Raw genomic sequence first — 144,179 nt, 5'->3', positions numbered from 1 at the left:
ACAGCGCAGGGTATAATGTATCGATGTGTGATCATCACATACTGCACTACATACATCATACACATGTATACATCACATGCCCCCTCACAGTAATAAAGGCCAGATATGTGCCCTCTTCACAGCAGTAATGCTCACACGTGCCCCCTCACAGTAATAATGACCAGATATGTGCCCTCTTCACAGCAGTAATGCTCACACGTGCCCCTCACAGTAATAATGGCCAGATATTCACACGTGCCCCTCACAGAAATAATGGCCATATACATGCCCTCTTCACAGCAGTAATGCTCACACGTGCCCCTCACAGTAATAATGGCCAGATATGTGCCCTCTTCACAGCAGTAATGCTCACACGTGCCCCTCACAGTAATAATGACCAGATATGTGCCCTCTTCACAGCAGTATTGCTCACACGTGCCCCTCACAGTAATAATGGCCAGATATGTGCCCTCTTCACAGCAGTAATGCTCACACGTGCCCCTCACAGTAATAATGGCCAGATATGTGCCCTCTTCACAGCAGTATTGCTCACACGTGCCCCTCACAGAAATAATGGCCAGATATGTGCCCTCTTCACAGCAGTAATGCTCACACGTGCCCCTCACAGAAATAATGGCCATATAGATGCCCTCTTCACAGCAGTAATGCTCACACGTGCCCCCTCACAGTAATAATGGCCAGATATGTGCCCTCTTCACAGCAGTAATGCTCACACGTGCCCCCTCACAGTAATAATGGCCAGATATGTGCCCTCTTCACAGCAGTAATGCTCACACGTGCCCCTCACAGTAATAATGGCCAGATATGTGCCCTCTTCACAGCAGTAATGCTCACACGTGCCCCTTACAGTAATAATGGCCAGATATGTGCCCTCTTCACAGCAGTAATGCTCACACGTGCCCCTCACAGTAATAATGGCCAGCTATGTGCCCTCTTCACAGCAGTAATGCTCACACGTGCCCCTCACAGTAATAATGGCCATATAGATGCCCTCTTCACAGCAGTAATGCTCACACGTGCCCCTCACAGTAATAATGGCCAGCTATGTGCCCTCTTCACAGCAGTAATGCTCACACGTGACCCTCACAGTAATAATGGCCATATAGATGCCCTCTTCACAGCAGTAATGCTCACACGTGCCCCTTACAGTAATAATGGCCAGATATGTGCCCTCTTCACAGCAGTAATGCTCACACGTGCCCCTCACAGTAATAATGGCCAGCTATGTGCCCTCTTCACAGCAGTAATGCTCACACGTGACCCTCACAGTAATAATGGCCAGATATATGCCCTCTTCACAGCAGTAATGCTCACACGTGACCCTCACAGTAATAATGGCCATATAGATGCCCTCTTCACAGCAGTAATGCTCACACGTGCCCCTTACAGTAATAATGGCCAGATATGTGCCCTCTTCACAGCAGTAATGCTCACACGTGCCCCTCACAGTAATAATGGCCAGCTATGTGCCCTCTTCACAGCAGTAATGCTCACACGTGACCCTCACAGTAATAATGGCCAGATATATGCCCTCTTCACAGCAGTAATGCTCACACGTGACCCTCACAGTAATAATGGCCAGATATATGCCCTCTTCACAGCAGTAAGGCCCCATGCACACGGCCGTGTTTCACAACAGTGTGCGGGATCCAGGCCGCGGTTCCACGGCCCGCACACGGCTGTGAAACACGGCCGTGTGCATTCGGCCTTATACTCACACGTGCCCCTCACAGTAATAAAGGCCAGATATGTGCCCTCTTCACAGCAGTAATGCTCACACATGCCCCTCACAGTAATAATGGCTAGATATGTGCCCTCTTCACAGCAGTAATGCTCACACGTGCCCCTCACAGTAATAATGGCCAGATATGTGCCCTCTTCACAGCAGTAATGCTCACACGTGCCCCTCACGGTGTTTGCATTTCTACCTGGTTCTGGTCCGCAATATTTATACCAAAAAGCACTGCCATAAAGGACTCACCCTGTTTTGGGCCTTCAGAAGGCATTGCTTTTTTCGATCAATGTAGCTTCATTAATGCTTGTTTTCTGTAGGATGAATCATATTTTTCAATGCCACCATTTTGGGGTACATACAGCCTTCGATTTGTGAAACCAGAAAAGATCTTGAATCAGCTCATCAGTCATTGGCCTAGATTCACTACTGACCCTCATTTTAATTAGAATTCTATTTGCATAAAACATTGTTTCAATACTGTAGGGAGTGAGTGCTCCGTACAGTATTAGAATGTATTAGCTCTGATGAGCCGAAGCTATTACTTTGCGAAGCCTTGCGGGACTTCGGATAATAATTTCAGAAATTAATTTTCACTGTAAAAAAACTTTTACCAAACCCGGGTTCAGTTCCAAGGTACCAATTGGAACTGAAACTGAGTTCGGGAAATGTTTTTTCACAGTAGAAATCAATTTATGAAGTTATTACGTGAAGTATTGCGAGACTTTACGAAGTAATAATACGGCTCATCGGAGCCAATACATTCTAAAACTGTACGGATTGCTTGCTCTGTACAGTACTGAAATGAAGTTTTATGCAAATCGACTTTGGATGTTTCATACCGTTATCTAGTGCATAGGGGTGATCCGGTCAGCGTGGACCAAGTATTAAAAAGTGGAAGTTTGGTTTATGATTATTAATATTCTGTCCCATTACTTTTGGTTCCTTAACAAGTGGGAGGCACATATGCAAACTGTTGTAATTCCTACACCGTTCACCTGATTTGGATGTAAATACCCTCAAATTAAAGCTGACAGTCTGCAGTTAAAGAACATCTTGTTTGTTTTATTTAAAATCCATTGTGGTGGTGTATAGAGCCAAAAATGTTAGAATTGTGTCGATGTCCCAATATTCATGGGCCTGACTGTATATAGCTGGCAACATACTGAAGGCTTGTGAGATCGCTTACTATTTTCGCTATGTGCTGCCCCGTTTCTCCTCTGTGACTCCCGTCCTGGTTTACCTCCTGGTATGTAAATTCATACCAGCGGTACAGGGATGAGGAGACGGCCCTGTTTCACAAGAGGCTCCTCCGTCTCCCTGGCTGTGACCCTCTCCGCTGCGATAGGCCGGCTCACAGCCAGGGAGAAGGACCAAGATCAGAGTTATATCCCATCCCCACACTCGTTAGTAATCGAGTGGGAACATCACTGTGCAGTAATAATACAGCAGTTCACAAGAATGACATGCTAATACTATGTTGAAATAGTTTAAAGGGGTTGTCCTTATATTATCACTAGCTGACTGGCAGCGGTCTAACACCCCGCACCCCTGACGATCAGCTGTTCGACAGTAGCTCCTACACCAGAAGCAGACAGCTCTGTCTACTTTGTAGTGGACTGAGCTCATCACTACAGTGATGCTCCTATTGAGCTCAGTCCACTGTTTCTGGCACCAGAGCTATTTCCAAAAAGCTGATCGGCAGGGGTGCGGGTTGTCGGACTCCCGCCAATCAGCTAGTGATGCCCTATCCTTATATTAGTCCGTTACTTAATAAAAGGTGGAAAATCACTTTAAAGGGGTTCTCCGTGAATGATTTTTTTGCAAGTGCCCCTAGCCTGAAGATTCATACTCACATGCTCCTTGCCACTCCGGTCCTCTGTGCTGCCTCCCATATGCCCATGTTCTGATCCCTGCTCAATGTTTACATCCACCTCAGCATGGGCATGGTCACATGCTCCGCTGCAGGCAGTGACTGGCTTCAGTGGTGACGTGGCCACAAGCAACACGCCACGCATCCATGCAGGGACCAGAACATGGACATGCAGGAGGCTGCGTGGAGGACTGGAGCGGCAGGGAGCAGGTAAGGCTACTTTCACACTTGCGTTCGGAGCGGATCCGTCTGGTATTTGTACAGACGGATCCGCTCCTATAATGCAAACGATGGGATCCGTTCAGACGGAACCGTCTGCATTATATTTTACTAAAAAAGTCTAAGTACAATTTGTATTCAGACGGATCCGTCTAGACTTTACATTGAAAGTCAATGGGGGGCGAATCCGTTTGAAAAATGCACCATATTGTGTCCCCTTCGAACGGATCTGCCCCCATTGACTTCCATTGTAACTCTGGACGGATCCGTTTGCCTCCGCATGGCCAGCGGACACCGCAAGCAGCGTTCAGGTGTCTGCCTTCTGAGTGGAGGACAGACGGTGCCAGACTGATGCATTCTGAGCGGATCCGCATCCACTCAGAATGCATTAGGGCTGGACGGATCCGTTCGGGGCCGCTTGTGAGAGTCTTCAAACGGAACTCACAAGCGGAGCCCCGAACGCTAGTGTGAAAGTAGCCTAAGTATGAATCTTTTGTTTATGGAAGCAGGCTGGGAGCACTTGTAAAAAAATTATTAACACAGTGTAGCGCTGAAGCATCACAACTAGTGAAAGTTAATGAGGTCACGTTGTTAACCACTGGTTGCTGTGAATCTTGGGCCACGGCAACCTGGCGGTTGCAATAGGACCCCATTCTCTTACACTAGTTATGATAAAGTTACACTTTGATCATGGCTGAGCAACATGTGCTGCGGCAAAAGTCACCATGTGGCCTGACTCGGACTGGTCCACAGAGGAATAGGTGAATCCCCCGGTGGGCCCCTGAGCAAGGTTGGGCCCTAGTCCTCCACCCTTTGCACAAGTGACACAGCAAACTGACTGCACTACATATAGATAGGCAGCTTACAGCAACTCAACCAGCTTATGCTCAAAAACAGTGTAAATGATTTAACAAACTACCCAGTTTATTATTATAGATGCATTAGGTGGTTGAGATGACTTCTAGGTACAGAGGCATGACAGCCAGTATCCTCTTTCATAGGGACCCACCATCTCAAAGTCGCTACAGGGTCCCCGAAAATCAATCGTCTTCTAAGGTCTTGCTGCTGCCTGCCACTGTGTGAGCAGATTATATTTGCATGCAGCTCTACAGTGGGCCTAAAAGCTAAGCCATCAGGTCACACCCCTAATAATTAAGTGGAGAGGAGCTTTTAGATTAAAAGAGTTCTCCGGAAATTAATTTCCATTGTTATTAATATAGATTTCTACCTAACGGACCACAAAGTAAAGAAGTTAAAGGGATTCTGTCATGAGAAATTGGTCCTATAAGCTAAACATATGGAGATGTCCCTTGTAAAACACTGAATCCTAAAGTGAGTTTATCTAATGCCCCTGTGGCTCTATATTCATAAAAAAGCGATTTATATCACCTGCCAATCACTTCGAAATGTGGCCAAGGGGATGTCTCGTGGTGAAAGGTGCCCGAATGCAGCCATCTCGTTTAGGTGCCCAACACCGCCTTCTGAGCCCTCCCTTTCATGCGATCCACCTACCTCACGTCATCACTGCTTCTCTAACCACCGCTCGCTTCATCAAGATCCCGCGCGTGCGCACTAGGTATATCCTGATTCGGCCGTGCGGACTACTGGCAGCGGCCTCGTATAGTGAAGTGCGCATGCCCTGGTCGACGCACTTCGCTCGAACCTCCACTGACTGCCCTATTACAACCCATCCCAGCCATCCAACCTAGTGCGCACGCGCAGGATCTTGATGAAGTGAGCGGTGGTTAGAGAAGCAGTGATGACGTGAGGTAGGTGGATCGCATGAAAGGGAGGGCTCAGAAGGCGGTGTTGGGCACCTAAACGAGATGGCTGCATTCGGGCACCTTTCACCACGAGACATCCCCTTGGCCACATTTCGAAGTGATTGGCAGGTGATATAAATCGCTTTTTTATGAATATAGAGCCACAGGGGCATTAGATAAACTCACTTTAGGATTCAGTGTTTTACAAGGGACATCTCCATATGTTTAGCTTATAGGGCTCATTTCTGATGACAGAATCTCTTTAAAGCAATACCCAAAATCCATTAATTATGTTTTATTACTGGCAGAAGGGCAGCCATATTAGTTTTTATCCTTGAGAAAGCTTCTGTTTACACTGAAATCTGATACAACCAAGGTTCATCTCTTGGGCATTTCCCAAAAAAAAATGGTAAGCTAAAACTTTGCCAGCATTTTACCATCAGTTTCTGGACAGCTACATATGTTAAAGATCACAACCAATATGGCCGCTGCACAAATGACTTCAGAACGAAGCTCTAGGTGCCTGCACTACGTCAAGTATGCAAGAAGATGTGAATAGTTTGAAGTCACGAGGCCCTAAGCAGGGCTGTGGAGTCGGTAGATAAATGCTCTGACTCCTCAGTTTTTGGTACTTCCGACTCTGACTCCCCCGACTCCTCTGTATTTAATATGCGAAGGTATTTTATACATTCCTTGAAGGAAAGAAAGGCAACATACATGTCATTACCACAGAACTACTGGCTAGGAAGCTGCTGCCTTCTCCTTTGTGTGCTGATCTTCTGCTGAAGATAGGGCAGTGGGAGGATCCAGGATGGGGCAGGGGAAGGGGCATTTATTGTAAAACATGATTTCCCTAGTAGAATCCCATAGTCATGTTTAAAGTTTAGCCACTTAAGGACCACAGGTTTATACCCCCCTAGTGACCAGGCCCTTTTTTACAATTCGGCACTCCACAACTTTAACGGTTTATCCCTCAGTCATGCAACTTACCACCCAAATGAATTTTACCTCCTTTTCTTCTCACTAATAGAGCTTTCATTTGGTGGTATTTCATTGCTGACATTTTTATTTTTTGTTATTAATCGAAATTCAACGAAATTTTGCAAAAAAATGACATTTTTCACTTTCAGTTGTAATTTATTTTTTTTAAAACGACATCCATATATAATTTTTTCTCTAAATGTATTGTTCCACATGTCTTTGATAAAAAAAAATGTTTGGGTAAAAAAAAATGGTTTGGGTAAAAGTTATAGCATTTACAAACTATGGTACAAAAATGTGAATTTCCGCTTTTTGAAGCAGCTCTGACTTTCTGAGCACCTGTCATGTTTCCTGAGGTTCTACAATGCCCAAACAGTAGAAACCCCCCACAAATGACCCCATTTCGGAAAGTAGACACCCTAAGGTATTTGCTGATGGGCATAGTGAGTTGATAGAACTTTTTATTTTCTGTCACAAGTTAGCGGAATATGATGAATTATTTTATTTCTTTTTTTTCCTTACAAAGTCTCATATTCCACTAACTTGTGACAAAAAATAATAACTTCCATGAACTCACTATGCCCATCATAAAATACCTTGGGGTGTCTTCTTTACAAAATGGGGTAACTTGTGGGGTAGTTATACTGCCCTGGCATTTTAGAGGCCCAAATGCGTGCAAAGTAGTTTGAAATCAAAATCTGTTAAAAAATGTCCGGTGAAATCCGAAAGGTGCTCTTTGGAATTTGGTTCGCTTTGCCCACCTAGGCTGCAAAAAAGTGTCACACATGTGGTATCGCCGTACTCAGGAGAAGTTGGGGAATGTGTTTTGGGGTGTCATTTTACATATACCCATGCTGGGTGTATAAACAAATGGGAAAAGTTGTATTTTGCCGAGATATTTGCGTTTTGCTCACTGTAGTACACGGTAATCATATCTAACTCGTAGGTATTGTTAAAGTATTCCAATCATCTTAAATCTATCGCTGTACTACTTACTACTAACTTCTTGGCAGTCAGGAGGCCGGGTGGGCGCTCGTAGCGTAGCTCACTACGTCACGCGCCTGCTCCGCTCACTTTATGAATGAAGCAGGTGGCGCAGGTTGCCCCCATAACAGTGCCATCCACAGATCCCCCATAATAGTGTCATCCACAGACAACCATTAGTTCAAAACCCACCAAAAGCACACCTTTTGGTTCAAAATATTTTTTTTCTTACTTTCCTCCTCAAAAACCTAGGTGCGTCTTATGGGCAGGTGTGTCTTATAGGGCGAAAAATACGGTAATTAAGTATAACTTTTTGTGAATTGGGACATTTAAACTTGCTTTTTTTTCTATTTTATTCCAATTTAAATTTAGTAGTAGTCAGAGTCGGTTCATTTTTTGCCGACTCCGACTCCAGGTACCCAAAATTGACTCCGACTCCTCGACTCCACAGCTCTGGCCCTAAGGCTAAATTGATGGTTCCCACTAAGGAAAAAATGGTCGCGTCTATCTGGACTCACAGATCGAAGTCCCTATTGTGAAGGAAGTTGGCCATATATTATACAAATATAAGTTATACCATCTCTGTCCTACCTGGTGAAGAACCTTGGTAGAAGTACCACATGCTATGGACTACCCTCATTATGTGCTTTCCATACTGACGAACAACATATGATCTTAGCCTAAGGGGTATTAACATTGTAACATAGTACATAAGGCTGAAAAAAGACATTTGTCCGTCCAGTTCGGCCTGTCATCCTGCAAGTTGATCCAGAGGAAGGCAAAAAAAACCTGTGAGGTAGAAGCCAATTTTCCTCACTTTAGGGGAATAAAAATTCCTTCCCGACTCCAATCAGGCAATCAGAATAACTCCCTGGATCAACGACCCCTCGCTAGTAGCTATAGCCTGTAATATTATTACACTCCAGAAATACATCCAGGCCCCTCTTGAATTCCTTTATTGTACTCACCATCACCACCTCCTCAGGCAGAGAGTTCCATAGTCTCACTGCTCTTACCGTAAAGAATCCTCTTCTATGTTTGTGTACAAACCTTCTTTCCTCCAGACGCAGAGGATGTCACCTCGTCACAGTCCTGGGGATAAATAGACGATGGGAGAAATCTCTGTACTGACCCCTGATATATTTATACATAGTAATTAGATCTCCTCTCAGTCTTCTTTTTTCTAAAGTGAATAACCCTAATTTTGATAATCTTTCAGGGTACTGTAGTTGCCCCATTCCAGTTATTACTTTAGTTGCCCTCCTCTGGACCCTCTCCAGCTCTGCTATGTCTGCTTTGTTCACTGGAGCCCAGAACTGTACACAGTACTCCATGTGTGGTCTGACTAGCGATTTGTAAAGTGGTAGGACTATGTTCTCATCACGGGCATCTATGCCCCTTTTGATGCAACCCATTATCTTATTGGCCTTGGCAGCAGCTGCCTGACACTGTTTCTTGCAGCTTAGTTTGCTGTTTATTAAAATTCCTAGATCTTTTTCCATGTCAGTGTTACTGAGTGTTTTACCATTTAATAAGTACGGGTGACTTGCATTATTCCTTCCCATGTGCATAACTTTACATTTGTCAGTGTCAAACCTCATCTGCCACTTATCTGCCCAAGCCTCCAATCTATCCAGATCCCTCTGTAGTAGTATACTGTCCTCATCAGTGTAAATTACTTTACACAGTTTGGTGTCATCTGCGAAAATTGATACTTTACTATGAAAGCCTTCTACAAGATCATTAATAAATATATTGAAGAGAATAGGGCCCAATACTGACCCCTGAGGTACCCCACTAGTGACAGTGACCCAATCTGAGTGTGTACCGTTAATAACCACCCTCTGTTTTCTATCATTGAGCCAGTTACTTACCCACTTACAGACGTTTTCTCCCAGTCCGAGCATTCTCATTTTATATACTAATCTTTTATGTGGTACAGTGTCAAATGCTTTGGAGAAGTCCAGATACACGACATCCATTGATTCGCCGCTGTCAAGTCTAGAACTTACCTCCTCATAGAAACTGATTAAATTTGTTTGACATGATCGATCCCTCACGAAGCCATGCTGATATGGCGTTATTTGCTTATTTCCGTTAAGATGCTCGTACATAGCATCCCTCAGAAAACCTTCAGTTTGCCCACAACAGATGTTAAACTTACCGGCCTATAGTTTCCAGGCTCTGTTTTTGGACCCTTTTTGAATATTGGCACCACATTTGCTATGCGCCAATCCTGTGGGACATTCCCTGTCAGTATAGAGTCTGCAAATATCAGAAATAAGGGTCTGGCTATGACATTACTTAATTCCCTTAGGATACGGGGGCAGGCTGGGCACTGCAGGGGGGCGTTACTGGGCACTAGAGGAGAGTAATAACACCTTCCTGGGCACCTTGAGACTTAATTTGCTTATCAGAAAAATCGCTTTTTCATCTGAATGAAAAGTTGAATAAAAGAAAGAGGACACATGCAGGAATGAAGGTACTTTATTGCACATTGCTATGTTAACTGTTTTATAGGCTCAAAATAGGTGACAGATTCCCTTTAAAGAGTTCTCCACTCCTTTACAATTGATGGCCTATCCTCAAGATATTAACTATTTGATTGGCATGGTTCTAATATCCTGACGATCCACTGTTCTGCAGTAGCACCCGTGCCAGACACACCTGTGTTCATTGTGCAGTAGATGGAGCTGGTTATGGCACTGAACTGAATGGGAGCAGCTCTGCAGTAACCAACTCTGGTCACTATATAATGGACGGAGCTGTGTAGTTCTGGGGCTGACTTCTGGCACTGGAGCTCCTGCAGAAGAGAGGATTGGTGGGGTACAGTGCCAGAACCTCGGCGATCAGATAGTCAGGACAGGCCATCACTTGTAAAGGAGTAGACAACCCCTTTAATTGTACAACCTATACTCCACCTCTAACAGAAAAAAATGTTAAATATTACATTATATCAATTATAACACAAGTAGGGGTATAGAGATTTAGCAAAATGTTGCAGCACCGCGATAGAAGTACTTCGTGCACCGCGCGTGCGCACTCAGGGGTAGGGAGATCTGATGCAACATTTTGTGCTGCAAAATCTCTATACCCCTAAGTGCGCACGCGCGGTGCACGAAGTACTTCTATCGCGGTGCTGCAACGATTCTTTCCTAAGTCAGTGGAGGTGCGCTTGCGCAGCGCACACCCTCCTCCAGCTGATTCCTGTGCGGCCGCGTCACTTCCGGTATAGACTTTTTGCAAGGTATAGAGATTTGGCAGAACACCGGCTTCTCTTCTGTCTTCTTCTTTGAGGAATAGGATCTTTGATGACGCCACTGCGCTCATCACATGGTCCATCACATGATCTGTTTTACCATGGTGATGGATCATGTGACGGACCATGTGATGAGCGCAGTAACGTCACCACAGGTCCTTTTCCTGTGCACAACAAAGATGAAGACAGAAAAGAAGCCGGGCTGCGCGAACAAGTGGATTAAGGTGAGTTAAATTATTATTTATTTCTTTTTTAACCCCCTCCAGCCCTATTGTACTATGCGTTCTGTATTAAGAATGCTATTATTTTCCCTTATAACCATGTTATAATGGAAAATAATATTGATCGGGTCCCCATCCCGACCGTCTCCTAGCAACCATGCGTGAAAATTGCACCGCATCCGCACTTGCTTGCGATTTTCACGCAGCCCCATTTACGCACAAAACAGAGCTGGCTGTGATTTTCACGCAACACACAAGTGATGCATGAAAATCACCGCTCGTGTGCACAGCCCCATAGAAATTAATGGGTCCGGATTCAGTGCGGGTGCAATGCGTTCAGTTCACGCATTGTACCCACGCGGAAATCTCGCCCGCGTGAAAGGGGCCTTAGTGCTTCTGTTTATCAGTACTGCATTTATTCCTCTGATCTCTTTCATAGTGAAATAAAAATGTATATTCTTTTTCTTATTGACGTATGAATATTAATGGTATGTTTATATCTATTGTAGAAACCCTTCATTGGCCTAAAAAGGAACTGTCACGAAAATCTGTTTTAAATGTGGAAAAAGTGTGTAATTCGGAGATGACAAAAAACACCAAAGGACTGTCTACGGGCGTTTTGCGAGACACATTTACCACTGGAACCAGCAGTTATAATGTTTTGCTTCAGAGCAAAGAGGTAAAGAAGCAACAGTCTCAAAAGGAATCATTTGTGGCACAAAACAAAAGACGTCGGAAAGGGAGCAAACTGTCCAGCACACTACGCAGCAAAGAGCACTATAAACCCCGCACTTCCTCCCAGTTCAATTCTTGGACGTCTGCCAGAAAGAACATGTCCGGTTTTACCTCCAAAGTTAGAGTAACCAGTGCTAGATATCCACAAAGCATCTCCGTGGCCGGAAACAGCATAGGCTTATCACTTAGGCCTAAGATCAAGACCAAGAGAAAACAATATTACTTTTCCAGCCAGACAAGTGCAAGGGAGCCTAACGTCTCAAAGACAAGAGAAGAAGCCTCTGGGAAGAAATGTTGTATCTTAAATGCAATAAAGCCCTCAAATGTTGAAAAAGAGAAAATCAAATTTTTTAAGTCCGCATTTATATACAATCCTCAGTTTGAATATGCCAATCCTGCAATGCCAAATGTCTTAGCAAAGCACAGCCATGCCTCCGACAAGTTTCTAACACAGGTATTGATATCATCACTTTTTATACTTCTTTTTAAAAAAAATGTACATAACAAAGGATGGAGCTATCCTCTGGATGGTATCTGATCAGTGGAGGCCCAACACCTGAGACCCCTGCCGATCAGCTGTTTGAGAAGGCACCGACGCTCCTGTAAGAAACGCAGCCTTCTCCGTGCTCACCAAACACAGCCCCTTACATTGTTTGGTATCATAGCTCAGCCCCAGTCACTTCTATGGTGCTGACCTGTGCCTACGCCAGGGATGGGCAAACTACGGCTCTCCAGCTGTTGTAAAACTACAACTCCCAGTATGCCCAGTCTACCTACAGCTATCAGCCTACAGCAGGGCATGATGGAATGTGTAGTTTTACAACATCTGGAGAGACGCAGTTTGCCCATCACTGGCCTAGGCCATGTGACCGATGAACGTGTCATCACAAGGCCTAGGAAAAGCTGAAGAAAAGCCATGGCACTACTGCAAGCGCCGCTGCCTTTTCAGACAACTGAACGGCTGGAGTCCCTGGTGTCAGACCCCCACTGATCAGATACTGATGACCTATCCAGAGGTCAAATCTTTGAAAACCCCTTTCAATTAGATTTTCAAGCCTTTGTGAAAAACAGTTGTAAATAAAATGTAGAAACTGGGTCAGTTGTGACTGGCATTACTATTACAGCATTACCAGAATTTGCGCACAATGGCCGTATTTACTAATCCTAAAGATGGTGTAAGCTTACACTGGTTGTCTAGACCGGCACCAGATTTATCACAGGGGCTCAGGCTGGATGATACATCTGGTGCAGAAATAGACACTTTTTGAATCTATACAAACTATTGCTTGGATTACTTTGAGCCAAGTTTTTGCAACTTTTCTGTTGACACATGCAACTTTTTACCGTAGATAAACAATGAAGTCATGCATGGGTAACACTAATTCCACATGATCCACATGGACTGATCAGGCAGAGTGTTTTTTTCTCCTGACTCAAAAACTTTTGAAGCAGGGGATGATGTCCAAATGCACTGATAATCTTCCAAGAAGATTTGTGACCTGGACCACACCTTTAAATGTTCACATCTATGCTTCGCCCTGAACACACTGTAATAGCACCCACTGAATGCCTGTCTCTATTTTGCAAATACTTGCATTCCTCATAAACTGACAGTTCAGGAGAACTTTTTAGCGAACTCTGCTGTGTTCCTCCTGGCAACCTTTAAATAAGGCTACTTTCACATTAGCGTTCGGGGCTCCGCTTGTGAGTTCCGTTTGAAGGCTCTCACAAGCGGCCCCGAACTCATCCGTCCAGTCCTAATGCATTCTGAGTGGATGTGGATCCGCTCAGAATGCATCAGTCTGGCACCGTCTGTCCTCCGCTCAGCGGGCGGACACCTGAACGCAGCTTGCAGCGTTCGGGTCCCCGTCTGGCCGTGCGGAGGCAAACGGATCCGTCTAGACTTACAATGTAAGTCAATGGGGACGGATCCGTTTGAAGTTGACACAATATGGCTCAATTTTCAAACGTATCAGTCCCCATTGACTTTCAATGTAAAGTCTGGACGGATCCGTCTGAGCAACTTTTCACACTTAGAATTTTTTCTAAACTATAATGCAGACGGACCCCAGACGGATCCGCTCTGAACGCAAGTGTGAAAGTAGCCTAAACTGGCAGCAGTGTTACTATTTCCCTTAATAAAGTTAATTAATAAAGTATGAACCTACACGGTATGACTGTGCAGTCTGACACTGGCAGCATAGTAGCATACCCATCTGACTAGGGGAATAGTAACTCCTAGTTGTCAATTGATTCAAAAAAAAATCAAAAGGAATAGGACAGTTTTAAGGGAAGATGAGATTGTGCATAGTACGGAGACAAAGAAGCAACACCAGGTGGCATGGTTTGGGGCACCATTAGCTACTGTGGCTGTTCCCATGTAGTATTCATTGATGGAACATTGTCCAGCCTTCGGTATGTCCAAGACATGGTGGAGCCAGTCCTACTACTTGTTTTGACTCAAGACTGGGATGGGACGACAGATCTCCCATGCACAGCAGCCATTAGCCACCTGGGCCGAACTACGGGTCCAAGTTGAAAGAGCTTTGAATGGCATACCACAGGAGGATATCCAGCATCTGAGATGCCACCCTGCATTCATTGATTGTGCAGGAAGTGTTTAACTATGAAACACAAAGAAGGCGCATCATAGGGTGATAACGTACAGTTAGGCCTCATGCACACGACCGTTGTGCCGTTTTTTTTCGCGGACCCATTGACTTTCAATGGGTCTGTGGAAAAATCGGAAAATGCACCGTTTGGCAGCCGCATCCGTGATCCGTGTTTCTTGGCCGTGAAAGAAATATGACCTGTCCTATTTTTTTCACGGCCAACGGTTCACGGACCCATTCAAGTCAATGGGTCCGTGAAAAATCACGGATACACACAAGATTTTCATCCGCGTCCGTGATCCGTGTCCGTTTTTTCCTATCATTTCAATGGCAAACTTGACTTAGATTTTTTTTTTTCATTTTTCATGTCCGTGGATCCTCCAAAAATCAAGGAAGACCCACGGACGAAAAAAACGGTCACGGATCACGGACCTACGGACCCCGTTTTTGCGGACCTTAAAAAAAAACGGTCGTGTGCATGAGGCCTAAGAATGAAGAAAAATGTCTCCAATAAGGAGGCTTACCTTGTAGAGTTGTGCTAAACGTAGGCACAACTCTAGTGTAGGCTTGTCAAGGGGTATTTATTTCCCCATTACGGTGGATAGTATGCGGCCAAGGATGCAGGTACTTCTGGTCAGGGATGCCTGGAGTCCCTCAGAAGGCAAATAGATCATCAGAGAAGAAAATCCCACGGTGCAAGGAACCATCCAATGGTTTGATTCCGGTTTCAGAAATTTATTTTGCAGATGGTACAGACGGACTCAATAGTACAATCTGCAAAATACATTTCTGAAACCTGAATCAAACCATTGGATGGTTCCTTGCACCGTGGGATTTTCTTCTCTGATGACCCTGTATTAATCTGACCCTGCCTCAATATATACCCTGCTATAGAACCCAAAATAAAAGGTGCACCACATTGGTTGTATAATCATTGACCAAGCACCATTCGCAGTTTATATTGAGTCAGTCTCATCTCAATTGCTTAAAAGGGAACTTGTCACAATGAGAATGCAATGTACGCTACAGGCAGCCTGAGGAGCACAGCATAATTGTATATACTGTATATTCCTCCGTATAATACTACTTTTTAACACATGAAAATCTTCTCAAAAGTCAGGGGTTGTCTTATACTCCGGGTTTCGTCTTATATGCCGGTATACAGCGTGCTAAAACGTACTTCCTAGCTGGACTGGAGAAGCTGTCCTTCTCCAGCTTCAGGGACAGGCGCCCTCTAGCTAAGCCACCGTGCGCTGCATCCCGGCCAGCCGCTCCTGAAGCAGCCCCCTCTCCCTGTTCTCAGTGGTTTTCTCGTACCGGCAGTATTACATTGCGTACTACCGCTCAGATCATCTTGAAGACAGGGAGGGCTGGGCAGGCAGGGAGAGCTGACCCACCCAATCCAAGCAGGCTTTGTATGCAGTGTGCACATCGCTTTCCGTGATTGGCTGGTTGTTGTATACTGGGTTGGATTGGCGATTCTGAGGGAAGGCAGGGGGAAGCAGGAGCATCTGCACTTCAGCCAATTCTAATGTTGGAACGGCGGATCTCTAATGAAGTTTGGTGTGCATCTTATCTGTGGTGAAAAAACAGAGTCTATCTGGGGAGCAGATACATGTGGTGAATACAGTACAGCACCAGTATCTGTACCGGTTCATACAGTACAGCACCAGTATCTGTACCGGTTCATACAGTACAGCACCAGTATCTGTACCGGTTCATACAGTACAGCACCAGTATCTGTACCTGTACATACAGTACAGCACCAGTATCTGTGCATACAGTACAGCACCAGTATCTGTGCATACAGTACAGCACCAGTATCTGTGCATACAGTACAGCACCAGTATCTGTACATACAGTACAGCACCAGTATCTGTACCGGTTCATACAGTACAGCACCAGTATCTGTACCGGTTCATACAGTACAGCACCAGTATCTGTACCTGTACATACAGTACAGCACCAGTATCTGTGCATACAGTACAGCACCAGTATCTGTACATACAGTACAGCACCAGTATCTCTACCGGTTCATACAGTACAGCACCAGTATCTGTACCTGTTCATACAGTACAGCACCAGTATCTGTGCATACAGTACAGCACCAGTATCTGTGCATACAGTACAGCACCAGTATCTGTGCATACAGTACAGCACCAGTATCTGTACATACAGTACAGCACCAGTATCTGTACCGGTTCATACAGTACAGCACCAGTATCTGTACCGGTTCATACAGTACAGCACCAGTATCTGTACATACAGTACAGCACCAGTATCTGTACATACAGTACAGCACCAGTATCTGTACATACAGTACAGCACCAGTATCTGTACATACAGTACAGCACCAGTATCTGTACTGGTTCATATAGTACAGCACCAGTATCTGTACATACAGTACAGCACCAGTATCTGTACCGGTTCATACAGTACAGCACCAGTATCTGTACTGGTTCATACAGTACAGCACCAGTATCTGTACCGGTTCATACAGTACAGCACCAGTATCTGTACATACAGTACAGCACCAGTATCTGTACCGGTTCATACAGTACAGCACCAGTATCTGTACTGGTTCATACAGTACAGCACCAGTATCTGTACCGGTTTAGTATCTGTGCATACAGTACAGCACCGGTATCTGTATCAGTTCATACAGTACAGCACCAGTATCTGTACATACAGTACAGCACCAGTATCTGTACCGGTTCATACAGTACAGCACCGGTATCTGTACCGGTTCATACAGTACAGCACCAGTATCTGTGCATACAGTACAGCACCAGTATCTGTACATACAGTACAGCACCAGTATCTGTACCGGTTCATACAGTACAGCACCGGTATCTGTACTGGTTCATACAGTACAGCACCAGTATCTGTTCCGGTTCATACAATACAGCACCAGTATCTGTACCGGTTCATACAGTACAGCACCAGTATCTGTACCGGTTCATACAGTACAGCACCAGTATCTGTACTGGTTCATACAGTACAGCACCAGTGCATACAGTACAGTATACAAATGGCTAACAGTCAAGACCCCATCATGGCTCTACCAGCAAGAAGAAAGAAATATGAAGCCAGTTTCAAACTTAAAGTGTAAACTTTGCCATGGAACATAATACCTGCGCTGCTGCAAGACAATATGGAGTAACAGAAAAGATGGTTCGGGACTGGAAAGCAAATGAAAAAGCATTAAAAGAGTATGCCAAGGGGTAAGTGTGCATTAAGAAGAGGCACCCCACATTAGCCAGAACTCGAAAAACATGTAGCAGACATGGTGAATGAGCATCGCCAAAACGGTTATGTAGTGACACGAAATAAAATACGTTTGTTTGCACTTCAGTAAGCCAAATCTAACCCAGATCACAGCAACAGATTTAAGGCCACTGTATCCTGGTGTACTAGATTCTTGGAAAGGCATAGTATGGTACTGAGGCAAAAGATGAAAATTGCACAACAATTACCTGCAGATCTTGGTAGATAGTATGTGTTTGGCGGCTCACCAGCTGGACACAACAAAATGGGTGCACACTTCAAATGGACTCGCCCGTCCCAAAATAAGAGCTATATAGAAAATGGATTGGAGAAGGTCACTCACTATATGGGAATACACAGAAATTTAATATGGATAGAAATGGATAAAAATGGAAAAAATGATGATGAATGTAGGAATAATCAATGGTATACAATTTATATCACACTGTAAAATCTCAGCTAAAATAGACTATCTATTGACTACAATAAAAATCAATAAGTCCACACTTCATATGCAGAATAAATTCCAATATGTCCACACTTAGGATATCGATGGTGAGGTGTCCCTTACAATTCACACAAACAACCTGCTCTATCCCACAGGCTCCAGGTGGTTTTGTGGGCAGGCGACACAGATAGTAGCAGGATTAGTGTGGTAGGTTATATATGAACTTCAATACACAATGTTAATTGTCCCACTTATGAGTCACACAGGCCTGCTGTATCCACCAAGCTCCAGATTAATAGCAGGATTAGTATGGTGGGTTATAGACTTCAATACACAATGTTAATTCTCAACCTTTTATGGTACCAATAGTGAATCCACACAAGCCTGCTATATCCCACAGGCTCCTGGTTGATAGCAGGTTAAATATAGTGGATTGCAGATTTGTGTATAGTCCGTAAGTCCACACTTTAGTGAGGGATCCCTCATGAATTATTCAAGCCTGCTGTATCCCCAAAGCTTCAAATTAATGTAAGCGGACAACACAAACAGTTTAAGCAGGATTAGTATGGTGAGTGGCAGATAACTTTTCCTCAATACATATGTTACTTGTACTGGGTTTGTTTACATTACCGCTCCTGGATTCCGGTTATGTCCTATGAGGAATTCCTCTGTCTGCCCGGCACGGCGATCAATGCGGCCGTTACCTAACGCGGAGTCCTGCATGGTTCCCGAGTCGAACGTAGCGTCCCACGTGACTGCTTCCTGTGGGGCGTCTCTGATCTCCTGGGTCATGCTTTGCCTCCGCTGCTGCTCACATTCACTCACGGAATTACCTGCAGATCTTGATGCCAAAGTAAATAGCGTTGGAGGGGTAGTCTTATACGGCGAGTATAGCCCAAACCCTATATTTTAACTGGAAAAGTTAGGGGTCGTCTTGTACGCCCAGTCGTCTTATATGCCGGAAAATATGGTAGTTTTATGAGAAAAAATTCAGCATAACTCTTAATTTATTAAATTCCTGCATATTCTGAGCTTTGACCCTATCAGTGATTGACAGCTCTATATGTATACACAGTCATAGAGGGGAGGCTGTCAATCACTGATAGGACCTCCTTGACTTCAAAGCCCAGAATGAGCAGGAGCTTAAATGAATGAAATACAAGTTATACCGAATATTTTCCCATAAAACTATATATGAATCTTCTCAGCTCCTCCTGCTCTACAACCAGGGGCGTAGCTATAGGGGGTGCAGAGGTAGCAGCTGCTACTGGGCCCAGGAGCCTGAGGGGTCCAAAGACCCTTGTGCCACATAAGACACTGGCATTATAGAAAGTGCATGCTGGTCATTTACACCTCTGCCTGTAGGGAAGGGGTTAGGTCAAGAATTTGACATGAGGGGATGCCCTTTCAATGTTTGCCTCAGGCAGCAGGAAGGCTACATGCTCCCCTGCCCCTTTTCAACAAGCACTGAGGGACGGGGGAAGGGGGGGGGGGGGGGTAAAGCTGAACTCTTGCACTAGGGCCCATGAGCTTTTAGCTACGCCCCTGTCTACAACATACTGCAGACAACTCATGTTTATGATGATCATTCTATGTTTCTATAGTAGTGGATGCATGGAATAGCCTTCCTGCAGAAGTGGTAGCTGCAAATACAGTGGAGGAGTTTAAGCATGCATGGGATAGGCATAAGGCTATCCTTCATATAGGATAGGGCCAGGGGCTATCCATAGTATTCAGTATATTGGGCAGACTAGATGGGCCAAATGGTTCTTATCTGCCGACACATTCTATGTTTCTATGACAGGTTCCCTTTATGTTTTCCAGGTGTTCTTGTAAATAATAGTACTTTAAAAGCGAGCATCTGGTATTTATTGACCAAGTACAGGAAAACCATGGTATACTTTCATACAAGTCCAAAAAAGAATAAATGAGTTCAGTTGTTCTCACGTTGTTGTCTTTTCTAGGCTGTTAATATCATGCTGAAGGCACTTGGGAAGTATGGAAGCTATGAGAAATTTGAGCAAGCTACTGGAGGATGCCTTCTTCCTAAGAGTCGAATTTGGCATCAAGTGAGAAAATACATGGAAAAAGAAGGATGTCTGGGTGAGGTGAGTGGTTTGTCAAATTTGCCTGTTTCAAGAGAAATTTGTTGCCTCAACATCTGTTGTAGCCGCCAGATGTTCACTATAGTAAAATGTTTGCGACTAAGGCTAGTATCACACATGCAGCACAGCAATCCGACAGGCTGTTCAGGCAGAGAACAGCCTGACAGAGTTCTCCACGGGTGCCAGAGGCGGCACTTAGAGCTCTCTTTGTGGGCACCCGCACCCTGGAAAAAGTCTATGGTGTACCAATATACTCTGGACTTTACCAGCCATTCATCAGCGCTGGGCACACTATGAACAGCACGGACAACACATTGAATGTAGGCAGGTCATTATACTTAAATGATAAAGTACATGGAAAATATACTATACTGGACTGTAGTATTCAGGATAAATTGCCGTGTTGGCACTTTGCGATAAATAAGTGGGTTTTGGGCTGCAGTTTGGGCACCCGGTCTCTAACAGGTTCATCATCACTGCCCTAGACTATAATGGGATCTGGCGATGATCCGGCTGCTTCCTGGCATAAATGCCGGGATTCGGCCAGACAAAAATTGATGCATACAACAGTTTTTTGTCTAGCTGAATCCCAGTATTTATCCCTGCCAGTTCCCATTATTGGCAATGGGCTCCAGAGGTGATTAGCCGTGTCCGGCTACTCTGGATCTGGAGAAGTCCAGAAGGCTGTTCTCTGCCGGAACAACCATCTTGATTGCTGTGCTGCATGTGTGAAATTAGCCTAAAGTACCTCCACAGTATTGGTGACAAATGTATGGTCACTGGTAGTCCTGGGACCTGCAGCAATCACTAGAACAGGGATCCTGAGTCCCTCCTCCAGAGAAGTGGTGGTCATGCATGTGCACTGAGGCTCCATTCAATGTCTATGGGACTGACTGAGATATCCAACCATTGTATTCCGTACTCATGTACTCAGCTATCTCCCTCAGTTCCATAGATTTTGAATGGAGCAGAAGTACACATACAATAAAACTGCAAATAAGTGATAAATGCCTTTTGTAGAATAACACCTTTAAAGGGGTATTCCAGGATTTTCCTATAGATGGCCTAGCCTCAGGATAGACCATCTATATCTGATAGACAGAGTACGAATGTCCCGAAGCCCCACTGATCATATGTTACAGAATGGCTCCAGAAGTGTTAAGTCAGTGTAGCTGGTAACTGCAGAGCTGCTCCCATTTACTTCAGTCGACATTTCTGTCCACTACACAGTGGGTGGAGATGTGTAGTTCTGGAGCTTCACTGAAACAGCGGATCGCAGAGGGTACAGGGTGTTAAACCCCCTCCAACCAGATATTGATTAATAGTAAAATCTTGGAAAACCTCTTTAAGATTTTATGGCTTACAAAATTGCCAATTGACACCTTATATCTCCTGCTTTGTGTCAAAATGTACATTCTGTTACTACTGGAACCTGCAGTGACAACATTGATCTATTCGTTCCAGATTGTTGTTCACCTTACAGAAGATTTGCTTTCTCGGGCTTCTATGACAGTTGTGAATGGTCGGCCAACACTGACTATCAACATTTCTACTGCCAGAGAGCAGTGGCTTGAGGGCATGCTTCGACATGAAATAGGTACAATATTTGCCGGGCTAATATTTTGTGCTATACTAGTACAGTATGGGTTACATTTTGACATTTGTTTCCCAACTTCTTTTGGAGTCAAAAGACAATAGAAACAGACACAAATGGTGTGACCATAGACGGGTATAACTTGAGAAGCATGCCTCTATAAACATTACAGAATTGTGCAGATTTAGTTGCAAGAGTTTACAGTGACATAGCTCAACTTTGGAGCTACAATATGCTTTCATAGTGTTTGTAAAGCTAAGCCCCATTAACTGACAAGAACCTGTTGTACCTCTCTATAGACAGTCTTTGATTGTGCCAATATGCAGTCTGTATCTGTCTACTTCCAAAATAGCGCATTCTGCATACCTAGTATATTATAAAATTTCTATGAAAAAAAATTCCTAATATTTAGTAAACCATGGTCTCATTTACTAATGTAATTGTGACTACAGTGTGGTGTAATTCTGATGCAAAACGTAGCATTGAGTTTTTAAATATGCCAAAAAGAGTAATTCACTGTGCCTAGCTGCACCACCGCACCTATTTTGTCAAGGACAGGAGGCTTAGCGGGAAACAGGGGCGTAACTAGAAGTGACTGGGCCCCACAGCAAATATTTGTAAGGGCCCCCCTCAGCGCGCTTCGCACCTCCCTCCTCCTGTGTAAACCCCACTCCTTTGGCACAGTGTAGCGGTATACTGTATATTGTGTGGCACAGTATAGAGGTATACTGTATATTGTGTGGCACAGTGTAGCGGTATACTGTATATTGTGTGGCACAGTGTAGAGGTATATTGTGAGGCACAGTGTAGCGGTATACTGTATATTGTGTGGCACAGTGTAGAGGTATATTGAGGCACAGTGTAGCGGTATACTGTATATTGTGTGGCACAGTGTAGCGGTATATTGTGAGGCACAGTGTAGAGGTATACTGTATATTGTGTGGCACAGTGTAGCGGTATACTGTATATTGTGGGGCACAGTGTAGAGGTATACTGTATATTGTGGGGCACAGTAGCAGTATACTGTATATTGTGAGGCACAGTGTAGCGGTATACTGTATATTGTGTGGCACAGTGTAGAGGTATACTGTATATTGTGTGGCACAGTGTAGAGGTATACTGTATATTGTGAGGCACAGTGTAGAGGTATACTGTATATTGTGAGGCACAGTGTAGCGGTATACTGTATATTGTGTGGCACAGTGTAGCGGTATACTGTATATTGTGTGGCACAGTGTAGAGGTATACTGTATATTGTGTGGCACAGTGTAGCGGTATACTGTATATTGTGTGGCACAGTGTAGAGGTATATTGTGAGGCACAGTGTAGCGGTATACTGTATATTGTGTGGCACAGTGTAGAGGTATATTGAGGCACAGTGTAGCGGTATACTGTATATTGTGTGGCACAGTGTAGCGGTATATTGTGAGGCACAGTGTAGAGGTATACTGTATATTGTGTGGCACAGTGTAGCGGTATACTGTATATTGTGGGGCACAGTGTAGAGGTATACTGTATATTGTGTGGCACAGTAGCAGTATACTGTATATTGTGTGGCACAGTGTAGCGGTATACTGTATATTGTGTGGCACAGTGTAGAGGTATACTGTATATTGTGTGGCACAGTGTAGAGGTATACTGTATATTGTGTGGCACAGTGTAGAGGTATACTGTATATTGTGAGGCACAGTGTAGAGGTATACTGTATATTGTGAGGCACAGTGTAGCGGTATACTGTATATTGTGTGGCACAGTGTAGCGGTATACTGTATATTGTGTGGCACAGTGTAGAGGTATACTGTATATTGTGTGGCACAGTGTAGCGGTATACTGTATATTGTGTGGCACAGTGTAGAGGTATACTGTATATTGTGTGGCACAGTGTAGAGGTATACTGTATATTGTGTGGCACAGTGTAGAGGTATACTGTATATTGTGTGGCACAGTGTAGAGGTATACTGTATATTGTGTGGCACAGTGTAGAGGTATACTGTATATTGTGAGGCACAGTGTAGCGGTATACTGTATATTGTGTGGCACAGTGTAGCGGTATACTGTATATTGTGTGGCACAGTGTAGAGGTATACTGTATATTGTGTGGCACAGTGTAGAGGTATACTGTATATTGTGTGGCACAGTGTAGAGGTATACTGTATATTGTGAGGCACAGTGTAGCGGTATACTGTATATTGTGTGGCACAGTAGCAGTATACTGTATATTGTGAGGCACAGTGTAGAGGTATACTGTATATTGTGTGGCACAGAGTAGCGGTATACTGTACATTGTGAGGCACAGTATAGAGGTATACTGTACATTGTGGGGCACAGTGTAGCGGTATACTGTATATTGTGGGGCACAGTGTAGGCTATATGTGCATAACATAAACATATTCCACATGAACACTTACAGTTACTTGGCTTGGCCCTTGGGGATCTCGGACGCCACTTCCACACTTGGCCGGGGGCTCGGCGGAGCTGATGTTGTGTTTTATCCTAATGAGAAAGATTTTATAATAAGGATTTGGAGAAGGGCAGAGGGATAGCAGAGCAGGGAGAGGCCGGTGCTGCTACTAGGGGGTCATACCATGGGGCAGTAATAAAACCCACCATAATGCCCCCCCCCAGTAGTAATAATTCTCCTTATAATGTGACAGTGCAAAAATACCCCCTTGTAATGCCCCCAGTTGAGCTAATGTCCCCATAGTGCCCCCATAATGTGCCAGTATAAAATACCCCTATATAGTGCCCCCCAAAATGTACCAGTATAAAATGCCCCATATATAGTGCCCCAGTAGATGCCCCTCAGTGTCCGGCCTCTGATAGGCTGCCGGCCTAGTGTCCCCCATAATGCCCCCCAATAATGTGCTAGTAAGTGCCCCCCATCATGTGCCAGTATCAAGTGCCTCTCCCCCCCCCCACACATGTCCCAGTATCATAGTGCCATCTCCCCCCATGTGCCAGTATCAAGTGCCTCTCTCCTTCCCACCCCCCATGTGCCAGTATCAAGTGCCTCTCTCTTCCCCCCATGTGCCAGTATCATAGTGCCATCTCCCCCGCAAAAAAGTGCCTCTCCCCCCATGTGCCAGTATCATAGTGCCACCCCCCCCCACATGCCAGTATCAAGTGCCTCTCTCCTCCCCCCCATGTCCCAGTATCATAGTGCCATCTCCCCCCCCCCCACTAAAAAGTGCCAATATCAAGTGCCTCTCTCCCTCCCCCCTCCCCATGTGCCAGTATCAGGTGCCTCCCCCCCATGTGCCAGTATCAAGTGCCAACCCCCCCTCTCCCCTCCAGGTGCCAGTATCAGGTGCCTCCCCCCCCCTATGTCCCAGTATCATAGTGCCATCTTTCCCCCCCCACCACAAAAAAGTGCCAGTATCAAGTGCCTCTCTCCCTCCCCCCCCCCCATGCCAGTATCAGGTGCCTCTCTCCCTCCCCCCCATGCCAGTATCAGGTGCCAACCCCACTCCCCCCCAGGTGCCTCTCCCCCCCCCATGTGCCAGTATCAGGTGCCAACCCCCCTCCCCCCCCAGGTGCCAGTATCAGGTGCCAACCCCCCTCCCCCCCCCAGGTGCCAGTATCAGGTGCCATCCCCCCTCCCCCCCCCCCCAGGTGCCAGTATCAGGTGCCAACCCCCCTCGTGCCAGTATCAGGTGCCACTGCCAGTATCAGGTGCCTCCCGCTCCCCCATGGCAGTAACAGTCGGGTATTAAAAAAATAATAATAAACACTTCTACTTACCTCCATGTCAGCGATGCGATGCAGCCTCTTCCTGTGTCCCGCCTTGTATGTCCTTATATGGACTCAGTGCTTGTATTTCAGAAAAGAGTCTGCTGGGATTTGAACCCACGACCTTCTGCTTCAGAGGCAGAGCAGCTAACCACTAGACCATACCAGCTGCCTTGCTGCTGGCTGAAAAAATATGAGACTTCTACTGTTATAGCTGGCTAAGTGTACATCTATACACATGGCAGCTGCTCATATATAGAGATGTAGCAGAGCTGAATGTGCTGAGACAGCTGTCATATACAGATATAGCAGTATCTCAGATATATCTCTATATGACAGCTGTTCCAGCACACTCAGCTCTGCTATATCTCTATATATGATAGCTGCCCCAGCAAACCCAGCTCTGCTACATCTATGCATATGACAGCTGCCCAAACACACCCAGCACTGCTATATCTCTATATGACAGCTGTCCCAGCACACTCAGCTCTGCTATATCTCTATATATGACAGCTGCCCCAGCAAACCCAGCTCTGCTACATCTATACACATGACAGCTGCCCAAACACACCCAGCACTGCTATATCTCTATATGACAGCTGCCCCAGCACACTCAGCTCTGCTATATCTCTATATATGATAGCTGCTCCAGCACAACCAGCCCTGCTACATCTATATATCTCTAAGTATTGCTATACAGTAGATAGATATATAGAGATATAGCAGAGCTGAGTGTGCTGGGGCAGCTGTCATGTGTATAGATGTAGCAGAGCTGGCTGTGTTTCGGCAGCTGTCATGTGTATAGATGTAGTAGAGCTGGGTTTGCTGGGGCAGTTGTCATATATAGAGATATAGTAGAGCTGAGTGTGCTGGTGCAGCTGTCATGTGTATAGATGTAGCAGAGCTGGGTGTGTTTGGGCATCTGTCATGTATAGATGTAGTAGAGCTGGGTTTGCTGGGGCAGCTGTCATATATAGAGATATAGCAGAGCTGAGTGTGCTGGTGCAGCTGTCATGTGTATAGATGTAGCAGAGCTGGCTGTGTTTCGGCAGCTGTCATGTGTATAGATGTAGTAGAGCTGGGTTTGCTGGGGCAGCTGTCATATATAGAGATATAGCAGAGCTGAGTGTGCTGGGACAGCTGTCATATAGAGATATAGCAGTGCCTGGTGTGTTGGGGGCAGCTGTCATGTGTATAGATGTAGCAGAGCTGGCTGTGTTTCGGCAGCTGTCATGTGTATAGATGTAGTAGAGCTGGGTTTCCTGGGCAGCTGTCATATATAGAGATATAGCAGAGCTGAGTGTGCAGGGACAGCTGTCATATACAGATATAGCAGTGCTAGGTGTGTTTGGGCAGCTGTCATGTGTATAGATGTATTTTTTTATTTTATTTTTTTTCCAGTCAGTTGTAATGCAGCCTTTATGGCTGTGAGGGTAAATGCTTTGCCACTGATTCACTGATAGATTGGAGGTTGTGGGTTCGAATCCCAGACCAGGAGACTTTAGCAGACAGTAAAATTAGATCACACTAGCGGCTGCTGTGAAGGGGCCCTGAACACGATATTTAACTAACTTGAAAATAAACTGTCACACACGCTGCTGGGGCGCCGGGCCCCGAAGCAGCTGCTTCCCCGGTAGTTACGCCACTGGCGGGAAAATGATAAAATATAAAGAACACCTATCCCAAACCCAAACTTCAGTGAAGAAGTCTGGGTACCATGGCCAGTTTTTTTTATCACGCACGCAAAACGCATTGCACCCGCGCGATAAAAACTGAACATCGGAACGCAATCGCAGTCAAAACTGACCGCAATTGCGTACCTACTCGCACAAATTTTCCCTGATCACCGAAGCAGTGCATCCGGACCTAATCCGGACAGGCTTGTCTGCAAGGGGCCTAAGTCTGTAGACTGTGTAGTAGTAGAGAGGCTTAGTAAATCTGGCCCAGTATTCCTGCAGGTTAGCTTTGTTCCTATTACCAACTCTTAGCTTAGTGAAAAGAACATGTACATACAGATTTCTACATTAGGTGTCTGTCATTATGTTTTTTACAGTTTAAAGCGGCTCAACCCTATTAAACCAGGCACGTAGCCTGGTAGGGGTGATCCTGCAGTTTGAAATAATACCTTTCGCAAATAAAAGTATGATTTAATCAACAACTGTGGCGCCGACAGTGAGGAGGAAGGTATCATTTAAACTGTAGGATCACCCATGTGCCTGGTGTAATAGGGGTGATCTGGTAGCAGAGATGCTTTAATGTTAATGATGACATAAAAACTGTATACATTATCTAAATGCAGGAACTCATTATTTTCGTGGCATGAATAATAATCAACAACCTTGGAATAACATCGCTGGCCGAAAAAAATATGGACTTAGGCCTGTCAATCCGACAGAAGAAGGCCTTGCAAGCATTCACAGCGTCTTATATCGCAAAGACCCCTTTTTGTGGAGAGCTGCCCTCCTGTACTATACTGTTTACCAAGCCAGCCATATGTCCTTCAGTGAACTGTTCCAAGACGTGGGCCGCTTTGTTAAGGACCCAAATACAAGATGGGACTACTGTGTGCGAGCAAAGAGGGGATGCACTGATACGTCCCAGCCAGGTAAATATATAATATAAGCTTTTCAGTCCAGAAAGAGCATACTACATCACTTGGCATGGATAACGATATGGTGAAAAGGTACAGGAACGGAGCCAGATTTTATTACTGCTTGAAATAATGGGCACCAGGGAATGGTCACCAAGTTCTGGGTGCTAAATAAATCACTGAAGGGGTTGTCCAGACTATGCCCAGAGGTCCTAATGTGGCTCTTAAAAAAAAAAAAAGTACACTCAGCGGTCTGTGGTCTGTGCCCATGCCACTGCCCCATTCTCTGTTGCTTCTAGTCCCAATGGTCTCCAAGCTACTTTCTAGTCCTGCAGAGAACAGAAGCAGTCAGAGAAGATCATGGGACCGCAGACAGATGAGTGTCCACGTTAGGATCCTAGGTTGAACAACCTACTTAATATTAGCTACTTGGTTCACTCTCCTTAGATTTCCCATTGCTAATTTATCATTTTTAAAATTGTTCACATATTTTTTATGAGGCACAGTAAACATCCCAGAACAAAAAATCTACCATGCAATATGACATCACCTCCAGTGGTAGCATTTGAAAAGGCTATGTACTTCGGGGGCAATTTTTTAAATGATTGCAATTTACTCATTTTGGACTACAAATATATTTTTTTCAATTTTATAAAAAATATTGAGCCATTCTGTCACAAAGAGTTAACTGTTTGTCTAGCTTTGTGTATAGTATTTTCACTTTGTCACACCTTTTATCTAAAGTACTAAAAGGTCGTAAACACTTAAGCCACATTCTTACCAGTAAGAATTGTAACAGTAAGAGGTCGTGCACACAAACGTATTTTCTTTCCGTGTCCGTTCAGGTTTTTTTAAGGACCGTATGCGGAACCATTCATTTCAATAGGTCCGCAAAAAATGGAAGGTACTCCATGTGCATTCCGTTTCCGTATGTCCGTATTTCTGTTTCGCCAAAAAATAGAACATGTCCTAATATTGTCTGCATTACGGACAAGGATCCATTTTTTGTGGAACGCAAAATGCATACGGTCGTGTGCATGAGGCCTAACAAAGTAAGAATTGAGTGTTTATAAGGTCAGCGATAAGGAGCCCATCAGCTGAGCTGCCTGATGGAACAGAGTGCAAATTCAGATCCTGCTACTAGAGAAACTCAAGGCTGCACAGAGACTGTTTTTCAATTTTTTTTATAAAGACCAATGGAAAAGAAATATTTTTAGCTCAAAATGATTACAATGCAATAATAATAATAATAATAAAAAATTCCCCAAAGGTGTAAATACCTTTTCTTTTGCTATGTAGATAATTTTTTATTATAACTTTTGATTCACCTTGGGAGGGTCTTTAAACATGGTGTATGGGTTCCATAGCCGGCAGGTCTCTGTTGATTCAAACAGCAGAGGCCTGCAGCTGCGACTGGCAATAATGCAGATCACAGGCATTTAACCCTTTAGATGCCGTGATCAAGCGCAACTACGGCATCTTAATAGCGCTCTCCAAAGAGACCCAGCATTTTAAAGTTTTAGTTCCTATTTTGGCCAGCTGGTGGCAGGCCAACATAGGATAATAGCAAATTCAGCTTAGACTGTAGTTCTATGGAACTACGGTATAAACTAAAACATTTTGTTACTAGTAAATATTGTAGCCTCCTAGAGGGGCTAACAAAATGAAAAAAAAATGTTTAAAAAAAAATAAAAATTTTTAATCACCCACCTTTCCCTAGAATAAATACATAAACAATGAAAAATAAAAACATCTTAGGCATCACAGTGTCCAAAAATGCCTGAAGTTTTAAAATATAAAAATATTTATCCCATATGGTGAATGGCATAACAGGAAAAAAAAAGAAATCAAAATTTTTTTTCATCACTTCACTCACCTCCAAATTTTTTTTATATAATGTGGTCAAAAAGTCACTCACGCTCTAAAATGATATCAATAAAAACTACAGATCATCCTGCAAAAAATTAGCACCCCACACAGCTCAGTAGATATAAGCATACCTCCCAACTTTGTAAAGGAATAAAGAGGGACACATTATGTGGCGCGGCAAATTTTTTCCTCACTAGGCCACGCGTCTAACTCCGCCCAAAACATAACTATAAACCTAATCCCACCCAGTCCCCTTAATGCCCTCACATAGTAATTATTCCCCCTTCATGCCACCACACAGTATTTATGCCCACATTGTATCTTCACAGAATTATGCCCAGCTGTGCCCCCAGTAATATCCCCAGGTGTGCCCCAGTAATATGCCCATATTGTTCCCCCAATAATATGCCCACATTGTACCCCTCAGTAATATGCCCACATTGTGCCCCCCCAGTAATATGCCCACATTGGCCCCCCAGTAATATGCCCAAATTTTCCCCCTAGTAATATACCCACATTGTGCCCCCCAGTAATATGCCTACATTGTGCCCCCAAGTAATATGCCTACATTGTGCCCCCAAGTAATATGCCCACATTGTGCCCCCAAATAATATGCCCACATTGTGCCCCCAAATAATATGCCCACATTGTGCCCCCCAGTAATATGCCCACATTGTGCCCCCAGTAATATTCCCACATTGTGCCCCCAGTAATATGCCCACATTGTGCCCCCCAGTAATATGCCCACATTGTGCCCCCCGGTAATATGCCCACATTGTGCCCCCGGTAATATGCCCACATTGTGCCCCCGGTAATATGCCCACATTGTGCCCCCCAGCAATATGCCCACACCGTGTCCCCCAGTAATACGCCCACATTGTGCCCCTCAGAAATATGCCCACATTGTGCCCCCCAGTAATATGCCCAAATCCCCCCCCCCCCCCGTAATATGCCCACATTGTGCCCCCAGTAATATACCCACATTGTGCCCCTCACAGAAAGTAAAAAAAATTAACACCATATACTTACCTTCTTCCTAGCAGCAGGACATTGGCTGCTCTGGTCTGTGAAGGAGGCGGGCTGAGGCAAACTGCTGCCCCCCCCGCACAGAGCAGAGGTGTGGAGAGCCAGCAGTGGGTAGGGATGATGAAGCAGGGAGCCGATGCTGGCGACGGCTATCTGCTACATTATGGCAACTGTCTCTGCTTCCTATGGACGCAGGCACAGCTGCCAGAGAGCAGGACATATCTCCCCCGTAGCGGGACAGCCACTGTAATTGGGGACTGTCCTGCCGGATCCGGGACGGTTGGGAGGTATGCATAAGTATAAAAAAAAGTTATGGGGATTAGAATATGGCAATGTTAAAAAAATGTCAATAATGTCAAAGTTTTTTTATTTTTTTTTATTAAAACCTACACGTGGTATCGTAATCGTACTGACGATGACGCAGGTATATGCCCCTGTGCATGGGAGATCCGTCTCTCCATTCAGTCCTAAACATTCTCAATGGAGGAGAGATCTGGTGATCGAGCTGGCCAATTGTAGTTGCTGTATACCATAAAGGCCACATTTTGTAATGCAGGTAGTGTGCGGGCAGGCATTGGAACACCAGTTTCCCGACTCAAAAATGGCAGTAGGAATGGTTCCAAAATGTCCTGGACATAACGAAGGTTATCTAGTGATGAGTGAAGGGAGCTTCGGATGCTACATTCAAAGTCACTTTGTTCAAAACTTGGGATTAATATTGTACGGCGATCCGTCTCAGTACAGTATTAGAATGTATGGGCTCCGATGAGCCAAAGTAAGTTATTCGCAAAGTTGCACGTGACTTTGTTGAGTAACTTTGGTAGTTGATTTCTAAAGTGGAAAACCACTTTAAAACTTGAAACCGGACTCGGCTTCAGTTCAGACCTGTACCTCGGAACCGAAGCCGAGTTTACTTTTCGGAGTCTGCAAAACATCTTTATGTAAAGTATGGAATCTCGGAACTTCGATCACTCTAAGTAACATACTCCAGCATTGCTCTATGGCACAATTTGCTTTTTATCTTAAATACTTCTAGGTGTTCTTTTACCTTTTTTTCGTAGCGTGGTTTGAATGCATTTACCAATTACTATATGCTCAATCCCAAGGAGTGGTTTCCCTTAAATTAATTTTTTGCCTTTCTGGCTTCTTTTCAAACTTGCGGCATGCTGGAGCCAGGCGTGCACATATCTTTTCTGCTGCCTGAGGGGAAAATTGAAACATCGCCCCCCCACAGAAATAGATAAACCCCTGATGATACTGGTATCATGCAGATAGTGCACCTCAATAATTATTGGCACGCAGTGTCCTAAAATAACTGTGCCCAATAAATAGTGTCCCTAATACTAACAGTGTAAACATAATTTCCCCCAAAAATAATTATGCTAAGCTGATACTGTGCCAGGGTGCCCCTCCCCGAGTAATAGTGCTCCCAAAAGTCCCACTAATTCTCTGCCAGAGCGCACTTGGTAGTAACAGTGCTCCTACAGGGCCCCCATTATGTCCCCACTCTTCCCCAGAAGTAATAATGCTTTCATAGTGCCCATACTAGTAATTATGTTCCCCATAGTCCCCCAGTAGTAATAATTACCTTATAATGTGAAAAATGCCCCCTTAAAATGAGCACCAGTACAGAAAATGCCCCCTTATAATGTGTGCTAGTATAAAATACCCCTATATAATGCCCCCATAATGTGCCAGTGTAAAATGCTTCTACAGGGAGTGCAGAATTATTAGGCAAGTTGTATTTTTGAGGATTAATTTTATTATTGAACAACAACCATGTTCTCAATGAACCCAAAAAACTCATTAATATCAAAGCTGAATATTTTTGGAAGTAGTTTTTAGTTTGTTTTTAGTTTTAGCTATTTTAGGGGGATATCTGTGTGTGCAGGTGACTATTACTGTGCATAATTATTAGGCAACTTAACAAAAAACAAATATATACCCATTTCAATTATTTATTTTTACCAGTGAAACCAATATAACATCTCAACATTCACAAATATACATTTCTGACATTCAAAAACAAAACAAAAACAAATCAGTGACCAATATAGCCACCTTTCTTTGCAAGGACACTCAAAAGCCTGCCATCCATGGATTCTGTCAGTGTTTTGATCTGTTCACCATCAACATTGCGTGCAGCAGCAACCACAGCCTCCCAGACACTGTTCAGAGAGGTGTACTGTTTTCCCTCCTTGTAAATCTCACATTTGATGATGGACCACAGGTTCTCAATGGGGTTCAGATCAGGTGAACAAGGAGGCCATGTCATTAGATTTTCTTCTTTTATACCCTTTCTTGCCAGCCACGCTGTGGAGTACTTGGACGCGTGTGATGGAGCATTGTCCTGCATGAAAATCATGTTTTTCTTGAAGGATGCAGACTTCTTCCTGTACCACTGCTTGAAGAAGGTGTCTTCCAGAAACTGGCAGTAGGACTGGGAGTTGAGCTTGACTGCATCCTCAACCCGAAAAGGCCCCACAAGCTCATCTTTGATGATACCAGCCCAAACCAGTACTCCACCTCCACCTTGCTGGCGTCTGAGTCGGACTGGAGCTCTCTGCCCTTTACCAATCCAGCCACGGGCCCATCCATCTGGCCCATCAAGACTCACTCTCATTTCATCAGTCCATAAAACCTTAGAAAAATCAGTCTTGAGATATTTCTTGGCCCAGTCTTGACGTTTCAGCTTGTGTGTCTTGTTCAGTGGTGGTCATCTTTCAGCCTTTCTTACCTTGGCCATGTCTCTGAGTATTGCACACCTTGTACTTTTGGGCACTCCAGTGATGTTGCAGCTCTGAAATTTGGCCAAACTGGTGGCAAGTGGCATCTTGGCAGCTGCACGCTTGACTTTTCTCAGTTCATGGGCAGTTATTTTGCGCCTTGGTTTTTCCACACGTTTTTTGCGACCCTGTTGACTATTTTGAATGAAACGCTTGATTGTTCGATGATCACGCTTCAGAAGCTTTGCAATTTTAAGAGTGCTGCATCCCTCTGCAAGATATCTCACAATTTTTGACTTTTCTGAGCCTGTCAAGTCCTTCTTTTGACCCATTTTGCCAAAGGAAAGGAAGTTGCCTAATAATTATGTACACCTGATATAAGGTGTTGATGTCATTAGACCACACCCCTTCTCATTACAGAGATGCACATCACCTAATATGCTTAATTGGTAGTAGGCTTTCGAGCCTATACAGCTTGGAGTAAGACAACATGCATAAAGAGGATGATGTGGTCAAAATACTCATTTGCCTAATAATTCTGCACTCCCTGTATATAGTACCCCCGGTACTATAATCTATATAGTACCCCCAGGAAAGTGCTCCTCTGCCGCTTTCCTCATAGTGCCCCAGTAGATACCCTCAGTGTACCCCATAATTTGCCAGTAAAAAAATACCCCTTCTTCGTGCCCCAGTAGATGCCCCATAATGTGTCCCATTATAAAATGCCCCTATACACAGACCCCCATATAAAATACCCCTTCTTTGTGCTTTCAGTAGATGCCCCCATAGTGTTCCTCTCCCCCTTCCCCATAGTGCCTCCCATATAAAATACCCTTTCTTTGTGCCCTCAGTAGATGCCCCCCAATAATGTGCCAGTAAGAAGTGCCCCAAGATGCCCCCCATAACGCTCCTCTCCTGCATTGTGTGCAATATAAAAAAATAAACACATATACTTACCTCCATGTAGCTTTTAGCGATGCAATGCAGGCCTCTTCCGAGCCTGTGTTCCGCGCTGTATGGCTCAGGCAGCGTGATGACGTCATTGTGCCACCTGCACCAGCCTCTCATAGGCTGCAGGCCTAGCGCCTGTAGCCTATCAGAGGAACAGGGAAGGCAGACGCCTCTCCCCTGCCCCGCAGCACATGCATCTGTATTGCTGTCCTGAGAACAGCGATACAGATGAATATAGAGATGAGCACTTCCACAATGGAAGTGCTCATCTCTGCTGCCCTGCCGCCCCCCACTTGATCACCTCACCTCACCTAATTGGCGGTGCGGCCCTGGCTGGAGCTCTTGGTGTTTTGACATCTCCCTAGCTATAGAGAAAAATGCCATGAAGTAAACACTAGTGGTAAGACACACTAGGGGTCATTTATCAAACTGGAGTAAAGTAGAACTGGCTTAGTTGCCCATAGTAACCAGATTCCAACTTTCATTCTTTGACAGTTCCTTTGGAAAATGAAAGGAGAAATCTGATTGGTTGCTATAGGCAACTAAACCAGTTATACTTGACACCAGTTTGATAAATGATCCCCACTGTGTCTAAAAAAATAAAGGCAGAAACAAATGCCACAAAAATACAGATGCTGTTATAAATAGTAGTTATTGAGAACGGTATCATGTTCTGGATGTTTATCATGATTTTCTCCTAACTCACAGGTTGCTTCAATAAAGATCAAGTCTACCTTGATGGGATTTTACGAATTCTAAGGCATAGAGAGACCATAGATTTCCACCTTCTCACAGCTATGGGAAAGGTACATTTTATAACCATTATACTTGCTGTTAGGGGTGTGTCTGACAACAAGCTTGTTGACTGTTTCAAACGGAAACCAACAGCTCAAACTCAAAGCATATAACTCAAGGTCAGAACTAGGGATGAGCGAATTGACTTCGGATGAAACATTCAGTCGATTTGCATAAAATTTAGTTAGAATATTGTATGGAGCGAGCGCTTGTACTGTATTAGAATGTATTGGCTCCTTTTACCGATCTCGGTTTCGGTTGCAAGTGGTACCTTGGAGCCGAACCCGAGTTCGGTAAAGTTTTTTACAGTAGAAATTAATTTCTGTAGTTATTACCAGAAGTCTCGTGAGACTTCGCGAAGTAATAACTTCGGCTCATAGGAGCCAATACATTCTAATACAGTACGAGCGCTCGCTCCGTACAGTATTCTAACAAAGTATTATGCAAATCCACTTAGGATGTTTCATCTGAAGTCGATTTGCTCATCCCTAGTCAGAACGTTAGAAAAAATTTATTATTTTTATCTAGGATACCCTTCTATGTTCGCAAATTTAAAATCAATCTGGTGGGAAAAAAAAGGAAAAACTTCTAATAACATTTGATTTACAGGAAATGTAAAGAATTTAACGTCTGATGTCCAGATGAGACCACGTAATATAGAAAGCAGGTGTTATTAGGGTCACAACCCTTTTTCATATGGCCCACTTACACCCAGTTATAACTCATCATTCATTTTCTTGAAGGTTTCCTTTGAAGATATAGAGAGCTTGAAAGACCTTAGTGTTCTCCAAAATGCCAGAGTTCCTCAATTTCTCCAAGACAGAGGTCGATACATGGAATATCTGGAGAAAATCATGCAGGTGAATGATCTTACAGATGAAGACCTGAGAATGCTGATTGGTTAAATCAATAAGAGATCAAGATGGCGTCTACTCCAGAAAAGAAGATATTTTGCCAGCAATTTAATAAAATGCACAATGAAAATGCTGAACTTGACATTTTGCTTTATTGCTTTACATTTTTTTGTAATCTTTGTATTAAAGGTTTTACTCATAGTTTGACAAAAATGCCTCTAAAGAATTGTGATGTATGATGGGAACAAATAAAGATATATTATTTGGATCATTGTGATGTCATTGTGTGTGAAGATATTTCTAATTTCATTTCTAATTCATTTTACTTATGGTGAGAATTATTTAGCAAATATATTGTTACTAGAACGCAACTGCTTCATTTGAAAGCAAAAACTATTTAAACATTAGGGTATGTTCACAATATGTTCGAATATGGTTGTGGGCAGAAAATCTGCAACGTATTACTGCAGCAGCAAAGTAGTGATTTTTCACGAATTCCATACACATGCTGCAGAAAGAAATCTGTGTGGAAATGGACATGTGGCACGGATCTTAAATCTGCAGAATTTCTGCAGATGAAATGCACGTGGCGCACACTGCTGCTACATTCATTCTCTATAAGAGCGTTGGATGTAGTTGAGTACACTGCTAGGCTATCTCTGCCGCTCCCATAGAAAATGAATGGAGCAGCAGCGTGCATACATGACCTGCTGCTCCATCAGAACAAGGGAACAGGACCCCCTTCTCGTGACATGTCACCCGTACATACTAAATGTAAAACACTGGGTAACACTGACATGGAAGAGGACCTAGGAATTTTAGTGAACAGCAAACTAAGCTGTAGAAACCAATGTCAGGCAGCTGCTGCCAAGGCCAATAAGATAATGAGTTGCATCAAAAGGGGCATAGATGCCCGTGATGAGAACATAGTCCACTTTACAAATCACTAGTCAGACTACACATGGAGTACTGTGCACAGTTCTGGGCTCCTGTGAACAAAGCAGACATAGCAGAGCTGGAGAGGGTTCAGAGGAGGGCAACTAAAGTAATAACTGGAATGGGGCAACTACAGTACCCTGAAAGATTATCAAAATTAGGACTATTCACTTTAGAAAAAAGACGACCAAGGGGAGATCTAATTACTATGTATAAATATATCAGGGGTCAGTATAGAGATCTCTCCCATCATCTATTTATCCCCAGGACTGTGACTGTGACGAGGGGACATCCTCTGCGTCTGGAGGAAAGAAGGTTTGTACACAAACATAGAAAAGGATTCTTCAGTGAGACTATGGAACTCTCTGCCTGAGGAGGTGGTGATGGGGAATTCACTAAAAGAGGGGCCTGCATTTCTGGAGTGTAATATTACAGGTTATAGGTAAAGGGGGTTTCCAGGATTTTAATATTGATGACCTATCCTCAGGATAGGTCATCAATATCAGATCAGTGGGGGTCTGACACCCAGCACCCCCGCTGATCAGTTGGCTGAAGAGAAGGCCACGCCAACGCAACCTTCCCTTGATTGTTTACCTGCTCACCGTCAACATCGCAGGTATAATTACAAAAAGCCGTCCCATTCATATTAGTGGGATGGCTCATTCCTATACACTTGAAGCTAGGGCAGCATTAAAGACTGTCCATTAGTGCCAGTGACGTCACCGGGATAACTAATAGATGGAAGACTCTGAATAGAAGACTGAGAAAAAGCTGGGTATATCACCGGCAGTAAACAAACAGCTAGATGTGCTCCGATGCTCCACTCATACATAGTAAATGAGTGAAGGGGAGCATATGTGCGAGTTCAACTCTGAACCCGGACAACTCCTTAAACCTGAAGAAGGGGTCATGTATAAAAACCCATATATCAAAGAAATACTAGATCTAATCCATAACTTGGCAGTGTGCTGCTCCTGCCAATTACCGGCATCACCTGTATTAACGTCACCTCAATCAGGGCTCTGTAAGATGTAGTAATTAGGAAACCCCTCATGATGGGTTGGATGAAGGTAGTATGAAGTCGCTATGATGCCCAGAAGAAAATATATCTTAGTGGACAGATTTTGAGACAAAACCTTTATTAAACTGACCTCATAAAACACGGTCGTAAAAGTCCATTAGCCTACACACTAGCCCAGGGATGGCCACCCTGCTGCTCTTCAGCTGTTGCAAAACTACAAATCCCAGCATGCCCAGACTGCCTACAGCTATCAGCCTACAGCAGGGCATGGTGGGAATTGCAGTTTTACAACAGCTGGAGGGCTGCAGGTTGGCCATCCCTGCACTAGTCTCTCCATGACATCAGAGGAAGGGGGGCTAGTGGTGGAATCTGCATACTTTCTTAAAATGTGCGTCCCTATAGCAAATTGTCATTTCTTTGAAGGACAACCCATTTGATGATCTGGCCAACTTTCATGCTACCCCCAAGCATGAAAGTCGGCCAGGAGAGGAGGAGGAGACGGCAGCTTTTCCAAGGGGAAATCTCCTTCTTCCTGGCTGTGAGCTGTCTAATCACAGCGGACCGCAGGAAGAAACACAGCTCGCCTTCTCCCTGGCTGTGACGCGGACCGCTGCGCATGGACAGCCATCAGCCAGGGAGAAGGAGACACCCCCTGAGAAAAGCTGCCGTCTCCTTCTCCCTGTACTGATGCTATAGATTAGCATACAGGGTGCCAAAGCTGAACGGGGGCACAGTGAGCAGCGGATCAGTAAAGAATTGGAATAAAGTGATGACAACTCCTAATCTTGGGCTTCCATGTGAGGTAGTGATATTAGCAAGTAAAAACTGATGAAAGGTGCATTTTAATAAGAGCGTTCCACGACCTAAGAAGAAGCATTACGTATAAGGGCTCATGCACACAAACGTATGTATTTTGTGGTCCGCAAAAAATACGGATGACATCCGCGTGTATTCCGTATTTTGTGGAACAGCACAGCAGGCCCTTCATAGAACAGTACTATCCTTGTCTGTAATGCAGATAATAATAGGACATGTTCTATTCTTTTGCGGAATGGAAATACGGACATATGGAAACGGAATGCACAGGTAGCTTCTGTTTTTTTTTTGCGGACCCATTGAAGTGAATGGTTCCGCATACGGTCCCCAAAAAAACAGAATGGACATGGAAAGAAAATACGTTCGTGTGCATGAGCCCTAATTGTGTAGTAACCCTGTGAATGCTAGAGAGCGTAGTAGGTTTGAGTGGGTAATTAAGAGTTACCCAGTTAAGGGTCCATTCACACGTCCGCAAAATTGATCCGCATCCGTTCCGCAATTTTCAATGGGACCGGAATGTGCTGTCCGCATCCACATTTGCGGATCCGCACTTCCGCATCCGTGCTTCCGTTTCCGCAAAAAAATAGAACATGTCCTATTCTTGTCCGCAATTGCGGACAAGAACAGGCATATTCTATTAGTGCCGGCAATGTGCTGTCCGTGACTCTGTGTATCCGCAAAACACATTGCGGACGTGTGAATGGAGCCTTAAGGTGTTTTGTCCACCTAATAAGACAAGTGGTGGCAGCTAACATCCCTTAGAAGTGGGCATCCGATAGCTAAAGAAGGAAAATTTAGTGTAACCCTGTAGCTCAAAGAGTTAGAATCTGGGTGTCCCTTTAAGCTCACATCCTTAGTATAAGTTGTGATCCTGACAACCCTTTAAATACTAATCCTAAAATCCTGCAGTTTTCACACTGGCCACTAAACTAAAAATGATACATGTGTACTCACTCCTTCATCAGTGGTTACCCTCACCACTGATGGAGTGAGTGTACACTCGGAAACGCTCATGGTTATATTTTTAATATCCCAGGACCCACTCTAAACATCCATGGACATGAAAAAGTGCCCCGGCACCTAATAAGAAGAAGTGCTTCTCTCTGTGTGAATTTCTGCATCACCTCCGATACCTAAGACCCGACCGAACAGCTGGAAACCGACATACCTGAACACGTGGGGCGCCAAACTGCCATCTCCAGGATCACGCGAGGTATCATAGTCGGAGATCTACATCCAGTGTAACTGGACGACAAAGTACTACGGCTGGAGTCATCTACAGCAGTGGTCCTCAACTCCAGTCCTCAGGGCCCACCTACCAGTCATGTTTTCAGGATTTCCTTAGTATTGGGCAGCTGATATATTTAGTGTCCATTCATCAGGATTTACCACAGGTATTCATTCTGTGGGATACTCCTAAATCCTGACCTGAGTTGGGAACTCTGATCTAGAGGAAGGAGGTAACAGTAAGTCAGGTACCGACCGCTCCGTGGGACGCCACATAGTGGGGGAGGTACAGACTGAAAACGAATACCAACTCACAAGGTATTTATTATACAGTTGCCGATTCATGTTCGAATGGACATATGCACTTACAATCCATTGATATGAGACCTAATTGATCCAACTAACTAAAAGGAGATACAAGCCATTTACTAACACCAGATAATCTGCAGCACTAACCGTTATTCATATCAGTGCCCTGATGGTATCACCTTATATAGACAATACTAACAAGTGCAAGCTGTCTGCAGGATACACCTCTACCGAACTGAGAAATATCTTTTCTGCTATCTCAATCAGATATAAGCTCTGAGAAATACCCCAGGCAATATATTGTATACAAAACCAAGGAAGCTATAGACTGAGAGGCCATACTACACACCAGCCCTCATCTATGTGTAAACCTCAACGTTTAGATGAGATATTAACCCCTGGACTTGTCTGCTGATTGTGTCATTTTACTTTGTGTGCAGTTATACAGAGTGGTATATATACATCCTTTTATTGATTATTTGTAACTGTCTTGTTCTACAATTTTTCATTAAATTAGAGTTTTAATACCCCTCATTTTATACCTTGATTGAATGCTACCATAAGTTGAGTGCCTGTCGCTATATTTGATTTTTATTCCAATTTATATACCTTTTGACTGGGTGGGTCAAACGCGACTAGAGCACCTATCCACGCCTACAGGTGGGTGAGACTCTATAACACTTTCCTTATAAACTTAAATGATGTCGGAACTTCCTGTTCTTTGAGAGCAGCCACAGACACAATGGACGGGAGCTGACATGTTTTTGGGATGCTCTGTGACCTGTGCAGAAGTCAGGAAGGTGCTAATATCACCTATTGTGAATGGTGCATCCTGTGTTATCCATACAGAGGTGTTACTCGTCATTGTAATTCTGCCTATAGTGATAATGGCTACTGAAAAGTTACCTGTACAGAACAGGAAATCATGACCTATTATTAGGCCTAGTGGCCAGAATAAGGTTGTATCAAGCTACTTTCACACTAGCGGCACGGACCTCCGGCAGGCTGTTCTGTCGGGTGAACAGCCTGCCGGGTCCATCCTGCCGCTAGTGAACGTGTGCCCCCGGACTGCCACTCCGTCCCCATTGACTATAATGGGGGTAGGGGCAGAGTTCCGGCGGAGGCACGGCAGCGCGCGGCGAGAGGCTGTCAGAACAAAACTACGACATGTCCGACATTTATTCCGGCAGCCTCTCGCTGTGCCTCCACACCGCCCCCATTATAGTCAATGGGGACGGAGCAGCAGTCCGGGGGCACGCGGTCACTAGCGGCAGGACAGATCCAGCAGGCTCTTCACCCAACGGAACAGCCTGCCGGAGGTCCGTGCTACTAGTGTAAAAGTAGCCTTAGGGTACTTTCACACTTGTGGCACAGTGATCTGGCAAGCAGCTCCGTCGCCGGAACTGCCTGCCGGATCCATTGAAAATTATGCCAACTGATGGCATTTGTAAGACGGATCAGGATCCTGATCCGTCTTACAAATGCATTGAAATGCTGGATCCGTCTTTCCGGTGTGATCCGGAAAAACGGATCTGGAATTTTTTTCCCCCCCTTTTTTTGCGGTCTGCAAGGATGGATGCAGCATTCCTATGCGAAAAAAAGCCTGCATTCAGGCAAATGTTCAGTTTTTTGGCCCAGAGATAAAACCGCAGCATGCTGTGTTATTATGGCCTCTCTCACACGCCAGATCCGGAAAAACACAAGTGTACTGAAAGCATTTGAAGACGGATCCGTCTTCAAAATGCTTTCAGTGTTACTATGGCAGCCAGGACGCTATTAAAGTCCTGGTTGCCATAGTAGTAGTGGGGAGCGGGGGAGCGGTATACTTACAGTCCGCGCGGCTCCCGGGGCGCTCCAGAATGACGTCAGAACGCTCCATGCGCATGGATGACGTGCCATGCGATCACGTGATCCATGCGCTTGGGGCGCCCTGACGTCACTCTGGAGTGCCCCGGGAGCCGCACGGACGGTAAGTATGCTGCTCCCCCGCTCCCCGCTACACTTTACCATGGCTGCCAGGACTTTAGCGTCCCGGCAGCCATGGTAACCACTCTAAAAAAGCTAAACATCGGATCTTGCGGCAAGTCTTCAGGATTTTTGGCCGGAGCAAAAAGCGCAGCATGCTGCGGTATTTTTTCCGGCCAAAAAACGTTCCGTTCTGGAACTGAAGACATCCTGATGCATCCTGAACGGATTTCACTCCATTCAGAATGCATTAGGATAAAACTGATCAGGATTCTTCCGGCATAGAACCCCGACGACGGAACTCTATGCCGGAAGAAAAGAACGCAGGTGTGAAAGAGCCCTTTCTCTGTCCTGATCAGTCAAAAAGACTGAACTGAAGACATCCTGATGCATCCTGAACGGATTGCTCTCCATTTAGAATGCATGGGGATAAAACTGATCAGTTATTTTCCGGTATAGAGCCCCTAGGACGGAACTCAATGCCGGAAAAGAAAACCGCTAGTGTGAAAGTATCCTTACACCAACGGATTATCTGACCAATATCTGTCCAATCAGACCAATAGTAAGTGTGTATAGCAAAAGATGTGTGTGTGTAAACAGCCATCTGACCAATGATTGGCCAGATAATCTGTGGTGTAATAAAGCCCTAAAAACTGCAAGATTATATATATTTAAAAGAAATAAAGAGACATGGAAATAAAAATAAAATAAATAAATTTGAAAAAAACATGCTCAACATAAAAACATGATTTAAACAATAGGTCATTTTGTGATGACACAATAGCACCCAAGTGTTGTATACAATCCTCCTATATACATTGAAATAGGCCCTCTCTGCATGTCTGATGGGGACCTGAATGCAGACTGTAAATGCGCTCCACCCTGCAGATCCGAACATGGGAAGCTGAGTCACAGCGCTTGCAGTTGAAATGACTGGAAAGTCTGGAATTTTCAGCCGTTGAAGACTAGAACAGTGTCAGCATTGAGAGGGCTGGAAGAAAAAGGCCCAGCATTGAGGAATGTAGCACTTCTATGACCTGATCCCATGGAAAATAGGGAGAATTCACTACTGTGCTCAAGCCTAAGGATACAATCTAAAAGCGGCAGGACAGATGTCAGATATTGAGTGCAGCATTAACCCTTTATCATACTTTTATCACTATGCTCAATCCCTTCTTGTGTCCGGATACAAGCATCTGGCAATGGCCTGTATCTCACGTACCCTTCACCCTCTTTTCTGACACAGTGGGGGACAGCTGGGGGCTCCCTATAAACCAAAATAGGTGGCAGTGGCTGACATTTATCAAATGCCTATCTCTTCATTTCTACTGTGTGATTGGATACGTAAGAACAGGTAGGGGCACTGCCAGCATGATTTTATGCTGTTTAAAAGCATAGGAAATTGTTTGCTTTTCTTTCCATCAGAAACAGTGCCACCCTGGTCCATAATGACAGGCACTGCAACATAGCCTCATTCATGTAAGTGAATGGGGCTGAGCTGCAATACCAAGCACAGCCACTATACAAGGCACGGCGCTGTGCTCGGTATGCTGTGAAGAGAGTGCAGAGCTCTTTGGAGCTCAGTTGAGAGCAGCAGCCTATTCAAACAGCTGGCAGCAGTTGGACCCCCACCAATCTAATATTGATGACCTATCCTGATAGGCCATCAATATCAAATTCCTTTAACAATCATTAGATGCGATCCTGTTACACGACAATAGTCACCATGTAGCCCTGGCCTTAAAGGGGTATTCCCATCTCAGTGCCATATCTAGCCTGTAGACATTAGTATTGATCACGAATATTCGAATTTCGAATTTTTATCGCGAATATAGGTACTTCGAAAATTTGCGAATATTTAGAATATAGTGATATATATTCGTAATTTTGAATATTCTATTTTTTTTTTTTATCAGTACACATGATCCCTCCCTGCTTCTAGCTTGTGGGCCAATGAGAAGGCTGCAGTATATTTGACTTTTAGAGTAGTGTTGTTTGCAAATTTTATTGCTAATTTTTCAACTTACAACTATAAGACAAAGAAGATTATAGCACTATATTAGCTAAATTGCTCTATATTCTTTTTTCTTTTTATATTCGCTATATTGCTATAACTTCATTTATTCGAATATTCGTAATATTCTAAAACAAGAATATATAGCAATATAGCGAATATTCGGAAAAAAAAACGAATATAGTGCAATTTAGCTAATTTTTAATTTTTTTATAGTTGTAATTTTTTTTCAATCTGAATTTCAGATGAGAAAAAAATTACAACTATTAGACAAAGAAGATTATAGCACTATATTAGCTAAATTGCTCTATATTCATTTTTTTTCTAATATTCCCTATATTCGCTATATATTCTTGTTTTAGAATATTATGAATATTCGAAAAAACAAAGTTATAGCAATATAGCGAATATTAAAAAAAAAGAATATAGAGCAATTTAGCTAATATAGTGCTATAATCTTCTTTGTCTAATAGTTGTAAGTTGAAAAATTCGCAATAAAATTTCGCATTATGAAAATTCGCATATTGCACGATCGTTACCTTGTCGATTTTTCGAGTAAAAAAATCGTTGAATATAATGAATATTCGAATTTGCGAATATTCGACGATTATTCTACAAAATATTTGCAAAATATCGCAAATTCTAATATGACCCCTGCCGCTCATCACTAGTCGACATAAGTGGTGCCATTTTTAAAAAAAAAAAAAAAAAAAAAGAAGACCGGTATTTTTAAACTTATGCAAATCCTTTAGGAGATCCTACTTAACCGCCTCCGGACCGCCTAACGCAGGATCACGGTCCGGAGGCGGCAGCTCTGCGCACAGTCACGCATATATGCGTCATCTTGCGAGAGGCGAGATTTCCTGTGAACGCACGCACACAGGCACGCGCGTTCACAGGATCGGAAGGCAAGCGAGTGGATCTCCAGCCTGCCAGCGGCGATCGTTCGCTGGCAGGCTAGAGATGCGATTTTTTTAACCCCTAACAGGTATATTAGATGCTGTTTTGATAACAGCATCTAATATACCTGCTACCTGGTCCTCTGGTGGTCCCTTTTGCTTGGATCGACCGCCAGAGGACACAGGCAGCTCAGTAGCACCAAACACCACTACACTACACCCCCCCCCGTCACTTATTAACCCCTTATTAACCCCTGATCACCAATATATAGACTCCCTGATCACCCCCCTGTCATTGTAAGGCTCCTTTCCAGACGTCCGTATGATTTTTACGGATCCACGGATACATGAATCGGATCCGCAAAACACATACGGACGTCTGAATGGAGCCTTACAGGGGGGTGATCAATGACAGGGGGGTGATCACCCATATAGGCTCCCTGATCACCCCCCTGTAAGGCTCCATTCAGACGTCCGTATGTTTTTTACGGATCCACGGATACATGGATCGGATCCGCAAAACACATACGGACGTCTGAATGGAGCCTTACAGGGGGATGATCACCCCATATAGACTCTCTGATCACCCCCCTGCCATTGATCACCCCCCTGTAAGGCTCCATTCAGACGTCCGTATGTGTTTTGCGGATCCGATCCGTGGATCCGCAAAACACATACGGACCTCTGAATGGAGCCTTACAGGGGGGTGATCACCCCATATAGACTCCCTGATCACCCCCCTGTCATTGGTCACCCCCCCCCCCCCTTTAAGGCTCCATTCAGACATTTTTGGGGCCCAAGTTAGCGGAAATTTTTTTTTTTTTTTCTTACAAAGTCTCATATTCCACTAACTTGTGTCCAAAAATAAAATCTCACATGAACTCACCATACCCCTCACGGAATCCAAATGCGTAAAATTTTTTAGACATTTATATTCCAGACTCTCACGCTTTAGGGCCCCTAAAATGCCAGTGCAGTATAAATACCCCACATGTGACCCCATTTCGGAAAGAAGACACCCCAAGGTATTCCGTGAGGGGCATATTGAGGCCATGAAAGATTGAAATTTTTGTCCCAAGTTAGCGGAAAGGTAGACTTTGTGAGAAAAAAACCCAAAATTTTTTTTTTCGATAACTTGTGCCAAAAAAAAAAAAAATTCTATGAACTCGCCATGCCCCTCATTGAATATCTTGGGGTGTCTTCTTTCCAAAATGGGGTCACACGTGGGGTATTTATACGGCCCTGGCATTTTAGGGGGCCGAAAGCGCGAGAAGAAGTCTGGGATCCAAATGTCTAAAATGCCCTCATAAAAGGAATTTGGGCCCCTTTGCCCACCTAGGCTGCAAAAAGGTGTCACACGTGTGGTATCGCCGTACTCAGGAGAAGTTGGGCAATGTGTTTTGGGGTGTCATTTTACATATACCCATGCTGGGTGAGATAAATATCTTGGTCAAATGCCAACTTTGTATAAAAAAATGGGAAAAGTTGTCTTTTGCCGAGATATTTCTCTCACCCAGCATGGGTATATGTAAAAAGACACCCCAAAACACATTGCCCAACTTCTCCTGAGTACGGCGATACCAGATGTGTGACACTTTTTTGCAGCCTAGGTGGGCAAAGGGGCCCACATTCCAAAGAGCACCTTTAGGATTTCACAGGTCATTTTTTACACATTTTGATTTCAAACTACTTACCACACATTAGGGCCCCTAGAATGCCAGGGCAGTATAACTACCCCACAAGTGACCCCATTTTGGAAATAAAACACCCCAAGGTATCCCGTGAGGGGCATGGTGAGTTCCTAGAATTTTTTTTTTTTTTGTCACAAGTTAGCGGAAAATTATGATTTTTTTTTTTCTTACAAAGTCTCATATTCCACTAACTTGTGTAAAAAAATGGGAAAGTTGTATTTTGCCAAGATATTTATCTCACCTATGAACTCACTATGCCCATCAGTGAATACCTTAGGGTGTCTACTTTCCGAAATGGGGTCATTTGTGGGGTGTTTGTACTGTCTGGCCATTGTAGAACCTCAGGAAACATGACAGGTGCTCAGAAAGTCAGAGCTGCTTCAAAAAGTGGAAATTCACATTTTTGTACCATAGTTTGTAAACACTATAACTTTTACCCAAACCATTTTTTTTTACCCAAACATTTTTTTTATCAAAGACATGTAGATTGTAGAACAATAAATTTAGCAAAAAAATTATATATGGATGTCGTTTTTTTTGCAAAATTTTACAACTGAAAGTGAAACATTTCAATTTTTTGCAAAAAAATCGTTAAATTTCGATTAATAACAAAAAAAGTAAAAATGTCAGCAGCAATGAAATACCACCAAATGAAAGCTCTATTAGTGAGAAGAAAAGGAGGTAAAATTCATTTGGGTGGTAAGTTGCATGACCGAGCAATAAACGGGGAAAGTAGTGTAGTGCAGAAGTGTAAAAAGTGGCCTGGTCATTAAGGATGTTTCAGCTAGGGAAGTTGAAGTGGTTAAAGGGGTTGTCCCGCCATTCTTTGATTTGGATCCCCCATCTATGTGCCAGATTGAAGAGACTGAGAGGCTCCACCTCTGGTGGACCCATGCATTACATGGACTGACATTCATTCAAATGGCACACTGGTCACCTGGCCTAGGCGCTGCTCAGTCCTATCCAAGTGAATGGGGCTGAGCTGCAGTACCAAGCATGGCCTCTATACAATGTAAGGCGCTGTGAAGAGACCACAGCGCTCACATGAGCACAGCAGCCTCTTCAAACACCTGACTGACATGGGTGCTGGCAGTCGGACTCCCACCGATCTGATATTGCTGACCTATCCTATCCAGTCCATCATTATTATTAAAATCCCAGATAACGCCTTTAATAATCATTAGTAGTGTTGGGCGCAAATATTCAAATAGCAAGTTCGCAAATATTGAGAATATACTGATATATATTAGTATTTTCGAATATTCTAGATTTTTTTCCATCTGAACCCACGATCCCTCCCTGCTTCTTGCTTGAGGGCCAATGAGAAGGCTGCAATGTCTTTGTTTGAGCTTAGCAACATCCCTAGCAACCAATAGGAAAGTTGCCTACCCCTTACTATATAAGAACCTCCCCAGCAGACATTTTCTACAGTTTTTTAAAGTTCTGAGAGAGACAGCAGTGTCATTGCTGTGCTCTGTGCTTTCCACTCATTACATTAGATAGATAGTTAGATAGCTTATATATATATAATAGAGATAGTTAATGGGAGATAGTGATATAGTTCTGCTGTCCATACATACATTCTACAGACATAGTGCTGTGATGTCACAACAATACTTAGTGCACTAATCAGTAATAGCTACTCAGACCTGATAAAATGTGAATTTTCACGTACTGCGCCAAAATATGCGCATCATTAATTGCCGATTATCGCAATAGCGACTATATTGGAGCACTCTATCTGCATATAAAGCTATTGTAATGTTCTGACATGCCAACCATTTTCTCCAGAAAATAATAGTGAATTCTCAAATATATGACGCTCATCACTGATCATTAGATGCAGATCTGTTACATGACCAAAGTCACCATGTAGTCCTGGCCTTAACCCCTTAAGGACACAGGGCGTACAGGTACGCCCTTGTGCCCTGGTACTTAAGGACACAGGGCGTACATGTACGCCCTGTGCATTTTCGATCACTGCCGTGCGGCTGGCAGTGATCGGAACCCGGTGCCTGCTCAAATCATTGAGCAGGCACCTAGGCTAAATGCGCGGGGGGGTCCCGTGACCACCCCATGTCGGCGATCGCGGCAAACCGCAGGTCAATTCAGACCTGCGGTTTGCTGCGATTTCTGCAGTTTCTGATCCCCGCGGTCCCTGACCGCGGGGATCAGAAACTTTAGGATTAAAAATTGTTTCCAGTATCCCTCCCCCTGCACCCCTGAGTTATTCGAGCACGATGGGAGGTGCAGGGGGAGGGTTGCGGGCGGTGCGGGCGGTGCGGGAGGCGGGCGGTGCGGTAGGCGGGATCGCGATCCCCCGCCCGCCTCCCATTGCGTAATCGTTGGCGTCTAGTGGGTATACCAGGGTGCCAGCACATTGCTGGCACCCTGGTATAAACGGCTGACATCGGTGATGCGATGTCAGCCGTTTAACCCTTTCCATACAGCGGTCCGTACGGACCGCTGTATGGAAAAGGTTAACAGTAAGAGGGAGCTCCCTCCCTCTCCCATCGGGGGGCTGCTGTGCCTTTGCAGTCCCCAGAATGGAGAGGGAGAGAGCTCCCAGGCAGCCCCCCCAAGCCCCGTCCTTACCCTTCCCCGTCTGCGCAGTTCTGGCCACTACTGAGCAGACGGGGAAGGTTCCCATGGCAACAGGACGCCTTCTCAGGCGTCCTGCTGTCCATGGTGCTGAACAGATCTGTGCTGAAAGGCATAGATCTGTTCAGACAAAGTGTAAAATACAGTATAGTACTATATATTGTACTGTACTGTATTATGTAGACATCAGACCCACTGGATCTTCAAGAACCAAGTGGGTCTGGGTCAAAAAAAAAGTGAAAAAAGTGAAAAATAAAGTAAAAATCAAAAAACACATTTATCACTGATTAAAAATGAAAAAAATAAAATTCCCTACACATGTTTGGTATCGCCGCGTCCGTAACGACCTGATCTATAAAACGGTAATGTTACTTTACCCGAACGGTGAACGCCATAAAAATAAAAAAATAAAAACTATGATGAAATTGGAATTTTGCCCACCTTACTTCCCAAAAAAGGTAATAAAAGTGATCAAAAAAGTCGCATCTATGCCAAAATTGTAACAATCAAACCGTTATCTCATCCCGCAAAAATCATACCCTACCCAAGATAATCGCCCAAAAACTGAAAAAGTTATGGCTCTTACACTATGGAAACACTAAAACATGATTTCTTTTGTTTCAAAAATGAAATAATTGTGTAAAACTTACATAAATAAAAAAAAAGTATACATATTAGGTATCGCCGCGTCCGTATTCACCGGCTCTATAAAAATATCACATGACCTAACCCCTCAGATGACCACCGTAAAAAAATAAAAATAAAAACGGTGTAAAAAAAGCCATTTTTCTTCATCTTCCGTCACAAAAAGTGTAATAGCAAGCAATCAAAACGTCATGTGCACCCCAAAATAGTGCCAATCAAACCGTCATCTCATCCCACAAAAAATGAGACCCTACTTAAGATAATCGCCCAAAAATTTAAAAAACTATGGCTCTTAGACTATGGAGACACTAAAACATTTTTTTGTTTTAAAAATGAAATTATTGTGTAAAACGTACATAAATAAAAAAAATTGTATACATATTGGGTATCACCGCGTCCGTGACAACCTGCTCTATAAAATTACCACATGATCTAACCTGTCAGATGAATGGTGTAAATAACAAAAAAAAAAAAAACGGTGCCAAAAAAGCAATTTCTTGTTACCTTGCCGCACAAAAAGTGTAATATAGAGCAACCAAAAATCATATGTACCCTAAACTTGTACCAACAAAACTGCCACCCTATCCCGTAGTTTCTAAAATGGGGTCACTTTTTTGGAGTTTCTACTCTAGGGGTGCATCAGGGGGGCTTCAAATGGGACATGGTGTCAAAAAAACCAGTCCAGCAAAATCTGCCTTCCAAAAACCGTATGGCATTCCTTTCCTTCTGCGCCCTGCCGTGTGCCCGTACAGCAGTTTACGACCACATATGGGGTGTTTCTGTAAACTACAGAATCAGGGCCAGAAATAATGAGTTTTGTTTGGCTGTTAACCCTTGCTTTGTAACTGGAAAAAAAATATTAAAATGGAAAATCTGCCAAAAAAGTGAAATTTTGAAATTGTATCTCTATTTTCTATTAAATCTTGTGCAACACCTAAAGGGTTAACAAAGTTTGTAAAATCAGTTTTGAATACCTTGAGGGGTGTAGTTTCTTAGATGGGGTCACTTTTATGGAGTTTCTACTCTAGGGGTGCATCAGGGGGGCTTCAAATGGGACATGGTGTCAAAAAAACCAGTCCAGCAAAATCTGCCGTCCAAAAACCGTATGGCATTCCTTTCCTTCTGCGCCCTGCCGTGTGCCCGTACAGCAGTTTACAACCACATATGAGGTGTTTCTGTAAACTACAGAATCAGGGCCAGAAATAATGAGTTTTGTTTGGCTGTTAACCCTTGCTTTGTAACTGGAAAAAAAATATTAAAATGGAAAATCTGCCAAAAAAGTGAAATTTTGAAATTGTATCTCTATTTTCTATTAAATCTTGTGCAACACCTAAAGGGTTAACAAAGTTTGTAAAATCAGTTTTGAATACCTTGAGGGGTGTAGTTTCTTAGATGGGGTCACTTTTATGGAGTTTCTACTCTAGGGGTGCATCAGGGGGCTTCAAATGGGACATGGTGTCAAAAAAACTGTCCAGCAAAACATGCCTTCCAAAAACCAAACGGCACACCTTTCACTCTACGCCCCGCTGTGTGGCCGTACAGTAGTTTACGGCCACATATGGTGTGTTTCTGTAAACGGCAGAGTCAGGGCAATAAAGATACAGTCTTGTTTGGCTGTTAACCCTTGCTTTGTTAGTGGAAAAAATGGGTTAAAATGGAAAATTAGGCAAAAAAAATGAAATTCTCAAATTTCATCCCCATTTGCCAATAACTCTTGTGCAACACCTAAAGGGTTAACAAAGTTTGTAAAATCAGTTTTGAATACCTTGAGGGGTGTAGTTTCTTAGATGGGGTCACTTTTATGGAGTTTCTACTCTAGGGGTGCATCAGGGGGCTTCAAATGGGACATGGTGTCAAAAAAACTGTCCAGCAAAACATGCCTTCCAAAAACCAAACGGCACACCTTTCACTCTACGCCCCGCTGTGTGGCCGTACAGTAGTTTACGGCCACATATGGCGTGTTTCTGTAAACGGCAGAGTCAGGGCAATAAAGATACAGTCTTGTTTGGCTGTTAACCCTTGCTTTGTTAGTGGAAAAAATGGGTTAAAATGGAAAATTAGGCAAAAAAATGAAATTCTCAAATTTCATCCCCATTTGCCAATAACTCTTGTGCAACACCTAAAGGGTTAACAAAGTTTGTAAAATCAGTTTTGAATACCTTGAGGGGTGTAGTTTCTTAGATGGGGTCACTTTTATGGAGTTTCTACTCTAGGGGTGCATCAGGGGCTTCAAATGGGACATGGTGTCAAAAAACCAGTCCAGCAAAATCTGGCTTCCAAAAACCATACGGCGCACCTTTCACTCTACGCCCCGCTGTGTGGCCGTACAGTAGTTTACGGCCACATATGGGGTGTTTCTGTAAACGGCAGAGGCAGGGCAATAAAGATACAGTCTTGTTTGACTGTTAACCCTTGCTTTGTTAGTGGAAAAAATGGGTTAAAATGGAAAATTAGGCAATAAAATGAAATTCTCAAATTTCATCCCCATTTGCCAATAACTCTTGTGCAACACCTAAAGGGTTAACAAAGTTTGTAAAATCAGTTTTGAATACCTTGAGGGGTGTAGTTTATAGAATGGGGTCATTTTTGGGTGGTTTCTATTATGTAAGCCTCGCAAAGTGACTTCAGACCTGAACTCGTCCCTAAAAATTGGGTTTTTGTAAATTTCTGAAAAATTTCAAGATTTGCTTCTAAACTTCTAAGTCTTGTAACATCCCCAAAAAATTAAATATCATTCCCAAAATAATTCAAACATGAAGTAGACATATGGGGAATGTTAAGTCATCACAATTTTTGGGGGTATTACTATGTATTACAGAAGTAGAGAAACTGAAACTTTGAAATTTGCAAATTTTTCCCAATTTTTGGTAAATTTGACTTTTTTTTATGCAAAAAAAAATATTTTTTTAACTTTATTTTACCAGTGTCATGAAGTACAATATGTGACGAAAAAACAATCTCAGAATGGCCTGGATAAGTCAAAGCGTTTTAAAGTTATCAGCACTTGAAGTGACACTGGTCAGATTTTCAAAAAATGGCCTGGTCCTAAGGTGTAAAAAGGCTGTGTCCCTAAGGGGTTAAAGGGGTATTCCTATCTCTGAATATTTGATAGCTTATCCACAGAATATGTCCGAAAGATGCAGGTCCCAACTTCAGGAGCTCATAAATGGTGCCACCCAGCCATGTGACTGGCGAGGAGGCCAAGTATGCTCAGATCTCTCCATTCACTTCTATAGGATTTCTAAAAATAATAGAGCATGCAGTCCCTGGAAAAGTAGGCCTCTGGAGCGCTGTAGCTGGGATCTCTTGTATACCAGTGAGATGCTGCAGACAATAACAGGATGTTGTCTTGGCGCTGCCCTCTAGTTCCTGGCGGGATGATTTATCTGTACTGGAATGCAGAAAGCTGACTGCACAACCAGCACGTGTTACTATCCTGCAGTACATATAAAAGCACTATATGGCATCACAAATGCATTCCAGAGATGAATAAACATGGAATTGCTGTTCTGCAGCCTATACCTGGAGACGTTCACAGAATAGCGGAAAAATCCAGTAATTCGGTGTCAGAGGCCGCATCAATGTGATTATTGCAGTGGGCTGACCCAGAGATGGCATACAGTTAGGTTCATAAATATTTGGACAGAGACCACATTTTTCTAATTTTTGTTCTGTACATTACCCCAATGGATTCAGATGCAGCTGAAGTTCAGACTTTCAGCTTTAATTCAGTGGGTTGAACAAAATGATTGCATAAAAATGTGAGGAACTAAAGCATTTTTTAAACTCAATCCCTTCATATCAGGGGCTCAAACGTTATCGTACAAATTAAATAATTGTAAATAAAATGTTAATTTCTAATACTTGGTTGAAAACCCTTTGTTGGCAATGACTGCCTGAAGTCTTGAACTCATGGACATCACCAGACGCTGTGCCTCCTCCTTTCTAATGCTCTGCCAGGCCTTTACTGCAGTGGTTTTCAGTTGCCGTTTGTTTGTCGGCCTTTCTGTCTGAAGTTTGGTCTTTATCAAGTGAAATGCTCTATTGGATTCAGATCAGGTGACTGACTTGGCCATTCCAGAATATTCCACTTCTTGGCCTCAATAAACTCCTGGGTTGCTTTGGCTTTATGTTTTGGGTCATTGTCCATCTATATTATGAAACGCCGACCAATAAGTTTGGCTTCTTTTGAGCACACAGTATGTCTCTTAAAACCCCAGAATTCATCCGGCTGCTTCTATCCTGTGTCACATCATCAATAAACACTAGGGAACCCAGAACCACTGGCAGCCATGCATTCCCAAGCCATCACACTGCCTCCGCCGTGTTTTAGGCAACTTTCATACTCGCGTTTGGTTCGGATCCATCATGGATCTGCACAGACGGATCTGTTCAGATAATACAACTGTCTGCATCCGTTCAAAGCGGATCCATTTGGAGAGGGGTTCTGTTCACGGATGAGTCCTGGTTTTCACTGTTCAGGGCAGATGGCAGACAGCGTGTGTGGTGTCATGTGGGTGAGCGGTTTGCTGACGTCAACGTTGTGGATCGAGTGGCCCATGGTGGCGGTGGGGTTATGGTATGGGCAGGCGCATGTTATGGAAAACGAACATAGGTGCATATTATGATGGCATTTTCAAAATGCACAGAGATACCGTGATGAGATCCTGAGGCCCATTGTTGTACCATTCATCGACGACCATCACCTCATGTTGCAGCATGATAATGCACGGCCCCATATTGCAAGGATCTGTACACAATTCCTGGAAGCTGAAAACATTTCAGTTCTTGCATGGCCAGCATACTCACTGGACATTTCACCCATTGAGCTCTGGATCGGCATATACAACAGCGTGTACCAGTTCCTGCCAATATTCTACAACTTCGCACAGCTATTGAAGAGGAGTGGACCAACAGGCCACAGGCCACAATCAGCAACCTGATCAACTCTATGCGACGGAAATGTGTTGTTCTGCATGAGGCAAATGGTGGCCACACCAGAAACTGACTTACTCATGCAAAATGGGAGCAAAACCGACTCATGTTGCGTTTATATTTTTGTTCAGTGTACTTTCATGCAGTCTTCTCTTTATGGTAGATTTGGATATTGATATGCCTATATCCTGGAGAGTGTTGTTCACGGTTTCTCTTCACCATGGTAATTATTCTGCAATCATCCACCACTGTTGTCTTCCGTGGGCGTCCAGGTATTTTTGCATTGTTGAGGTCACCAGTGCTTTCTTTCTCAGGATGTACTAAACTGTAGATTTTGCCTCTCCTAATAGTGTAGCAATTTCTTGGATGTTTTTTTTCTGCATGGAGAACTCCTTTGATCGCATGTTTATTTCTCAGCAAAATCTTCAAAATGCAAGTACTACGCCTCAAATCAACTCCAGGCCTTTTATGTGCTTAATTGAGAATGAAATACTCATGAAACAGCCTTTGAGTCAATTGTCCAATTACTTTTGATCCCTTTAAAAACAGGGTGCCACATGTAAGGGAGCTGCACATCCTAAACCCTTCATCCAATTTTAATGTAGATACCCTCAAATGAAAGCTAAAAGTCTGGACTTTATGTCCATTATATAACTATAACTTGAATATGTTTTAGTAAACAGGTAATAAAAACAAAATTTGTGTCAGTGTCCAAATATATATGGAGCTAACTGTATACCAGCCATAAAATCAGAATACAGGTTAAAGGAGGCTCTAGGAGTAAACAGGGGACTGTACTGAGACTGGCACCATGGCTATCTGGCTTGGCTATATTTCCATGTGCCTGCGCCAGCACGCCCAACTGGCAGACGCTGCGCAAAACCAGCCATGCGACAAAATACTGTCACACAGCAGGACAGAAAAGGGGACTTGTCACTCTTTATGTATAAAGCAGTTGCAAGTCCCTTGGTAAATACTAATGTACAATAATGTATCTCTATGCACCAGGTGTATATTATGCAGAGATATGTCACACCTCTAATAGACGTATTTTACCACATGTGGACTGAGTATGTATTAAAATAAAAATTTTACTCTAATTTCACTAAAAGCATTGGTGGTTGCAGTGGGACAAGGACAATTTGACATACATACATATAAACACATATATTACCACCATCCACAATCGTTTGTAAGAAATTAATAATTATGGGTGGATCTTACCCCGTCCGGTGGACGTACGATTCAACAGATGGTGAGTGGCGTAGTGCTCCTGTGTGGTAATAGGCAATGATGGTCAGAGTGCTTCAGATGATGTGGTAATCTGGCCAGGATGCTTCAGGTAATATGGCAGTCTGGACACTCCTACAATGCCCTGGTCTAGAGTCCTCTCTATATGGATAATTAGGGGCTATTCTCATAGACCTGCCTCAACGACAAGGAGCACCCGCCCCGACAGGGGCGACCCCATACGGATCCTGTCCCTAAATGGGGACTATTCCCTGTAGTTTCCCTCACTGTATGGCCCTACATGCCATGTTTTGTTCCAATAACAATGGAACTCATCAGGGGCTTAAAGAAGTCAGAAGGTTTTGCTTCAGCAGAGAGTTCCTTTCTTTGTAGATACAAAAGCGGTGTGGGCGGTCAATGGTACACGCCCTCCGGGGTATAGGGAAGTGTCCCCAACAATACCCTCGCCTTACCGCACTGCACGTGGTAAAATACATCCCTTGGTAAATAACCCGTTACCTTTGTACACCAGTAGATGCACAAAGTTGATTCATAGAAATGGCCATATTATCGACTTCACACACAAGATTTGGTTGCAGAAAACTTCTGACCGAAAATCAATTTCATTCCACCAAAGCAACTATTAAGAACAATTGAACCGATTTTCAGGGAAAACCACATTAAACGCTGCAAGTCACACATGCACACTTTGCTTTTTTTCTCAGGTGTGGAAAATGACCTGCTATGCAGATTTTTTTGGGTGCGGATTTCAGCCTTCGCAATGCAAGGGTGAGATCTGTGCCAAAACTTGATTTTTGGTGCAGAAAAACAGCAATTTGCACTAAAATCTATACTGATTTGCTGTTTGTAAATCCACACCCGCGTACAGGTAGCTTTAAAGGGATTCAACCCCTATAATGCCCCCCCAAATGCCTGGGCTCCCTCATACAGGTTATCCTTACCATGATCCCCATTACCCACGTCACTCCTAATGCCCGCCGCTGCATCTGCGCGTTGTGCGGATCAAAATATCCGGCGATGGGAGGGGGGTGGCTTGTCCCAGTCATGGCTGATATTTTGAAGTTTGTGTGCGGGTTCAAGTTGTGATATTTACTGAATTGCGTTATGGATTCCGTTACCACAGACCATAACGCAATTCTATGACGGAATGCATAATTGAATGCCTTTAGAGGAACTCCGTTATTCATTCTGACATAATAGAAGTCTATGGCATAACGGATCCATCCTGTTTCCGTTATGCTGGAGTTTCGATTATACTTCCATGAAGTATGGAATTGCGTTATGGTCCATGGTAACAGAATCCATAGCGCAATTCAGTAAATACCACAACACGAACCCGCACACAAACTTAAAAATATGAAATTCGCTCATACCTATCCATGATTATCACAGAACCATAGACTTCAATGGATGTATTTTGTCCACGCCACGGACCAAAATTGTGCAAGTCTCCGTGATTTTTTTTGAACGAGGCCCTAGGCATGGTGACTGATTAGCCGTGGATTTTTTTTGCAGCAGAAAAATAAACACACGTATTTTGTTGTAGAAAAGCTGCAGATTAGAAAGTTTTATTCTTTGCGCTGGAAATGGTTAAATTTGTGATGAAATCCACATTATAAATTGGATTTAAAATCCGCACCACGGATCAGTTTCTGCTGAGGATTTTTTCTGCCACGTGCCATACAACGCTGCCGTTAAGCCACAAGAAAACCTGCGACAGCAAATCCACAGCTAATAAGTCACGTGTGAACCAAGCCTCAGGGCGCTGATACACAGCTTTGTGTTGTGTGTTATTTAGACAGAAAAAAATCCCCGACTTAGGCCTCATGCACACGACCGCATTTTCTTTCCACTTCAATGGGGCTGTAGAAAATACAAAAGTTAGGCCCCTTTCACACGGGCGTCATATTTTTGGCCCGGATAAGAGGCGGGTGCATTGCGGGAACAAGCGCAATTTTTCAGCGCGAGTGCAAGACATTGTAATACGTTTTGCACTCGCGTGAGAAAAATCGTGTATGTTTGGTACCCAAACCTGAACTTCTTCACAGAAGTTCAGGCTCGGGATTGATGTTCTGAAGATTGTATTATTTTCTCTTATAACATGGTTATAAGGGAAAATAATAGCATTCTGAATACAGAATGCATAGTATAATAGTGCTGGAGGGGTTAAAAAAAAATAAACTCACCTTCTCCTTTTGATCGCGTAGTTCCCGGCCTCTTCTTTAATAGCTGTGGGCTAAATTACCTGTGGTGACGTCAGATCACATGCTCCAATCACATGGTCCATCACCGTGGTGATGGAGCATGTGATCAGACATCACCACAGGTCCTTTAGCCCACAGCTCATCATTAAAGAAGTAAAGAAGAGACCGGAACTGCACGATCAAGAGGAGAAGGTGAGCTAATTTTTTTTAACCCCTCCAGCACTATTGTACTAAGCATTCTGTATTCAGAATGCTATTATTTTCCGTTATAACCATGTTATAAGGGAAAATAATACAGTCAATAGACTGTCACCTAGAAACCATGCGTGAAAATCGCACCGCATCCGCACTTGCTTGTGGATGCTTGCGATTTTCATGCAACCCCATTCATTTCTATGGGGCCTGCGTTACGTGAAAAACGCAGAATATAGAACAAGCTGCGATTTTCACGCAACGCATAAGTGGTGCGTGAAAATCACTGCTCATGTGAATAGCCCCATAGAAGTTAATGGGTCCGGATTCAGTGCGGGTGCAATGCGTTCAACTCACGCATCGCACCCGCGCGGAGTACTCGCCCCTGTGAAAGGGGCCTTAGGGCTCGTTCAATTGACCGTGCCGTTTTTTACGGTCCGCATAAAAACGGATGCTGCCCGTGTGCCTTCCGCAATTTGCGGAACGGAACAAGAGGCCCATTTTAGAAATGCCTATTCTTGTCCGCAAAATGGACAAAAATAGGACAGGACTCATAATTTTTGCGGGGCCATGAAATGGAGCAACTGATTCGGACAGCACACAGAGTGCTGTCCGCATCTTTTGCGGACACATTGAAATGAATGGTTCCGTATAGGGTATGGCCGATATTATCGGCCGATATTCATGGTTTTGCAAGGTATCGGCATCTAAACTGCCGATACCACCGATAATGCTTACGCCGCCAGCTGCATGTGCCCGCCCGAAGTCTCAGTCCGGCCATGTCTTTCGGCTGCCACTGTCAGTGCAAACTTTCGCGGGAGTACAGGAGAGACTACGCCTGTGGGCGTGCCTGCCTGCCAAGTGCCGAACGGAACTCCATAGCAGACGCTGACGTCATTGGAGGCGGTCACAGTGTTGGGCAGAGACGAGAACCAGAGTACCTGCGGCTGCGGCTGCCACCATTACAGTCTACTCTAGTCTAGACTCTATACAGTTGTGCCATGGTAAAATAAACACGCGTGCTGTCATAGTTTGTTACCTAATCTGAATCACCTTATATATATATATATATATATATATATATATATACCTCAGGCTCATATACTATTATACAGTGTGTTATATCATGTATTCTATACCTCGACCGTGCTACATCATACACAGTGCCACATATAGTATGTAATTGTATTGTAATGTGTGTATGATGTAGTATGAGGTATATAACACAGTATATGATGGTATACTATTATCAGGTATATAAGGACTCTAAGGAGTGTATGATAATAGTATGACCGAGGTATATGATATATAACACTGTATATGTGTAATATAATGAGGTATATATAAGGACTCCTATACCTCATATTACACACATACAGTGTGTTATATATCATATACCTCGCTCATACTACATCATACACTCCTTAGAGTCTTTATATACCTGATAATAGTATACATATACATAACATATACTGTGTTATATATACCTCATGCTATTATACATATACAGTGTGTTATATATGTATTATATTATATACCTCATACTACATCATACACACAATACAATTACATACTATAATGTGTGTATGATGTAGTATGAATATGAGGTATATAATACACACGGTATATGTATAATAGTATGACTATATGAGGTATATAACACACATATATTATGTATACTATTATCAGGTATATAAGGACTTTAAGGAGCATATGATGTAGTTATGAGCGAGGTATTATACACTGTATATGTGTAATATGAGGTATGTATAAGGCCTCATGTACACGACCTTGGTGTGTTTTGCGGTCCACAAATTGCAGATCCGCAAAACACGGATGGCGTCCGTGCACGTTCCGCAATTTGCGGAACGGCACGGACACTCAGCCTTTAATATAACTGCCTATTCTTGTCAGCAAAGTGCAGACAATAGGACAGGTTATATATTTTTTCGCTGGGCCATGGAACGTAGCAACAGATGCGGACAGCACACGGAGTGCTGTCTGCATCTTTTGCGGCCCCATTGAAGTTAATGGGTATGCATCTGAGCTGCCAAATATGCGGCTTCGATGCGGACCAAAACAGCTGTGTCTGTGTGCATGCCATGAAGCCTAAGAAGCGTATGATGTAGTATGAGGTTTAACACACTATACCTCATTATATTATACATATACAGTTACAGTGTATATATATATATATATATATATATATATATACACACACACCCACCTCATACTACATCATACACTCCAGTGACTCCATCTCACAAGCTTTTATTGTTTACTCCCCCCTCAATTCCACATATTTCTTGCGCATTGTTCCTTAATCTGTACTGTTCCTAAAAGGCTAATAGCACTAGTAGTCATGTTACCCTCTTCTTTCAATGCAGGTGGATGCACAAAGAAAAAATAAAAGTATAGTCTGGGACTATTTTAGTCAACCCACCCCAGGACGGGCAATGTGCAACACATGCAAAATCAATGTGAGCATGGGATCTGCAACTGCAAAAACAAAGAATACATCAAATCTTTGCACCCATCTAAGAATTAATCATGTTGAATTATTTAATGACGCAGAAAAAGAAAGGAAATCATCTCAAACACCAACTTTACTCCAGCCAAAAATAAAAGACCTATTTCAGAAACACACAAAGTGGCAAAATTCAGATGAAAGATCCCAACTTCTGGACAGAGCAATCACAGAGAGGATGGTTACGGATAACCAGCCATTTACAATGGTGTCTGACTCTGGCTTTAAGCGCTTGATGTCCATAGTTGAGCCAAGGTACACACTGAAAAATGAAAAGTTTTACAGAACGGAAATGCTGCCAAAGATTCATCACAAGGTGGTTCAGAAAGTGAAACCAATGTTACAACCAGAGGACGCTGGCAATTCACTCTCATTCACTACTGACTGCTGGTCTGGATCAACAGAATCACTAATGAGTCTTACGTGTCACTTCATTGATAATGGGTGGACAAAAAGGCAGTTGGTGTTGAACACAAAGGTGATGCAAGGATCCCACACTGGCGAGTACATTAAAGAAATGTTTCTAGGCATGCTTGATGACTGGGGGATAACCAAAGATCGAGTGCTGCTTGTGCTTCGAGACAGTGGAGCAAACATGGTGAAAGGAATGAAGCTTGCTGAAGTGTCAGATCTCAGCTGCATGGCACACACCCTGTAATTTGTAGTAAATGATGGTCTGTCAAGCCAGAGAGCTGTGATCGACATAATTGCCATGCTAAAGAAGTGCGCAAGTCATTTCCACCATTCATTCATTGCCAAGCACCGACTGAGGTGCATTCAGTCAGATCTTGGCCTGCCCCAAAACAGCCTGATTCAGGCTGTTCCAACACGGTGGAACTCTACACTCCATATGCTTCAAAGAATGCTGGAACAAAAGCGAGCTCTTAGCATCTATGCTGGTGAACATGGAGGACAGATATTCTTGCCCTAATGCTGATCAGTGGGAGATTGTAGCAAATCTGATTCAGACCCTCCTCCCAATAGAGGAAGTGACCCTAGAGGTTAGCCATAACGACTCAAGTGTGTCATCCGTCATTCCATGTGTGAGAGTGCTGAAGATGCTTCTTCAAGAGAATGAAGGGCCCACTACACCAGGCATTAAAACGCTTAGGGAGGTCATGAAGGAAAGCCTCAACAAACGTTTTTTGAAGTATGACGAGAATATAAATGTAGTGTTGGCATGTCTTTTAGATCCTCGATTCAAACATCATGCTTTCTCTTCTGATAATGTATTGAGCAAGGCAAAAGGATGGCTGACAGAAGATATGCAAAAGGAGTTGCAGGTTCTAGAAAGGTCACATCTGGAAGAGCCTGATGTTACTAGTCTGGAAGAGCAGGATGATGATGCCACAGAAACATACAAATTCCCAAAAAGGAAACACATGGAAAAAAGGCTTAAACATGGCCAAATTGATGCCATGTTCAGCGTTTTATTGGGGCCTCATGTAGAGGATTCTCTAACTATACCAAAAGTCTGCCTTGATGATGAGCTTCATCTTTATTTGAAAGAACCAGTGATCAATAGAAAGGACAATCCACTTGAGTGGTGGAAAGAAAATGAGGCACGCTTTAAAACCCTTGCTTCTTATGCCAGAAGATACCTTTGCTCTCCACCCTCCTCTGTACCTAGTGAGCATGTTTTTAGTGAAGTGTCAGCAATCTACGAAAGGAACAGAAGCCGTTTAACAGAACATGCAGAAATGTTGTGCTTTCTGCACTACAATGTACTCCTTCTCAACTGGAAGTATTGAAGAAATTCTAAATATTCTCTCATTGTGTACCAAGGCGGGCTCTCGGCACATAAATGTGAAAGGATAAATTCCAGCACTGGATAAATTTACCGTTGCACTTGCATTGTATTTATTTTCAATTTCATATCACAGGTTTCATCTTGTGGACATCACCTCCCACCATAACAGGTTGACATGTTTCGAATGTCCAGGAGGTTACAACTGAGGGCTCTTTCACACTTGCGTTGTCCGGATCCGGCGTGTACTCCACTTGCCGGAATTACACGCCGGATCCGGAAAAACGCAAGTGTACTGAAAGCATTTGAAGACGGAGCCGTCTTCAAAATGCGTTCAGTGTTACTATGGCATCCAGGACGCTATTAATATCCTGGTTGCCATAGTAGGAGCGGGGGAGCGGTATACTTACAGTCCGTGTGGCTCCCGGGGCGCTCCAGAATGACGTCAGAGCGCCCCGTGCGCATGGATGATGTGTTCCATGTGATCACGTGATCCATGCGCTTGGGGCGCCCTGAAGTCACTCTGGAGCGCCCCGGGAGCCGCACGGACAGTAAGTATGCTGCTCCCCCGCTCCCCACTACACTTTACCATGGCTGCCAGGACTTTAGCGTCCCGGCAGCCATGGTAACCACTCTAGAAAAGCTAAACGTCGGATCCGGCAATGTTTAGCTTAAGGCCGGATCCGGATCAATGCCTTTCAATGGGCATTAATTCCGGATCCGGCCTTGCGGCAAATCTTCAGGATTTTTGGCCGGAGCAAAAAGCGCAGCATGCTGCGGTATTTTCTCTGGCCAAAAAACGTTCCGTTCCGGAACTGAAGACATCTTGAACTGAACGGATTTCTCTCCATTCAGAATGCATTCGGATAATCCTGATCAGGATTCTTCCGGCATAGAGCCCCGACGACGGAACTCTATGCCGGATCTGGACAACGCAAGTGTGGCCCTAAGGATACTGTCACACTTTCGTTTTTCTTTTCCGGCATAGAGTTCCATCACAGGGGCTCTATATACCAGAAAAGAACTGATCAGTTTTATCCTAATGCATTCTGAATTGAGAGCAATCCGTTCAGGATGCATCAGGATGTCTTGACTCTTCAGTTCAGTCTTTTTGACTGATCAGGACAGAGATAAAACCACAGCATGCTACGGTTTTATCTCTGGCCAAAAAAACTGGCGATGGAACTGCCTACCGGATTTCTCTGCCGCAAGTGTGAAAGTAGCCTAAGGCTACTTTCACACCTGCGTTCGATCAGATCCGCTCATATTAATGCAGACGGTGGCTCAGTTCAGAACGGATCTGTCTGCATTAAACTTAGAAAAATTTTCTAAGTGTGAAAGTAGCCTGAGCGGATCCGTTCAGACTTTACATTAAAAGTCAATGGGGGATGGATCCGCTTGAAGATTGAGCCATATGGTGTCATCTTCAAGCGGATCCGTCCCCATTGACTTACATTGTAAGTCGGAACGGATCCGCTCGCCTCCGCACGGCCAGGCGGACACCCGAACGCTGCTTGCAGCGTTCAGGTGTCCGCTCACTGAGCGGAGCGGAGGCTGAGCGCTGGCAGGCGGATGCATTCTCAGTGGATCCGCCTCCACTGAGAATGCATTAGGGCCAGACGGCTGCGTTCAGGGCCGCTTGTGAGCCCCTTCAAACGGAGCTCACGAGCGGACACCTGAACGCAGGTGTGAAAGGAGCCTAAGAACGGTACAGTTTGAAAGATGTCAACCTGTGGTGGTGGGAGGTGAATCAGGTGATGTCCACATTTGAACATTGTTGTTCTTTCTTGTTAGTCGTTACCTTTTGACTGATATTTAAAAAAAAAAAAAAAGACGTGGTACAATTTGTTGTATTTGACTCACCAATGAAAAAGAAAGATTTACAAAAAAATCTAAATGTTAACAATAAACATGTTAATTTAACAGCAGATTTGTGTAGGATTTTTTTTTTCTTAATTATCGGTATCGGTTCTAAAAAATCAATATCGGTCGATCCCTAGTTCCGTATACGAACGTGTGGGGAACGCAGAGAACGGCCCGTATATGGAACGCAAATTACGTTCGTGTGAACGAGCCCTTACTCCGTGTGCATTCCTTTTTTTGTGCGATAACAGAACGGAAGAGGACTTAAATCAGAGGGGAAAAAAACTCAGATACTGAACGGATCAGTTTTTTAAGGAAAGTGTGTACACCTTTATAATGTCTCTTTCTCACTATACACTGTAACCAAAACAGCGTTAAGGGTACTTTCACACTTGCGTTGTTTGATTATGTAAAAGAAGCTGAATTTGAGTTCCGACCATAGCGCCAAATCTTGTAACCGACTGATGGAGTTATAAATATGTGACAGACACAAGTACGTCTGCAGAGACCTGGGATATATGTGCTACACCTAAGGCCTCATGCACACAAACGGATTTTCTTTCCGTGTCTGTTTTGTTTTTGCCGACTGTATGCGGAACCATTCATTTTAATGGGTCTGCAAAACAACTGAAGTTACTCCGTGTGCATTCTGTTTCCATATGTCCTTATTTCTGTTCCGCAAAAAAAATAGAACATGTCCTATAATTGTCTGCATTACGGAGGATAGAACTGTGCTATTAGGGGCCAGCTGTTCTGTTAAATAAGAAATGCACACGGACGTTATCCGTATTTTTTGTGGATCCGTTTTTTGCGGTCCACAAAATACATACGGTCGTGTGCATGAGCCCTAGGGCTAAATTCACACCCGGCAGGTTACACTGACGCACAAGCTGCCTATGGACTTCAACACTGAGCCACATTCACACACAGCATATTTGTTTCACCGATCCTGACATTGTGAACTAAGAATACAGACATGGAGAGCGGCGCCCGGGGATCTCACTGCACTTACTATTATCCCTGGGCGCCGCTCCCCCCTTTGCTATGCCCTCCGGTATCTCCGGTCACAAAGTTATGGTAGGCGGAGTCTGCCCTTGTTCTTCTGTAGCGCTGGCCAATCGCATCGCAGAGCAATTGGCCAGCGCTAGAGCAGAACAAGGGCAGACTCCGCCTACCATAACTTTGTGACTGAAATCTCCGCCTACTATAACTTAGTGACCGAAGATACCGGAGGGCATAGCGGGAGAACGGAGCGGCGCCCAGGGATAATAGTAAGTGCAGTGAGATCCCCGGGCGCCACTCTCAATGTCTGTATTTTTAGTTCACAATGTCAGGATCGGTGAAAGGTCCTCTTTAACCGCCTCCGGACCGCCTAAAGCAGGATCGCGGTCCGGAGGCGGCAGCTCTGCGCAGAGTCACGCATATACGCGTCATCGCACGCGTTCACAGGATCGGAAGGTAAGCGAGTGGATCTCCAGCCTGCCAGCGGCGATCGTTCGCTGGCAGGCTAGAGATGCGATTTTTTTTAACCCCTAACAGGTATATTAGACGCTGTTTTGATAACAGCGTCTAATATACCTGCTACCTGGTCCTCTGGTGGTCCCTTTTGTTTGGATCGACCACCAGAGGACACAGGTAGCTGTGTAAAGTAGCACCAAACACCACTACACTACACTACACCTCCCCTGTCACTTATTAACCCCTTATGAACCCCTGATCACCCCATATAGACTCCCTGATCACCCCCTGTAAGGCTCCATTCAGACGTCCGTATGATTTTTACAGATCCACGGATCGGATCCGCAAAACGCATACGGACGTCTGAATGGAGCCTTACAGGGGGGTGATCAATGACAGGGGGGGGGGGGGTGATCACCCCATATAGACTCCCTGATCACCCCCCTGTCATTGATCACCCCCCTGTAAGGCTCCATTCAGACGTCCGTATGATTTTTACGGATCCACGGATCGGATCCGCTAAACGCATACGGACATCTGAATGGAGCCTTACAGGGGGGTGATCACCCCATATACACTCCCTGATCACCCTCCTGTCATTGATCACCCCCCTGTAAGGCTCCATTCAGACGTCTGTATGTGTTTGCAGATCCGATCCATGTATCCGTAAAAATCATACGGATGTCTAAATGGAGCCTTACAGGGGGGTGATCAATGACAGGGGGGTGATCACCCATATAGACTCCCTGATCACCCCCCTGTCAGGCTCCATTCAGACGTCCGTATGATTTTTACGGATCGGATCCGCAAAACACACACGGACGTCTGAATGGAGCCTTACAGGGGGGTGATCAATGACAGGGGGGGTGATCAGGGAGTGTATATGGGGTGATCACCCCCCTGTAAGGCTCCATTCAGATGTCCGTATGTGTTTTGCGGATCCGATCCATGTATCCGTAAAAATCATCGGACGTCTGAATGGAGCCTGACAGGGGGGGTGATCAGGGAGTCTATATGGGTGATCACCCCCCTGTCATTGATCACCCCCCTGTAAGGCTCCATTCAGACATTTTTTTGGCCCAAGTTAGCGGAAATTGTTTTTTTTTTTTTTTCTTACAAAGTCTCATATTCCACTAACTTGTGTCAAAAAATAAAATCTCACATGAACTCACCATACCCCTCACGGAATCCAAATGCGTAACATTTTTTAGCCATTTATATTCCAGACTTCTCACACTTTAGGGCCCCTAAAATGCCAGGGCAGTATAAATACCTCACATGTGACCCCATTTCGGAAAGAAGACACCCCAAGGTATTCTGTGAGGGGCATATTGAGTCCATGAAAGATTGAAATTTTTGTCCCAAGTTAGCGGAAAGGGAGACTTTGTGAGAAAATACAAAAAAAATATAAAAATTCCGCTAACTTGTGCCAACAAAAAAAAAAATGAAATTCTATGAACTCGCCATGCCCCTCATTGAATACCTTGGGGTGTCTTCTTTCCAAAATGGGGTCACATGTGGAGTATTTCTACTGCCCTGGCATTTTAGGGGCCCGAAAGCGTGAGAAGAAGTCTGGGATCCAAATGTCTAAAAATGCCCTCCTAAAAGGAATTTGGGCCGCTTTGCGCATCTAGGCTGCAAAAAAGTGTCACACATGTGGTATCGCCATACTCAGGAGAAGTTGGGGAATGTGTTTTGGGGTGTCATTTTACATATACCCATGCTGGGTGAGATAAATATCTTGGTCAAATGCCAACTTTGTATAAAAAAAATGGGAAAAGTTGTCTTTTGCCAAGATATTTCTCTCACCCAGCATGAGTATATGTAAAATTACACCCCAAAACACATTCCCCAACTTCTCCTGAGTACGGCGATACCAGATGTGTGACACTTTTTTGCAGCCTAGGTGGGCAAAGGGGCACATATTCCAAAGTGCACCTTTCGGATTTCGCAGGCCATTTTTTTACAGATTTTGATTTCAAACTACTTCTCACGCATTAGGGCCCCTAAAATGCCAGGGCAGTATAACTACCCCACAAGTGACCCCATTTTGGAAAGAAGACACCCCAAGGTATTTTGTGATGGGCATAGTGAGTTCATGGAAGTTTAAAATTTTTGTCACAAGTTAGTGGAATAAGAGACTTTGTAAGAAAAAGAAATCATCCTTTTCCGCTAACTTGTGACAAAAAATAAAAAGTTCTATGAACTCACTATGCCCATCAGTGAATACCTTAGGGTGTCTACTTTCCGAAATGGGGTCATTTGTGGGGTGTTTGTACTGTCTGGGCATTTTAGAACCTCAGAAAACATGACAGGTGCTCAGAAAGTCAGAGCTGCTTCAAAAAGCGGAAATTCACATTTTTGTACCATAGTTTGTAAACGCTATAACTTTTACCCAAACCATTTTTTTTGACCCAAACATTTTTTTTTACCAAAGACATGTAGAACAATAAATGTAGCGAAAAATTTATATATGGATGTTGTTTTTTTTGCAAAATTTTACAACTGAAAGTGAAAAACGTCATTTTTTTGCAAAAAAAAAGCGTTACATTTCGATTAATAACAAAAAAGTAAAAATGTCAGCAGTAATAAAATACCACCAAATGAAAGCTCTATTAGTGAGAAGAAAAGGAGGTAAAATTCATTTGGGTGGTAAGTTGCATGACCGAGCAATAAACCGTGAAAGTAGTATAGTGCAGAAGTGTAAAAAGTGGCCTGGTCATTAAGGGGGTTTCAGCTAGCGGGGTTGAAGTGGTTAAAGAGGTTGTCCAGGTTCAGAGCTGAACCTGGACATACCTCCATTTTCACCCAGGCAGCCCCCCTGACATGAGCATCGGAGCAGTTCATGCTCCGATGCTCTCCTTTGCCCTGCGCTAAATTGCTCAGGACAAAGGCATTTTTCCGAGTTCCGGTGACGTACCAGGGCTCTCTATGGGGCTGACAGGCAGCCCGGTGACGTCACCGGCACTGATGGGTGGGATTTGGCTCTGCCCTAGCCAGTAAAACGGCTAGGGCAGAGCTAAAGCCTGCCCCTCAGAGCCGGTGACGTCACCGAACACACTGCCGGCGGAAGTTACCGCCCGGCAGTGTGTTATTGAAAACACAAGAGCCCGTGCCCTGCGCGATCTAGCGCAGGGCATGGGAGCGCATCGGAGCATGAGATGCTCCGATGCGAGGCTCAGGAGGGCTGCCGGGGTGAAAATAAGGGTATGTCCGGGTTCAGCTCTGAACCCGGACAACCCCTTTAAGGGTGGGTTCACATCAGCGTTATGGATTCCGTTATATAACATGGTTATAATGGAATCCATAAGACGGAAGCCTTTAAGAGGCAGTCCGTTTTGATCTGTCATAATACAAGTCTATGGGCAGCAGAATGGATCCGTCCTGGTTGCCATTACGCAGGAGTCCAGTCCTGCATAACAGAAACCAGGACGGATCAGTTTTGCTGCCCATAGACTTGTATGATGACGCAATGCAAAACGGAAGCCTTTCCGTCATAACAAAAGTCTATGGGAATCACAATGGATCCGTCCCGTTTTCGTTATGCAGGGATAAAAAAGTCCTGCTGACAGAACTTTGTTCTCCGTCTTGCATAACGGGACCCAGACGGATCGGTTATGATTCCCATAGACTTTTATTATGACGGAGAGCCGTAACGCTGATGTGAACCCGTACCCCTGTACAGTGCAATAAAAGGGAACTGGGAGAGGTCCCCAATCTTATACAGGGGATGCCTATTGTGAGCACACAGCAGGGATGTCCTCATGTGAAGATCAGCAGCTGATCGGACACGTGGATGTCTGGCCCTTGTTTTCTGCCGCAGATCTAACCAGGATTAGCCCATTCTACAGTGCGGAATCGCACGCAGTAACATCTGCCACATGTGAACATGTCTGTGGTATCCATAAATCCCACTAACCCTCCCAAGAAACAGCCTGCACAGACCATAGCAGCCTAAAATGGCCGCCCCACATATCTTCCAGTACTGTGACCGTACATTTCCATTACAGGTTGCTCCGTGTATTGTCACACCGACGGCCAGTATTATTAGTGGTGCTCGCTAGAGCCAGACACCCGACCACCAGGGTAATATATACTCCTGATATCACACGGGCGGTCAGGGGCTCCCTAGTCCCTATCTCTCCTACACATACACAGCCCTTCCACGAATCCCCCACAAGCCCCCGCGGCGTCCCCGCCCACCCAGCACACCACGTGACCGCAGCAGAGTTAGGCGGAAGCCGCAGTACATTCCAGAAACCGACCAATCGGAGCCTACTCCACCTATCCCTGGGTCACGTGATCGGCAGGGGCGGCACGGCGGGCGAAATTCAAAATTTTGAAGCCGTTTGCATAGGTTGTTAGTGACTAAGAGAAGATAGTGACAGATACACCCGGCGCTGTTCCCTCCGGCAGACATGGACCCGTTCACTGAGGTGAGTGCTGTGTAGTGACCGGGGAGTCATTGTCCCCCTCAGTACAGTAATGTCCCAGTGAGGGAGAGCTGTGGTGACTGTCCATGGAGTCATTGTCACCCTGCTGTATAGTGTGCACTTGGTGTCCCCCTCAGTACAGTAATGTCCCAGTGAGGCAGAGCTGTGGTGACTGTCCATGGAGTCATTGTCACCCTCAGTACAGTAATGTCCCAGTGAGGGAGAGCTGTGGTGACTGTCCATGGAGTCATTGTCACCCTCAGTACAGTAATGTCCCAGTGAGGCAGAGCTGTGGTGACTGTCCATGGAGACATTGTCACCCTGCTGTATAGTGTGCACTTGGTGTCCCCCTCAGTACAGTAATGTCCCAGTGAGGCAGAGCTGTGGTGACTGTCCATGGAGTCATTGTCACCCTCAGTACAGTAATGTCCCAGTGAGGGAGAGCTGTGGTGACTGTCCATGGAGTCATTGTCACCCTCAGTACAGTAATGTCCCAGTGAGGCAGAGCTGTGGTGGCTGTCCATGGAGTCATTGTCACCCTCAGTACAGTAATGTCCCAGTGAGGGAGAGCTGTGGTGACTGTCCATGGAGTCATTGTCACCCTCAGTACAGTAATGTCCCAGTGAGGCAGAGCTGTGGTGACTCTCCATGGAGACTTTGTCTTTCATACAGTATATATGTAATATTTACACCTCCTGGTTTATTCTGCTGTGGTTTTGTCAGTCCCTTTGCTTTACGTCCTTCGTTCTGAGGCTCTTGTGAAACTATAAGTCCCAGCATGCCCTGACAGACAGGAGCTGTATCCTGTATAAGATTGGGTCCTGGCAGCTGCTTCTCTTACATGGAGGGGTGGCCCCCGAGATTTGGGCATTCCTGATACCACAAGATAAATGTCCATGAGGGGTGAGCCATGAAAATGCTGCTCTCCAGCAGAGTTCTGACTGTGTCATGGCGGATCATCTGCGGTTACCGTAGCTGGACCCCTGGCGGTCATGCTGTTCTCCAGCATAGTTCTGACCATGTCATGGCGGATCATCTGCGGTTACTGTAGCTGGACCCCTGGCGGTCATGCTGTTCTCCAGCATAGTTCTGACCATGTCATGGCGGATCATCTGCGGTTACCATAGCTGGACCCCTGACGGTCATGCTGCTCTCCAGCAGAGTTCTGACCGTGTCATGGCGGATCATCTGTGGTTACCGTAGCTGGACCCCTGGCGGTCATGCTGTTCTCCAGCATAGTAACTTCTGACCATGTCATGGCGGATCATCTGAGTTACCGTAGCTGGACCCCTGGCGGTCAGCTGCTGCCTGCAGCACATCACATGCGCCCATTCCCATGAATGGGACTCTGTAATGCCTGGTCACTGTGAGGGCTGCGCCTTGTACTGGCTCTCCACTCTGATGGGGGTCCTTAGCAGAGACCCCACCCTCTGACGGATCAACCTTCAGGATTGCAGTTGCTGTGAAACTACAACTCCCAACATGCAAACATGCTTGGCTGTTCGTCATTCACAGAAGTGAATGAAGCATTCTGGGAGTTGTAGTGTCTGAACAGCTGCAGTGCCGGAGGTTGCTGATCCCTGCTCCATGACATTCATACATCCTAATAGGATTACGCTGTGTTTCCGCTTGTTGTCAGTGAATGGAAATATTGTAGACATCCAGGAACTGAAATGTTACGCAGACATAATGAAAGTTGACCACAATGTAGATTAAATGTATCATCCGTGAGTGCAGACTGTTCAGCTTCCAGAGATTGTCTAAGTTACATTTGTAGCAGTCCATGTGAATTAAAGGGGTGGTCTCATCCCAGACTCGGGTTTGACTCCTGAGGACCTCTGGCTTTGACCTCATGGATAGCCTCTGTCTGCTAGACTACAGCATGAGAAGCAGCCCTGGCTCCTGAAATGGGGTCCCAAATAGTGACCCACCACATGCCGTACCCTCTGACATCTATATACCCTGCTTAGCTTGATGGGGTAGCCTCTTTAGGGATCTCATAGTCGGGGTGCCGATCCTGCACAAGTCATCACTGAGGCCATTGATGGGCCGGCATGTCGATGGACAAGTCATACTACCAGTCCAACAGGAACTGGAAGCCGCGGACACAGCAACTTGGCTGGGACCATGCTGGGCCCCCTGGCCATTGGTTCCTGCTCTCAGAGAGCCCCTTCAGACTTCCCCTTACTAGTCTGGCTGTACATTTGCACGCCTGGCTCAACCAACCAAGCATGCATATGTCCTGAAAGGGAAGAATGAGCAGATTATCTTCATGGGAAGAAATGCTCTGCAGTTTTAGTTGCTCCCAGGCTCTGCTGATTCTTTAACCTCCTTTCACTTCAATGGGGCCGCAAAAAATGCGGACTGCACTCTGTGTGCTGTCCGCATCCGTTGCTCCGTTCTGTGGCCCCGCAAAAAAATAATATAACATGCCCTATTCTTGTACGCGCTTTGCCGTGCCGTTCTGCAAAACACACAACGGTCATGTGCATGAGGCCTTAGGCTGCCGGAACTGCCTGCCGGATCCGGAAATCCATATAAAAACTGATATATTTTTATCCAGAATAACGGATCCGGTATTTAAATTTTTTCAAAAATCAAAAGCGAAACCAGCTCCTCCTATATCCCGGCGCATGCGCAGACCGGAACCAGCAACACAGCAATTTCCGGAACATTTAGTACCGGATCCGGCATTAACACATCTCTATGGAAATGAATGCCGGATCTGGCAAGTGCGGTATTGTTCTGGGATTTTTGCTGGAAAAAAAATACCACAGCAAGCTGCAGTATTTTGTCCGGTCAAATACCTTACAAGGGACGGAACGAAAGACATCCTGATGCATACTGAACGGATTGCTTTCCATTCAGATTGCATTATGACAAAGGTGATGCGTTTTTTTTCCGGTATTGAGACCCTTTACCGGATTTTAATACTGGAAAAGAATAACGCTAGTGTGAAAGTACCCTTAGACCGTAAAGGCATTGGTGACAGGTTCTCTTTAATGGAAAAGCCGTATCCTCTCAATCCGTCATACGGCATCCGTATTTCAACTAGTCGTATCTTCTCGAGGTGAGGCTTGGAGCAGGTTAGCCTTCATAATGTATAGACACCACAGCAGCTAATGCCAGGCATAGTGACAAAGATGTGCACCCATCCGTCATTGGAATACAAACATCATTATACCCTGAAACTAGGGAGTAAGTGAGATTCTTGTGAAGTGTCGCTGCTACTTTGGGGAGGGATAGTTGATCTGGATATTAAAGTTTTTCTGGTTCGCATGGAATTGCCAAGGAATTCAAGGGGTTGTCCAGCCATCCTCAGGATAGGCCATCACTGTCTGTTACGTCTGACATCCCACTGACCCCGAGGATAGGCTATCACTTGTAAAGGGTTGAACATCCCATTTAAGTCTATTTTCTCAATTTACCCCAACCAATAAAACGTAGACTTGCTAGCACTGTCAGTGTGGTTCGGGTTACCTGGGGGGTCTGCTCTGTGAATAGGACCTGTTTCCCCCCCCCCCCCCCCACACTTTGAACAGAGATCAGATGCGCACAGATGACATCCGTTTGCTGTCCGCATTGTTGGGGCCTGAAAGAAAGGAATGGGTACCCATGTGATCTGCAAAAAATGTGGATAGAACCCGTTCCAAAAATACGGCCATGTGCATGAGGCTTAAAGGGGTTCTGAGGTTTATTTAAACTGATGATCTATCCTATGGATAGATCATCAGCATCTGATCAGCGGGGGCCGACACCCGGGACCCCCACCGATCAGCTGTTTGAGAAGGCAGAGGTGCTCCGCAGACCCAGTGACATCACGACTAGTATCAACTGTCCTGGGTGCGGCTACGCTCTGTTCACTTGAATGGAGCTTAGCCCCGCCCAGGCCATTGACACTAGTCGTGACGTCACTGGGCCTGCGGTAAACAGTGAGAAGGAGCCTTCTCAAACAGCTGATCGGCGGGGGTCCCGGGGTTTGGCCGATCAGATGCTGATGATCTATCCAGAGGATAGATCATCAGTTTAAACAAACTGCAGAACCCCTTTAATACTAAAACTGCTGAAACCCCCCCCCCCCCCACAGGAGCTGTGCCCACTCCATATACATCTGGGAACCCACTGATCCCAGCTGTTTAACCCCTGAGATGCTACAGACTATGTAGCGACTGTGGCATAGAAGTACCCTAGTAAAAGGATATTGGGAAAACTGTACAACTGAAGGAACCAGAGGCTGTAGTGCCCCATTGGGTCACCTCTAGCCTTTATACAAGATGAGATGTGGCTGGGCATAGGAGGCATACATGTTCTGTATGGTATCCTGTGGCACCGTAACGCCAAATTCTTTACTGCTAAGTGCCTGGAAATCATTAGGGCAGAAACAGGGGTATGTAATGAAGGTGCCACCTGTATCTGGATGGTGAACAACAAGACTGTGGGAGATGCTTGTGGGCGGATCTAGCAATCCTCTATGCAGGTGGTCTGTCTTGGCCACCCAGAGCTTGCTATGCGTGGGTGCCCTTCCATAACCACTGCTCCCAACACCTGTGTGTTTCAGTCGATTGATGCACCCCTCTCAAATTCTGTCAACTGGGCAAAATGTCTTTGAGTGCGCCATTGAGGCATGTCTAGCAGTCAACGACCTATTGTCAGAGAAAACGGATCCCCCATTGATCCGTTAGGCTCAGTTTTGTCAGACGGACACCAAAACGCTGCAAGCAGTGTTTTGGTGTCCGCCTCCAAAGCGGAATAGAGACAGAACGGATGTAAAACTGATGCATTCTGAGCGGATCCTTTTCCATTCAGAATGCATTAGAATGCAAACTGATCCGTTTTGGACCGCTTGTGTGAGCCCTGAACGGATCTCAGAAACGTAAACCAAAACGCCAGTGTGAAAGTAGCCTTACTAAGAGGTACTCTACTGAATCAGTATCTGACTAATGGTGGTCCGACACCTGGGACCATCACTGATCAGCTTTTTGAGAAGACATCGGCGCTCCGGTTCACCAACCACAACACTGTACATTGTATAAGGGCCGTGCTTGGTATCGCAGCTCAGCCCCATTCCCTTCAATTGGGACTAAGCTGTGCCTAGGCCACGTGACCGATAAATGTGACCTGACATGGCCTAGGCCAGGAATGCCTAACCTGTGGCCCTCCAAATATTAGGGCATGCTGGGAGTTGAAGTCCTACAACAGCTGGAGGGTCTCTGATTGAGCATCCCTGGCCTAGGCTATGCTGCAAGCACCAGTCCCTTCTAAAGCAGCTGATCGATGGGGGTCCTAGGTATTGGACCCCCACCTCTCAAATACTGATGACCTAGCGGATGGGTCATCAGTGTAAAAGTCTTGAAAACAACCCTTTTAAGTTGGGCATACAGATTCAATAGCTGGCTTCCGAATAATTATTGGACGGACAGCTATGTCTCCCTGCTCCTCCTTACACGTTTGAGTTGGCCAAACCTATATGTGTTGTCAGTGGGACGAGAGGAGAGAGCTTCTAGTATCACCTTATCTCCTGGGATAACAAAAGGCTTGGTGAAAATCGGAGAAACCTGCTGTCTTGGTGGGTTCAGCCAACAATACACTATTGTATGGGAGCCATAATAGTCGTCGTCGCCCCCCCCCCCCCCCCCAAACCTGGGAAGGCTGATAACAGGGAACAATAGTTTTCATGTGTCAACAAAATAGAGAGAAGACTTAAGGGGGTTATGCCATGATTGATATAAAAATGAAAATACGACATCATGTAGTACATGACAATCTCTGTACCTCACATGGGTCCGGAGATCTCCACGTTCACTACCACAATTGCTCTGCTGCATTATCGTCAGCCTGGCAGCTCAGGGAGTGTGTCCTTTCTGCCATAGCTCTCTCCCTGTCACTGCCACAGCTTCTAACAGAACGTATGGCTTGTGGCAGGTGAAGATTTAAACTGAGTATGCTTGACCAGCTGAGTGATATGGACAGAACATAAGGGAAAGAACAAACAGCAGGTGGCGCTATACAGATACATTTTATTGAATACCTCAGTGGCTATACAGAATGCTTAATTACATGCAATTGCAGTTGTATTCGGATCAGGTGCTAGTTTGAAAAATGCATCATATGTTTCATGAGACAACCCCTTTAAGACCTGGTATTACTGGGAATAATTATCTGACACTGTCCAGTTTGGCCATTCGTGTGTTAACAGGCATGCTCATGTCCATATAGTGCAGCTGTTTGAGCGCAGTGCTGCACACAGTGGTGTATGCTGTGATGTTCACGTGCAGTGGGTTGCTTTGCTCCGGGTACATTTTTCCTCTGTGCTGCAGACCGTTGCTCCTACTTTTTCAAACCTGTAAAAGCCATCTGGTGAGCCGGGTGACGCGCTCTCCTTCATCTGATCATCTGTTTTTTCCATAATTGGAAGGATGTAGATTTGTCTGCAGAAAAGCTGTGGTGGGTTATGGGCAGGCTTCCAGCAAATACTTGGGAGGAACGGCCTCACTTCAGCAAGCTGCAGCACATCTCGCTGACATATCCAGCAGTAATGTCACCATTGGACTGTTTGAATGAAAATGGGTGCGGCGTCTCCTGACATTTTTCTGCAGTGACTACATTTTCTGTGCAGTCGTAGAGAAGAGCTGGTCTGCTGGGGAAAGGGAAGGCGCTGCGTCTGGGTGGCTGAAGGCGATTTCACCACATGTGCCATACTGTAACCTTGTGGGAAATCATTCTCTCCAATCCAGCAGCAAGCATGCATTAACCAGTCCATTAGTGGAGCCGGTTAGGGCAGATCATAGTGTCCTGGACTAACAATAACACCCAGCATCCTCACTGCAGATACCAGCACTGGATCTTCCACCGCTCCGTTCACAATCTAGTGGCCATGGTTAGTGTTGAGCAAACTTGTGTTTTCATATTCAGCATACAGGGTTCGGTTTATCTAAGAATTCCTTTATGGATTCCGCTACCACGGACCATAAGTTATGGCCCGTGGTATCAGAATTCTTAGATAACCCGAACCTTGTATGCCGAACTTGAAAAAGGAAGTTTGCTCAACACTAGCCATTGCAGATCCACTCCCCTTGAAGTGAACGGAAGCCGAGATGCAGTAACCATCCATGGTCACTACTATTCTCTGCAGGTGGTGGGGTGCATGCTGTTAACTCTCACCGATCTGATATTGACCATCAGAATTACTAGCCTGATAAACCCCTTTAATTATGCTGCTGGCCTATGGTCCTTTTTATAGTGATGGACTAATGGTGCAGTCAGTTACTAGGAACAAGCCTTGCCTGCTCATCACAGGAGGTGAGAGCCACGTTTACATATAGCAATCATCTCTTGTATGCGGATGAGCGACCACTACAGCAATTGCCCATCCCCCATAGGAAATCATTGTTTCCAGGCATGATCAGCTGCATAGAAATGATAATTTTCGGTGCTGACTGTGACAGGATCACCCAATGAACAAGCGTTTGTGCGTTCATCAGGTGATTGTTATTACATACGGATTAAGGCTACTTTCACACCTGCATTAGGTGCAGATCCATCTGGTATCTGCACAGACGAATCCACACCTATAAATGCAAACGATGGTATCCGTTCAGTACGGATCCGTCTGCGTAACTTAGTAAAAAAAAAGTCTAAGTCAAACGGATCCGTCCTGACTTTACATTGAAAGTCAATGGGGGACAGATCCGTTTACAATTGCACCATATTGTGTCAATGTAAACTGATCCGTCCCCATTGACTTATACATTGTAAGTCAGGACGGATCCGTTTGGCTACGCAAGCAGTGTTTTGGTGTCCGCCTCCAGAGCGGAATGGAGGCTGAATGGAGGCAAACTGATGCATTCTGAACGGATCCTCATCCATTCAGAATGCATTCTGGCTAAATTGATCAGTTTGGGGCCGCTTGTTAGAGCCTTGAAACGGATCTCGCAGGTGGACTTGGAAACGGCAGTGTGAAAGTAGCCTTAAGACTGGGATATCTAAGCTCCTGTAAGTGTAATGTGGAGGTGTCCCAATTTGTTTGTCCATATAATGTATTTGCATTGTATAAAAAACATATCACTCAACCATTGACCTGTATGTACATTCTGTTTATCATCGCACCCCAATTATATAGAGGCAAGTGCTTGGTTTTCAGCTGTATTATGTGAACATGACTTTCTTAACCGCCTAACGCAGGATCGCATTCCAGAGGCAGCTCACTCAGGCACAGTCACACATCTATGCATCATCTTGCAAGATGACGCTCACAGCCGGTCCGCGCATGCGCATCGTGGGCCGGCAAAAGTTTCAGGACAATTTAGTCATCAGCCTGCCAGCCAATGATCGTCGCTGGCAGGCTGATGATTTTCAAAAAATCGAATCAGAAGCCATCTAACACATTATACACTGCTCAAAAAAATAAAGGGAACACAAAAATAAAACATCCTAGATCTGAATTAATTAAATATTCTTCTGAAATACTTTGTTCTTTACATAGTTGAATGTGCTGACAACAAAATCACACAAAAATTTTAAAAATGGAAATTACATTTTTCAATCCATGGAGGTCTGGGTTTGGAGTCACACTCAAAATTAAAGTGGAAAAACACACTACAGGCTGATCCAACTTTGATGTAATGTCCTTAAAACAAGTCAAAATGAGGCTCAGTAGTGTGTGTGGCCTCCACATGCCTGTATGACCTCCCTACAACGCCTGGGCATGCTCCTGATGAGGTGGCGGACGGTCTCCTGAGGGATCTCCTCCCAGACCTGGACTAAAGCATCTGCCAACTCCTGGACAGTCTGTGGTGCAACGTGACTGATGGATAGAGCGAGACATGATGCCCCAGATGTGCTCAATTGGATTCAGGTCTGGGGAACGGGCGGGCCAGTCCATAGCATCAATGCCTTCGTCTTGCAGGAACTGCTGACACACTCCAGCCACATGAGGTCTAGCATTGTCTTGCATTAGGAGGAACCGAGGGCCAACCGCATCAGCATATGGTCTCACAAGGGGTCTGAGGATCTCATCTCGGTACCTAATGGCAGTCAGGCTGGCGAGCACATAGAGGGCTGTGCGGCCCTCCAAAGAAATGCCACCCCACACCATTATTGACCCAATGCCAAACCGGTCATGCTGGAGGATGTTGCAGGCAGCAGAACGTTCTCCACGGTGTCTCCAGACTCTGTCACGTCTGTCATGTGCTCTGTGTAAACCTGCTTTCATCTGTGAAGAGCACAGGGCGCCAGTGGCGAATTTCCCAATCTTGGTGTTCTCTGGCAAATGCCAAACGTCCTGCACGGTGTTAGACTGTAAGCACAACCCCCACCTGTGGACGTCGGGCCCTCACATCACCCTCATGGAGTCTGTTTCTGACCGTTTGAGCAAACACATGCACATTTGTGGCCTGCTGGAGGTCATTTTGCAGGGCTCTGGCAGTGCTCCTCCTGTTTCTCCTTGCACAAAGTCGGAGGTAGCGGTTCTGATGCTGGGTTGTTGCCCTCCTACGGCCTCCTCCACGTCTCCTGATGTACTGGCCTGTCTCCTGGTAGCGCCTCCATGCTCTGGACACTACGCTGACAGACACAGCAAACCTTCTTGCCACAGCTCGCATTGATGTGCCATCCTGGATAAGCTGCACTACCTGAGCCACTTGTGTGGGTTGTAGACTCCGTCTCATGCTACCACTAGAGTGAAAGCACCGCCAGCATTCAAAAGTGACCAAAACATCAGCCAGGAAGCATAGGAACTGAGAAGTGGGCTGTGGTCACCACCTGCAGAACCACTCCTTTATTGGGGGGTGTCTTGCTAATTGCCTATAATTTCCACCTGTTGTCTATCCCATTTGCACAACAGCATGTGAAATTGATTGTCACTCAGTGTTGCTTCCTAAGTGGACAGTTTGATTTCACAGAAGTGTGATTGACTTGGAGTTACATTGTGTTGTTTAAGTGTTCCCTTTATTTTTTTGAGCAGTGTATTTATAAATATAATGTGTTAAATGGCTGCTGTGCTCCTCTGCTGGTTCTTTTTGTCGGTTGGTTCCAGCAGAGGAGCACAGTTCACAGTGAGAACACGCCAACAGTACACTTAGCCCCAGATCACCACCCCATCACCCCAATTAACCCCTTGATCGTCCCTGTCAATCACCTAGTGAAAGGGGAAAAAAGTGATCAGTGTAAACTGTCACTTTTTTTCCCACTGGTATTGACTGATAGTTTAGGCCCCTTGGTTAGGTAGTTAGCGATTGTTTAGCGCACACTGCACCGCAGTCACTGATTCTCTGATTAGCGTATCGCTAATCAGCATTTGTACTGTTATAGTATCTGTAAGTGATCAGAACTGATCACAGTCAGATCTATAATAGTAGTAGTGTCACCTTAGCTCGCCCTCCACCCAAAACGCAGTGTTTGCCCTATCAGGCCTGATCGGTCGCCCACACGTGTGTTCACCCACGCACGCCTCGCCGCAGTGACAAAATATATTTTTTGATCACTGCACAATCACTTTCCAAGCGCTGTGGCGATAAAAAAATCAGTTTTGATCAATCGCAGCGGCCTCCAGTACTTCGCTAGCCTCCCATTTGTAAGACAGGCTTGCTTTTTTTTCTTGGGTAGTCTCAGGGAATACCCCCTAAATTTAGTTGACCAAATGGCAAATAAGGGGTATTCTTCTGATGAGGCCTACAGGCTTCTGACCCAGTCGGGTGAGGAATGGGAACCCTCATCTGACGAATCCAGCGGGTCAGAATATGAACCTGTAGAAAGCAGTGGCAGTCTGACCCAAAGTTCGGACGAGGAGGTTGAGGTCCCTGATACCACCAGGCCCCGTGTTGCTAGACCACAGGTTGCGCAGGATCCGCTTCAAGGGCAGCAGAGTGGGGCTGGCACTGTCAGATTACGTGGTGAGGCATACACCAGCAGCGCAGCCCATCCTGGACCTAGTACCAGCACTGCCGTAGAACATGGTGAAGTGGCGAGCACCAGAAGGGCAGTTAAAGCTGGTACGGTGGCACGTGCAGTAGTTCACCCGTCGCAGCCACCGCACAGACAGGCCCGTAGAGTCCCTGAGGTGTTGGCAAACCCTGATTGGCAGCCCCCAACTTCAACCGCACCAGTAGTTCCCCGCCCCCTTTCACCGCCCAGTCTGGAGTTCGGGTTGAGACAGCTCAGATCGGTTCGGCACTGGGATTTTTTTTAGCTGTTCTTGACTGCGGAGCTTTTGGACTTAGTCGTGGCAGAGACATATCGGTATGCCACTCAATTTATAGCCGCCAACCCGGGAAGCTTTTATGCCCAGTCTTTCCGGTGGAAACCCGTCCAAGTTTCTGAAATTAAAACTTTTCTGGGCCTTCTCAACATGGGTCTAACTAAAAAGCATGAATTGCGGTCATATTGGTCCACGAACCCAATTCATCACATGCCCATATTCTCTGCTGCCATGTCCAGGGCACGATTTGAGGCCATCCTGCGTTTCCTGCACTTTAGCGACAACAGCACCTCCCGTCCCAGAGGCCACCCAGCTTTTGACCGGCTCCACAAAATTCGGACCCTCCTAGACCACCTTAACACCAAATTTGGAGATTTGTATACCCCTGAGTAAAACATCTGCGTAGACATATGCGCCTTGGCTTCAAACAATACATCCTAAGCAAGCGCACCCGGTATGGGGTTAAATTGTATAAGCTCTGTGAAAGGGCCACAGGCTATACCCACAAATTTCGGATCTATGAGGGTAAAGATCAGACCCTGGAGCCGGTCGGTTGCCCTGACTACCTGGGGAGCAGTGGGAAGACAGTCTGAGAATTGGTGTCACCCTTATTTGGCAAGGGGTACCATCTTTATGTGGACAATTTTTACACAAGTGTGCCCCTCTTCAGGCATTTTTTCCTAGAAAAGATTGGCTGCTATGGCACCGCGCGACCTAGTCGCCGGGGCTTCCCATAACTGCTCGTTACCACCCGTCTTGCAAGGGGGGAGAGGGCTGCCTTGTGTAACGAAGAACTGCTCGCGTCGAAATTGAGAGACAAGCGTGACGTTTACATGCTCTCCTCCATTCACGCAGACACAACAATCCAAATTGAACGAGCAACCAGTGTCATTGAAAAGCCCCTCTATGTCCACGACTATAATTTGCTCATGGGAGGGGTGGACTTCAATGACCAGATGTTGGCTCCTTATTTAGTGTCCCGCCGCACCAGACGCTGGTATAAGACGGTGTCTGTATATTTGATTCAATTGGCTGTAAATAATAGTTTTGTTCTCTACAGTAAGGCTGGGAGAACAAGATCCTTCCTCAAATTTCAGGAAGAGATCATCGAGAACCTCCTGTATCAGGAGGTTCCGTGGCCCCATCCACCAGTGTAGTGAGCCGTCTGCACGAGCGACATTTCCCCAATGTCGTTTCTGGTACCTCAACCCAAGCGTCACCCCGAAAAAGATGTGTCTGTAGCAGGAGTGGAATAAGGTGTGACACCCGCTATTTCTGTCCTGACTGCCCTGTCCACCCTGCCCTATGCTTAGGGGAGTGTTTCCGGAAGTACCACACACAGGTACTCTTAGCATAGGGATTGTATCTCACAGGACAGGCACACAGGGCTATTAGGGCCCATTCACACAGAGCTGCTGCAAACCTCTCTTTCACCTGGGACAAAGTGCATAATGTACTTCGCCACATCTCTGGGCAATTTGCGCTTTGCACATTGTCCCATGGGGAAGGATAGGTTTGTCCTATAAAAACGGTAAAAAAAAAAAAAAATCACCGGTAAGCAAAAAGTTTAATGTTCCGTTCAAATGTTATTATAATGTTAATAAATTAATTGCGTTGCGGCCTGTTTTTTTTTCTTTACCTTCTAGGTGGACCAACCGATGAACCAGCTGCAGCACTGATGTGCATTCTGACAGAAGCATTGTGCTGCTGTCAGATTACACAAAAGTCGGTGTATGCCTGGCGCTGCAAGACGAGATTTCTACTCTGCAGTAAAAGATACGTTTGCCGAGGCTTATGAGCTGAGGGAGCGGTGGTGTTCATATGCTTTGGCAAACACTTTGTGTGTGTGTGTGTGTGTGTGTGTGTGTGTGTGTGTATATATGTATGTGTATGTGTGTGTATATATATATATATATATATATATAATATAAATAAATAAATCCCGGCAATGATTTATTCATCCACATCGATTAATGTGAATTGAGAAATCGGGTTTGCCAGGGCATACGAGCTAAGTGGGTATGGATGTTGGGCGGAGAGCCTATGTCATGGCAGACGCCTGTCCCCTCCTTTTTTTTGGGGGGGGGGGGGGGGCAGATATTTTTTCATCCACATTGATCGATGCGAATGAAGAAATCTGCCGTATGCTCAATATAAGGCCTCATGCACACAACAGTATTTTTTCACGGTCCGCAAAAACGGGATCCGTGACCGTTTTTTCGTCCGTGGGTCTTCCTTGATTTTTGGAGGATCCACGGACATTAAAAAAAAAGTCGTTTTGGTGTCCGCCTGGCCATGCGGAGCCAAACGGATCCGTCCTGAATTACAATGCAAGTCAATGGGGACTGATCCGTTTGACGTTGACATAATATGGTGCAATTGAAAACGGATCCGTCCCCCATTGACTTTTAATGTAAAGTCAGGAGTCCCTTTTATACCATCGGATCTGAGTTTTCTCCAATCCGATGGTATATTTTAACTTGAAGCGTCCCCATCACCATGGGAACGCCTCTATGTTAGAATATACTGTCGGATATGAGCTAGATCGTGAAACTCAGATCCGACAGTATATTCTAACACAGAGGAGTTCCCATAGTGATGGGGACGCTTCAGGTGAGAATATACTGAAAAACTGTGTACATGACTGCCCCCCCCCCTGTTTTTAACGCATTGGTGGCCAGTGGGCCCCCCCCTCCCTCCCCTGTAGTTAACTCATTGGTGGCCAGTGGGCCCTCTCCCCTCCTAATTAAAATCCCCCCCCCCCCCCCGCAGCTTGCAGGTAAGTATGATGCTTCTACAAATTGCTAAGTAACCATGGCAACCACGGCTGTATACTTAGTGTGGTCCTCAGAGTGCCTGATGAAGGGCGATTATTACGCCTGAAACGTTGCAACTGACAAAATAAAAACCACCTATTCCGGCTGAAATAACATGAAATAAAATCATTTAATTATCACTAAAAAAAAGGAGTGCTGTCTAAATATTTGTGACAAAAAAATAGGACAGGTCATATTTTTTTGACGGACAGGATACACGGATCACGGTCTCGGCTGCAAAACGGTGCATTTTCCATTTTTTTATTTTTATTTTTTTCCCACGGACCCATTGAAAGTCAATGGGTCCGCGAAAAAAAACAGAAAACGGCACAACGGCCACGGATGAACACAACGGTCGTGTGCATGAGGCCTAAGGAGAATAGCAGAAACTCCTAATGCTGGCCATACATGTAATGATTGCGGATACCCTCAAATGCCAGGGCAGTACAAACGCCCCACAAATGTCCCCATTTTGGAAAGAAGACACCCCAAGGTATTCGCTGAGGGACGTATTGAGTCCATGAAAGATTTACATTTTTGTCCCAAGTTAGCGGAAAGGGAGACTTTGTGAGAAAAAACAAAAAAATAAATCAATTTCCACTAACTTGTGCCCAAAAAAAAAAAAATATGTTATGAACTCGCCACGCCCCTCATGTAATACCTTGGGGTGTCTTCTTTCCAAAATGGGGTCACATGTAGGGTATTTATACTGCCCTGGCATTTTAGGGGCCCTAAAGCGTGAGAAGTCTGGAATCAAATGTCTAAAAATGCCCTCCTAAAAGGAATTTGTGCCCCTTTGCGCCCCTAGGCTTCAAAAAAGTGTCACACATCGCCGTACTCAGGAGAAGTTGGGCATTGTGTTTTGGGGGTGTCTTTTTACATATACCCATGCGGCGATACCACATGTGTGACACTTTTTTGCAGCCTAGGTGGGCAAAGTGGCACAAATTCAGAAGAGCACCTTTTAGGATTTCACAGGGCATTTTGTACACATTTTTATTTCAAACTACTTCTTGCGCATTAGGGCCCCTAAAATGCCAGGGCAGTATAACTACCCCACAAGTGTCCACATTTTGGAAAGAAGACACCCCAAGGTATTTTGTGATGGGCATAGTGAGTTCATGGAAGTTTTTATTTTTTGTCACAAGTTAGTGGAATATGAGACTTTGTAAGGGAAAAAAAAATCAGTAACTTGTGACAAAAAATAAAAAGTTCTATGAACTCACTATGCCCATGAGCGAATACCTTAGGGTGTCTACTTTCTGAAATGGGGTCATTTGTGAGGGTTTTCTACTGTCTGGGCATTGTAGAACCTCAGGAAACATGACAGGTGCTCAGAAAGTCAGAGCTGCTTCAAAAAGCGGAAATTCACATTTTTGTACCATAGTTTGTAAAGGCTATAACTTTTACCCAAACCATTTTTTTTTTATTTTTTTTTACCCAAACATTATTATTATTATTATTTTTTTTTTTTTATCAAAGACGTGTACAACAATAAATTTAGATACAAATTTATATAGAAATGTAGTTTTATTTGAAAAATTTTACAACTGAAAGTGAAAAATGTCTTTTTGCAAAAAAAAACTGTAAATTTTGATTAATAACAAAAAAAAGTTAAAACGTCAGCAGCAATGAAATACCACCAAATGAAAGCTCTATTAGTGAGAAGAAAAGGAGGTAAAATTCATTTGCGTGGTAAGTTGTATGACCGAGCAATAAACGGTGAAAGTAGTGTAGTGCAGAATTTTAAAAAGTGGTCTGGTCATTAAGGGGGTTTAAGCTAGGGGAGCTGAGGTGGTTAAAGGGGTGTTCTGCTTCTGGTACACAAAATGTGACTCCATATGACAGTATGTGGCACTAAGTAAAATTTCTCAATATATAGTAATGAACGAGGTTGTTCAAGGTAAAAAATGAATGGCAAAGGAGTGAGACGGCAATAAAATAGTAAAAAAAAAAAAAAAAAAAAGTTCTACTCATCGTTCCGTATCCTCTTCGCTTTAGTGCTGCCCCTTTGAACCTCTTCTGGGGAACATTGGCTCAACTCCTGTTCCAGTGATTGGGAAGTTTGGGAACTGAGCTGCATTGAGCCATTACCCAGGTTGAGGAGCTCTGCTTCTGGCTCCATTCCTGTCTGTACCAGTGGCTGCTGGGATCTATAACCCAGAAAACTCCTCCTATTGATCTATGGAAATGTTAACAATTTTTAGTTTTCCTCTCTTCAGGTATAGTAATATTCTTTTATGTTTCAACAGAAATTACTTGAAAGAACGAGAGCAAGAAGAGAGAATCTTCAGAAGAAAATGGCCGATAGGCCAACAGCTGGTGGACGGTCTGTAGCTGTAACCAAAAGAACAAGAGAGCCCCTTGCAGAGACAAATCGTCAGCCCCCAGCAGTGGCTGAAGAAGGTAAGTGAAGGTGGTCGTGTCCTTGGAAGTGTTAGAGGCAGCTTACAATATAACATACACACGCCAGATCAGAAATGGTTAAAATCCCTGTAGTAATAGTTTAAATGGAGGGGTTGTTATTATACTGCCTTTAACATACTCTGTTCGCACTTATTGCATACATTAAATGTATTCTGAGGGTAAGGGCCATTTCTTTCCCCCATGGATTGAGCTGTGGATTCCCAGCCAAGGAGTTTCATGTAGCCTCATGCCTGTATAGGTCTTTCTCCTTTGCCATGGCACAACTCCCATTATTGAGCTGTTCTGGCCATGTTGGGAATGCCATTAGAGGAATCCAGTTTCCCTGAAAATAAGACTAGTTGACTAGTTTACCTTTAAAGGAAATCTGTCACCACATACTCCTCTGTTCTAATGCACCATTGCTTCGGCAGTCTTCCCTTGCATAGTACAGCCCTGATGCTTGTCAGGGCTGAAATCGTGTGGATTGCGCAGGCCGAGCAAGCATCAGTATCGGCGCTCACAGTCTGCCAAAATGACAACGCATGCACGAGATCACAGAGCCAGGTGAGGTTACTGCCTGGCCCTGTCAAACATAGCCGAGGGAGTGAGGTTGGCCGCGGTCAGGAGCGGAGCTTTTGGTGCAAAGGTATTATGAAAAAAAAAAAGGGGGATTTATCAAGAACAGAGGCACAGATCTGGAAAGGAACAGAAATGTTTTAATCAGGAGACTAACAAATTTTACAGTACACTTGACTTAATATTGAGGTATGAGGTGATAGATTCCCTTAAAGCCCATAATAATTTTATTTAACTTTTATTCCATTTCTTTAATCTAAAAAAATACTCTAAAACAACCTTTTTTTTTTTCTCAGCTAAACCATGCTCTAAGCCATCACCATCAAAGAGACGCTGTTCTGATAATGTTGAAACGCAAAAATCAGAAGTAGAAAATAAAGAGCCCAAAAGCCCAGAAAGAACCAATAATGAGATTCCCTCACACACGCAAGTAAGAACCACATCTCCTCCGAGCTCCACTATTCTCTTGAAAATAGAAGAGCCAAGCTCAATCCCTGAGGACCCGAACAGTGGAGCTTCAGTGAAGTCCCGTATGCAGAGGTTGGCACAACAGAGGCGCTACTGGGAATGTGATGGTAAAGAGCAACTATGAATGAAAAATATCTAAACCCATTGTTCACTTTTGTTTGTTGGAGGTTGATTATACTGCACGTTAGATAGTGATTCTTTTAGGGTCTATTCACACGTCCGTTTTTTCTTTCCTGATCTGTTCAGTTTTTTGCTGAACAGATCTGGACCAGATCTGGACCCATTCATTTTCAATGGGTCCTGAAAAAAAACGGACAGCACAATGTCTGATTTTTTTTTTTTTCAGGACCCATTGAAAATGAATGGGTCCAGATCTGTTCAGCAAAAAACGGAACAGATCAGGAAAGAAAAAACGGACGTGTGAATAGACCCTTAAAGGGGTCCATCAGCAGTTCTGACAATTGCAAACTGCTGACAGCAGTACAAATGTACTTTTTATCATGAGAAGTAGTGTGAATATGAATATGAACCTTTTTATTCTGCTCCTGCAAGAGCACTGAAGGTGGAGCTTTATTGTGTAGCGCTCTCTGCATTGGGCTGCGTCATAGCCCTTCCTCTCTGCTCTCAATGACAGCTGAGGCGCTCAACCAGGAGACCCCATCTGATCTGAGTGACAGCTGTAGTGAAGAGCTGTAAAGCAGCATAAGGGTCCATTCACACATCCGCAATTTCGTTACGCATTTTTCGAAATGGAATTGCGGACCCATTCGTTTCTATGGGGCAGGATGATCCCAGATCCGGAATTGCTGACTCGCATTTCCGGGTCCGCAATTCCGATCCCCCAAAAATAGAACATGTCCTATTCTTGTCCGCAATTGCGGACAAGAATAGGCATTTTCTATTAAGTGCCCTCGATGTGCGTTCCGCAAAATGCGGAACACACATCGCCGATGTCTGTGTTTTTGTGGATCCGCAAAACACACACGGACGTGTGAATGGACCCATATGCCGACAGCACTTCACGGTGCTGTCGAGGCTGATGGTATTCATGCTTATTCTTTTGGCCACCAGATGGCAGGCCAACATAATAAATGAGCAATGACAGTCATAAACTCATTTTAAAGATCTGATTGTATTACATAAAAAATAACAAAAAACGGAATTTATAGGCTCATATGAGATTAAAAATCATAATAAAAAATTTAAACAAAATGTTAAATATATATATATAAAAAAAAAGTTTAAATCGCACCACTTTCCGTGTAATAAAAAAATAAATGCCTAAATAACAATTACATTTAAACATCATGGATATCACTGCAACTGAAAATGCCCGTACTATTAAAATATATTTTAAAAAAATTCTAAGATTTTCTCGCAAAAAATGAGCCTCTGTACAGCTCAGGAGACATAAGTCTAAAAAAGTTATGAGGTGCAGAATATGGTGATTGTAAAAAATAAAAATAAAAATCTTTTTCAATGTTTAAATTTATATTTACACTATTTAGACATACAAATGCATTCACTTCAATGGGTCCACAAATCCGGAGATGCGTAATGGTACAGAAGCACTATTGAGTGCTTCCGTGGGGGTTTGTCCCGTACTTCCGTTCCGCAAGAAGATAGGACATGTTCTATCTTTTTGTGGAACAGCTGGATCGCGGACCCATTAAAGTGAATAGGTCCGTGATCCACTGTGGCTGCCCCACGGACGGTGTTCGTGCATTGTGGGCCGCAGCACGCCCACAGGGTGCACACGTTTCTGTGCAGGAGGCCTTAGGCTTAGAAAACTGTCTACATCTATGCCAGCAAGGGAGCACATTTTCCTGTTTTACCCTTCATCATGTTGAGGCTGGTGTTTGGATAACTGATCGACACTGGGGATTGCTATACGTGTATACTCCCCTGGCTATAACTCCTAGCTCTTGTAAGAGCTGTTCCAGGTTCCTGTGGTGATTACGGTGTCGAGTGGAGTGCTTGGAGTCCTCGGGAAGCACTAGGAGCATCCATCAACGGAGGTACCCAGTTGGGGTGCCAGAAGATCCGTTCCACCCTCCACTACAGTATGGAGCAAGCCTCTGCAGTGATCCTATTCCATATGCGCCATGTACCGGCTGTATTATCAGCCTGCACCCGACTGCACTGACATTTAACCCCTGATCGCGGCACCTGTGAGTGAAGGCCATGGCAACCTGGACATTTCTGAAGCGATCCAGGCCTGCCATTGCATTCTCCATGCCTAGCTATGCATGAGGCATAGCTCAGAATGGAGGGAGTAAAATTCTTTTCACCCATACATCTCCATTAGGATGAATAGGAGAGGGGATCAAAAGATCCCATGTTTGAGGCCCTTATAGGGGCTAATAGTCTGAATCACCCCCTTCCCAATTTTTAAATTATTATAAAAATACATAAACAATAAATAAAATAATAAACCTATTGGGTATCGCCGTGTCCGAAAACGTCTAACCTATTTAACATTTTTAAAACAAAAAACAAACATGGGATTTGCCATTTTAAAAAAAAATAAAAAAAATAATTTTTGTCCCCCTAAAAAATGTACTAATGCTGATTAAAACATCGTATATACTACTTAAATGGTCTGAATAAAAACTACAGTTTGTTACGCAAAAAAACAAGCCCTTACAGAGCTCTGTAGACCAAAATTATGGCTGTCAAAATATAGCGATGCAAAGAAAATGTAGAATTTTTCAAGTAGTAAAAAAAAACTGGTATTGCCGCTGTGATGTCAAAACCTCAAAAACCTTGGTGGAATTCATTATTTTTTATTTTTTTCCCCATGTTATTTCGCCAAAAATATGCCCCCATATAGCTATGTTAACGGAAAAATAAAAAAAGTTATAGCTTTTGGAACATGAGGAAAAAATCAACAATGCAAAAATGAAAATAGGCCCGGTCTTTAAAGGGCATCTGTCCGCATATTTGTATCTATCACACTGGCTGACCTGTTACATGTGCACTTGGCAGCTGAAGGCATCTGTGTTTGTCTCATGTTCATATTTGCCCGCATTGCTGAGAAAAATGTAGTTTTCATATATGCAAATGAGCCTCTAAGAGCAACGGGGGTGTTGCTGTTACACTTAGAGTCTCTGCAGCTGCCACAACTTCTGCACTTTGATAGGGCCAGGGGGTGTAAAAGTGATCACTCCTGCCTGGCCTTGCCAATCAAAGGAAGGGTGCAGCAGTTTTATAGAGAGCAGAGCCCCTAGGTGTAATGGAAACACCCCCGTTGCTCCTAGAGGCTCATTTGCATATATTAAAGCTTAATTTTTGTCTGCAATGAGGGCACATATGAACATGGGACCAACACAGATGCCTTCAGCTGCCACAGATGCAGCAGGGTATAAGTTAAACATATTTTCTTTTGTTGTTTTTATGTTATTTTATAAAAAAAATAACCCTTAAATCACACTGGATAAGACCATTGAACATAGGTGATGGGGACGACTTTTAGCAGCCCCTGTCGTAATGGTCTGTGCAGCTCACAGCATACCCAGGACTCTTTCCTTCAGAAACCGCTGTTGTTTTCTGCGGTGTCTTATACATATGTGGCTGTTGTGAAGCAAGTCTCTGTACTCTGTAGATCAGTTGTAAAGATGCATGTGGGTTGTCCTACAGATAAGTAAATCTGCATGATTATATTTTTGTTTTTTAGATAGTCCTCCAGAATCGCCAGCCTTGAATCCACCAAAAGAAATGATCCCCTCCCCTCCAAAGCCGCAGACTCCTGCTGCCAATCTTGAGACTCCTTCAGGCCGACGAGGTCGTTTTGCAAACCTTGCTGCAACCATTGGTTCTTGGGAAGATGACCTAAGTCATCCTTGTGTTAAACCAAACAATGCACAAGAAAAGCCTGGTACTGCTTGTTTATCAAAAGTGTCCACTGCCAGTTCAGCATCTGCCAGCCTCAATAGTCCCAGTGTGAGGCAGGAAGCCGCTCCGAATGGCTCTGTGAATAAAGTCTCCAGGACATTGGTATGTTGATTGCAGACTAGATTTTCTTACTATTAACTTACTCAGGGTTTTGAAGATATTAAAATTTGATGTATGTCCTTTTTTTTTTTTTTTCCTTTCCTAGTGCTTGTCTAATAATTATTATTATGCTAAATTCATAATACCAAACACTTTATATTTCAATTGTGATATGTCAATTCACTTTTATAATTTTGAATATTTAATGTGCAGGATAATAAACCTGCAGCTGCAAAATTCTCGAGTTCCACTGTTGTTTCCACAACGGCCACAGAAAAATCAAACTTATTGGAGGATAAGCCAGCAAGCATCATTCCTTCCAAGCTGGAAACGAAGGACTTACTCCCGGCTCAGACAGTACAAACATTGTCAACCAAAATATCTACACCACCAAAAACAGAGAGGCCACCCTCAAGGGTATTCTCAAGTCAGCCGGCAGTCCACAAAGAGGAGGCCAGTAGAGCAGCACCCGCACAACCAAAGGATAAGATCACTACACCAGGTAGGTAGCAGTGCAATGGAAGGAATTTACCGTGAGGGGAATGTGTAAATTCAATTTTGCAGAGGTCTGCATTGCCATAAATTTGGGCCAAATGTATCAAATGTCACATGATGTTTCCTAAACTTGGTGCACCTATAAAGTGTTTTATTTTTTTTTTAAATTTTTTTATTCAATTAGATAGCTTGTCCAAGATTTTAATTGGCTAAATAAAAACAGTGCCCTTCTCTGTACTGCTGCTCATGTTCCCCGGGCCGTTACTTGCTTCCAAACTACAGCGGTGATGCGCCAGAATAACAGCATGTGCCCACTGCAGCCAATCAGTGTGCTTAGCGTATACTGACACGTCACTGCTGCAGTTTGTAAACAAGCAATGGCAAGAGGACAGCAGAAAACGGTGCTGGAGAAAGTTGTAAGCATATTTTATTCATTTTAATTTTAGCTTAACCAAGATTAATTGTACCTGACAGCCTCTGCAACCCCTTCACGACTGCCATACCCTGTGCAGCTAGCACGTATGTAAATATCATGGCAGCTCTTTAATCCAAGCGCTGCAAAACGCTTGGTTTAAAGCTTCTGTCCCTGCACTGCTGCTGTCACCGACAGCATACAGTCCAGTAATGCTGGCAAGGAACCAATTAGAGTGGTCCCTGTGTAGACTAACCAGTCGGCGCGCGCCAGTGTTAAAATGCCAGTTTCAGGCTCTGATCTGCACTGCAGCAGCGGCATCCATGGGTTTAATACAGGGAGGGGGCTCCCTCTAACGACCATCGGGCTGCGATGGCAGTGGCCCGATGGTTGCCATGGCAACCGGACGCCTTACAAAGGCGTCCTGTGTTACCATCTACCAGGAAACCTGATAGTACTATACTTTGCAATGTATAATAACAGCCATCTGCTCCACTGGATCTTTAAGATCCAAGTGGGACTTAATTTAAAAAAAGGGTGAAAATAAAAGTAAACATAAATGTAAGGCTACTTTCACACTCGCGTTTTGGGTGGATCCGTCATGAATCAGCAAAAACTGATTAGTTGGAATAATAAAACCGCATGCATCCGTCATGAACTGATCCGTTTGTATTATCTGTAACATAGCCAAGGCAGCGTTTTGGTGTCCGCTTCCAGAGCACAATGGAGACTGATCGGAGGCAAACGGATGGATTCTGAGCGGATCCTTTTCCATTCAGAATGCATTAGGGCAAATGGAAAGCCAAATCGCGAGTGAGAAAGTAGCCTAAATGAAAAATAGAATAAATAGCCTTTTAACATATCCACTCATTTATAATAGAATAAAAAAGGAAAAAAATAAACTACACATATTGGGGTCCACCCCGTCCGATAAACGCCATAAAAAAATAAATATTTAAACAGTCAAAAATTCCATTTTTGTCACCTTGCATATCAAAAATTGCAACACCAAGTGATCAAAAAGGTGTATGTCCCACAAAATGGTACCAATAAAACAGTCACCTCATCCCACAAAACATGAGCCCATACATAAGGAAATTGCCCAAAAAAAAAAATGATAGCTCTTTAAACGTGGAGACTCTAAAATATAACTTTTTTTTCCAAAGGTACTTTATTATGTAAAACTGAAACAGAGAGACATATTTGATATCATTGCGTCCGTAACAACCTGCTCTATAAAAATAGCACATGATCTAACCTGTCAGATAAATCTTGTAAACAAAAAAAAACTGTGCCAAAACAGCCATTTTTTGGTTACTTTGCCTCACAAAAAACGTAATATAGAGCAATTAAAAATCATATGTACCCCAAAATAGTACCAATCAAACTGTCACCTTATCCCCTAGTTTCCTTAATGGGGTCACTTTTTGGGAGTTCCTACTGTAAGGGTGCATCGGGGGGCTTCAAATGGGACATGGCATCCAAAGTCCAGTCCAGCAAAATCTGACTTCCAAAAACCATACTGCCATCCCTTTTCTTCTGTGCCCTGCTGTGTGCTCTTACATCAGTTTATGACCACATGTGGGGTGTTTCTGTAAACCGCAGAATCAGGGTAATAAATATGGAGTTTTGTTTGGCTGTTAACCCTTGAAATGTTATGGGGAGAAAAAAAATTGATTAAAATGATAAATATGGCAAAAAAGTTAAATTTTATAATGTCAAAGAACTTTCCAACATGCCCAAAAATTTTTTAATTTGTCCCGCGTTAATCAGATTCTGTTCACTACAGTTTACCACCTGTAAATTGCCATAGTGGCAATATAATCCTCTACTCTCCACATCATATACAGCTATGCAGTCTTAAGTAACCAGCTTTTACAACTTTGCACTACAGGAGGGCCCGGAATTAAATCCTTCCTAGAGCGCTTTGGTGAGAAGTGTCAAGAACGTAGTCCTGCACCTACAAATTTTGCCACCAAGTCTGCTGTGTTGACTCCAAATACAAAGAGCATCCAAGAAAGACTGCTGAAGCAAACTGATGTCTCCAGTACTGCCAGCTTAGCACAGCAGCAGAAACAGGTGTTTATCATGTGCAACAGTTTTTGTTGTCACAGAAGCATTTATATTTTATACACTAACCTTACATTTTATTAAACAGGAACGTGAGAAAGAACTTGCAGCTCTTCGTAGCAGGTTTGATAAAGGCAGAGTGTGGAATGCAGACAAGGAAGATACGACTAAAACGAAACCGCAGGCGACACAACGGGTAATCCCCATGTCCTAATATACTGTACATCCATACACTCAGCCTGGAGATTTACCGTATTTTTCGGACTATAAAGAGCATACCCAGTTAAGGCTATTTTCACACTTGCGGCAGTGTGATCTGGCGGGCAGTTCTGTCGTCTGAACTGCCTGCTGGATCTGCCGATCTGGATGTGACTGAAAGCATTTGTGAGACGCATCCGGATGCGGATCCGTCTCACAAATGCATTGCAAGAACGGATCCATCTCTCCACTTGTCATGCGGACAGTCGGATCCGTCTTATATCTTTTTTTTCTTTCTAATTTTTATCGGTTTGCGCATGCGCAGACCGGAAGGACGGATCCGGCATTCAAGCAAGTCTTCAGTTTTTTTTCGCCGGTGATAAAACCGTAGCATGCTACGGTTTTCTCTTTTGCCTGATCAGTCAAAATGACTGAACTGAAGACATCCTGATGCATCCTGAACAGATTGCTCTCCATTCTGAATGCATGGGGATATGCCTGATCAGTTGTTTTCCAGTATAGAGCCCCTGTGACGGAACTCTATGCCGGAAAAGCAAAACGCTAGTGTGAAAGTACCCTTAGACAACTGAAAATTAGCAAAAAAAAATTTCTTCTTATTCAACCTTCCCTGGTGGTTTAATGAAGTGGAGGGTCCCTTCATCAGGCATTATGCAACAGCTATAAAAACATGCACAGATATATTACACACCATGGAGACACCCTGTTCACCCTCGGTCACAGGTCAGAAATATGAGCTCCTTCAAGAAGGCGCAATGTAATAAAACTTTTTAAAGGTGGATATTATAATTGATATAAATGCCATAAAATGTGAACCATGCTTGTAAAAAAGAGAGGAAAGACTCTGGACAGGATTGCATAAACCTCTTTCTAGCTGGCTTAGGTCACAAACACCTGCAGGGGAGGGCTCCCTTAAAGGGGTTATCCAACCCCTATAATGACTCGTCGCAACTTTTTTTTTCCAAAGCCCCTCGTATACAATATACTTATATATTGTGTCGGGGAGCAGGTAAGTATAATGTATATGAGGGGCCCATGCATTGGGGGGGGGGGGGGGGGGGGGACACTCATTGTAGAGGTTGGATAACCCCTCCAACCACTCATCTCCGGATTGGGAGCATCAATTTACATGGTTCTAGTCTTGTTTGAAAGCTGAGATCAGATCCAATACATGGGGAGATATAGCTGTTAGAAATTGAGCCTGGAATAAAGGCAGGGAAAACCTGCTTTCACCTGACCTGATTTCTAACAGCAATATCTCCTGATAGAGATCAAGCTTTAAGGGTCTATTCACACGTCCGTATTTCTGGCTCCGCATCCGTTTCGCAATTTTATGGAACGGGTACGGACCCATTCATTTTGATGGGGCTACAAAAGATGCGGACAGCACACAGTGTGCTGTTCGCATCCGTAGTTCCATTCCGCGGCTCTGCAAAAAAGATATAGCTTGTCCACAGTCGTTGACAAGAATAGTCATTTACATAATATGGCCGGCTATGCCGTCCACAAAATGGCTTGTATTCATGTTTTTCGGACCACAAAACCTTTACAGACGTCTGAATGGACCCTAATTCTTTGATCTTTTAAAGCTTAGCCTGTGGACTTTCAAATAAGACCAGAGCCATGTCTATAGCTGCTCCCAGTTTGGAGATATGACTGATTAAAGCAGCCCTGCCGTCTGAGATCTGCAGACAGTAAGCACTCTGGTGCACTTTGGCCCCAGTAAGCTCTCAAGCGCTGAAATGGTGCTATGGCACCCTGCTGATGAATGAAATATCAGGCCAGTACATAAATACAGTGACTGCAGACTTTAACATGCAGGCAATTTTTAGCAAGATTTTTTTTTTGTTTGCTAAAAAGTGTGTCTTATGCACGCAGCAAACAGCAGGTCTGAATTATACAGGCACGGGCCATTTGTGCACCACATCACGGATGTGGACCCATTGGATCCACAATCTGGAAGGTCCGGTGCAGAACCCCACGAAAGCACTACGGAGTGTTTCTATGGATTTTGCATGCACTCCTTTTTTTACGGTGTGCACTGTCAGATGTGGATCGCAGACGACGGCCCCACAGTCGGCGCAGCTCGGGCAAGGCTGGCACACAGTCGTGTACAGTACTGTAAATTTAATGAGACAAAGCTATATTACCAGGTGCAGCAGCTTGTATGGACAAGCTGATCCGTCTGTGTGAACAGTGAGGAAGCTGTGGCGCTCCAGTGATTTTTCTGAACGCACGGGTCAGATCGATCATATGCTGATGCCCTATCCTAACAATAGGACATCAAATTTAAAATCCCAGAAAAACAGGTTAACTGTTGTTTTATACCCTATATTGTCATCTAGTGGAAATTCTGTAGGCATATCTGATATGTACATTGTAGTTGTTAATCAAGACTATTATTGTTCTTTTGTCCTAAACAAGGGACTTCTAATCCTTGTGTATTATCATTTCATATACATTTTGGAGTTTTGTTACTAACTGTAAATATTTACCATTTATTAAATATTACATTTAAAAGGGTTTTCTGGGATTTTAATATTGATGACCTATACTCCAGTGTATGACATTTCGTTCAAGTGTATAAGAAGGAGACGTTCCATAGAAGTAAAAGGGACGGCTTCTTGTAATTACACTGTTCACAACTGTGCTGTCGACGGCCAACAGGTAAACAATGAAGGCAAGGCTGCGCCTTCTCTTAAAACAGCTGATCGGTGGGGGTGTCTGACCCCTGCCCATCCGATATGACTTATCCTGAGGTTAGGTCAATATTAAAATCCCTTTTGAAGCTCCATGATATTTAAAATATAATATATGAAAATACTAATGTTTACTGTGTGTGTTTCCTGGTCTCTCTTGTACAGGAAACTCGGGTTCATCCTGCAACATCTAGCAAACCACCCAAGCCAGATGTAATTTCCCATCCCTCAGTTGGGAGACTCCCAGGTAACAATACATAATCTGATGGTTGAGATGGAGAAGTCAGACTTTTGTCTTGTGGGTGGAACTTGTGTAGCTCCTCAAATGCTGTATTTATAATATAAAACATCTGTCATCCAGGATGAATTTCAAAGTGACTTGTTTCGAAAGTGTTGTGTGAAAAAAATGAGCTAAAATGTGGAATTTTTAATTCAAAAGTTCTTCTTCTGTTTAGGCACAGTACAACCTAAAATGGCTGAACGTCTTCACAGTCCTAGCAAAACTCTACAGCCATCTCCTGCATCCACCAAGAAAGCGGAACATGTAGAAGGGCAAGTTAATGGAAAAACATGTATGTTCATTTCAGAGTTAATGCTTTGTAATCTGTGTATTGAAAACATAGCCTTTTATATGGTATTATATTGTCAGTTCCTCAAATATTTAACAGTGAACAATTCTCACAATCCCAGGATATGGAGGCACCTGCAAGTGCTGCTCCTCTCTGTGCGGAGCGTACATCGAGTTTGTTTCAGTGGCTAGATAGGCTGCCATGAGATGATTGAAGGGGTTTCTGAGATTTTTTGTATATTTGGCATAGAGCAGGGGACTGTATCAAATACAATACTCGCCTGCTTCCAGCCATGACAATTGAAGTAGTTTCCTGGTTGGACACTACAGTTGGCACTCAAAAGAAGAGGGGGCTGTGGAGCATAGAAGTTCATATTCACAATACTTAACCTATTGCCTCTGTGTGTTAGTTCTTACAGATTTTGATAGGCAAAAGCAAATTGAACACGTGAAATGCGTGCACAGCAATTAGTGTAATAACGTGAAATAGAGCCGTTTTCAGTATGGTAAATGATGATGCTGTAGTCAGTTTAAACCACAGAAAGTCAGTGAATTAACTACCAAATCTGGCCAGTGTCTAATTTTGGCTGCAGGATCCTCATTGCGCTTTTACGATGAACTAAAAGTTAGTGTGACTGTCATATTTTATTTTTATTTGCTAGTTTATTAGAGCTAGGAATTTATACCTGAGTTAGTCTGTCAATGATTGTCAAAAGATCTGTAATTACCTTAAGATAACAGCTTTCATTAATGTCCCCTTTCCACTGGCCCCTTAACCCTTTCTACCCCGGGCCAGTTTTCACCTTCCTGCCCAGACCATTTTTTGCAAATCTGACGTATCACTTTAAAACTCTTACTTATCCAGGCGATTCTGAGATTTTTTCGTCACATATTGTACTTCATGACAGTGGTAAAATTGAGTAAAAAAAAATAATTCATTTTTATTTATAAAATACAAAATTTACCCAAAATTTTGAATAACTTGCAAATTTTAATTTCTCAACTTTTATAATAAATAGCAATACCTCCAAAAATAGTTATTACTTTACATTTACCACGTGTCTGCTTCATGTTTGGATCATTTTGTGAATGCCATTTTATGTTTTGGGGACGTTGGAAGGTTTAGAAGCAAATCTTGAAAAAAAAAAATCTGAAAATTTCTAAAACCCACTTATTCGTGACCAGTTCAGCTCTGAAGTCACTTTGTGAGGCTTACATCATATAAACCACCCAAAAATGAGCCCATTTTAAAAACTACACCCCTCACGGTATTCAAAACTGATTTTTACAAACTTTGTTAAACTTTTGGGTGTTCCACAAGAATTAATGGGAAATGGAGATTACATTTTAGAATTTCAAGTTTTTGGCAGATTTTCCATTTTAATCCATTTTTTTTCTCCGCTAACAAAGCAAGGGTTGAAAGCCAAACAAAACTCAATATGTAGTGCCCTAATTCTGTAGTTTACAGAAACACCCCATATGTGGTCGTAAACTGCTGTATGGGTACACGGCAGGGCGGAGAAGGAAAGGAATGGCATATGGTTTTTGGAAGGCAGATTTCACTGGGATAATTTTAAGCTGCCATGTCACATTTGACCCCCTTATGCACCCCTAGAGTAGAAACTCCAAAAAAAGACCCCATTTTGGAAACTACGGGATAAGGCGGCAGTTTTGTTGGTACTATTTTAGGGTACATATGATTTTGGTTGCCCTATATTACACTTTTCTCGCCCATTTTCCTTGGGGGACAGACCTTGGGTATAGCTCAGCTCCCTAGGAGGCGTGACACTAAGTAAAACTGTTAAGCCCCTCCTCCATCAGCTATACCCTCAGCCTGGAGATAGAGGCTACCAGTTTTAGCTTAGTGTCCAAGGAGGCAAGACACTCCCTGCTACTGCAGTGCTGTTTTCTCCTTGTTTTTTTTTTACTTTTCCTTCTAATTTTGTTATTTTATTTTTTCCTAGGGATACCAGAGACGCATTAGACCTCTCTGCTCTCCCGGGGTTGAGCTGCGCCAGTGCCAACTTATCTGCACTGCTGCCTCCCCCACAGAAGCAATAGGAGGATCTGGGCAGCAATGGCTCCCCTACATCCCGCCAGCTAGGGGGTCGCCCGCACGCCAAGCCCCTCTTCCAGCTTCCTGCCACTGCGGTGCCAGTGGCTGAAGGGGCGACCCTGCTGGAAAGGACTGAGGGTGAAGACGTCGGACGGTGAGATGGCTATTCCAGCCCATACCCCGTCCCTATCTGCAGCATCTACCCCTCTGGGTAAGGGGGGCACCCGTGGTCGCTCATTCTGAGCGCTCATCTGCAGGACAATGCAGCACAGCAGCATCCTCAGCACCCCCACGCCGTTCCCCCCCACGCTGCTATCTTTCTCCCCCCCCCTCCCCCTCATTCGGGGCTGACTCCATTTTTCTCTTCTCTCTCTCCCCCTTCCCGCCGAGAACGGGGGGCGGGGCTTAGCGGTCCCGGCAGGGGGCGGGGCTTACGCGCGCGTCATTTTGGGGGCGGAGCTACGTTCTCCTTCACAGGAGACATTTCAAGCGCTGGAGGGGGCGGAGCTTGTTCCCCGTGCTTTCTGCTGAGGTTTCCCGCGCTTCCTCACTCCTGACAGGAAGCTGGGACACGGTGGGGGACTCTAACCTCCTGTGTACATCGCTCGGCTTCTGTGGGCGCTCTCTGCTGCTCACTGCTGTTCACTGCTTCTCTGCTGCTGCTGATCTGGGCCATCTCCTGACGTTCTTCTGAGGCACTGGTAGGACAGTTAACCCTCTCCTAACCCTCCTGGTCATAGCTGCTATAACCCTTTGTGGTCTCTATATTAGAGTACAACCACACTTCAGCATGTCAGATCCCACAGGTGCCCCCAAACCCTGGTACCATGCCTGTACCGCCTGTAAGGAACTTTTTCCGCGGGGGCAATCTGAGCCGCATTGCCTTGCATGTCAGGCCCCGGTGCAGGGCCCGCTTCCCGCTGCGCCCCCCGGTGCCTCTGAACCCCCTGACTGGGCTAGGTCTCTGTCTCAGGCGGTGGAAAGCCTTACACACGTAGTGGGCCGTCTCGTGGATAGACCGCCTCTCCCGCAGGCTGCCACAATCCCTGTCGCACCCGCTGGGACTACCGTTTCTGCCGCCCCCACTGGTTCCCTGCCTCCCAGCGAATCTTCCAGGGCCCGGCATACTCAGAAACGTTCAAGGGTTGAGCGCACATCTTCTCCAGATGCTTCGCTCTCTCCGCCATGCGTGCGAGCTCAGTCAAGTCTATCCTCTCAAAGGGATACGCTTTCTGAGGGAGAACTGGCGGATTCGGAGGTGGACATGGACTCAGAGCTTCCGTCCAAATTGGCGTCCGCGGTGGGGCATCTTGTCACTAGCATCCGTGATACCTTTCAGCTACACAATGACCCCCCCAGCTCTGAACAGGCCGGCGTGTCCTTTCTCCGCCCCAAACAGGCCTCCAAGGTTTTTCCCATACACGCTGATTTTTCTTCTGTGGTATCCAAGGCTTGGACTCGGCCTAACGTCCGCTTTATTACACCCAAAAAGCTGGACATTTGTTATCCCTTTCCAGCGGATTCTGTGACCACGTGGACATCCCCGCCTAAGGTTGATCCTCCCGTGGCTCGCCTGTCCAAAAGCACTACTATTCCTGTACAGGACGGATCTTCCCTCCAGTCTGTTGAGGACCGTCGTACGGAATCCCTCTCCAAGGCCATATTTACTGCCTCTGGTTCGGCCCTTAGACTGGTCTTTGCCTCCGCCTGGGTTGGCAAAGCGGTCTCTGAATGGGGTTTGCAACTGGAACGGGAGTTAGGGTCGGACGTCCCTGTTCAGGACCTCCGTTCCTTAGCCCAACTAATTGTTCAGGCCGGAAAATTCGTCTGTGAGGCCTCCCTTGATGCGGGTGCCCTCATTGCCCGTTCCTCTGCCCTGGCAGTTTCTGTCAGGAGGGAACTCTGGCTGAAGGTTTGGGCGGCGGACGCCGCTTCCAAACGCTCTTTGAATGGCCTACCATTCACGGGTTCCCGCCTGTTCGGAACCCGTCTGGACGAACTTATATCAGAGGCCACGGGTGGGAAGAGTACTCACCTCCCCCAGTCCAGGCCAATGGGCGCCCCCCGTGGTCGCGCTGGTTCGTCCCATTTTCGGTCCTTTCGCAAGCCCACCGGGTCTAGACCCGCGGCCAGTTCTTCTTCCTCTGGCCCAGCCCAGGATAGACGCAAGAAGCCGTTTTTTCGGACGCAACCTACCTGGCGCAAGTCCCAGCCTGCACGGGCTCCCACAGGCCAGCAGCCCTCTGCCTGAAGGTGCGGGCCCACCCTATTCAGGAACGTATGGCGGGCCCACATCTCAGACGCATGGGCGCTCGAGATTGTATCTTGCGGATACAAAATCGAATTTGCGTCCATTCCGCCAGACCGTTTCTTCCGATCCCGTCCTCCGCGAGATCCCGTACGAGTGGCCGCCTTCTTCGCGGCCATTCACTCTCTAATGGACAAGGGTGTCGTCGCCCCCGTGCCTCCGACGGAAAGGTTCAGGGGGTTCTACTCGAACCTCTTTGTGGTTCCCAAGAAGGAAGGCTCAGTGCGTCCGATCTTGGACCTAAAACGCCTGAACCGTTTTCTCCGACTGCAGAGATTCCGGATGGAGTCTCTCAGGTCCGCAGTGGCCTCCCTGGAAAGAGGGGATTTCATGGCCTCAATCGACATTCAGGATGCATACCTCCACGTTCCGGTTGCTCCATGTCATCACCGCTTCCTGCGCTTCGCGGTGGGGGACGATCACTTCCAATTCGTCGCCCTTCCCTTTGGTCTGGCGACGGCTCCTCGAGTGTTCACCAAGGTCCTGGCCCCTGTCTTGGCCCTTCTACGTTCAAGAAGTGTTTTTCTTCTCCCATACTTGGACGACATCCTGGTCAAGGCACCCTCCTTCTCTCAGACATCCCGCAGTGTGGAACTCACTCTGGAGACCCTGACGCGGTTCGGTTGGATTATCAACCACCCCAAATCTTCCCTTACCCCCTCCAGACGGCTGATCTTCCTGGGGATGCTCCTGGATACAGAGTTGGCGGAGGTCCGCCTTCCGTCGGACAAGCGTCTGGCCCTTCGCGGGTCGGTTCGCAGTCTCCTCCGTCATCACCGCCCTTCCCTCAGATCCAGCATGCGGTTGTTGGGAAAGATGGTTGCCTGTTTCGAAGCGGTGCCGTTCGCACAATTCCGATCCCGCACCTTTCAGAGGGCAATTCTGTCGCCCTGGGACAAATCACCGAGGAGTCTGGACAGGACCTTTCTTCTGCCTCCCCTGGCTCGGGCTTCCCTCGGCTGGTGGTTGCATATCCCTCTAAGGGGGAAGTCCTTCCGTCCACTGAACTGGCTGGTGATTACCACAGATGCCAGCTTACGGGGGTGGGGGGGGGGGTTTTCCCTCCCCGGTCCGTCCAGGGCGTTTGGTCTCTATCGGAGTCCAGACTTCCAATCAATATTCTGGAACTGAGGGCGATTCTTCTGTCCCTCAGACACTGGACCCATCTGCTGAGGGGCCACCCTGTTCGGATCCAATCGGACAATGCCACGGCTGTGGCATACATAAACCATCAGGGAGGCACTCGCAGCGATGCAAGAGGTGACCCTCATTCTCCTCTGGGCGGAGACGCACGTGCCGGCCTTATCTGCGATTTACATCCCGGGGGTGGACAACTGGGCGGTGGATTTCCTCAGCCGGTCCACCATCGACCCGGGAGAATGGTCCCTGCACCCAGAGGTGTTCGAAGCCCTTTGTCTTCGCTGGGGTCGCCCCGACGTGGACCTCATGGCCTCCAAATTCAACCACAAGGTCCCCCTATACCTGGCCAGGGCACGGGACCCGAAGGCATACGGCGCCGACGCGCTCGTCCTTCCGTGGCGCGAATTCTCCCTTCTGTACGTCTTTCCTCCTTTTCCCCTCCTGCCACGGGTTCTTCGGAGGATCGCGGCAGAGGGCGTCCCCGCGATTCTAATCGCCCCGGATTGGCCCCGCCGGTCTTGGTACGCCGACCTAATGTTGCTGTTGGCAGACGCACCGTGGCCACTGCCCTCCAGGGAAGACCTTCTCTCTCAGGGACCGATCTTCCACGAGCATTTAGGCTCGCTACGTTTGACGGCGTGGCTATTGAGACCGCCGTCTTAACGCGACAGGGTTTCTCCGCGGACGTAGTCCGCACCATGATCCGGGCTCGTAAGCCCGTATCCTCTAGGATCTACTATCGGGTTTGGAGGTCCTATCTGGGGTTCTGTGAGTCCCGGAGCATCCCACCTCTCCGGTTTTCTCTTCCCACAATCCTGTCCTTCCTCCAGTCGGGTCTGGACCTGGGGCTGTGCCTCAGTTCTCTGAAGGGTCAGATTTCGGCGCTGTCTATTCTTCTCCAGCGTCCCCTGGCCCCTCTAGGGCCAATTAAGACCTTTTTACAAGGGGTGGCTCACTCTGTTCCGCCGTACCGCCCTCCAGTTCCTTCCTGGGACCTGAATGTGGTGCTCTCGGCGCTCCAATCAGCCCCCTTCGAGCCTTTACGGGAGGTCTCCCTTCGCCTTCTGTCCTGCAAGGTCATCTTTCTTGTGGCCGTCACGTCTCTCCGACGGGTGTCGGAGTTAGCGGCTCTTTCTTGCTCCGAACCTTTCCTGATCTTCCACCAGGATAAGGTTGTGCTTCGGCCTGTCCCGACTTTCCTGCCAAAGGTGGTCTCCGCCTTTCACATCAATGAGGACATCGTCCTTCCGTCGCTCTGTCCCTCTCCTTCCCACCCCAGAGAACGGGAACTGCACCGTCTGGATGTGGTCAGGGCGTTGAGGATTTACTTGGAGGTCACCGGGTCCTTTCGGCGCACGGACTCCCTGTTTGTGGTTCCGGAGGGTTCGCGCAAAGGGTTGGCGGTCTCCAAGGTGGCTATTGCCCGTTTCATTAAACTGGCGGTGTCTGAGGCTTATCGAGCCAAGGGCAGACCTCCGCCTTTCGGCGTCACTGCTCATTCCACCAGAGCAGTCGGAGCTTCCTGGGCGCAGAGGCATCGGGCCTCGGCTGAACAGTTGTGCAAAGCAGCCACTTGGTCCTCTCTGCACACTTTCACAAAGTTCTATAGGGTGCATACGCATGCATCAGCGGATGCTGCTTTGGGCCGCCTGGTTTTGCAGGCAGCGGTTTCCTGATGCTCTGGTGGTGGTCCGCCTTGGGTTTGTGGTCCCTCCCTTCTTGGTCTGCTCTTGAACGTCCCAAGGTCTGTGTCCCCCAAGGAAAATGGGCGAGAAAAGGAGATTTTTGTATAACTTACCAGTTAAATCTCTTTCTCGCTCTTCCTTGGGGGACACAGCACCCACCCTTCTGTGTTTGGTTACAGGGTTATGGTCTGGCGCCCCGTTGGGTTGCTGGCTGGTTGTTTCCGTTATTGGTTGTTATCCTTTCACTACTTGGACACGCAACTGGTAGCCTCTATCTCCAGGCTGAGGGTATAGCTGATGGAGGAGGGGCTTAACAGTTTTACTTAGTGTCACGCCTCCTAGGGAGCTGAGCTATACCCAAGGTCTGTGTCCCCCAAGGAAGAGCGAGAAAGAGATTTAACTGGTAAGTTATACAAAATCTCCTTTTTGTGAGGCAAGGTAACATAAATAGCTGTTTTGGCACCGTTTAAAGTTTTTGTTATTTACAGTGTTCATTTGACAGGTTAGATCATGTGCTATTTTTATAGAGCAGGTTGTTACGGACGTGACACTACCAAATATATATTTTTTTTTTGTTTCAGTTTTGCATAATAAATCATTTTTGAAAAAAAATGATTTTTTTTTTGGGGGGGGGGGGGGGGGTCTCCATATTCTGAAAGCCATAGTTTTTTATTTTTCTATTTTTTTATTTTTATTTTGGGCGGCTGTCTAATGTAGGGGCTCATTTTATTATTTATTTGTATGAGATGACTGCTTGATTGGTTTTATTTTAGGGTGCATATGACTTTTTATCGCTTGGCATTATACGTAAGGCGACAAAAAAAAGCCTTTTTTTTTTTTTTTTTTTGTTAAACTGTGTTCACCGAGGGGTTATGTCATGTGATATTTTTATAGAGCAGGTCATTACGGACGTGGCAATACCTAATATGTTTATTTTTTATTTAAGTTTTACACAATAAAAGCATTTTTGAAACAAAAAAAAAATCATGTTTTAGTGTCTCCATAGTCTGAGCGCCATAGTTTTTTTTTTTTGTTTTTTTTTTGGGCGATTGTCTTAGGATCTCATTTTTTTGATTGGTACCATTTTGGGGGGCAATATGCCTTTCTGATCGCTTGGTGTTGCACTTTTAGTGATTGTAAGGTGACAAAAAAGTAGTAAACTTTAAATTTTTTGTAAAGCTGTTTTTTTTTTTTTTTTTTTAGCTTTTTTTTCTACTTTATTTTTTGTCCCACTCTGGGACTTCAACTTTTGGGGTTCTGATGCCCTTTACAATGCATCACATTACTTCTGTATTATGATGCATTAGCTGTAAGTGTATTGCACACTGTAGTACACTTACAGACTGCTTCCTGTGAGATCCGGGGGCTAGATCTCACAGGCTGTCACGGAAGGCAGCCATTATGCCTAAGTAAGGCATCGGGCTGCCATCAGGTCCCCATCATAGCAGGGCGTGGATCCGATGGAAGCTCTCTCCACACATCGCACGTGCCGCGGTCAGCGCTGACCGTGGCACATCAAGGGTTAAGGCGATGGCATCTGTGCTTTCCCAGATGCCAGCGCATACAGCAGGGGTCCGGCTATCAGTGACTGCCGGACCCCACCGATGATCGGGCGGGCACAGCTCTTGCACCCGCCTGATCAGCATTCTGTAATAGTACTGCGCTGGGTGGCAAGTCACATCCCGCTGCACCATACTATTACAGCGCTTGGCGAGAAGGGGTTAAAAGACCGTTGCTATGGCTCATCTGTCTCCGGCTAGGAAGACAGAGGGGCGGTCCTTCACAGTGCATGCCTGCATTAGGCTTCAGAGTGAGGAGGCGTGTCTCTCAGTAATCCAATCTGATTGGCTGGCAGGAAGCTGCTGGCTACAGCAAGTTTGTATGTGACCTGAGGGAATGGCCTCAGAGAACTGGCAGAGGAACTATCTTGATGAGATCCTCATGTTGTAGGGGTTAAAACAGCCGTAACTTAGGGAAAAACTCAAGGAAAATAATGGTATGTGAAAAAACTAAAGGACGCTTTACTCATAATGCTGTAGCAGCAGTTACATATGCTAAATAGATTATTATTTTTTTTTTTTTTATGAAAACATGAGTTACACTTTTAAAGGGGTATGTAAAGTTATCCCCTGTTCACAGGATATTAGATCACTGTGGGTCCTACCGCTGGAATTCTCACCAATCAGAGAATGAAGCCCCATATCCTGTGGAGCCCCCAAAAATGAGCAAAGTGACTGGTCGGGAGTGCATGCAGCCACATCATTCATTTTTATGGAAGTTCTGGAGATAGCTGAGTATGGCGTTTAAAGTACAGCATAGAAATGAAAGGAGAGGCTGCACGCTTGCCCTTTTAAAATCTAGAATCTTTTGATATAGGTATTTTAATGATTTTGCCTCTCTTCCTAACAGCTGAAGAGGTGGATGAGGTTGAAATGAGTGTTGATAATATTGATGAGATGAACAGTTCGGAAGTGATCACTAACATATTTAGTGATGCCCTTGATGATGAGGATGATGAAAATGTTGAAGAAAGTTCATCAAAGCAAGTGGAAAAAGTCTGTGATGATAAGGAAAGTGATGAAGAAAGAGATGACGACTACTATGAAGATGGAGAAGGTGCTCTCAACATTTCCTCAATGTCTTTGCTCGCTCCTTTAGCAGAGACTGTTGGCGTTGGAAGTCCAGAAGTATGTTTATAAGTAGTAGATATCTTCACCCGGATGATTTGCACATTGCCTATTTTCATTTCACTTCATTTATTAAACAGGCCCTGCTCTCAAAATCCAGCATAACAGCAGATAGCAATGTGTGTGACAGCCCAAAATCTGTAACGTTTCAACATGCAGAATCCCAGGAGAACGTTCTGTCTGAAGAGGAAAATCGAAATCTTCTTTATAGGTAGGACTTTAAAAGAAATTTGTTACATCTGACAATTATCGTTTATGTTCTGTAAAAACCTGTAACCTCTATCTAATATTTCCATTCAGCATTGACGCGTACAGGTCACAAAGATTCAAGGAGTCGGATCGTCCAGTGGTTCAAAAGATTGTCCGTAAAGAAGATGTTTCTTCTCGAACTGAGGACAAAAGATATGCATCTCCACGAGCATTTAACATCAAGCAAAAAATGAAGGTATTGTTCTTTTGTCCGTATATAGAAAAAGTAAAAAATTTCTATTGCTACAGGTAGCTTGCACCCTTCGCTGGAGGGCCGCAGCTTGAGCATGCCTGTTTTTTGCCTCCATCTAGAGGCACTAGATGGAGTTTAGTGTATTTGCAAAAAACAGGCATGCTCAAGCTGCGGCCCTCCAGCTGTTGTAAAACTCCAACTCCCACAATGCCCTGCTGTAGGCTGTTTGGGCATGCTGGGAGTTGTAGTTTTGCAACAGCTGGAGGGCAGCAGGTTGAGCATGCCTGGCATAGAAAGACTGAGTTATTCATCTAGTCTTCCACTGTCAAAAGGCTGAATAAGTCCTCTGACACAAGCAATGCAGACTGTCAGGATCTGTTGAGGGAAAAACTGATGTGTTTGCATGCAAGTTCAATCAGTTTTTGTCTTGATCGATTGCGGTCCGTGTATGCGTTTTTTCTTTCTGCATTGTATTCGGATTAGATGCCTTTTTCTAACGCTGGAAAAAAAAAAAGAGAATAACAATCTACATCTCCTAGCGACCACCAGTGGAAAAACACATTACACCTAGATGCCTTCCATTTTTCACGTGAGCCCCATTCAGTTCTATGGAACCAGAGCTGCATGAAAAATGCACAAAATAGAACATTATGTGCTTTTATTTTTTCTTTCCTGAATGCAGAAATGATGCATGAAAAAAATGCATGTACACAGACCCTATGAAATAAATGCATCAGGAATCAATCCGGATGCTATGCGTTTGCTTCACGCATCGCACCCTGATGGCAAACTCGCTTGTGTGAAAGAGGCCTAAACCCAGGCATTTTTCTTCATGCGAGCAGATGTGTATCTATCTACTGTTTTTTTGGACTATAAGATGCAAGAAAACAAAATCTTAGTAAAAGGTGCCTGCGTCTTATAGTCTGCAGTCAGAGTGGTCCAGTAGTGCCACACCTCCCTGACTGCTTCCTTAAAGGGGTTGTCCGCTTTTTTTATATATTGATGACCTCTCCTCAGGATAGGTTACACATCGGCTGGGTGCCTGTATAATTTGTTTGTGTGTATGTGTGACGTGTGTGCTGCAAAGCTTTGTGTGTCTAATGTGTGTACTGCAGAACTGTGTGTGTGTTTGTATAATGTCATGATGATGGAGAGCAAAAAAAGAAAACCTAAAAAATAAGTAATCTAGCAAAACAAGCATGGCGAGACACTACAGAGCAATGACCAGAGACACATTTACATGGATCGGTACATTTAATGAGGTGACCACTTGCGCCATTGCTGTTTGTTACATTGGTGAGCAGACACTAAGGGTAACAAAGGCTGACCAAAACTTATTAACCCCTTCTTTTCTACACTCCATAGTTAGTGACCTTAATCCCTCCACTTTCTTAAACCACTAGGGAAGCGGAAAATATAAACCCGTATTAATATATAAAACATAGTCCGCACAATATATATAATCTGCTACATGCTGCACTCCTGTATTGTGTTGCATGTTTTTGGTTGAGACTTTAATTTCTTGTTTAATTTGATGTAGATGCTGAATAATGAGATCAGCCTGCAACAAACCGTGATTCATCAAGCCAGCCAGGCCCTGAATTGCTGCGTAGATGAAGAGCATGGTAAAGGATCCCAAACAGAAGCAGAGGCTGAGCGTTTGCTGCTGGTAGCTAGTAAGTGTCCCTTATTGCGAGCCCAAATTTTGCTGTATTATGTTTTACAGTTTTCAAAATGTCAAAAATTATCATTACCGTGTGTTTTTTTTTTTTTTTTTTTTTACAAAATTACTGTAGGTACTACAAAACTGTAGGTGTGGGTTGTTCAAGATTTAAATTACTAATGTTGTTGTCCCAACTGTGTAATTTGTTATATGCCCTTGTTTGTATGTTGAAGTGGACATAATGTTTGCTTTTTTCCATCCATTTATCCAGAATTATAGTTCTAACAAAGATCTAAATTATGTTTTACATTATCCACACTTGAAGCTGGCTGAAAGGCTATTGACTGCTCTGAATGTGTCGTTTTATTGTTTTCATTATTACTATTACACTCCCGGAGCTCGTAAACTGAGCTGAGTACTTACCAAATTGCAACATCCAGCATCCTCACTGCCTCACTCTCTGGATATTTCTAGCAGCCCCCCTACACGCACGCCCACAGCTGGGGTTCAGGGTACCAAACATGCCCACAGCAAGCTCATCCTCCCCAGCAAAGAATAGTAAATGATAATTTAAAGGGGTATTTCAGTTATAACAACGATAGGGGATTGGTGGGCGTCCTACCGCTGGGACCCCCACCAATCACGAGAACATGGGCCCCATAGAAATGAAGGGTGCGGCTTCCATTTCAGGGGGGCTCCATGGGGGTATGGGGTCTTAGCAGTATGACCCCCAACTGACCGGAAAGTTATCACCTATCCTATGGATAGAGGATAACATGTTATAACCAGAATGCCCCTTAAACTTACTGTGTGAAGAGTCCGGGACTCTTCTGCAGTGGCATCAGTCACATGCGCAATGAAGTGAGCTGTACTGGCCTCAACATCAGCGCATAAACCCAATCCAGCTAGAGAGGAGTTATGTACTTTTCTCCCAGTAAGTTTGATTTTCAGTTACTATTTCTCGCCCAGTTTCCTTGGGGGACACAGAAGACCTTGGGTATAGCTCATCTCCCTAGGAGGCGTGACACTAAGTAAGAACTGTTAGCCCCTCCTCCACAGCTATACCCTCAGCCTGGAGAGAGAGACTGTCAGTTTTTAGCTTAGTGTCCAAGGAGGCAAGACACTCCCTGCTCTGCAGGGCTGTTTTCTCCTTGTTTTAATTTTAGATTTTTACTTTTTTCTTTTCTTTTTGTTCCAGAACATCAGGGACAACAGAGACGCACTAGACCTCTCTGTTTCTCCCGGGGTCGAGCTGCGCCAGTGCCGGTCATCCGCACTGCTGCCTCCCCCACAGAAGGCAAGGTGGATCAGGGCAGCCCAGCTCCCCTACATCCCGCCAGCGCAACGGTCGCCCGCACGCCAAGTCCCTCTTCCAGCGTCCTGCCACTACGGTGCCAGTAGCTGAAGGGGCGACCCTGCTGGAACGGACCGAGGGTGAAGACGGCTGTGGTGAGAGATTGGCTTCTCCAGCCCTACGTCCCCCCCCCCCCCCCACCCCGGTCTCCTGCGTGCCTGACCCCCATACTGACAGGGCCTCTGGACCCTTTTGTCCCTGCTAGTCCTAGGCTGGCCCCTGGCTGCCACAGGGCGACATTCTGCTCCCTCTCCTCCCCTCCATAGGACATTGGCACCCTTCTCCCTGACAAGAAGAATGCCTGGGGAGCTGCAGAGGTTCGCACCTAGCTGCCCCTGACGTAGGGGTTATGCAGGCCTCCCACCCTCACAGACCCGGTCTCAGGGTCCCCCTCCCTCTTACCGGCCACTGCTTCAGGGCCAGAGGGCCCGCGCCTTGCTGCCCCTGACCCATCACGGGCACCGGTCCAAGGGCAAGGTGGTTGTGGCTGCCGGCCATATGGAGCGCTGTTCTAGGCCAAGGGCCCGCTCCAGGGGTGAAATGGCTGCCGGGTCATCGCTTCCGACAGCGGGTGGGCACCGCGGCCTACAAATGAGCGCTATGCCTCAACAGCCCCCGGCCGACCGTCGGAACATTCCGGTCGGCCGGGCGCCGCAAAATGTTGTTCCCCTCCTGGGCGACACTTCGCGGCAGCGATCCCACTCTATCCGGGTCCCCAGCTCTTCCGGCCCGCGGGGTGGGCACCCGCGGCCGGTATGTGCCGCTCCGTAGGCCCGGCCGGTACTTTAAATACTGTGCGGCCCCGGTCAGCCGGGCGCCGCTAAAAATTTAGACCCCGGCTTCACGGCCTGCTAGGCCGCAAAATTCGGGCCTCTGTTGGAGGGGGCTGGAACTTCTCCGGGCGCGAATCTTCCCGCCTGGAGGTTCCCCCGCCCCCAGAGGATCGCAGTGCCGCCCCCAGGCCGGATCCCTGTTAACCCCTTGGGTACAGGCCGGCTTCCGATGGGCCTGTGTGGCTTTCTGCCTCAGTGAGGCTGGGTTATAATAAATAAATTAAACAAAAAAAAAAAGAAATTAAATTATTTATTAATATGACTTGTGGGCTGCGCAGGACACTGCAGCCTCATCTCAGAGTGCTGCCTGTATACATGCCCCCCTTCCATAGGTGGCATGGTGTCGCGCTCCCCGGCTGCGGCGCTACCAGGGTCATTTCCCCTTCTAGGCGGTTTTTTTGCCCTCTCCGCGCTACGGCGCTGGTCAGTGCATGCGGCCTTTTCTGTAGGGTGCCTGCCATGTGCAGGACCCCCCTCCTGGCGGGATACTGCACTCTCGTTTCTCCGGATACGGTGCTGGCCATGTGCACGACCACCTTCCATAGGTGGAACACGGCAATTCGTTGCCGGCCATGTGCGTGACCCCTTCCATAGGCGGAACGCTACACTCTCACTGGATTCGTTGCCGATCATGTGCATGACCCCCTTCTTAGGCGGAATATTGCACTCTCATCGGATTCGGTGCTGGCCATGTGCACGACCCCCTTCCTTAGGCGGAACGCCGCACTGTCTCTGGATTCGCTGCCTGCCATAGGCATGACTCCCTTCTGTGGACGGCATTCGGCACTCTCACTGGATTCACTGCCAGCCATGTGCATGACCACCTTCCATAGGCGGTATGATGCACTCTCATTGGATTCACTGCCGGCCTTGGGCATGCCTCCTTCCCTGGTGGCGGCATACATACACTCCCTCGGTCGGTGGTTGTTCTCTCGCCGGTACGTTGTTGGCCAGGTGCATGAACCCTATGCATGGCGGGGTGCTTGCACTCTCTCTGGATCCGCTGCCGGCCATATGCATGACCCCTCTTCCGTGGGCGGTGTACGCACTCTCACTGGATTCGCTGCCGGCCATGGGCATGCCTCCTTTAGGTGACATACGCACATTTTCACCGGCTGCTCGCACTCTCCCTGAATGCGATGCTGGCCATGTGCATGGCCCCCCCCCCCCACCCTTCGTGTTCTGGGCGGCATACTACACTCTCACCGGATACATTGCTGGCCTTGAGCATGGCCTTCTAACATGGGTGGAACGCTTGTGTTCCCATTGGATGCGGTGCTGGCCTTGTGCGTGACCACCCCTCATTCCATGGGCGGAATTTTGCACGCTCACGGGATTCAAGGCTGTCCTTGTATGTGCTGTGCTGGACTTGCTCATGTTCCCCCTTCATTGGTGGAGTAGTTGCACTCTCACAAAATTTCGGTGTTGGGTGAATTGTTGCACACTCACTTAATGCTAGGATAGCCCTGTGCATGACCCCCCTTTCACTAGGTGGACCTCCTGCGTTCCTGCTGGATACTGTGTGGCCATGTGCATGGCGCCCTTCTGGGCGAAGTAGGGTATGCCCTACTTCTCTGACGTAGTTACGACCTTGGGCATCACCCCCTTTTTGGGGCGGGCCCTTGCACTCTTGCTGACTGCAGTTTGCCAGGTACATGTCCCCCCCTTTCGAGGAGGTCAGTTTGCGTTCTATCGCATACCTTACTAGTCTTGTGCATAACTCCTTTTCAGTTGCACTTCCGTAGATACTGTGGGACTCTGTGGCTGGCCTTCTTCGCTGAGTGATATTTTTGCAGTGAGCGGACGTTCTTGTGCGTTGTTTGGGCCGTGTATGCCTTCTCGTCCCGTAGGTGGGTTAGCCTTCTCACTGCTTACGGGGCTACTCGTACGTATGCCTCCTTTCCCCCTGCGACATACTTTTTCTCTTGGGAGACGGTGTTTGCAGCAAGCCTTGCACTATTCTCTAAGGAGATCATTCTGTCCACCTGTGTGAGCCTAAGGTGTTGTCCAATAAGCAACAGATGAATACCTTATATTTAAGTAGACGGGCTCTGCTGCTCGCTACTGCACCGAGCTGGGTGGTACTCACTCATTTCGTTGGCCCTTCCGCCCGGGGAGTGTTCGTGGTTCCTAGATACTTACCCATTCGTCCTTCCGCGGCATTGTTTCCCTGCGCTAGTGGTCACATGGTCGAGAGTGCTGTCTGCAGCGCCCTTCGCATTTTATGTTGGCTCTGGCAGGACTACGGTCCCCTCGCCTAGTACCTTTTCCTCCTCTTCGGGTGCAGTGTGGTATGATTCTTTCCGGTTGGCGCCCTCGGTGCTTCAGTCTGATCTGCTACCAGGTTCGGGCTGCTCTTCTTGGGAAGGTCACCCAACTTCTCTTGGGTGCTCGCCTACCCAGGTCCGGAGGACCTCCGCCTTGAGTTCTTCAGGGTATTCAAGGCGGTGGACCGGGTGTCTCAGTGTAGCGGTGTGCTGCTTTTGAGCTGTTCTATGGCTTCTCTGTTGCCCACTCCTATGCCGGCCTCTGTCTCGACCGCCTTTTCTCGCCGGTCGGTTTGGCTCCCACTCGGTACAGATCACTCCGATGTGGCTTCTGTTTCGGCCGCGCTTCAGAGGCTGTTCCTTCACTGCCCTTCCCTCGGGGGAGAGCGTGGTTGTTCATGTGGATGGTACTGGTGTTCCCTTTGAGTCCCCCTTGTCCACACTGGTTGTACTAGCTGTGTACCTAGTTACCGGGTCTACGGCGTTCTGTCCTCCCGCTGGGTGCAGATTGCGTTTTTGTTTTTTTGTTTTCAATTCTAGGCAATGTTTCTGCTATGGACTTACCTTCTCGGTAGCTTGGGAGGACTGCCTTTTGCCAAGATTGGCTTCAGATCTCCCACACCGGGACTGTAGTCCGTCTTCCTGTGGTGACTGCATCGGCTTGGGTTTTAGCCTGTCTTGTCCTGGCATCTGGCGGTTGCTGGACGGACCCTTCGGTTCCTGTCCGTTTGTCCTTCTGCTCCCCCACTCAGGGTGGATCCGGGACAACTTGCTCGGGGGCCAGCGGGACCAGTTCTACCGACCGTTCTACCCGTGTTACTGGTCTGCGCCTGATCATTGGGTTTTCACCCTCTTGCCCAGGCGACTCTAGTGGGCTCGCTAGTGTTCGCTCCTGGCCGTGTTTCGTCCAGGATCTGTTGGAGGACTTAGGTTTTTACCTGGGGTTCTGTGGGAAGCTGGGCGTTCCCCCGCTCTTCCTTTCTCTCTCCATGGTTCTGTTTTTCTCCAGTCCGGCCTGGAACTGGGACTGGGACTCTGTCGCTTGAAGTATCAGGTGTCAGCGCTGCCCTTCTTCTTTCAGCGTTCCCCGGCCCTCTGGGCCTGTCTGGACCTTCTTCCGTGGAGCGGCTCTTGGGTTCCTTTGTGCTGCCCTCCGGTACCGCCCTGGGACCTACATACTGGGCTCTTGGCGCTCCAATCTTTCGCTTGGAGCCGTTACAGTGGTTCTCTCTACTCCTTCTGTCCTGTACGGTTGTGTTTATGTAGCCATCGTGTCTCTGGCGGGTGCCTGAGTGGCGGCCCTTCTTGTTCCGAGCCTTTTGTCTTTCCCCAGGACAGGGCTGTTCTCCATTCCGTCTCTTCCTTCCTTCTGAAGGTGGTGTTTGTCTTTCATTTCGTCGAGGCAGTCGTCCTCCCCTTCCCACCCCCGGGAACGGACACTTCACCGGTTTGGACGTTGTTTGGACCTTGCAGTTTTTTACTTGGAGATCTCCGACTCTTGTCTACGTTCGGCCTCTTGGGTTCCAGGAGGTCCGCGCGAAGGGTTGACGGCATCCAGGGTGGCTTTCCTCCTTATTCTCAGAGTGGCTATTGCTGTGGTTGCCGCACCAAGGGCAGGGTTCTGCTTTTGGTGTCACCGTTCATTTCACCAGAGCTGTCGGTTCCTCCTGGGTCAGAGGCATTAGGCTTCGGCCATGCATTTGTGCAAGGCGGTCACTTCTTCCTTGCACACCTTACCAGGTTCTACAGGGTGCGTACTCGGGCTTCAGCGTCTGCTGCCTTGGGCCGCCTGGTCTGCAGGCGGCGGTTTCTTGATGCCTTCGGGTGCTTCGCCTTGGTGCTGTCGTCCCTCCCCTCTTGGACTGCTATTGAACGTCCCAAGGTCTTCTGTGTCCCCCAAGGAAACTGGGCGAGAAAACGAGATTTTTGTATAACTTACCAGTAAAATCTCTTTCTCGCTCTTTCCTTGGGGGACACAGCACCCACCCATTCTTTGTTCTTCTCTGCACGGTTTCCGGGTTTGTTTTACCCGTTGGGTAGTTGGCTTGTTGGTTCCACTTTTGGACTTTGCCTTGTTTTCACTACTTGGACACGCAACTGACAGTCTCTCTCTCCAGGCTGAGGGTATAGCTGTGGAGGAGGGGCTAACAGTTCTTACTTAGTGTCACGCCTCCTAGGGAGATGAGCTATACCCAAGGTCTTCTGTGTCCCCCAAGGAAAGAGCGAGAAAGAGATTTTACTGGTAAGTTATACAAAAATCTCGTTTTTTTGCGTGGACGGATGGGTTTCCTTTGGGCAGGCTTGGAACCCTAAACCCCAGCTGCATAATGGCATTTTTTTAATATAGAATTCAATTATCAGACATGTATACATTTTATATTGTACGTTTTTTTTTTTGCCTTTTATCATATAATAACACATTGAATCCTTTTTTGTTTTACAGCTGAAAAAAGAGCTGCATTGCTTGCTGAGATAAATAGACTGAAGAGTGAAGGACCTCAGAAGAAACCCAATTCCCACGTCAATGATGGCACACCATCAAGGGGCCTTGTATCTGTTTCAGAAATATTCCTCCCTCTTAAAACAGATTTTGTCTGCAGCACCTCTCAAAGACCAGGTAAGTAGTTATTACCATTGCACTGCTTTTTTGTTTCTGGAACGTTACTTTGTGTATGAGAGAAAAAAACAGCTATCAAAATTTGTGCTTGTTGGTTAACACTGTTACCAGTAGATGGCAGCATCAGACTGTAAAACACGCGTTCATTTCTGAAAAGCTGCCTCGTATAAATCATGATCTTTATGATTGACTTCTTTATAAATGCTGTTCCATTCCACAATGTCACCTTATAGTTTGTTACTGCTGGACAGTGAGCCAGTTCATATTCAACAGTTTCTTATAGAGATATACCACAGAGTGCACAAATAAACTGTGGGCAGATTTAGACAGTGTAGAATAGACATACCTAGACTGTCTAGTCTTCCTTTATTAGTTAGCTTATTTCTTGCACATATTTTGTACCAAATCTGGCAAAATTTTGGCATACATTGTCACCGAGCTCCTTCCATCCAAAACCACAACCTTTTCTCAAAAGCTGCACTTAGGCTACTATCACACTAGCGTTAAAGTATTCCGGTATTGACTACCGGAAAAAAAAATGCTTCAGTTTTGCATCAGGATGTCTTCAGTTCAGTCCATTTTTACGGTATTTTTTCAGGCAAAAATTCTGGAACACTTGCCAGATCGGCATTAATTTCCATTAAAATGTATTAATGCCGGATCCGGTGCCAAGTGTTCCGGAAAAACGGACCCGGTTTCCCGGTCTGCGCATGCGTAGACCTTTAAATCTGTGAAAAAAATATATATCAGATCCGTTTTTCCCAATAACACCAGAGAGACGGATCCAGTATTGGAGTTGTTCAATATAGATTTTTAGCAAAACAGCTGGGTCAGTACAATTACAAGACCGAGCGCTTTGTTCAGGTAGGGCAGCATAAAATTGGTGATGAATTCCCTTTAGAAAGGTGGCACACAGTGCTAGAATTCTGGCTCAGTTTGATTGCATTTTGGTGCTGACATTTCCGTTCCATGGTAACATGCCCTAATCGTTCAGATACTGTGCAGACTAAAAGGAATATAAGCACATGAATGTTTCTTAAAGGGGTATGAAGGTCCTGTTATATTGATGGCCATTAGTTTAAGAACGATTATTACTAGCTGCACATGTGCGGCTGGTATTATAAAGTGGCCAACCCCTTTTAAGGGCCTGGTTCTTGAGATAACAGTGAGTCCCATAGGTAGGTCCTGGGATCCGCGCCTATCAGACCATAAATGACCCAGATAGGAATACCTCTTTAAGCAGCACCTGATTTATCGGTGGCTAATGTTGGATGCTAAATCTGGTACCTCCTAAGACTGTCTAGTCTGTCTTTCCATATGTTGGCTTACTATGCCCCAAATTGTTGGTGCTTGATTTTGCGTTAAAGCCATGCCCCTGTACAGTAAAATCGCCCCCACATCACTTCTTGGAGTGAAAAATGAATGAAACAGTTAAAGTAGGTACATGGCTAATTGCGTCAAGATTCTGGCACATTTAAATAGCAGTTATGCCCAATGAGTTGTAAGAAATTGTGCTCCTGAATGTCATGCTTTGCGAGCCTCAAGGACTTACCGAATCTCACTTTTCAGATCCTTTTGAGACATTTCTGACCAAGCAATAGTATCTGCTAGGCTAATGGTAAAGAACTGAATATAAAGATGGCACTTTCTCGTCTCTGCACACTAAATTAAATTGTACATTTTGCCTTTCACAGAGTCAGCAAATTACTACTTCTTCATAATTATCAGATCAGGAGCAGAAAACATGGTGGCCACTCCTCTGTCTAGTATTTCCAGTTCAATGAAAGGGGACGCGTTATCCTTCCCAACTATATTTAGTCTGTAAGTAACCGGTACCATTTGCAATCTCTGATGTTGTGTGTGGTCAGATTTTTGGTAGATATTTCTGATTTTGAATAATTTTATTTTTTATTTTTAGTGAAGATGTCTCTAATGACTTTGCAGTCTACATAGATGTCTACAGCTTGGTAAGTACCGTATTTTTCGCCCTATAAGACGCACCGGCCCATAAGACGCACCTAGGTTTTTGGGGAGGAAAATAAGAAAAAAATTATTTTTAGCTTTTGGTGGGTTTGGAACTAATGGTGGTCTGTGGGTGGCACTATTACTGGGGATCTGTGAAGGACACCGTTATGGGGGGATCTGTGGATGACGGACACTGTTATGGGGGGATCTGTGGATGACGGACACTGTTATGGGGGGATCTGTGGATGACGGACACTGTTATGGGGGGATCTGTGGATGACGGACACTGTTATGGGGGGGATCTGTGGATGACGGACACTGTTATGGGGGGGATCTGTGGATGACGGACACTGTTATGGGGGGGATCTGTGGATGACGGACACTGTTATGGGGGGGATCTGTGGATGACGGACACTGTTATGGGGGGGATCTGTGGATGACGGACACTGTTATGGGGGGGATCTGTGGATGACGGACACTGTTATGGGGGGGATCTGTTGATGACTGACACTGTTATGGGGGGGGGGATCTGTGGGTGACTGACACACTGTTACAGGGGGGGGATCTGTGGATGGCACTGTTATAGGGGGGGGGATCTGTGGATGGCACTGTTACGGGGGGGGGGAGATCTGTGGATGGCACTGTTACGGGGGGGGGATCTGTGGATGGCACTGTTACAGGGGGTGGGGGATCTGTGGATGGCACTGTTACAGGGGGTGGGGGATCTGTGGATGGCACTGTTATATATGTGCCATCCACAGCCCCCCAGCCCATAACAGTGGCATCCACAGACACCCCCCCCCCCCCTTAACTGTGCCATCCACAGATCAGCTCACCCACCTGCCACCGCCCCCGCCTCTGCCACCCCCAGTGCTAATATTACATGTCTTATTCGATTAAAATGTATTAGATATGCCCCCTCACTCCTATATTGCTAATTGTACCTTACATCCTATTCCTAGCTTCTGTAATGCAGGCCGGGCGGCCGGCGCCTGCTTCATTCACTTGCCTGCGCCGCCTGCTTCATTCATAAAGTAGGCGGCGCAGGCACGTGACATCAGGGAGTCACGCTGCCGCCCGCCCGTCCTGCATTACAGAAGCTAGGAATAGGATTTAAGGTACAATTAGCAATATAGGAGTGAGGGGGCATATCTAATATATTTTAATCGAATAAGACATTTAATATTAGTATATCGGAGCGGCGGGGCTATAGTACATTGATTGCACCGCCCCGCCGCTATTCCCGGCCCCCAGCGTACGCTACATCGCATCCAGCGATGTTAAATTGTCCACATTCGCCCCATAAGACGCAGGGGCATTTCCCCCCGATTTTTTGGGGGGGGAAAGTGCGTCTTATGGGGCAAAAAATACGGTATGCAGTCTCAAGCTCATTTTTGTAGTAACATATTTAAGATCTGTTCATTATGAGCGAAGCTTATCTTATACTGCATATTTTAGGCACAAAGAAAAGAAGTTCCCTCCACTGATAAGAGGAAAAAGGCAGTGAAGTCAAAGGTAACTAATCACAGTTTCTAAATGTTTTCATTCCGATTATTTGCTAATCCATTTAAGAGCCATGAATTGGTACTTTTCTCATGGATTGGCTTCTCGCATAGCTCTCCAATGCTGCCACTTGTCAGCAGATGCTATACATTTGCCTTATAATGGCAATGTTACTATTATTATGGTTTTATTATTGTGATTATCATTTACATTTTAATACTCTGTGAAATCCTCTGAACAATCTACATGAGTTGGTTAAGGTTAGAGTTTAGTGTTGCTAATCATAAGCAAGAAAAAGCATCCTATAACAGCCTAGGCTAAAGCATCTGTTTCACCATAATAGCGTATCACCTATCCATAGGATCATGAAAATAAGGGTCCATGATTGAATGGAGCTAGGGTCTCACGCTGCCGCTCCATTAATCTCTACGGGACTGAGGGAAATAGCCAAGTATAGCGCTTGGCTATCTCCATCAGTCCCATAGAGTTGACTCTGGAAACCCTATTCTCATAGTTGATGGTGGTCCGAATGATCAGACCCCCATTTTTGTTATTGGTGTGGGTACCAGCAAACAGCCACCACTGATCAGATTTTTATCACCTTTCCTGTGGATCAGTGGTAAGTTTGTTATGGTAAAACAATTGCTTTAAAAGGTTTGTTCACACCATTATGGGGTTAGGATATGTTAATGTTACCAGTGCATATGACCATAAGTGAGGGCTCCTATGGCATGCAACCACTGTTTGAGGGCCACTTTATCTGGAACATCCATTCATCATAATTGGGCATATCGAAAGGGGTTTTCCAGTTTTATGAAGATATTGCTTAAAGGGATTGTCAGAGTTACAGAGGACCTTTCACCTCTCCTGATATGTCTATTTTAGTATCTACTTGCATTCCCCATGTAATAATGATTCTGGAGCATCTATTCTAGGGCTACTTTCACACTTGAGGCAGAGGATTCCGGCAATCCGTACGCAAACGGATGCATTTGTGAGATGGATCCATCTGACGAACGCATTGCAATGCTGGATCCGTCTTTCCAGTTGTCATCCGGAAAAACGAATTCGGTATTTATCATTTTCACATGCTTTAAATGTCTGCACATGCGCGGACTAGAAGAACGGATCCGTCAATGCGGCAATTTTAATACATTACAAAGAAAATTAATGCCAGATCCAGCATTCAGGCAAGTGTTCAGGATTTTTGGCTGGAGAGAAAAATACAGCATGCTGCTGTATTTTCTCCTGCGAAAAAACGTAAGAGGGACTGACCTGATGCATACTGAACGTAATGTTCTCCCTAGGACGGAACTCAATACTGGAAAAGAAAAACGCTATGACGTTCCTTTCAATAAATTGCCAGCAGCTTGAAGTAAAGGTACAGATGAAGGTGTGTCCCTGTACAGTCGGACACCTGCAGCACAGATTGGGCAGAGTCAGACACACCCGCTACTGGTAACACCCAGCAGTACCTTTACTGCAGACTGCTGGCAATTTATTTGTAAACTTCTAGCAGGAATGGAAAATCATAGTCATAAAAATGGATCCTCCAGAATTGGTATTACATGGGGAATGCAAGTACTTACTAAAACTGTCATGTCAGGAGAGGTGAGAGGTCCTTTTTTAAATATTTCATTATACTGATCTGCTGTGGGGCTGGTAAAATAATATAAAAATACCTTTTCTCGCCCATTTTCCTTGGGGGACACAGACCTTGGGTATAGCTCAGCTCCCTAGGAGGCATGACACTAAGTAAAACTGTTAAGCCCCTCCTCCATCAGCTATACCCTCAGCCTGGAGATAGAGGCTACCAGTTTTAGCTTAGTGTCCAAGGAGGCAAGACACTCCCTGCTACTGCAGGGCTGTTTTCTCCTTGTTATTTTATTTTTTCCTAGGGATACCAGAGACGCATTTGACCTCTCTGCTCTCCCGGGGTTGAGCTGCGCCAGTGCCAACTTATCTGCACTGCTGCCTCCCCCACAGAAGCAATAGGAAAGCCCCTCTTCCAGCTTCCTGCCACTGCGGTGCCAGTGGCTGAAGGGGCGACCCTGCTGGAAAGGACTGAGGGTGAAGACGTCGCACGGTGAGATGGCTATTCCAGCCCATACCCCGTCCCTATCTGCAGCATCTACCCCTCTGGGTAAGGGGGGCACCCGTGGTCGCTCATTCTGAGCGCTCATCTGCAGGACAATGCAGCACAGCAGCATCCTCAGCACCCCCACGCTTTTCCCCCCCACGCTGCTATCTTTCTCCCCCCCCCCTCCCCCTTATCGGGGCTGACTCCATTTTTCTCTTCTCTCTCTCTCCCCCTTCCCGCCGAGAACGGGGGGCGGGGCTTAGCGGTCCCGGCAGGGGGCGGGGCTTCCGCGCGTCATTTTGGGGGCGGAGCTACGTTCTCCTTCACAGGAGACATTTCAAGTGCTGGAGGGGGCGGAGCTTGTTCCCCGCGCTTTCTGCTGAGGTTTCCCGCGCTTCCTCACTCCTGACAGGAAGCTGGGACACGGTGGGGGACTCTAACCTCCTGTGTACATCGCTCGGCTTCTGTGGGCGCTCTCTGCTGCTCACTGCTGTTCACTGCTTCTCTGCTGCTGCTGATCTGGGCCATCTCCTGACGTTCTTCTGAGGCACTGGTAGGACAGTTAACCCTCTCCTAACCCTCCTGGTCATAGCTGCTATAACCCTTTGTGGTCTCTATATTAGAGTACAACCACACTTCAGCATGTCAGATCCCACAGGTGCCCCCAAACCCTGGTACCATGCCTGTACCGCCTGTAAGGAACTTTTTCCGCGTGGGCAATCTGAGCCGCATTGCCTTGCATGTCAGGCCCCGGTGCAGGGCCCGCTTCCCGCTGCGCCCCCCGGTGCCTCTGAACCCCCTGACTGGGCTAGGTCTCTGTCTCAGGCGGTGGAAAGCCTTACACACGTAGTGGGCCGTCTCGTGGATAGACCGCCTCTCCCGCAGGCTGCCACAATCCCTGTCGCACCCGCTGGGACTACCGTTTCTGCCGCCCCCACTGGTTCCCTGCCTCCCAGCGAATCTTCCAGGGCCCGGCATACTCAGAAACGTTCAAGGGTTGAGCGCACATCTTCTCCAGATGCTTCGCTCTCTCCGCCATGCGTGCGAGCTCAGTCAAGTCTATCCTCTCAAAGGGATACGCTTTCTGAGGGAGAACTGGCGGATTCGGACGTGGACATGGACTCAGAGCTTCCGTCCAAATTGGCGTCCGCGGTGGGGCATCTTGTCACTAGCATCCGTGATACCTTTCAGCTACACGATGACCCCCCCAGCTCTGAACAGGCCGGCGTGTCCTTTCTCCGCCCCAAACAGGCCTCCAAGGTTTTTCCCATACACGCTGATTTTTCTTCTGTGGTATCCAAGGCTTGGACTCGGCCTAACGTCCGCTTTATTACACCCAAAAAGCTGGACATTTGTTATCCCTTTCCAGCGGATTCTGTGACCACGTGGACATCCCCGCCTAAGGTTGATCCTCCCGTGGCTCGCCTGTCCAAAAGCACTACTATTCCTGTACAGGACGGATCTTCCCTCCAGTCTGTTGAGGACCGTCGTACGGAATCCCTCTCCAAGGCCATATTTACTGCCTCTGGTTCGGCCCTTAGACCGGTCTTTGCCTCCGCCTGGGTTGGCAAAGCGGTCTCTGAATGGGGTTTGCAACTGGAACGGGAGTTAGGGTCGGACGTCCCTGTTCAGGACCTCCGTTCCTTAGCCCAACTAATTGTTCAGGCCGGAAAATTCGTCTGTGAGGCCTCCCTTGATGCGGGTGCCCTCATTGCCCGTTCCTCTGCCCTGGCAGTTTCTGTCAGGAGGGAACTCTGGCTGAAGGTTTGGGCGGCGGACGCCGCTTCCAAACGCTCTTTGGCCGGCCTACCATTCACGGGTTCCCGCCTGTTCGGAACCCGTCTGGACGAACTTATATCAGAGGCCACGGGTGGGAAGAGTACTCACCTCCCCCAGTCCAGGCCAATGGGCGCCCCCCGTGGTCGCGCTGGTTCGTCCCGTTTTCGGTCCTTTCGCAAGCCTACCGGGTCTAGACCCGCGGCCAGTTCTTCTTCCTCTGGCCCAGCCCAGGATAGACGCAAGAAGCCGTTTTTTCGGACGCAACCTACCTGGCGCAAGTCCCAGCCTGCACGGGCTCCCACAGGCCAGCAGCCCTCTGCCTGAAGGTGCGCCCCCACCCACCCGGGTGGGGGGCCGCCTTCTCCTATTCAGGAACGTATGGCGGGCCCACATCTCAGACGCATGGGCGCTCGAGATTGTATCTTGCGGATACAAAATCGAATTTGCGTCCATTCCGCCAGACCGTTTCTTCCGATCCCGTCCTCCGCGAGATCCCGTACGAGTGGCCGCCTTCTTCGCGGCCATTCACTCTCTAATGGACAAGGGTGTCGTCGCCCCCGTGCCTCCGACGGACAGGTTCAGGGGGTTCTACTCGAACCTCTTTGTGGTTCCCAAGAAGGAAGGCTCAGTGCGTCCGATCTTGGACCTAAAACGCCTGAACCGTTTTCTCCGACTGCAGAGATTCCGGATGGAGTCTCTCAGGTCCGCAGTGGCCTCCCTGGAAAGAGGGGATTTCATGGCCTCAATCGACATTCAGGATGCATACCTCCACGTTCCGGTTGCTCCATGTCATCACCGCTTCCTGCGCTTTGCGGTGGGGGACGATCACTTCCAATTCGTCGCCCTTCCCTTTGGTCTGGCGACTGCTCCTCGAGTGTTCACCAAGGTCCTGGCCCCTGTCTTGGCCCTTCTACGTTCAAGAAGTGTTTTTCTTCTCCCATACTTGGACGACATCCTGGTCAAGGCATCCTCCTTCTCTCAGACATCCCGCAGTGTGGAACTCACTCTGGAGACCCTGACGCGGTTCGGTTGGATTATCAACCACCCCAAATCTTCCCTTACCCCCTCCAGACGGCTGATCTTCCTGGGGATGCTCCTGGATACAGAGTTGGCGGAGGTCCGCCTTCCGTCGGACAAGCGTCTGGCCCTTCGCGGGTCGGTTCGCAGTCTCCTCCGTCATCACCGCCCTTCCCTCAGATCCAGCATGCGGTTGTTGGGAAAGATGGTTGCCTGTTTCGAAGCGGTGCCGTTCGCACAATTCCGATCCCGCACCTTTCAGAGGGCAATTCTGTCGGCCTGGGACAAATCACTGAGGAGTCTGGACAGGACCTTTCTTCTGCCTCCCCTGGCTCGAGCTTCCCTCGGCTGGTGGTTGCATATCCCTCTAAGGGGGAAGTCCTTCCTTCCACTGAACTGGCTGGTGATTACCACAGATGCCAGCTTACGGGGGTGGGGGGGGTTTTCCCTCCCCGGTCCGTCCAGGGCGTTTGGTCTCTATCGGAGTCCAGACTTCCAATCAATATTCTGGAACTGAGGGCGATTCTTCTGTCCCTCAGACACTGGACCCATCTGCTGAGGGCCACCCTGTTCGGATCCAATCGGACAATGCCACGGCTGTGGCATACATAAACCATCAGGGAGGCACTCGCAGCGATGCAAGAGGTGACCCTCATTCTCCTCTGGGCGGAGACGCACGTGCCGGCCTTATCTGCGATTTACATCCCGGGGGTGGACAACTGGGCGGCGGATTTCCTCAGCCGGTCCACCATCGACCCGGGAGAATGGTCCCTGCACCCAGAGGTGTTCGAAGCCCTTTGTCTTCGCTGGGGTCGCCCCGACGTGGACCTCATGGCCTCCAAATTCAACCACAAGGTCCCCCTATACCTGGCCAGGGCACGGGACCCGAAGGCATACGGCGCCGACGTGCTCGTCCTTCCGTGGCGCGAATTCTCCCTTCTGTACGTCTTTCCTCCTTTTCCCCTCCTGCCACGGGTTCTTCGGAGGATCGCGGCAGAGGGCGTCCCCGCGATTCTAATCGCCCCGGATTGGCCCCGCCGGTCTTGGTACGCCGACCTAATGTTGCTGTTGGCAGACGCACCGTGGCCACTGCCCTCCAGGGAAGACCTTCTCTCTCAGGGACCGATCTTCCACGAGCATTTAGGCTCGCTACGTTTGACGGCGTGGCTATTGAGACCGCCGTCTTAACGCGACGGGGTTTCTCCGCGGACGTAGTCCGCACCATGATCCGGGCTCGTAAGCCCGTATCCTCTAGGATCTACTATCGGGTTTGGAGGTCCTATCTGGGGTTCTGTGAGTCCCGGAGCATCCCACCTCTCCGGTTTTCTCTTCCCACAATCCTGTCCTTCCTCCAGTCGGGTCTGGACCTGGGGCTGTGCCTCAGTTCTCTGAAGGGTCAGATTTCGGCGCTGTCTATTCTTCTCCAGCGTCCCCTGGCCCCTCTAGGGCCAATTAAGACCTTTTTACAAGGGGTGGCTCACTCTGTTCCGCCGTACCGCCCTCCAGTTCCTTCCTGGGACCTGAATGTGGTGCTCTCGGCGCTCCAATCAGCCCCCTTCGAGCCTTTACGGGAGGTCTCCCTTCGCCTTCTGTCCTGCAAGGTCATCTTTCTTGTGGCCGTCACGTCTCTCCGACGGGTGTCGGAGTTAGCGGCTCTTCTTGCTCCGAACCTTCCTGATCTTCCACCAGGATAAGGTTGTGCTTCGGCCTGTCCCGACTTTCCTGCCAAAGGTGGTCTCCGCCTTTCACATCAATGAGGACATCGTCCTTCCGTCGCTCTGTCCCTCTCCTTCCCACCCCAGAGAACGGGAACTGCACCGTCTGGATGTGGTCAGGGCGTTGAGGATTTACTTGGAGGTCACCGGGTCCTTTCGGCGCACGGACTCCCTGTTTGTGGTTCCGGAGGGTTCGCGCAAAGGGTTGGCGGTCTCCAAGGTGGCTATTGCCCGTTTCATTAAACTGGCAGTGTCTGAGGCTTATCGAGCCAAGGGCAGACCTCCGCCTTTTGGCGTCACTGCTCATTCCACCAGAGCAGTCGGAGCTTCCTGGGCGCAGAGGCATCGGGCCTCGGCTGAACAGTTGTGCAAAGCAGCCACTTGGTCCTCTCTGCACACTTTCACAAAGTTCTATAGGGTGCATACGCATGCATCAGCGGATGCTGCGTTGGGCCGCCTGGTTTTGCAGGCAGCGGTTTCCTGATGCTCTGGTGGTGTTCCGCCTTGGGTTTGTGGTCCCTCCCTTCTTGGACTGCTCTTGAACGTCCCAAGGTCTGTGTCCCCCAAGGAAAATGGGCGAGAAAAGGAGATTTTTGTATAACTTACCAGTTAAATCTCTTTCTCGCTCTTCCTTGGGGGACACAGCACCCACCCTTCTGTGTTTGGTTACAGGGTTATGGTCTGGCGCCCCGTTGGGTTGCTGGCTGGTTGTTTCCGTTATTGGTTGTTATCCTTTCACTACTTGGACACGCAACTGGTAGCCTCTATCTCCAGGCTGAGGGTATAGCTGATGGAGGAGGGGCTTAACAGTTTTACTTAGTGTCACGCCTCCTAGGGAGCTGAGCTATACCCAAGGTCTGTGTCCCCCAAGGAAGAGCGAGAAAGAGATTTAACTGGTAAGTTATACAAAAATCTCCTTATCTTCACCAGCCCCTTTGATCCATCGCTGCTGCTCCTTCCTCTTCCGCCTACTGCAGACAATGAGATATTGTTGCGGCAACAGTGGTGAAGTCCTATTTACCGCTGCAGCCAATCAGTGGTCTTGGACCGTACACTGTTGAGGCCACTTATATGATGCAGCATTATACGGGACGTCACTGCCACAACTGCAATATCTCACTGGCTGTGATCTGGAGAAGAAGAAAGAAGCAGCAGCGCTGGATCGGAGGGGCAGATGAAGGTGAGATTTATTACAGTAGGCTACCATAATAAAATTTTAACTTGGGCAATTCTATCAGCGTGTTTCAATAGCCTTACCATTTAAAAAAATATATATTTGCTTTTCATTGAATGAGAGCACTTACCGGTAATCAGATGCATCAAACATGTACATGGCTTTCCCTGCTGTGAGCTGAGAAGTGGATACAGTTGTACCCAGGCTAGAGTATGCAGTGCGAGTTAAAGGGGTATTCCCATTGATGGCATATCTCTATGATGCTTCTCCCATCTCTAGTGATAAAGCTTTATTACATATAAAAGTTGTACTGCCCTTAAATGATGTGGTATAAAATGCTACTTCTTTGTCCAGGCTCCACACAGAACTCGACATGGTTCTGCTTTTCATCTCATGCAAACACTTCTTCTGTATTTGGTATGATTCTTCATGTCTCCTGGTGTTCACAGCCTGCTTTGTTGGTGTGACAGTACTCTATATTGTGCAGGGTGTTTAACAATTGGTGTAATATAACATTTGTGCCAACGTTTTTTTAAAAGATTTTAGACCTGAACGTCCTTTTCATCAGTCAGTGCAGGGCTTTCCTCCCTTTTTTTGTTTTTGTTGAAATGCAATGAAACCTGTTTGGTCTCTTACCAGATTAGCCTCTAGTATTTTCCAACCTTCACACTGAGCAATGAATACACCTTGCTATGAAAATACGAAATGTGCTTTTGATTCTTCACTAAGATTAGGGTTAAAGGGTTTAATTTCTAAAGTTATCCTCTATCCATAGGATAGAGCATAACCATCTGATCGGTGAAGGTCAGACCTCTGGGACCCCCACTGATTGAGAACACGTAGCATCACTGGCCTGGCCTGGGCGTGGCTAAGCTCTGTTCACTTGAATGGAACTTAGCCGCGCACAGGCCATTGATACTAGTTGTGATGTCACTGGTCCAGCGGTAAACAGTGAGAAGGCCGCAGCTCTTCTGGAGCAATGCTGCCTTCTCAAACAGTTGATCGGAGGGGGTCCCGGGTGTCAGACCCCCGCCGATCAGGTGCTGCTTATTTTTCCAGAGGATAGATCATTAGTTTAAACAAACTGCAGAACCCCTTTAACCAGGCATTACTTAAAGGGGCTTTCTCTGATTTTGATTTAATGGTTAATCCTTAAAATACACAATCAATGTATCGTCTGTGGACCCCCGTGATGGGTATCCAAGAATTGTGTGTGTGTGTGTATGTATATATGTGTGTATGTGTATATATATATATATATATATATATATATATATATATATATATATATATATATAGCTGTGCCTGGTACTGCAGCTCAGCCATGTTTATTTGAGTTGAACGTGTAGGTACATTGATATGCCTGGATAAACAACGAAGGGGCCCCCATCTCTCTGCTGATCAGTGGTGGATCTGGTGGTCGGATGGCCTTTCCTGCAGTGTTATTTTAGGTCTGAATTCTTTCATTCTCGTTTCATGCTTTTCATCATATATAAAGTACATGTTTAGAAAAATATAGAAAGGCCAATATCTACACAATGTACAGAGTACCGTATCTAAAGAAAATAAATGTTGCCCATATTGTGTATAAAGATTTCAGAGAATATGTAATGAATAGCTAAACCAATACAATTGAACCAAAGCATGTATAGGGTGCTGCACACAATGCAACTTATTCTTTAGCTCTGGGGGCTGCACAGATTTTCTTGCACTTTCCACATGGTGGTTGAAAGGGCACATTAGGGTGTTTTTTCTGTGATGGAGATATATTTGGTAATACTGACTATAAATGCATAATGAGGAAGTTCCATTAAAGAGAATCTTAGTCAAAGCATACTATTTCATATGTAGTCATACTTCAGATGGACTATATTTACTTTGTTCTTTCTGTTTTTAGGCAATTACTCCAAAGAGGCTTTTGACTTCAATCACTGTAAGTGCGATGGGCAGATTTACTACTAATATTTAGACAGTGTAGTCATGCAGTGTATTATAAATTCAGTGCATTTTGCTGGCAGTTACACTTATTGGTTGGTTTACTTTGGGCCAAGAAAAGGAACCCAGCACCATGCCTCGGTGTTATATAATCTACAATACTCCCACAGTTAGCTCGCGCTTCATGGCTCGCAAATTAAAAAATTGTAAACAAGCAAGCACCAAGTCATGCCACTCCCATTGAAATCTTCTTTTTGTGCGTACTGATGTCCCAGCTTTCTCTCTGTGACCTCCCCTCATTCTCCATCTCTTCTAGCAAGTTTTTCAGGCAAACGCTGATTATCACTTGCAGATCCTTTCATCAGTACGTGCCTACCGTGAGCTTGCTGATAACTTCTGAGTTACAGTTCCTTACAGGCATGTACAAAATCCACCACTCCTTTTGAGATGCCACCCTTAGGGAGGCTAGTCGTTTGTAGGGTGGGACATAGTCTCATTGAGCATGAGGACTTAAACTCTGCCCGCAATAGAGCACATAAGGCTATGATACTGTATGCTCCAATGTTCTGGTGCTGCCCTCATTAGTCTGTAAATGGGTAAAATACAGTTTCAAAGCTTTTGTAGGCAGACTGTCACTGTTATTGCACAATTTTCACCAAAGGACATTTGTTCTCTTGAGTGGTATTTTAATAAATGTCCCAAAATGTCTTTATGTGTAGGACAGGATAGACCGGATAACATTCCTTCAAATGCCATATAGACACATTTGTTTTAAAAATAGTTACCTTTAAAAAGCTGCACACAGTCTGTCTGCAGTTGTCATCCTTTATTCAGTCTTTGACCCCTGATATGCAGTTTGCAGCCTGCCTTTATATACTAGCACAGCTTTAGTTCTGTAATCCTTCTAATAATGCCCCTGTATAATCTCCCCTTTACTGTGTATACATTGACTGATGCGGTCTATGTGCGTGATCCTCCCCCTGTAGATTCTGCCCTGAGTTCTCTCTTTTGTCTTTAGGCTACTTTCACACTGGCGTTTTGGTGTCCGTTTGTGAGATCCGTTCAGTTTTGCCCTTAATGTATTCTGAATGGATAAGGATCCGCTCAGAATGCATCAGTTTGGTGTCCATCTGACGAAACTGAGCCAAGCGTCCGCCCTGACACTCAATGTAAGTCAATAGGGACGGATCCTTTTTTCACTGACACAATATGGCACAATAGAAAACAGATCCGTCCCCCATTGTTCAATATGGATCCGTTTTGGCTATGTTTAAGATAATACAAACGGATCCGTTCTGAGCAGGTGCAGACGGTTTGTATTATCTGAACGCATGCGTTTGTGCAGATCCATGACAGATCCACACCAAACGCGAGTGTGAAAGTAGCCTTACACTGATGCTGCCTGTGTGATTTCTTCCCTGTAGATTTTGGGTGCATTTCTTCCTCACAAATAGACCTCCCCCTGTGCAACTGAGAGGAGGGACGGAGAAAGTAGACGACCTTAGCCTTGAGTCCACAAAAGCAATTAGCTGTGCGCTCTAACATCTATGTCAGATGCAGCACCACAGCCAGCTATTTAAAGGAGCAGCAAATGCTAGGAAATTTTAAGTTTTCCCATAATTAACATTCCCATAATTAACAGGTGATAAATATCTGATCACTGGGGCCCCAGTCCATAAACCCTCTATCTTGTAGATATGTGATAAATTCCCTTTGTGAGAATACTCCTTTAATGAAGACTATTTAGTTAAATTTTTATGTATGGAGCTATATTACAATATATAAAAATCAGTGCAAAAGTCCTTTCATGCCCTAGCTTTACTAGAATGCAGCTACTCCATTGCATGTCCCTCAATAAGTACATGCTAGCTCAGGGATGGGCAAACTGCGGCTCTCCAGCTGTTGTAAAACTACAACTCCCAGTATGCCCAGTCTGCCTACAGCAGGGCATGATGGGATTTGTAGTTTTACAACAGCTGGAGAGCCGCAGTTTCCCCATCCTTGTGCTAGCTACACAGAAAAGCATTAGTAAAAGAAATTAAGAAAAGTCTTTAACACAAGGTGATAAGGATATAAGAATATTATGGGGGGTTATGGTATTGTTAAAGGGGGTTTCCAGCAGGGAAAAATTGGTGGCAGTTGACTAGGTGTGTGTCAAAAACTAAAATACCCGACACCTCACCTGTCCGCCAACTGTGTCCGTTCTAACACTGCTCAGTGTAATGTGATATGTATTTTCATGCTGTATATACTAAAATGTTTACATTGCTAATTCTTCTTATTTTATTGTAGAAGAGCAACATTCATACACCAGGTGAGCGGCTTGTATAAAATCTTCTAACTGTGGAAACCTATATAATATTGTCTGGCTAATGCATACCAACTAACTCTGTCTCCTCACAGCTTTATCTAGCCCAGGAGGGCCAAGTGCTGTCCGTACCAGTAACTTTGTGCTTGTTGGGAGCCATAAGCTTTCTTTAGCTTCAGTTGGAAGCAACAAATTTCTTTTAGATAAGGTAATAACTCAATATTTAAATGTCTGTGATTGTAGATGCACGTCAGTGGCAAATGTCCAAAGACACCCATGTCTAATGCTGCTCCATTCAACTCTATGGGACTGCCGGAGATAACAGAGTACCGTATTTTTCGGACCATAAGGCGCACCTAAAATCCCTAAATTTTCTCACAAATCGACAGTGCGCCTTATAATGCGGTGCGCCTAATGTATGGCGTTTTCTGACCTAGCACTGATATGTGTCAAAATGTTTTAGCACGGCCAGCATGTTGTACTGCGTGACTGATAGCGTTAAGTTTGAAATCCGCTTCATAAGCATGTCTCTTAACAGGAGACATTTTTGGGGCAGCGGGTATAGAAAATGAACGAATGAATGCGCACACCTCCTGACTACAATGGCCGTAATGCTCAATCCAAGCAGTGCAGCTTCCTAGAATTGGTAATCCTAGGAAGCTGCACTGCTTGGATTGGGCATTACGGCCATTGTAGTCAGGGGGTGTGCGCATTCATTCGTTCATTTTCTATACCGGTACTCGCTGCCCTAAAAATGGCTCCTGTTAAGAGACATGCTTATGAAGCGGATTTCAAACTTAACGCTATCAGACACGCAGTACAACATGGAAATAGAGCAGCTGCGAGAGAATTCAACATTAATGAATCAATGGTACGGAAGTGGAGGAAGCAAGAAGATGCCCTGCGCCAGGTAAAGAAGACCAAACTGAGTTTCCGAGGAAACAAAGCAAGATGGCCACAGTTGGAGGACAAAATTGAACAGTGGGTTATTGAACAGAGAACCGCAGGTAGAAGTGTCTCTACTGTCTCTATTCGACTCAAAGCAATAGCACGCGACATGGAGATCAACGACTTTCGAGGAGGTCCCTCTTGGTGCTTCCGTTTTATGAAAAGGCGTAATCTCTCCATCCGCCCAAGAACTACAATCTCACAGCAACTGCCAAAGGATTACCAAGAAAAGCTGGCCATTTTCCGTACCTACTGCAAGAGCAAGATCAATGAATTGAAGATCCGGCCAGAACACATCACCAACATGGACGAGGTCCCCCTTACCTTTGATATCCCCGTAAACCGTACTGTCGAGAGAACAGGGACCAGTACAGTATCTATACGCACTACAGGAAACGAGAAGTCATCCTTCACTGTAGTTCTCGGTTGCCAGGCTAATGGCCAGAAACTACCACCCATGGTAATTTTCAAAAGGAAGACTCTGCCAAAAGAAAAGTTTCCGGTTGGCATCATCATCAAGGCTAACCCGAAGGGCTGGATGGACGAGGAGAAGATGAGTGATTGGCTGGGAGAGGTTTACGTCAAGAGACCGGATGGCTTTTTCCACCAATCTCCGTCCCTATTGATCTATGACTCCATGCGCGCCCATCTGACCGATACTGTCAAAGCCAAAGTGAAGAAAACTAATTCGGTGCTTGCCATCATTCCGGGTGGATTAACCAAAGAACTCCAGCCACTAGATATTGGTGTCAACAGGTCGTTTAAAGCTAAATTGCGAGCTGCGTGGGAGCATTGGATGACAGAAGGCGAACACACATTCACTAACACAGGGAGGCAACGCCGGGCGAGTTACGCCACTATCTGCCAGTGGATCGTGGATGCCTGGGCGGAGGTATCAGTCTCCAGTGTCATCCGAGCTTTCAGGAAGGCTGGAATTATCACTGAAGAGCTACCGGTAAGTACCGATAACAGCAACGAGACTGACTCGGATAATGATGGGAATTATGAGAGGGATACTGGCGTGCTTGATGCCGAAATCGCCCAATTGTTAAACTCAGACACTGAAGATGAAGAATTTGATGGATTTGCGGGAGAAGAATAAAGTGAAAAAGTTAGTGTATTGTTTGTATTTCATTTTACTGAACAATGTTGAGAGTTATTGTTAAAGACCATTTTATGGTTATTATGAAAGAGTTGAATAAAATTTGACTTACCGTACCGTATCAGAGTTTTGTTTCATTTAATGCGCCTTATAACCCGGTGCGCCTTATATATGGAAATAAACGCGTTAGCAGGCGATCATTGATAGTGCGCCTTATAACCCGGTGCGCCTTATGGTCCGAAAAATACGGTACTCCCACAGCTCCATTCAGACAGGCACAATCAGCACCACTTGTTCTCATGATTGGTGGGGGTCCCAGCAGTCCGACCTCCTCAATCGGACATTTATCCCAAATCCAGTGGAAAGAGCATAAGTTTGGTAGGGGGAAAACCCCTTTAGGTGTTCATACCCTTCCTACTGTTTGGGTGGTATATTCTCTTTCTGTGTCTACCTGCAGTTAAGCATATTGTCATCGGTAAGGTTTACATTAACTTACATACGGCTCACAACATGTACACAGCTGGATCAGAGGCATTGCTTGTGGTCAGGGAACTTGATTTGCACGGATAAAATAACCCTCTGCATTGAATCATATTTCCAATGTTGTGCTGCAGAGTCCCTGGTAGAAGTATCTGTAGCCCTGGTCCCCTGGAAGAGGTATCAGGATTGTTCCAGTTTGGCATAATACAGCGGCAGAAAGTTTGCCAGCTAAAGTGTGATGTTTCATAATTCCATTCATATACTACAATAACGCCTTTCTTTTTTTCTCCCCATATAGGTTCCATTTTTGTCTCCTTTAGAAGGTCACATTTGTCTAAAACTTAAATGCCAAGTAAATTCATTTGTGGAAGAAAGAGGCTTCTTGGTGAGTGTTCTCAATGTTACATATGTTTAATTCATCACAAGATCCTAATATTTATACAGTAGTAATTCATTATTATTTAAAATGGTTGTCAGAGTTCAGTTTTTATATGGACAAACTGATTAACTCCCTTCCCTGAGCCCCTTATGATCCAGAGCTGCCCCCATCCTCTTTTCCGGGCTGCAGCCGGGACTTTGTTCTCTATGCAGCCAATCACTGGCTTTAGCAGTCTCGCGTTGTGTACACCTCTGAGGTTAGCGATTGGCTGCGATGGTTACGTGCATTATACGGCATGTCTTCCCTGCTGCAGCCTGTTAAAGAGGATGGGTCGGCAGCGCTGGATCTGTGGGTGTTTGCAAAAAAACTTGGGACCTTGTCTGCAACATTAAAGGGGGTTTCCAGATCTTAATATTAATGACCTATCTTCAGGATAGGTCATCAATATCTGATTGGCGGGGGTACGTTACACAGCACCCTCCTGATCAGCATGTGAGTGCTGCTTCCTGTTTATTACACTGCACTTCATCTCAGAAGCGCAGTGTAACACACGTACTTGCTCCATTCAAGTAAATGTAGCAAGTGCTTGTAATTACACTACGCCACCGCTACAGGGGAGACTAAACGTATTGTGAAGACCAGGAAGCGGCGCGCACATGGAACACCGCCTCCTTGTCTCTCGAGGGAGCCTGGTGTCGGGCCCTGTTATCTGTGCAGCGAGAAAAAGCTTTTCATATTGAATGTAGGGTAAATTCCGGCTGTGCTTTCCATAAGCCAAAACAAATACTGGCAGCTTGTTAGAGGTTTGCAATTTCCATATCACACCTAATCCCTTAAAATGAGTGTAACCTATCTTCTGTGCTATTCAAATAATTCCCCCATAAATCTGTTCCATTGGCATAGGTTGACTCCATTGGCAATGAAAAGCAAATCTGTTCTGCAAATGATTTTCATTTAACAGATGGATTTTGTAGCAGCACATACAGCATAAAGCGTTGTCTTCTACACATGGCCCCACTGTATTTGTAGAAAGATAATACTAAAGGCTTCACCTATTACTTTACCAAGGGAGCAGGAGATTTCATATTGGAAATGCAAAAAGATGGTAGCACTTACCTTGTTTATGTTCCAGACTATGTTTGAAGATGTAAGTGGCTTTGGGGCCTGGCATCGGCGTTGGTGTGTGTTGTCTGGCTACTGCATTTCATACTGGACATACCCAGATGATGAAAGAAGAAAGGTTAGTCTCTGGAATAACATATTTGTGTGTCCATTTGGCATTGCATATGTGGCCTTGAGGTTGGAGTCTGTGCCTTCTACCAGACCCCCAAGAGTTTGACTTATATAATGTGTCTAAGCGATTATTTTGCCAGATCCGCATTGTACACAAAATCCACTTTACAGCTTACAAATCTGTAGTTCACTGGTGTGTGCGCTGTTTGGGAAGGCAGCGATGGTCCTGTGAGTGCCACAGGCTCCTCTCAGCTTTCCCTAGGCCGGTGACCACATCAGTCACATGACGTAGGCACAGCTCAGCCCCATAGAAGTGAATGGAGCTGAGCGTGCTGCCAAGTACAGCCGCTATACAATGTATGACTCTGTGCTTGATGAGCTGAGAGAAGGTAGTGCATTTTACAGGAGTGCCAGTGCCTTCTCAAACAGCTGATTGGCAGAGGTGTTGGGCGTCGGAGCCGCACCAATCAGATACCGATGACCTATCCGTTGGATAGGTCATCAGTATTAAAATCTCAGAAAACCCTTTTAAGAATAGAATTTTACGTTAAAAATCTTTTAAATGTCACAATAAGTGAACTACAATATCTCTCTAGTGTTAGAGAAGACACATGGCGCCAGATTTTTAGCATATATGATAGTGGCTGTTCCCTTCCACTAAGCCACGCCTGGTTTTCAAAAAAAAATAAAATATAATAATACAGAAGCATGAATGGTGGAAAATCTTAAAAAGTTGCAAATTGTTGCACACAATCCACTTACACAAAAAAAAGCAGCTTTTCTATAAAACTCGCGTACAGCTTTATAACATTCCTCCCACTGTTGACCGCACAAAACTGAATTCTTTGTCAACGCAGACTAAGTGCCTGTAAGACGTCAGCTTCAATAGGTGGTCTAGTTTACAGCAGACACGTGTCAATGAGACCCCAGAGGGATTATTTTATATGCTTGTTATGTTCACTTTTCTTTTTACTGCTTTCTAGAATCCTATTGGAAGACTAAATCTTGCAAACTGCACAAGCAAAAAAATAGAGCCAGCCAATCGGGAGTTCTGTGCAAGGCCCAATACTTTTGAATTGATTACAGTCCGTCCACAAAGAGAGGGTGATAGAGAAACACTGGTCAGCCAATGCAGAGATACGCTCTGTGTCACAAAGTAAGTATCACGTGTGGCGTTCATAAAAATCTGCATCCTTTTTGTATCCCTCAATGCACATATAGACCAATTAGTAGAATGGGAGGTGTTCATGGTCCTCTGTCACATTTAGGGCTCATTCAAAGAACTGTATTCATGTGGCCACATCTGTTCGGCAATTTTGCGGAACTGATGCGAACCCATTCATTTCTATGGGGCCACAAAAGATGCGGACAGCACACAGTGTGCTGTCTGCATCCGTACTTCTGTTCCGCGGCCCTGCTAAAAGATAGCGCATGTCCTATTCTTGTCCGCAATTGTGGACAAAAATAAGCATTTTTCTCATAGGGCCGGCCATGTGCAGTCCGCAAAATGAGGAAAGCTCACAGCAAGTATCTGTGTTTTGCGAACCGCAAAACACATACGGTCGTCTGAATGAGCCCTCATGGCAGCACTGGAGATTGCCAGAAGAACTCTATATCTTTATATACAGACCGTGAATGTAATCGCTCCTGATTTATCGGTTTTTATAATAATAATTGTATATTGCATGACATCGCCATTATAGAGCGTCTCTTCTGACTCTATATGGTGCCAGTTCCTCTGTTATTCACAGTAGAAGTTTAGGAATAAATTTACAGCTGTCAGTAACTCTGATTGCCTGTTTTATCGCTGCACAACATGACATCTCTATGGTATATATGTATCCTGAACCGTTACTAACTCTGCTTCCCTGCGATTTTCCTGCATAACCTCTCCATAGTACATTTTCATTTTGAACGATGTTAGTAACTGTGCTTGTCTGATTTATCCCTGCATAACGTAAAATCGTCATGGTATATATTTATCTCCAAACTTGTTAGTAACTCTGCTTGCCTGCTTTGTCCCTGCACCACAGCACTTCTCCATGGTATATACGCATTTTAAACCTTGTTAGTAACTCCGCTTGCCTGTTTTACCCCTGCGTAACATCAATCTCCATGGTATACTGTATATGTATCTTGAACCTTGTTAGTAACTCTGCTTGCCTGCTTTTTCGCTGCACAGTATTAAATCTCCCTGGTATATTACCAAGCTGGGTGTTACTAGTTGGCGATGTTTCCCTGCATTGTCTGCCAATGTCCAATCAGTGCTGGTAGGGGCAGACTGTGCAGGAACACACCCAGTTGTCAATCTACTCCTAGATTTATAGTTGGAATAACAGAGGAAAAACGCACATAGAAACATACAGTTATTAAAAAAGATACTTCACGTGTTTAAGAAAATAAAGAGGAAAAGTCAGAGTGGGCAGAATTAGTCAGACTGGCAACTAAAGGCCGAGTCTGCTGGCTATTTATATGACTGCTTTATAGGGTGCCTTTTTTACAGCGCCTCATAAGCGGGAAAAAGGCTGATGTTCACGGCCTGGGTTCTTTCATGAAATTATGCTCACCTCACAGTCCTTTAATTTTATAACGCTTACATATAACACTTTGTCATTTATATTAAAGGTGGACCTAGATTTTAAAAGGGCATTCCCATCTGGGAAATATATGGCATATCCACAGTATGTCATAAATGTGTGATCGGTGAGCATTTGGTGCTGCTCTTTCCATTCAAGTGTGTGGGAATTATTCCCCCTCATATAACTCCGACATGCCACTATATAGGTATACGGTTTTACCACACGCTGGGTGCAAGGGGCTTATAGATACATTCAGTGTATGTGCCAGTATGCACATAAAGACAAAAGGCAAGGTGTGAACAGACCCTGTAGGCATGTAGCATTATCGCCTTCATATTGTGTATTACTGGGACAGCAGACAGAGTTATCGCTATAGATCACTAGTTACATACATGGAACCAGGAACACCATTCCAGGAAAACCTCTTTTTTTTTTTTTTTTTTTTTTCCTGATTTGTGAAGAGCATTGGGTAAATGGCTGTGCATTTAATCTCTCTACCAAGTTCTTTCTTTCCGAATGTATCATCCTTGGGTCCATTCCACGTAACCACACTGTGACTGACCGATTCTGTGTCTTCACTCTGAACAGTTTTTCTCTTAGGCTGGGTTCACACCTGACCGTTTTACAGCGCGTTCCTACGTGCTGTAAAACGCTCAACAAGGAGATACCAATGCTTCCCTATGGGAATGGTTCTCACCTGGGAGTTTTACAGCGCGTACGATCGCGCTGTAAAACGCCCAACGCCCCAAGAACTACATGAGCTTCGTACATAGACTTTCGGGAACGCGCGACGATGGGCGTTAGCTTGTCTCTGTATGCGCGATTGCAAACGCCGGTACAATCGCGCATACAGAGCGCTCCTTTCAGAACGCTCAGGTGTGAACCCAGCGTTACATTCTCACTCAGAACCGAATGGATATCCATAGAATAGCCTCTGGTCCACAGTGAAGATGCTGCATCTTTCGGAGAGTCACAGCGCGGTCACGACTTCCCACACACAACAGAACGTTTAAACCAGGCATCAACAACCTACAGCACTCCAGCCTTTCTGAGACTACAACTCCCAGAATCCTACTTTGACTTCAATGGGAGTTACAAGAACAGCTGAGCAAGTGTGCTGGAAGTTGTAGTTTCACAACAAAGGTTGCTGACCACCGAGTTTAACGTTTTCTGTTTAAAGTGTAGCTTTAATACTGAATGCACACCTTTCCCATCTTATAGTGCTTGCTCATCATGTCTTTCTCTTTTCTGTCCAGGAACTGGCTGTCGGCAGACACGAAGGATGAGCGGAACCTTTGGATGCAAAAATTAAACCAAGTCGTTTTGGATCTGCGCATGTGGCAGCCAGATGCCTGTTATAGGCCAGCTACCAAGGCTTAGAAATAGTGGAAGTTTACTAAAGTGCCATTCATTGTACAGCACGTTCCTTTTCCCGTGTCTTCTACTTTACTGCAGGCGTATTATACACATATATATGTGAAGTCACTGGCTGCGAAGAAAATGTATTTATTCTTTTTCATTGACCTCATTAATTTACACTTGACCACTTTTTGATAGGAGAACCCATGCGTAGGAGGTGGTTATACAATGCGAGCCTCCGATGGCTGTAGCTTATGTTCTTAGATCTGTTTTTAGTCTTTTTTATTGGATTGGGTTTGTAATGGGATTGTGCCTTTTGGGAGAGCTTTAACTTTTTGCTATATTATGTGCAATATAAAACCCAGTGTTGGGACCTCGATGATGAGCACAGTTTTAATTTAAATGTTTGCTTTCAATATTGCAAAACTGCTGCCCTCTTTATAAAAGTGGGTCACCGTCACGCCACGTTGCGCTGGATTTTAACCCTTGTAAACACTCGCCTTGCTCTCTCTGACCCGTTTTATTTAAGATGGAAACCTTGCCTTTTTCCTCTACAACATATTTTTCTGATATGTGGTACTTGATTCCATCTGCATCTAATTGTAACCAAACTGATTGTGTTGTGCTTTGCTAATATGTTGTATGGATTATTTGCCATCTATAGGGCTTGGGGACATCCGCTAACAAATGCCAGAGTTGATTTTTAAGATTTTTTTTTTTTAGTCATGTGATTTTATAAAGCTGCTGGATTGCCAGCTACGTGCGTTACTAGTTTAACTATTTTATTCCTATAGGCAATACGTGTTTAGGAAACATTTGTAGATCTAAGAGCTGTTTTAAACAGCAGTTAATGTACTGAGATGAGTTACCAACAGTAGAAGCAAAGGACAAGCTGCTAGTTGTTAGTCGAAATCTGACGTCATTAAGGGGCCGTTGACACAGCATTTTATGTAGACGGAATTTGGGAGCGGACACCTGTGGCGGAATTTAGCTACTGGCGATGTCGTTTCGGACTCCCATTCATTTAAATAGGAGGCAGCGCTGAAGATTTCAGAGCGGCGATTTGCGGCTGCACCATCTTTTCACCACAATCTTCAGCGTTGCCTCATTGAAATTAATGGGAGGCAGAAGCCACAGGCTGCTGACAAAACTTTCCATCTGTGTCCACTCCAGAATTCACCCCTTCAAAATAGCCAGCGTGACCGGGCACTTAGACTTCACGCTGAGAACGAATAGAAAAATGTAATTTCACACATACTTCAGCTCATACGAGTCACACTCTCCATGGCTGCATAGCCAGAGCTAGGTAACTACCAGTATCTCAGCTTAATGTCACAATTTTTCTGGACTTGAAGCAATGTTTGCTGTAAATCATGGATGTCAAACTCATGGCCCTCGAGCAACAACAATTACAACTTCTAGCATGCCCCGATGGCTGACTGATGTCCAGGCATGATGGGAGTTGTAGTTTTGCAGCAGCTAGGGGTGCTACGAGTTTGACATCCCTGCTGTAAAACATAACTTTTGGTTCTATTTAAAAAAAATACGTTTTCAGGAACAGTGAGGCCATACGTAAAAAAAAAAGTTTAGAATATTAGTATTATACAAAAGTATTGAACCTGTATGTTCTCTGTCACTGTCTTGGTGAAAAAGTTTGGATGTTCATATTTGATCACTATTTTGTGTACTTTTGAATTGTTGCATTCATTTTAGATTCATACCATTTTTATAGAATCCTGCTTTGTATTAACGCATGGGTGGACACTAACAGCCTTTCTATGAATCCTTCCCGCACATACACATTTCAAAGTGGTGTCTGTTTTTTTTGTATATTTTTGTCTCACTTTCTGTGTCTTTCTCTTCAAATGTAAAAAGATTTGACAATTTTGTCATTGCAAAATAAACTTTGTATATATGTATTAAACAAGTTTTACTCTTGTACATTTTAGTTTTTTCCTCTATTTAAATTTTAAAGGTTATCTTTCAGATAGGTTATCGATATCAGATCGGTTGAGGTCTGACACTCCCACAACTAGCTGTTCCAGGCAGCCACCAACGCCAGAAACTATATAGTGGACAGCGCCGGAAGGAGAAGGCTCTGTCCGTTGTGTAGTTTCCGGAGCAGGTTTACTGCATCTCCAGTCCAAATGTAGAAATGAGAACATATCACATTATTTCATATTGCAACATATATGTTCTGTTGACAAATTTTCCATTTATGCAGCCATAGTAAAGTTCTGTGTTTGAAGGTGACCAAGCCATACATGTTAGGTGAATGTCCTGTCTCTCCCCAATGGAAGACGTTTCAGGGAGAGAAGGGATGGGCTTGTTGGATTTCAGCCCTACCCTTTTGTTCTAGAAAGTGTCTGGCAATGGTTTATTCCCCTCTCCTTGTTAACGCATATTGAGCAGAAAATAGCGTACATGCGTGTGATTGGAGGGGGAAGAGTGTTGGGAGAAATGGCTGTCTACTAAACTTGATCATCTCCCCCCCCCCCCCTGTGTTTTTTCTGTTTTTCTTTCCACACGACCTGGAATAAAAATTTACATTTAGATTTTATATAATGGACCTAACAAAATATTACAAATTG

The 144,179-nt window shown here is 45.4% G+C and overlaps 2 protein-coding genes across 2 annotated transcripts in view; both read left to right on the top strand.

Annotated features, from left to right (window-relative positions):
• KIAA0895 (KIAA0895 ortholog) overlaps positions 1 to 36,601 on the top strand; it is a 40,854-nt gene extending 4,253 nt beyond the window's left edge. Inside the window, exons 2-7 of the mRNA XM_044294391.1 lie at positions 11,542 to 12,221; positions 20,059 to 20,202; positions 21,664 to 21,796; positions 27,822 to 28,127; positions 35,393 to 35,490; positions 36,223 to 36,601. Of these exons, the coding sequence (XP_044150326.1) occupies positions 11,542 to 12,221; positions 20,059 to 20,202; positions 21,664 to 21,796; positions 27,822 to 28,127; positions 35,393 to 35,490; positions 36,223 to 36,384 (1,523 nt within the window). The 3' untranslated portion in view covers positions 36,385 to 36,601. The remainder of the gene's footprint in view (positions 1 to 11,541; positions 12,222 to 20,058; positions 20,203 to 21,663; positions 21,797 to 27,821; positions 28,128 to 35,392; positions 35,491 to 36,222) is intronic.
• A 34,351-nt stretch (positions 36,602 to 70,952) lies between these two features.
• Positions 70,953 to 143,509, top strand: ANLN (anillin actin binding protein). The gene is made up of 24 exons (XM_044293890.1): positions 70,953 to 71,070; positions 87,330 to 87,483; positions 88,356 to 88,634; positions 92,204 to 92,523; positions 92,734 to 93,022; positions 95,322 to 95,506; positions 95,586 to 95,693; positions 98,578 to 98,659; positions 98,868 to 98,984; positions 108,579 to 108,856; positions 108,937 to 109,067; positions 109,157 to 109,301; positions 110,839 to 110,974; positions 117,859 to 118,032; positions 119,727 to 119,853; positions 119,951 to 119,999; positions 121,456 to 121,512; positions 131,163 to 131,198; positions 133,493 to 133,514; positions 133,604 to 133,716; positions 136,337 to 136,423; positions 137,550 to 137,657; positions 138,634 to 138,806; positions 141,486 to 143,509. Exons 1-24 carry the CDS (start codon positions 71,053 to 71,055, stop codon positions 141,607 to 141,609), a joined length of 3,312 nt encoding a protein of 1,103 aa, XP_044149825.1. The 5' UTR covers positions 70,953 to 71,052; the 3' UTR covers positions 141,610 to 143,509.
• The last annotated feature ends 670 nt before the right edge of the window (positions 143,510 to 144,179 follow it).

The sequence above is a fragment of the Bufo gargarizans genome, chromosome 5, assembly GCF_014858855.1.
Source record: "Bufo gargarizans isolate SCDJY-AF-19 chromosome 5, ASM1485885v1, whole genome shotgun sequence".
Classification (NCBI taxonomy): domain Eukaryota; kingdom Metazoa; phylum Chordata; class Amphibia; order Anura; family Bufonidae; genus Bufo; species Bufo gargarizans.
Note: the sequence above shows the minus strand (reverse complement) of the source record. Positions and strands in the feature narration are given on the sequence as shown.

Bases quoted from the DNA above. Each gene is read 5' to 3' on its own strand.
- ANLN (XM_044293890.1), top strand. The intron at 108,857-108,936 runs GTATGTTTATAA...TTTATTAAACAG, and splicing joins TTGGCGTTGGAAGTCCAGAA to GCCCTGCTCTCAAAATCCAG. The intron at 120,000-121,455 runs GTAAGTACCGTA...TGCATATTTTAG, and splicing joins ACATAGATGTCTACAGCTTG to GCACAAAGAAAAGAAGTTCC.